Source organism: Copadichromis virginalis, linkage group LG16, assembly GCF_057382275.1.
Source record: "Copadichromis virginalis isolate Kocher_CV1m ecotype Utaka linkage group LG16, C_Virginalis_male_GT1.1, whole genome shotgun sequence".
NCBI lineage: Eukaryota > Metazoa > Chordata > Actinopteri > Cichliformes > Cichlidae > Copadichromis > Copadichromis virginalis.
The window spans coordinates 41,124,171-41,243,428 of record NC_140633.1 but is presented as its reverse complement, the minus strand read 5'-3'; the positions used below and the strand labels follow the sequence as shown (position 1 = coordinate 41,243,428).

At 46.2% G+C, this 119,258-nt stretch overlaps 5 protein-coding genes and 4 long non-coding RNA genes across 30 annotated transcripts in view; 6 read left to right on the top strand and 3 right to left on the bottom strand.

Moving 5' to 3' along the window:
• Positions 1–1,970: 1,970 nt before the first annotated feature.
• On the top strand, positions 1,971–23,518 carry qtman (queuosine-tRNA mannosyltransferase). 4 transcript variants are annotated; one of them, XM_085434867.1, is made up of 11 exons: positions 1,971–2,122; positions 8,053–8,285; positions 10,046–10,213; positions 11,287–11,460; positions 17,090–17,200; positions 17,272–17,343; positions 20,224–20,333; positions 20,782–20,926; positions 21,292–21,352; positions 22,768–22,838; positions 22,923–23,008. In XM_085434867.1, the coding sequence occupies exons 1-11, from the start codon at positions 2,072–2,074 to the stop codon at positions 22,945–22,947; spliced, it is 1,221 nt and encodes a 406-aa protein (XP_085290993.1). In that variant the 5' UTR covers positions 1,971–2,071; the 3' UTR covers positions 22,948–23,008. The 4 variants fall into 4 exon arrangements, with proteins under 4 accessions (XP_085290993.1, XP_085290992.1, XP_085290991.1 ...); XM_085434866.1 differs by lacking the exon at positions 21,292–21,352 and adding an exon at positions 23,090–23,518 and having other exon boundaries at positions 1,977–2,122; positions 8,074–8,285; positions 22,923–23,014; XM_085434865.1 differs by lacking the exon at positions 21,292–21,352 and adding an exon at positions 23,090–23,518 and having other exon boundaries at positions 1,978–2,122; positions 22,923–23,014.
• On the bottom strand, positions 17,391–36,634 carry LOC146691431 (uncharacterized). Its single transcript, XR_014915595.1, has 2 exons — positions 36,371–36,634; positions 17,391–21,012 (listed from the first exon to the last, which is right to left on the bottom strand). It is a non-coding gene; the product is annotated as an uncharacterized LOC146691431 (long non-coding RNA).
• Positions 36,635–61,323: 24,689 nt separating this feature from the next.
• Positions 61,324–63,130, top strand: LOC146691430 (uncharacterized). Its single transcript, XM_085434864.1, has 2 exons — positions 61,324–61,677; positions 62,566–63,130. Exons 1-2 carry the CDS (start codon positions 61,418–61,420, stop codon positions 62,816–62,818), a joined length of 513 nt encoding a protein of 170 aa, XP_085290990.1. The 5' UTR covers positions 61,324–61,417; the 3' UTR covers positions 62,819–63,130.
• A 43-nt stretch (positions 63,131–63,173) lies between these two features.
• LOC146691429 (uncharacterized) lies at positions 63,174–64,446 on the bottom strand. The gene is made up of 2 exons (XR_014915594.1): positions 64,274–64,446; positions 63,174–63,438 (listed from the first exon to the last, which is right to left on the bottom strand). It is a non-coding gene; the product is annotated as an uncharacterized LOC146691429 (long non-coding RNA).
• Positions 64,447–64,828: 382 nt separating this feature from the next.
• Positions 64,829–66,781, top strand: LOC146691428 (uncharacterized). Its single transcript, XR_014915592.1, has 2 exons — positions 64,829–65,327; positions 66,215–66,781. It is a non-coding gene; the product is annotated as an uncharacterized LOC146691428 (long non-coding RNA).
• LOC146691427 (uncharacterized) lies at positions 66,356–68,487 on the bottom strand. The gene is made up of 2 exons (XR_014915593.1): positions 67,987–68,487; positions 66,356–67,089 (listed from the first exon to the last, which is right to left on the bottom strand). It is a non-coding gene; the product is annotated as an uncharacterized LOC146691427 (long non-coding RNA).
• A 14,318-nt stretch (positions 68,488–82,805) lies between these two features.
• The window catches only part of LOC146691423 (titin-like), a 175,371-nt gene continuing 138,918 nt past the window's right edge, over positions 82,806–119,258 (top strand). For 16 of the 19 annotated variants that reach the window (XM_085434858.1, XM_085434857.1, XM_085434856.1 and 13 more), the window contains exons 1-39: positions 89,986–90,227; positions 90,392–90,530; positions 91,820–92,080; positions 92,542–92,655; positions 93,040–93,300; positions 93,910–93,972; positions 94,060–94,318; positions 94,599–94,662; positions 94,793–94,993; positions 95,538–95,680; positions 95,875–96,020; positions 96,642–96,869; positions 96,981–97,222; positions 97,297–97,529; positions 97,615–97,779; positions 97,876–98,044; positions 98,246–99,942; positions 100,027–100,308; positions 100,468–100,734; positions 101,426–101,698; positions 101,783–102,046; positions 102,723–102,983; positions 103,072–103,332; positions 103,809–104,072; positions 104,213–104,473; positions 104,571–104,831; positions 105,240–105,500; positions 106,132–106,273; positions 106,371–106,539; positions 106,803–107,034; positions 107,239–107,523; positions 107,609–107,728; positions 107,867–108,055; positions 110,922–110,966; positions 117,247–117,525; positions 117,733–118,299; positions 118,512–118,793; positions 118,870–119,148; positions 119,234–119,258. The exon at positions 119,234–119,258 is cut by the window's right edge and continues 257 nt beyond it. In XM_085434858.1, coding sequence (XP_085290984.1) covers positions 89,995–90,227; positions 90,392–90,530; positions 91,820–92,080; positions 92,542–92,655; positions 93,040–93,300; positions 93,910–93,972; positions 94,060–94,318; positions 94,599–94,662; positions 94,793–94,993; positions 95,538–95,680; positions 95,875–96,020; positions 96,642–96,869; positions 96,981–97,222; positions 97,297–97,529; positions 97,615–97,779; positions 97,876–98,044; positions 98,246–99,942; positions 100,027–100,308; positions 100,468–100,734; positions 101,426–101,698; positions 101,783–102,046; positions 102,723–102,983; positions 103,072–103,332; positions 103,809–104,072; positions 104,213–104,473; positions 104,571–104,831; positions 105,240–105,500; positions 106,132–106,273; positions 106,371–106,539; positions 106,803–107,034; positions 107,239–107,523; positions 107,609–107,728; positions 107,867–108,055; positions 110,922–110,966; positions 117,247–117,525; positions 117,733–118,299; positions 118,512–118,793; positions 118,870–119,148; positions 119,234–119,258 — 9,887 coding nt within the window. In that variant the 5' untranslated portion in view covers positions 89,986–89,994. Of the gene's footprint in view, positions 83,043–87,461; positions 87,566–88,878; positions 89,083–89,476; positions 89,765–89,847; positions 89,934–89,985; positions 90,228–90,391; positions 90,531–91,819; positions 92,081–92,541; positions 92,656–93,039; positions 93,301–93,909; positions 93,973–94,059; positions 94,319–94,598; positions 94,663–94,792; positions 94,994–95,537; positions 95,681–95,874; positions 96,021–96,641; positions 96,870–96,980; positions 97,223–97,296; positions 97,530–97,614; positions 97,780–97,875; positions 98,045–98,245; positions 99,943–100,026; positions 100,309–100,467; positions 100,735–101,425; positions 101,699–101,782; positions 102,047–102,722; positions 102,984–103,071; positions 103,333–103,808; positions 104,073–104,212; positions 104,474–104,570; positions 104,832–105,239; positions 105,501–106,131; positions 106,274–106,370; positions 106,540–106,802; positions 107,035–107,238; positions 107,524–107,608; positions 107,729–107,866; positions 108,056–110,921; positions 110,967–117,246; positions 117,526–117,732; positions 118,300–118,511; positions 118,794–118,869; positions 119,149–119,233 lie in introns of those variants that run through there. The other 3 variants (XM_085434860.1, XM_085434849.1, XM_085434859.1) reach the window with 3 other exon arrangements.
• Positions 109,257–110,915, top strand: LOC146691426 (neural cell adhesion molecule 2-like). Its single transcript, XM_085434862.1, has 2 exons — positions 109,257–109,791; positions 110,084–110,915. Exons 1-2 carry the CDS (start codon positions 109,470–109,472, stop codon positions 110,623–110,625), a joined length of 864 nt encoding a protein of 287 aa, XP_085290988.1. The 5' UTR covers positions 109,257–109,469; the 3' UTR covers positions 110,626–110,915.
• Positions 111,271–117,238, top strand: LOC146691425 (titin-like; the record flags this gene model as incomplete). Its single annotated transcript, XM_085434702.1, has 1 exon — positions 111,271–117,238. A coding segment is annotated over one exon (3,744 nt), but the record flags the coding sequence as incomplete, so codon positions are not given.

Here is a 119,258-nt window from a genome sequence, read left to right as displayed (position 1 = left end):
AAACTCGTGTTCCGGGAGCTTAGCCTGTGACAGCATGGCCCTGAAAGGAAAAGAAACACTCTGTAAATTTTACTTCCAGGTGATTCGTGTGGTGGAGGAAGACTGCGCAGCTCTCGTTTCTCTGTCTGGTTCAGGCTGAAATCATCGGTTTTCTCCACATTAGCAGGACGTGCGCTTACAGCCTCTGTGATTTATGGCTTTTATCTGCAGATGCAAGCAGGTGTGGTTCACACACAGTGCAGAGAGGAGCTGATCTGAGACCAGCGAGGACCCACACAGCCTGAGGAGAGCTGACACGGATTAAACTGCTCAGAATGAACTCGCGGCTTTTATTTTAGGCTCGTTTGTAATTAATGATTTCCTGAATAAACTATGACCCTTTTTGGAATAAAGGTTGTGGTGTGAGTGCTGTCTCTGCACACCTGACAAACAAACATGTCGTCAGTAACTGGAGATGTGATCGTTCACACTCTCCGCGCCGTGATTCACACCTTCATCCTCCACACCTGCCGAGCGGCTCACGTCCATCCCCGCCTCCACCCGGCGAGCTAACGGATGCTGTCATGAGTCCTCTTACCTGAATGATGCTGGACGTCCACACGGCGCTTCACAGCTTTCACTTTAGTCCTGCTTCAGGTGTGTGACGGGGTACGTCCATACTGGGTCCTGTAAGCGTGCCATACGGACGATAAAGTTTGACTTTGACGTGGTTTTAAATCAGTGTTGGTGCAGTGATCTCTGCTCTGAACCATTCGTCAGAGCGCAGCAAAGCCTTCAAACCACCTGAAACCAGCCCAACGTCACACCTGTCTCACAGGGTTTATTAATAAAGATTTATGCAATTTAACAAAACAGCCAGACAGCAGTCAGCTGACCCGTCATTGCCCTTTGATCACTGGTTCATGACTGTTAGTGAAGCAGAGTGACTCATGCAGGTGAGAACAGGTGTGTCTGGTGAGTGTGAGCTGCAGAGTTTTACCTGCGTAAACACAGTGCAAAGGTTTCCTTTACTGAAGCATGAAGTACATGTATTCATGAGACACGCAGATGTGTGATGAAGATGGTCAGAGAACATCAAGTGACCCACGGACATGCAGCATCATGTGACTGCAGTTTAACAGTTTTATAAAACAGAGAAACAGACTGTATGCAAACATGTAGGCGTGACACTCACAGAGGTCAAATGAGCCATCGTTCCATTTTTCAGCCACACCATCAGGGTCAAAGGTTAACCAGGTGACCTGCTGCCTGCTTCTTAAAGCTGCTGATTATCAAAAATGTAGCCACATCTGTCCCCAGGACAACAGGCGTGAGTGTCCTCTGTAACTTGTGTGAAAATTTGGGCGTGAACAGAAGCTGTTGTCCAGGTAAGATAGCACCTGGTCACACATGCTGGTGTGTTCAGGTGAGTCTCAGGCAGGGGCGTAGTTTCCAGGGAGGTTAGGGGGATTATGACCCCCCCAATAATCAGACCCAACCAATATAACCCCCCCCCCCCCAATAAAATTATGAATTATTTTGCATAAATAGGCTGTTGATTTTCTTTACTCATTTCAGGAATTCCCAGCAAAATAGTTGCATGTTTAATCATCTGGGAATTTACCCAGATTTATTTATTTATTTAGACAGAGATCTTGACCCCCCAAATGTTCAGCACAAAGTTACCCCGATGGCTCAAGTTTATTCACATAATAATTAAACTTGGATTAAATTACTGTAAATCCCCGCCTGCTGCTAACTATACTAATGCAGTATTACTGCGGTAGTAGCAGTACTGCTGATACTTTACTGCGTACTAAAACCACAGGCTGGTGTCTCTGAGTGTGTAATACTCTTTAAACTGCAGTTTTTAACCTCTGACTTTAAAATTTTAGCCCTGCGACAGACTAAAGACTGGCGACCTGTCCAGGGTGTACCCCGCCTCTCGCCCTTGACAGCTGGGATAGGCTCCAGCACCCCCGTGACCCTGAAAAGGATAAGCGGAAGTGAATGGATGGACTTTAATTTACATTTAACTATTTTTTCCGCTCAGAAGAAAAGGCGGGAAGAGCTGCTCGGCTAAACCGACGTGATGACGTCAGACCGTGCGTATTCTGCTATGATCCGGGAGATGCTGTCAGAGGTGAGTGTCCCGCTGTCGGTGAACTGGCCGTTCGTATGAGGGTCCTCGGTGGAAGCACACCGGCGGGTGCTCCGGTCCTCCTGCCGGCTGCCAGTGGCGGGGAGTGTGGGGGAGGAGCGGACTTTGCACCGGGGAAGGAGAGCTACCTGATTGCGGCTAGCTGTTAGCCGCTATCAGCTAACTGAGTCCTGGTGATACGCTTTTAGAGCTAACGATGCTAACGGTGCTAACGGAGCTGGACGGAGAAGCCTAGAAACAGTGCTACTCCAGGACGTAGACAGAGCCCTGACTCGGTGCGTGGGAGAGTGTTTGGGTCATTGCACTCACCACCAACAAACACCGTACCTGCGCTCAGACGCACACTGAGGTACAGGCGATGGATACCTGTGCAGGTGTTTGCTCTGAGAAACCAGTCTGTGGATGAATCAGCTGATGGGTGCACTAGTGACAGGTGACAGGTGAAGGCTCTGGGGTGTCTCAGGTGTGTTTTCATTTTCAGTAAGAAACATGTACCTGCTGGCGTTACTCAGGTACAACTCCTCCACCTGTGAGGTCCAGGTGTTCTTATTTCCACCCCATCAGTGTCCAGCATCATGTTCAGGTCATCCCATCTCAGATCACAGTGGGTTTTTACTTCCCAGCTCCACAGTAAACTTCCTATCAAAGCGAGTTTTTACTCCCCACTGTTGTCAAGTGCCTGCTCACAGGGGCCTGACAGCATTATTGTGGGGTCTGTACCTCACAGTAGAAAGCACTGTGAGGCAACTGATGTTGGGATTTAGTGCAACATAAATACATCAGAGTTGAATAAAAAACGTTGAACGGCAAAACAAGCAGTGACAGACTGGGAATGGTTTACGGATGAATTTCACAATACTGCAAAATAACCACATAGAATAATATTTGATTCTAAACATCCAAACATTAAACAGGAACACTGAGACAGATCAGAGAACTGGAGTGAGCCGTTACATTCATTCCACTCATTCATTAGTTTCGGTGAATTTCCACAGTGGGTTTGATGTTTCACTCTGGTTTTTATTGGTTTCACTGCTGGTTTTGGTGTTTTTAATGATTATTGTAAGGAGGGCATGTGTCAGAGGCAGATTTATGAAAAGACTTAAAGACGCCCACAGTGTCGCTAAACGCGACCATCACCTCTCTGTAGTTTTAGTTTAGTGTTGGTGAGAGTGAGGCAGGCTCCGTGGAGATCCTCTGTACATCAGTTAGTGCAGAGTCACTGTGGGCTGAGCAGGAAAACCCCACAGTGACATTTACAGTGCAGATGGGGGCGGGTGCAGTGCTACTGGGACTGTCATCACATTATTGTCCTCCAACAGGCCTCAGCATGGCACACGCAAAGTATAAAGACACGAGGGGTGGCTCAAGACTTTGGCACAGTACTGTCCATGCTGAGGGTTTAATAATGAGAGGAAAAAAACAAACGTGATTGGTTCATGTCTCAGTCCGATATGACCCCAGGGGTCGTGACCTTTGCTATCAGACGCGATCCGAGTTGCTCTGCAGGGCCGAGGAGGAGCACGCTCAGGCGTGCAGCAGGTGGTGAGGTCGGAGCTCAGCACAGGTCACCTCTGTGGGTTTGGACTGCTGGCTGAGGGTGGAGGCGGAGGGGCAGGTTTAGAGCAAAAGTGATGCTTCGCCTCTGTCTTCATGGTCGTGGAGATTATCGACTCATCAGGGAGCTGCTGGAGAAGAAGCTCCACAGATTAGCCAGTGAGTGTGCGGTTTCGCAGTCAGACACACCCCTCGCCGTGATGCCAGTGCTCGTCTTGAAACCTCGTAGCAGGGCTCCTGAAAGCTTTGGGCGATGGGCATCTGTGGTTGTAGATGGAGCTCTGTCCGTCATGGCAGGGTGGAGGCTGGCCTGCCTGATCCTGACCGGTCCAGCCGCTGCATGCTGAGGCTGTCGGGGCTCCGCCCACACCGTGGTTCTGCGGCATGCTGTTTCCATCAGGCTGCGGGGGGATTCCCTACGGGGAACGCCGCTCGCATTAACCCTTTGTTTCAAGTGAGTCGGCAGCTTCCAGGCGCAGTGGGAGGAAAGGTGTTTAGGTGAGATGAGTGTGAGCTGGAATCCCCCGCTGGCTCCACGGTGGAACCATCCAGCTCACGTCTACTGACACGCTTCCTGCCTCGCCGTCCGGCGCTCTGGCCTCATCTACGTGCCCCTCAAACCCGGCTTCATCGAGCACTGATCGGTAATCAGTCTGATCGACCGGTCCCGGTGTGAGGATGTGAATTTCCTCTCTGATCTTTATTAAATCTCACCACTGCACCACAGACCTGATTCTACTTCCTGTTTTCATTAATAGCAGTCTGTGTGTGTGTGTGTCAGCCTTGGGGTTGAAATGTCTCTAAGAACATTCATTTATTTTCACATCACTGATGGAATCATTTATTTACTGATTGAAAATCAGGTAATGTGATCAGACACAAACATGAAAACAGTCCAATTTCTTTGAACCTGCTTTTACTGTGAAAGGTGACGAGAGGTCGAGTAAAGTAAACGAGGGTCCCTGACAGTTTCGAGGTTCGTGCACACATAACTGAAAAGTAGAAATAAACTTTATTTAAAACAATTGAAACAACACCATCGCTTCATTCATGATTCAGTCATTTTTTATTGTCTGTTTGTGCAGATTCATTTGATCAAAAACAAACTTAAATAATCTGGTGTAGGGCTGGGCCATATCATACCGTTCACGGTAATACCGGTGTAATTTTGGGCAACGATAGAAAAATGAAATATCGCGATAGAATATGGGTAAAACGCGCATGCGCAGTGCCTTTGTTTTCGTACGCACACGTCGGAAAAAGCATGGCGGTGAAAGCAAATCGTTGAATGAAATGGATGAAGCAGAACTGGTTTGTAAAAATGCTGCAGCTTCACTGGTGTGGAGCTGGTTTAGCTTTCGTCTGTCAGACACACAACAAAGCACTATTTTTGGTAGCGCATGCTAGCGGGCCGTCGTTATTATGGTGTTTTTTGGAAAGGATGGCACACTTAAAATCAATCCTTTGATTTTTCTGAAAGTCGACAGAGCCCCTTATAACCCCGTGTGCCTTATGTATGAACTCTGGTTGTGTTTACTGACCTCGAAACTATTTTATGTGCACGGTGCTCGGAAATCTGTCAAATGTTTCAGTACGACTTTGCTAAGCTACGAAGCCGCACCGCTTGATGGATTGTCGGAGCATTACGGCTATCGTAGGCGGAGCCTCGCGGAGTGATACGTACTGTGCTTCAACATAATATTACCGTATTGTGTGTGTATAACCCCTTTAAGTTCTGTGGATATTATACATGGTTATGCTGAGGATATGTCGGCCAGTTTCCACTGGAAATGCCTTTTGGTTAAACTGTCAGCGAGGAATTTGCACTGTTACATTTTTATATAACTTTAATTCACATAAAACAGCTGCTTGTTTAAGTGAAAATACATTGATGGGTTTTTTTTTTTTTTGCACTAATAAAGTTGTGGAGTTGTAAAGTATTTTGTCTCGTGTCAGTTATATCGTTATCGCAAATTTTCAAATGTATATCGTGATAAATATTTTTGGTCATATCGCCCTGCTCTAATCTGGTGTTTCCAACCTCTGGCTCAGGGCCTGGTGAGGGCCCAGAACTCAGTGTGAGAGGTCAGCACAGCAAGACAAAAGCAACATCTTTGTTTTTGTAAATAACATTGTTATTAATGATGATCAGGAATCTGAAGGTTTGTGGGGAGGGGGTGGTCAAACATGTGGTCCCAGGGCCTGAAGAGGTCGGTGCTCCTGATCAGCAGCTCGGAGACGATGACAGGAAGCTGTGGAAAGTTCAGAGAAGAGGTTTAAGCTCGTGTGACGTAAACATGGAAACACTGATGACATCAGGCTGATTGTTGTCTGATTTCTGAATGAACAGATGTTTGACAGGAAGCGGCGCTTCGGGTAGAGCGCTTTCGGTTTCTGGGTTCCTGCTGTGTGTGTGGGCCCGGCTGCTCTGAAGGTCGCGGGGTCCTCCGACTGTATTAGACAGGAAGTTGCTTTCAGAATAACGGCCGACATTATGCTCAGATTTGTCTGCATTAAATCGGCTCATTGGTGGCGCTGATTGCCGCGCCATGCCCGGTGATATGGACTGATTGAGCGTGTGCGGGCGCGCTGAGTGCTTTGTGGGCAGCTAAATGGAGGCGGACTGGAAATCATGGGCAGGGGATTCAGCGGAAGCCGCTGCTGCGTAAACTCCATAATGGATCCATCAGCACGCATTGTGCTGAGGGATGAGCTGCGAGCGCACACAACACAACGACAGCAACAACAATGCAGCGGCAGCTAATCGCCCCGCAGCGCCCCGCCATCTCCTCCATATCTGCTCCGGCGCAGCAGCCCGTGTGATCGGTTCAGCTCACGTGTCAGCAGATTGGTGCAAAACTTCTGCTCCGTCCAAGTGATGAGCAGGAAAACTCCATCAGCTCCACCAGCCTGCATGCACGCTCACAAAGCCATCGCACTCCTGTATCGCTGTGATCAATATGATCGATGGACCATCAATGGGCCTGACGCACCGACCTCACACTGCAGTGCTGCGTCACAACACGCATGGCAGTAATGATCACAGTGATAATAAACATCAGTGTTATTGATCATAATGATCATGTTGGTATGAGTCATTCATGGTTTGTAAACAGTGATACACACTGTGTGTGTGTGTGTGTGTGTGTGTGTGTGTGTGTGTGTGTGTGTGTGAGATTGGAGTCCCGGGTGACGTCACACACCTGAGCATCATCACATACAAACGCTGACAAGCAGCTTTCAGTCACAACAGAGATACACTCTAACAACTGTCCAGCTGCTTTAATACACCTGAGCAACAGGTAATCAGGGTCTTGGGGGCAGAGTAGGGCTGCACGGTTAATCGTTAGAAAATTGCGATCTCGATTCATACTTATGTGCGATCTCATTTCCAAATGACAACGATTTTAAAAAAAAAAAGAAAAGAAAAAAAAGACGACAATTGTACCGCATTTTGATCCGGGACGTAATCTGCATGAAAACAAGCGCTCACTCTTCCTGCTCAATAAATGACAAGGGCGGAGCCTTATACCACGTGATACAGAAGCTGTGCCGTGTGATGCTAAAATTAGCAGGAAAAAACAACGGAGAGCACGTCAGGGATGACGAGAAAGTGACAGGAGAAAATCCGTCCCGGTCAACCACCCAAACATCAATAACGGGAACCTTATACAGCGCTTCCCTATACCCGTCGACCTCCCGCAGGCACAAAGACATTACGGAGGCTATCACTTATCACCTGACCAAAGATATGGCTCCCATCAACACTGTGCAAAACGAGGGATTTAGGAAAATGATCAACACCCTAGACAAATGCTACACAGTGCCGTCCCGCAACTATTTTTCTATTGTTGCACTACCTGCTCTGTACACGCAGCGTCGAGCAACGGTGGAGACGGAATTTCAAGCAGTACAACATTTTGCAGCAACGACAAAACGTGTTCAGTTTCAACTGTTACGAAGTTGATGTGCAGTTAATAAGTGCAATAAATATTTATACTGGAAAAGAAAATCGTGAGAGAATCGTGATCTCAATTCTAAGCCAAAAAATCGTGATTCTCATTTTATGCAAAATCGTGCAGCCCTAGGGCAGAGCCTATTCCAGCTCCACTGTTTAAGCTTTTCCACTTTCCCCTCTGACAGTTCAAACCCTCCTGATTTCCTGCTGTGACAGCCCGGTGCACATGTGTCCTTATATGGAGCGTGTGGGGGTGGCTGCACACAGACGCTGAGCGTGCACCTGTCGCACCTGACCGAACCTGATTCACTGACGCTCAGGTGTTTCATGACTCTGAAGAGTGTATGAAGAGTATATGACTCCATCTGTGAGTAACAGCTCTCATCTGCCCTTACAGGAGACCCCGCCTCCCGCACAGGAGACCCCGCCTCCCGCACAGGAGACCCCGCCTCCCCGCATCCTGCTGGTGGAGGCATTTTATGGCGGCTCGCACAAACAGCTTATGGACCTGTTGAAGGAAAACATCGCGGGCTGCTCCGTCTTCACGCTACCTGCCAAAAAATGGCACTGGAGGGCAAGAACAGCGGCGCTCTACTTCAGCCAGACCATCCCCGCCTGCCCGTCATACAGGTGAGACCCAGACAGGTAACACAATCCACACTTTAACCCTCACTGTGGGGTGGCTGTGGTTTAAACCTGCATGTAACTAATAAACTGTCCCCACCTGAACTCCTCACCTCGTTAACTCTGAGCACAACTGTCCATTAACCACTGACATCACCAAACGAGAGTCAACACACAGACAACACAGACATTTAGAGGGAGGTCTCAGAGGCCTCGCTGCTGCATGAGCAAAGACTTACCTGGTGACGGCCATGAGGATGAGCCTGAGGATCAGAGAAGAAGCTGCACTGCATCAGCTGTGGATGCGGAGGAGGGAGGCTCGGGGAACTCCATCAGTACATGTAATGACTCAGATTAGGAATTAATCAGCGGCTGTGGTCCCTGCAGGGTAAAAACAGGTAAAACTAGAAAGTGCATTTTCTGAAGAAACTGCAGTGTGAATGCTGAAATCTCAATATATGCACTGAAATTAATTAATTGCTGAATTTCAAGTTAAAAATTTTGAATGAGTTAGTGTGAATGCTTTTCACACTAACTCATTCAAAACTTCACCGAGGCTGGAAATGTAAGCTGCGTCAGAAAGAGCAGAGGACCGCAGACAGAACCCTGAGGAACCCTGCCTCGTGGAACCTCTTTAATGAGCATGCTCAGATTAAGTGTCATGTGATTTGTTCTGATAAAGTCCATGTGACCAACATCAGCAACTTTGTCCTTGTGCTGGTAGCAGCGAGCTACACATCCGCTCAGCAGGCCGTTCCAACAAACCAACCAGTATGCTTTGCAGTCTCACAAGGGCTAGTTTGAGCGTTTGTTTCTAACACCTTTAGCATCCTGTGGAGCTCGGGCTGGTCGGGCGCTCAGCTCAACATTTAGGGGATGTCATCAGTGACTGCAGCAGCAAACAGAGCTTCGAGTTCCAATCCAACTTTATTTATAAAGCACTGTAAAACAGCCAGCACAGGACATAAGAACAGCAGATACAACGAAACAGCAAAAGAATAAGCTCTACATTAAAAAAAACAACATCCTGTCAACTGAAAGCCATCTTCTCTCAGGGTGAAGACATTTAAAAACAGAGGCCCGTCTAATCTGTGGAGGCAGATGGTTCCACAGCGTTTCATACAGACGTGTCTACAGATGTCATCACATCCCAAACTCTCTGTCTGACGTGTCCACAGCGATTCACCGTAAGCAGGCAGGGATCACAGCGACCTGAAACCGCCACTCTGACAAGCTGCTGATTCATATCTGATCACATCAGAGAGTGCAGATCAATACCACCGTTCTTACAGGGACAACGCTCTGACTCATCCTCGGAGCAAAGAGTCACCATCTCACCACGCTGACCTTTGACCTCCTACTCCTTCAAAACACTGAGGTGTGACGAGCCACCGGCCTCTGATCTCTCTGTGTGGGTTAGACGCTGTCACCAACTGTATGAGGACATGTCTGTGTGTGTGTGTCCCCCCCCTCCCAGAGCATGAAAGAAGCAGGGACTTTTATTTTGAAAACCCACTCTGACGTTACTCAGCAAAGCCACGAACCATCACTCAAGCATCCATGTGAGCCCTGAACGCTTACTGGCCCTCTCCATCAGTGCAGCCCAGGAGAAGGAGCTCCTCCTCCGGCCTTACACTATCACCTGCTCGAAGCAGGAAGCAGGCGTCGGCTCTGCAGTTCACTGAGGAATTCTCAGTGTTCTGAGATGATCAGCTGAGCTGCTGACACGCTGTCTGCACCTCCTTCATTGTCTCCTCTCTCTGCAGGCTCCTCTTCAGCAGCTCCGTCCTCAGCCTGTGTGAGCTGGCGGCTCTCAGACCGGATCTGGCCCGGCTCAAGAAGGTTCTGTACTTCCACGAGAACCAGCTACTTTATCCGGTCCGCCGACACCAGGACAGGGACTTCCAGTACGGCTACAACCAGGTGCTCTCATGGTGAGTGTGTTTGTACGGGTGGGGGAGTCCATGTCGTGCTGCGTTTGTAGAGCCTAACCAGAAGGTACTGCTGGGTCCAGGGTGTGGGCTATGACACCATTAGGCTGTGAGGGCGATGCACGCAGACAGCAGCAGAAACCATGTGCTCCGGTAACTACCGTCATTGGAGCGAGTCAGCTGGTCTGGAGCTGGCGGTGTGCCACAGAAAGCTGCCGATCAGCTTCCTGTCAGCTGTCTGAGTAATGGCTACTCTGATGTTCGTACTGCCAGCATCCAGCCCGTAAACTGATTATTGATTATTAGCTGATTGATGCGCTGTGCTCTAGTTTGCCTTGGTAAGGCAGTGTGTGATTGGTTAATGAGCTGCTGGGATGCGATTGGTTAATTGCGGGGGCTGTAGTGTTCATTAATCAGCGGCGGGACAGTAACGAGCGGCAGAAAACTGATTGTTGTTGATCTGCGGGCAGCTCGTCAATAAGCCGAGCCGCTCCGTCTCCTCTAACGTGGTTACAGTGCCATCAAATAACACAGCTGGGATCGTTAGCAGATGTCTGATTGGCCCGTGCCCAGCGGTGTCCGCACTCCTCCCCGCAAAGCCTCAGTCCAAACTAATGTATCTGATCTGGATCACTGCATGGAGGCGTGTCTTCATGTTCACCTGAAGCTTAAACGTGACCTATGTAAACCTGCAGACAGTGGGTCCTTACACTCCTGCCCAGGTTTTCCTCAGAGTTAGTCTGAACTTCAGGACGTAAACACAGGTGTACCTGTTCCAGGACGAAGCTCTGACCTCAGGTCAAAGTTCACGTTACACAGGTGTGTATAGGTCAAAAGCTCCAGGTGCAGACACGGCTACACACTATAAGTGAATAATTTATATGTGAGGGCAGCCAATCAGAGTTTAGTTGTCTTAAAGTGGGAGGAGCTACAGCAGCTTGTTTCAGACAGGTGACCTGAATCTCAGGTAAACTGCAGAGCGTGGCCTTCAGTGATGGAGCTTCATGTCCTCTGTCTCGTGTGTGTGTGTGTGTGTGTGTGTGTGTGTGTGTGTGCGCGTGTGCGCGCGACACCAGCCTGGTGGCAGATGTCGTGGTCTTCAACTCCCGCTTCAACATGGACTCCTTCCTGTCATCCATCCCCTCCTTCATGAACAAGATCCCAGACCATCGCCCCAAAGACTTGGACTGCCTCATCAGGCCCAAGTGTGTGGTCCTGAACTTCCCGCTCCAGTTTCCTGATGTCAGCAGGTCAGTACACGGCAAACCTGCAGTCCCCTAACTCCGGATTGTTCTGTAAATAGTTTGAATAACTTTGCTGTTTACAAATCGTGTGCATAGGTTACTAAAATGTATAATTTCTATTTACATTTCAAGTTATGCAAATGATTCGTTAAACATGTTTGTGTTTGTTACAGTATCCTTTTTCTACTCAGATTTGATGTTTTTGCCTGATTTGTAGATGAGCTGTGTTGATACAGTCAGTAAATTCAGACCTGAGCTTGTGCTGAAAAGACTGACAACAAACAAGGCGAGGAAACCGTTTTTAAAGGTGAAATTTAGAGGTCAGAAACAGCCAATTATACTCCAAAGAGTTAAAGTAATGCAGTACATTACTTAGTTACTCCAGGATACAGATGTTTGATATACTACTGGTTACTTTACTTCCATGATCTGAAACACTGTCACTAATCACCCTGTCGTGATGAGGACGTCTGCTCTGCAGTGTCTCATGTGTCTCATGCTCCGCCCTCACACTGTGAGGAAGTGATGACACGGCCGCCATCCTCCACGTCCTCCTCCGCCATGCTCAACACAGGAAACAGGAGTGTTAACGCTTAGACTGAGGAGGAAGCAGAGAGCTCCATGAAATCTTCATTTCACTGTAATGACCTATAACATTTAAACTCTGCTTACTCTGCTTTCATAAAATAAACAGATGACAATCATCATGTTCTCGGTCAACTCGCTCCGAGAATGTGTGAGAGCGAAGAAACAGTACAGCTGCCTCTGAGCACAACTGAGCACAGCTCCCCTCTGAGACCAATCACAGCGCTGCTTTAGCTCATTAGCTGGCAGGTGTTCCTCGTTCTTTCCTATGGCACAAGAAGGATGCCGCTGCTTGTTGGAGCGCGTGCAGTGTGGTGTTTGTGGTCTCCATCCATCAGGCGGCTCTGACAGGTGGACTCGTGTAATTGGATAGTGATTGACTTGCGGCGGTGCACAGACGGAGCATCCATCACGTCGAGGAGGATCAATGAGCGCATCACGTGAGCAGCAGGTGTCCTCCTGCCCGCAGTGTTTGGTCTTCTAAGCTTTGTCTGCTTTCATAGTGGCTGTCACCTCCTGCAGGTCAAACTCACTGAGTGGAGAACGACAACAGACCAACGAAGGTCTCTGACGCGTCCTCCTCTTCCTCCTGCAGCCTCGGCCTCTGCCTGCACCCACTGAAGCTGTCCAAAAAGTCGATACTCTGATATTAATCAATACTAAAGTCATATAGAATTAAGACATCACGATTAGGGCTGGGCCATATCATACCGTTCACGGTAATACCAGTGTAATTTTGGGCCACGATAGGAAAATGAAATATGGCGATAGAATATGGGTAAAATCCGCATGCGCTGTGCCTTTGTTTACATACGCACATGGCGGCAACGCAGAACGAGAAGAGCAAAAGCGGATCGTTGAATGAAACGGATGAAGCAGAACTGGTTTGTAAAAATGCTGCAGCTTCAGTGGTGTGGAACTGGTTTAGCTTTCGTCCGTCAGATACACAACAAAGCACTATTTTTGGTAGTGCACGCTAGCGGGCCGTCGTTATTACCGTGTTTGGAAAATACGGCGCACTTAAAATCATCCTTTGATTTTTCTGAAAGTCGACAGAGCCCCTTATAATCCCGTGTGCCTTATGTATGAACTCTGGTTGTGTTTACTGACCTGGAAACTATTTTATGTGCACGGCGCTTGAAAATCTGTCAAATGTTTCAGTACGACTTTGCTAAGCTACGAAGCCGCACCGCGTGATGGATTGTCGGAGCATTACGGCTATCGTAGGCGGAGCCTCGCGGAGTGATACGTACTGTGCTTCAACATAATGTTACCGTATTGTGTGTGTATGACCTCTTTTTAAGGTTTGTGGATATTATACATGGTTATGCTGAGGATATGTCGGCCAGTTTCCACTGGAAATGCCTTTTGGTTAAACTGTCAGCGAGGAATTTGCACTGTTACATTTTTATTAGAGATGGCACGATACCACTTTTTTATGTCCGATACCGATATCATAAATTTGGATATCTGCCGATACCGATATGAATCCGATATAGTGTTTTTTAATCAACAAAACTGTTTTTTAAAAATGTTGCTGCATTTTGTATAAGTTCATACTCAAGTTTAAAACAACAACTACACTAAAGCTATTCTGTTATACCTGTATGCAAAAAAAATATTTCATAGTTCAGCAATACTGATCAATCTAATAAACTTAAACCTACACCATCCTCCCTATTCTGGTATTTTAAAGAGTACTTAGCGTAAATATTAAGCAACCTAACTAATAGGGTTCCAACTCCCAGCAACAACAAAAATAAATAAATAAAAAATAGGGAACCACCCCTCACGCTCCACCTCATGATGCTTAATCGACGTAATCAACCTTAATTTGATGCAGTGTGAAAAAAAATGCACAGAAATCAATTATTTTTCAAGAAATATTAAATAGATTCAACATCTTTCTTCAACAAAATTGCAGACTGCACAGATGGTACCTTCCCAAAGTAAAAAGTACTATAGCTTACTAGGGTATATATATTAGACTTAATAGTCACTATATACAGTAATTGACTTCTATTCATTTTACATCAAATTAAAACTTTGGGTGTCAGATAATTATTTATTAAAAGCTCGACATTTTAAATGAGAATAAGAAAGAAAAGTATGTCTTTGTGCCCCTTTTCCCTGTTAATGCCCTATCGGCCCCCCCTGGCTAAACTTTGCTAGATCCGCCCCTGCACAGTTACCAGCGTCAGCTACGTAGAAAAAGATCCTCGAGTAGAAAGTAATATTAAATAAATTCTAACAACAGCTGATCAAGCTTAAACGTGCTGCTGTTGTTCAGCCGCTGGTTTCCTCTTTCTGGTGCAAAGTGGGCCAAAAACAAACTAGAGAAACGGACTCGCGACAGAAAAGCCGATCAGCTGATCGTTAAGCAGTTTCATGATTGAAGTAGCAGCAAGAAGAGGCAGTCGCTCCATATATCGTTTGTTAAGCTTAACGCAGGAATGCTTTACAAACATTCAGAGATGGACTTACACACTTGCTTTACTTCTCTCGGGGATAACTTTGTCGGAGATGAAATGCCGGGTTGCTAGCGAAGCTCCACATGCTATCCAGAGCACCGACAGGTCCCGCATGCCACAGCCGCTCTATCACGTGATGCATACTGCTCCGACGTGCTAACGTTCTGAGGTGAGTTACGGCGTGTTGCAAGTTTTGTGAGGTGCTTTCGTGATATTTAGTGGATCGATTACATTTTTTATTTTTCTCCGATATCCGATCCAGTAATTTAGGTCAGTATCGGACCGATACGTAATATTGGATCGGTCCATCTCTAATTTTTATATAACTTTAATGCACATAAGAAACAGCTGCTTGTTTAAGTGCAAATACATTGATGAGTTTTTTGCACTAATAAAGTTGTGGAGTTGTAAAGTATTTTGTCTCGTGTCAATTATATCGTCAGTTATGTCGTTATCGCAGATTTTCAAATGTATATCGTGATAAATATTTTTGGTCATATCGCCCTGCTCTAATCACAATATTGTCACTGATTTCAGTTTGGACGCAGTCAGAAATATTATAATTCTCATCATTTATCAGCACATATCCATATTTTATATCTATGTATAAATCAAAGCTGACACTGTGAGACTTCAGAGGTGTGAGCATCACAGCAGAGGCCTTTGTGTCAAAGTATTAGTCCTTTATTTATCCAGGTTAAAAATCTCATTTTCAAGAGAGACCTGGCATCATGGCAACAAAGTAACTGAGGATAAAACAGAAAAACATGAAGGACATGTTCCTGGTCTGACTTTTTTATAGCAGATAACCTTAAAATACAACCATGAATCGACATGTAAACATTACCTGATGCTGCTGAAGTGCAGCAGATATAAGTCACAGAGGTTTGATTAGACACAGCTGAGAGTTTGTAATCTGAGAAAAAGTTTCTTCAGTTTGAACAGCAGAAATGAGGCTTTATTGTTGGAGGCCGACAGCAGTGAACACAACAGCAGACTGGTGCGTAATGAGCAATGAAGAAAACAGAGATTTGTGATGGGAAATTGTTCTCTGAGTGCACTGAGAGAGAGAGCTGTGCAGGAAGTGTGATTTATCGTGGTGGAAGGAAAAACAGCAAAGTCAGGGAATTCATGACGATGTTTATCAAATGTGAAGCGTAGTGTGGATCTTCTTTTGCTGCTGGTTCAGTGGATTTTGTTTGGAGAGTCGCGACACCTGTTGCATCAGAATCTGTGAGCTGTCGGCTTTCAGCCCCGACGGCGTGTCTGTGCGAGAAAGCCGACAGCTCACAGATTCTGATGCGTCGGGTCCGCGCTTTGTGTTTACGTCTTTGTGCCGAATCCGTGTATCTGCTCTCATTTGCTGTTTTAGCTGTTTGGTTGTTGTTGAAATAGTTTTGTGAGCTTCAAACTGAGATTCTGGACTTGCTGATAAAATTCATTTATATTCAAAAATTGAGGATTTAATGAATCAATAATTTTTTTTTTTTTTTTTTCCAAGCTAAAATTGATTTTAATCGGAAAATCTATTTTTTTAAACCCACCCCTATTACAGAGATCCAAACACTGCGATACATCGGGGATCACTGACAGCAGCTGTTGTGTTCATGATGATCACGCAGTAAAAGGACCACAGTCTCTGAGTCTTTGAGCTCAGGTGTAGAAAACCTGCACGCAGCCATGCACTGTGACAGAGCAGAATCTGAGGATCAGCTGTCAGTGTGACTGCAGAGTCGGTGTGCGTTTGCCGCTCTGGGCTGGGATGAAGTCGGTGTGCGTTTGGTCCTCTGGGATGGGATGAAGTCGGTGTGCGTTTGGCGCTCTGGGCTGAGGTGAAGTCGGTGTGTGTTTGGCGCTCTGGGCTGAGGTGAAGTCGGTGTGTGTTTGGCGCTCTGGGCTGAGGTGAAGTCGGTGTGTGTTTGGCGCTGTGATTATTGGTAATAAAGTAAATGCGCCACAGTGATTTTTGACCTTCATTCCTTCGTGTTTAATCAGACTCAGAGGTGAGGTCATCGTCCTGATCACTGCACATTTATCAATAACATAATTACACCCCCCCCCCCCGCTCATGTTTTTATTGTCTCCAGTCAAACATCTAATTTATAAAATGGATTATTGAATCAAGTTTTCCCAGAAGCCTTAGAGGCAGAAACTCCACTGAGAGGCCGTCCAGCTCTGTGGGGAGGAGGAAACAACCTCCAGACACCCCCCTCCCCCTCTCCCTCCCGCCCCTCCCCCGTGTTCCCACGTAAGCTTTCCTGGAGCCTCTGCAGGATCTCAGAACAGTAACAGAGCAAGCAGCATGCTCAGAGGAAGTGATGTCACCTTTGACAGTCCCCACTATGGGTCACTGTTTTCTAAATCTTAGGGGAGGGGCTTCCAGCTCTAAATGTGTCTGATTGGTTGATGACTCACAGCGGCTGCGGCTCATCAGGGGAGAAGACCGTTGTTGATGTGACAGCAGGACCCGTTAGCTCCTGATGCTAACGGGTCTGAAGTTTCTATCTCTGTGGTGGACATGTACCTGCTCTGAGTGCGCTGCAGTCTCCACTCATTTCCTGTTTTTCTTTCTTTTTCAGGTTCTTGCCTAAACACAAACTCCTGCAGCGGCCTACTGAGCAGTCTCGTGTTGATGATATCATGTTGCAGGGCGAGCAGCAGAGCAGAGCTCACGATGAAGATACGCCACGGTACAAATCCATCCCTGGTAAAACTCAAAGACTCAAAGAGTTTTGTCTCACATCAGTTTGTGACCCGACAGGTGTGAGCAGCCTGCGGAGGGGGGCGTGGCCAGCCAGGTGAATCCTTTGCACATCGTGTGGCCTCACAGGTGGTGAGTTCAGTCTGAAGCCTTTACTTTGAAAACTCTTTTGAAAACTCTTTTAAACCAAGGCAGCAAAACAAAATAAAACACATTTCAGAATAAAAGATTTTACTATTTTTACTTTGAAAATGAAACCAGAATGAGACTTTTATATCAGCTGTAAAATAATCTCATGGAACATCAGACCTGAGCTAAACTGCCACAATAAACCTAAGAAAACAAACCTCGAATAAAGCTGTCATTTTAATTCAATGCACTTTTATTTCTACAGCGCCAAATGAAAACAACTGTCGCCTCAAGGTGCTTTATATTGTAAAGTCATTGTGATCATATGACCCCCTATGAGCAAGTACTTTGGAGACAGTGGAAAGGAAAAACTCCCTTTTAACAGGAAGAAACCTCTGGCAATGGCAGGGATAGCTCAGTAGGTAAAGTGGTTGCCCCATGATCGGAAGGTCGGGGGTTTCGACTCCACTGAACGGCTACCCTGAGGTACCCCTGAGCAAGGTACCGTCCCTACACACTGCTCCCCGGGCACGGCACTGGTGGCTGCCCACTGCTTCACTGGCTGAATGGGTTAAATGCAGAGGAGTAATTTCCCTATGGGGACTAACACATACACATTATTACATATTATTATTATTATTATTATTATCCAGCAGAACCAGGCTCAGGGATGGGCGGGGCCATCTGCTGTGATTGGTTGGGGTGAGAGAAGGAAGACAGGATAAAGACATGCTGTGGAAGAGAGACAGAGGTTAATAGCAGGTATGATTCAATGCAGAGAGGTCTGTTAACACATAGTGAGTGACGAAGAAACACCCAGTGCATCATGGGAATCCCCCGGCAGCCTACATCTATTGCAGCATAACTAAGGGAGGATTCAGGGTCACCTGGTCCAGCCCTAACTATATGCTTTAGCAAAAAGGAAAGTTTGAAGCCTAATCTTGAAAGTAGAGATAGTGTCTGTCTCCTGAATCCAAACTGGAAGCTGGTTCCACAGAAGAGGGGCCTGAAAACTGAAGGCTCTGCCTCCCATTCTACTTTTAAATACTCTAGGAACAACAAGTAGGCCTGCAGAGCGAGAGCCAAGTGCTCTAATAGGGTGATATGGTACTACAAGGTCATTAAGATAAGATGGGGCCTGATTATTTAAGACCTTGTATGTGAGGAGCAGGATTTTGAATTCTGGATTTAACAGGAAGTCAATGAAGGGAAGCCAAAACAGGAGAAATATGCTCTCTCTTTCTAGTCCCTGTCATTTATTTTATTTTATTATGAAAAGTTCTGTTATATTAAAAGGAAAGCTTTTATTTTGAAAGTAAAAAACAGGTAATTTCACAGAATCTTCAGCTTTTATTTTGAAGCTTTGAGACAGTTTCCTGCTGTTTGTCAGGTTGAGTGAGTGAAATGTTAATGAAGACGTATAAAAACTCAAAGTTTCACAGCGTGAGGCTGCAAGTTCACTTTCATTAAAACACAAATCCTCTATCATCATGAAGTAATCAGACTACAGTTACAGCAGGTGGAGGCTTGTAAACATGACGTGTTGCAGTGTGAGGCTGATGGTGAGCGTCGGCGTGTGCACCTCACCTTGCGTTGTATCGGTGACAAAGCGGCGTGCTGTAAGCTGCTGTGGTGGCACAAACACAGATGGATTACGGCTGCGGCAACAAGGATTTCCTGTTAATCTCTGATTGAAGCTGCAGCTCATCAGGCTTTAATCTGAGCCTGGCCCCGATCCTCAGATTACAGCCTCTTACTGCTGAGGGGGGGGGCTTCCAGGTGAACACGGTGCTGGAGCTCGATGAATATTAATGAGCTCTTGGCCCTTCACTGAGCATGCACACAAAAAACTGAAAACAGACTGTCAGCAAATGGGGCTTTTATTTTGAAATTATGCTTTAAATCAGCCTGCTAAATTCCTGTAACTAAATGGTAAATGGTGATTTTATTTATATTTTATTATCTGATAAAATAATTGACTTCACTATTGTAACGTTCTCTAACTAAGGCCTTTTATTTTGAAAAACAAATCACCCTGCTTTCTATAACTGACTCTTACTGTGAAAGTCTTGACAGTATGAACTATCTAACTGAGCTTTTACTTTGTAAATCTGTCAGCAGTATTGAGTCTGTATAGATTTTATTGTGAAATTTGAAGATTGCTGTGATTGATGGATCAGTTTCATGTGACAGGTGGCATGTTTCTGGTAGCTTATAGATGTATGACATCATCAGTGTGAGACCTGATTGGTGACTGGAGCATTATTGGTAGGTGATCAGGATGATTGCGATCAGTTTTCGGGCTGATGGCGGACGCTGCAGCTTCCTGTGTGGATGAATTTGAGGGTTCTGGTGGCTGTGAGGTTGATCCTGTTAATTACGCTCTCAGACCGAGAAGGCGGGGATGGTAACTCTCGGTCCTCCCCGTCACGGCGATGCTCGGGGAGGAGGATTGGAGGCTCGCTGAAGGAGTGAAAGGTTTGCGGGAAATGAGGGAATTATCTGCGGCCAGCCGGAACGAGCTGCGAATGGAAGGAATAATCTGCTTGCTTGTCATCTGAGGAGATCATTGTTGCCGCTGCGGCTGCTGTTTGACCTTCACTGTGTAAGCAGAGGATCAGGTGGAGACGACCACCAACACCTGACGCCACACAGAAAGTCACCTACATGCAGGAAACAGGAAGCAAACAGCAGCTGGGTGTGTTCTTCTGTTGGCTTGTCCCAAGCACTGCTGACCTCTGACATCACAGCCACCTGACCACCTTCAGACTTCACATACATGTATTAAAGTGTGTGTGTGTGTGTGTGTGTGTGTGTGTGTGTGTGTGTGTGTGTGTGTGTGTGTGTGTGTGTGTGTGTGTGCGCGTGCGTGCGTGCGTGCAGGGAGCATGATAAAAACCCTGAGCTGTTCTTCAGCACTCTGCTCAGACTGAAGGAGCGAGGACTCGACTTCCACCTGTCCGTGCTCGGAGAGACCTTCACCGACGTGCCCGGTACACACACAAATACACGCACACACACACGCGGGAAGGAAAAACTCCCTTTTAACCTCCAGCAGAACCAAGCTCGAGGAGTCCAGCAGCTCCTCCTCTCACTGGTTCTCAGGCGGCAGTTGAACCATCTTCTAAGGGTCAAAGGTCACTGCTGCCCCTGTGTTTCTAACGGATTGTATCATCAGCTGATGATGTGATTGTGTGTGTGTGTGATATTAAAGTTTTAGAGCAGCCTTTAAATCAGCTTCATGAGCACTGAATTTAATCCCATTAGGACGACTCTAATCGACTCTGATTGGCTAAGAGGGTCACAGTATTGATTGTGACGCGCGCACACACACACACACACACACACACACACACACACACACACACACACACACACAATATCTGCAAGTTATTTCATTCTGTTTATAACCTTCTCCTCCTTCCTCTCCTCCTACTGCAGAGATCTTCTCCTCCTCCAGACTCCTCCTGGACTCCCACATCTTGAACTGGGGTTTCCTCCCCTCTAAGGAGGACTACCTGAGGGTTCTGTGTGAGGCTGATGTTGTTGTCTCCACTGCCAATCACGAGTTCTTCGGCGTCGCCATGTGAGTCACCTGTTTTACCTGCGCCAGGGTTGATCTCATGCGCCTTTATACAGATTTACTCTCTGGTGTTCTGCAGCAGGAAGTTCCTATAGACAGAATAAAACCATAGTTTAATTATAATGTGAGTGTGACCAAACAGCGGGATTTTAAAGTAAAAGTCTTAGTTTTAAAATACAGAAATTAATTTCACGTGACACCCCCCCCCCCCCCCCCACAGATTTCTGTTCTTCCACACAGTGTAAAAGCTGAGGCTTTTACTTTGTTGACATTTGCAGACACTTTTATGATGAAGCTCTTATTTTGGTGAACTGTGTCCTAATACTGTTGTTTTGACCAGCTGTATGATGAAGCTTTTATTTTGGCAGGCCGTGTCCTGGTGCTGTTATTTTGATGGGCTGTAGGCTGTATGAAGAAACTTTTATTTTGGTGAGCTGCGTCCTGTTATTTTGGTGGGCTGTATGAAGAAGCTTATAGTTTGGCGGGCTGTGTCCTTCTGTCATTTTGATGGACTGCATGATCAAGCTTTTATTTTGGTGGGCCGCATCCTTCTGTTATTTTGACGGGCTGTACATCAGCGGTCTCCAACCTTTTTTGCGCCACGGACCGGTTTATGCCCGACAATATTTTCATGGATCGGCCTTTAAGGTGTTGCGGATAAATACATCAAAATAAAACTAGTACCGGTACCAAAAAAAAGAAAATTTATTCATAACACACGTGAAAAGACCCAGGAAATCGAGTTAACGATAAAAACGATAACAAAATAACGCTGAAAACCGATAAAAACCCTGAAAACTATACATTTCACACCTGAGCCTCAACTCTCACAGCCCGGTGTCAAACGACTCACGGACCGGTACCGGTCCGAGGCCCGGGGGTTGGGGACCGCTGCTGTACATTGTATGAAGGAAGCTTTTATTTTGGCGGACCATGTCCTGCTGCTGTTATTTAGTGGTCATGTCTGAGTTTGTGTCCTTTAATAATTCAGCGTGAGCTGCTGCTGTTCGGGGTGCGTTTGATTCCACTGCAGGCGTCGCAGCGGTCGGTGCAGTCCTGATCTGAGAGTCTCTGCATCCCTCCCAGGCCTCAGAGTCTTCACTCAGGTGTCACATCAAGGACTCTTTGAAAGCGTCCAGAGTCCAGCAGAGTCCTGCAGGTGTGACTTCAGTCAGCCCGAATCAGCCAATCAGACAGTTCGGAGCATCCGTGTGATGTTCACCTGATTCATGTCAGCTCTATTGATCCCAGATGAGAGAAACGAGCACACACGAGGACTCTGCAGCACCGAGGAATCCAGCTAATGTTCAGACTGTTCACAGCAGTAATGATCGGGTCATTAGCGATCACATTATTGATCAATCGCGTCAGAGCAGCTGAACTCTCAGGCAGCAGCTCGCCTCTGCACTGATTGTTAATGATCAGGTTATTGATCAGTGAGTCACATCAAGGCAGTCACATGACCACATGGTCAAAAGTTCCTCTGCTAAAGAATCCTGCACCAATTACAGCAGAGAAGAAGAAGAGCGCCGTCCGAGGGGGCGATAGTGCACGCTAGTGTTAGCATGCTAACAGGCAGAGTGCTACTTAATCACTCAGACCTGCTGACTGAACAGGAAACTCAACAAAATAAATGCCTGCATGTAGATAGAAGGGGGGAAAGTACAAGTTTATTTTAACAAAATAAAAGCCTCTGTAAGGTGATAACTGAGGGGAAGTCAGTTCTGTTTATTCCTGGTTTCTCATTGGTCAGGACTCTCAGGTAATGGTAGCTGGTACAGGTGTGCAGAATGCTCTGCTCTCTCATTGGCTCTCAGGTGAGTCACGTGTTGAATGTGTTGCAGGTTGGAGGCGGTGCATTGCGGCTGCTTCCCTCTGTGTCCGAAGGCGCTCGTTTACCCCGAGATATTTCCAGGTGAGCACACCTGTGTCTCTGCAGCTTCTTCTTCTGCTGTCCTTAAAGGAGCACACCTAAACTACTACTTGTTCTCTAATGCAGCACAGTACCTGTACTCCACACCTGAGCAGCTCTGTAAGCGGCTGCAGGGACTCTGCAGGAAGCCCGACGTTGTCCGTAGACATATCGTCAAGGTAACGGCATTTAACCGATTAACTGTGTCGTGCGGTGACGACCTCCTCCGTCAGCATGTGGTTCTGATTCTGCAGGTGGACACCTCGGCCTACTCCTGGGCCGCCCTGAAGCCGCGTTTCCAGGATTTGTTGTCAGCCCCGTGTCCCTGAACACACCGCTGCCGCCATCGCGTCTGACCTGCGGCGCCACTGAGCTCAGCATGAGAGCCAACTCTGAGCCCACGAGTCTGGACTCGTTCTGGTCTCCTCAGACTGGGTTCTTGGAGGAGTTCTGTGCTGGACCCACAAAGAGGCCAATTCTTCCTCCACAGGACTGATCAGACTGGACCAGGTCCTGGTCTTGATCCTGGTTTAACTCTGGGTCCTAGTCCTGATCCTGGACCTGGTCCAGGATTCTGAAGTTTGTTTGTGGTTCTGCTGAAGATGCTGTAAAACTTTTCTGATATGTTTGAAATGGACTCGTTTGTTATTGATAAACATGACATAAAATCAGAATTAACACGATCACACGTTGTGTTGTTATTCAGGTATGGAAGCCCATTTATGCCAAAACACTGAGACAAATAAGAAAAACAAACGTTTATTTATTTGAAGTCATTTCTGAACCGTCACGCAGCCTCTAGCAGAACCGCCGTTATTGATCCGATTGATCGGTGGCAGAGACGCTTCACTTTTAAATTCAGTAAAACCAAAAACCAGCCGCCGTACGTGAGTGAGGCGCTGTGCTCATGTGACACATGCTGTTTGAGAGCCGCGGAGGCCACTGCTTCCTGATTGGATGACACCATCATCACTGCCAAACATTGTCTTGTAAAAACTGTTCTGGTCATGTGATCAACACCCAAACCTGGCCCAGGTGTTGGTCCTGGAAATTCCTTGAGGGGCGGAGCGTCAAAGGTTTAAAGAAAATTTAAGTCGGGTTTATTCTGAACCGCAGAAACAACCTGAACAGACCCCAGACGAGGCTCCCGCCCTGGAACAGGATGAGAAACGGCGTGAAAACACATCTTTGCTTTTAAAGCCTGAAACATGGCCGTGACATCGATGGCGGTGGGCTGAGTTTTGACTCGTGAACCTTCACCTGAGACGATCTGGTGATCGCGAACTAATCACGCCGGAGGAAGTGTAAAAACCTGATGTGAAAGCAGACAGTGAACGCCTCAGGACTGACGCTCTTCTTCTGTGGTGTAAATGTACGTAGTGACTCTGTTCTGGCTGTCGTGTCTCTAACGAGGTCGGCATGGCGCCGTCACCTTCGAGGACTCGCCCACTAATGGTTGATGGTGGGCGATGTTCGGCATGTTGGCATGCCATATGTCATCAGTTCCGCGGGCAGAGCGAGCGTGTCATGAATATTCCCGCAGCTTATTACAGAGCCGCGTCCTGACGCTCATCTGCTCTGACACCATCAGCACCGATCACATCAGGACGCCATGCTGCTGTGTCTGACGACAAGGGCGGGGTTTGAACACGCAGGAGCCGACCTCTGAACGGTGTCCAGACCGGGGTCACAGACCCAGACTGAACACGAGAGGTCAGAGCGAGGCTCCTCAGATCGCTGAGCTTCGGCCCTCATCTGTGAGGTCAGAGGTCACAGGTTTGATTGCTGAGCTGTGGTAAACGCGGTGTCGCTGCCGGCCTGGTTCTGGTCAGCCGCTGAAAACCTCTGCTGTGAATCATGTGACTGGCGTTTTCCACTGTCAGTAGAAACAGACTCTAATGTGTCGACAGGTGAAGGAACAATCAGACGTTCACACAACAGCTGACGGCTCACCTCATCCATCTTTTATGTACAGTCTGTGGTTGTTATCAGGCTCATTAACAACCTGTCACCACTTCCTGCGTCAGCCTCGCACCTGAGACAGGAAGTAACCTCGATCAGCTGACGGACACAGGTAAACTCCAGCTCCTGACATGTTTAATGCAACAGTGATGATGAAGAGTCCCTGTGAGTGTGGGAGCTTTGGCGTGCACAGCTGAGCGGTCGATAAATGAGGCCTCGGGTGTGTGTGAGGAGGAGCGGGACTGAGCGCGCTCAGTGCCAGCCGCAGGGCTGATGTGATCTGGATCACTGTCGTCCCCGCACAGCCCGACAGCTGCGTGAAGATGCCAGCGTGCATTAATTAGCAGCTGATTTTACTGAGCGGGGGTGGGGGGCTGGACCGTGATGCCCCTCCTGGCTGCAGGGCTCCCACTAATTGGATCAGGATCACTGAGTCCTGAAGGATTCGGGGGGATGGCGGGGGAGGCGGGGTGCTATGTGAACGCTTCAGTTTCAGCTTCTGTCTGCTGTCACATGACCTCTTCGTCCCTTTGTCTGACCCCGAGGGTCTGCTGTATTCACCTTCATGCAGGTGTGCTCTCTCAGAGGGCCGCCCCTCCCTGAGCCTGGATTGGCTGTCGGTTTCTTCCTGTTCGAAGGGTGTCTTCCCTCCCACTGTCACTGTGACTCATCCACGGGAGGTCTGAGTGTCGAGTTTCTCTGAATTACCGGAGCTCTCTACAGTATGAAGCACCTTTAAGGAGCCTTGGCTCTAAGGTTCTTCTGTCCTCTGATTGGGCAGTTTTAAAACAGCCTGTTTGGAGTTCCCATGAGCAAACACCGCTTGAACCTCAGAGGAAGATGAGGCAGTGTGCTGGTTCATGTCCCATCATGCTGTGGAGGAAGTGAAGTCACGGGTGAAGCAGGTGACTCTTCTTACCGAACACAGACTGCGACACAGTGAGAGGTGTGTGTGTGTGTGTGTGTGTGTGTGTGTGTGTGTGTGTTTGTTTGTGTTTACAGGAGACTCCACAGCAGCGACGCGCGTGCGTAACCTTCATCTGTTCGCCCGTTAACGTCTGAACAGCTCGGTGGGGCTTTTACTCTGATTAGTTTGACTGTTTTTCAAAATAAATCTCACTTCCTGCTGCAGACACGAGAATTGTCTGTGAATAAAACCAGCAGAAATGATCGTTTCCATTGCGAGTGGCTTCTGCTAGAACCACTTACCGCTTCAGGAACATCGGCTTTCTTTGATCATTCCTGAAGCCCAGCGGGAGCTGGTCTGGAATCAGCTGACAGCGACTTCCTGAGGAACAATGAAACAGCGGTGCCGGCAGCAGAGGCTCATGGGTACTGTAGTGTTGTGATGCGGAGACTGGAAGCGTGAGGCCGGACGGTGGCGTGGAGGCAGCGGTCCGATAAGCTGCTGTTTGAAAGCGCCACATGTGGACGTGTTGATCGGAAAGTTTGTGGGGATTTCATCTCATCAGACGCTACTCGCTTTATCGCCGAGTGCGACTCTGCAATCTTCAAGCTGCAGATTAAAGAGGAATTACAAGATAATCTTGAATAATCCACGGAGCACGGACACTCGACAGCAGAGTCATTCTGAGCGCTGACAGCTCCGTCCATCAACACCCAGATTACCCATGAAATTAGCACGAGAGCTCGCTGCTAATTCGCTGTCCAGCTGATTAATCTGCCACGCAGCCCGGGCAGATTGCACTGTGATTAAACACACAAAGGTTTAATTTTCCCACGCTCAGCGGTGCTCTGAGCGCAGCGTCCTCTGTCAGGAGCTTCTTCGGTCGGACACAGATTTAAAAAACGAGTGTTTCATGCTGAATCTGCCACTCAGAGAGCTGACAGCTGCAGATGATGCTGTGTGACTGTAACAGGAACCTGAAGCTCCCTCAGCTCTGTGGAGCTTCGTGTCTCTCTGAGGATGTGACAGCTGGCTCTCACTGTCCTGCTGAAACCATCTGACTTCCTGTTGATCTGCTCCCTGTGCTCCAGTCTGACACAGACTGAGGCCACACGTCGAACATCCAGCTGAGGAGCTCGACCATCAACACACTGCTGATGGTTGACATTTCCTGATCGGTGTCTGTGTTCTTGGACTCATAGCGCTGCTCTCTGATTGGTGCAGCTGAAACCAGCTGATTGAGTCATTAGAAACTCTGAGACAACATGATGCAGGCACCATGATCAGTCCAGTCTGAGGAAGCAGAGGTTTTTAGCCTCTGAATCCACACTGGAAGCTGGTTCCACAGAAGAGGGGCCTGAAAACTGAAGGCTCTGCCTCCCATTCTACTTTTAAATACTCTAGGAACAACAAGTAGGCCTGCAGAGCGAGAGCGAAGCGCTCTAATAGGGTGATATGGTACTACAAGGTCATTAAGATCAGATGGGGCCTGATTATTTAAGACCTTGTATGTGAGGAGCAGGATTTTGAATTCTGGATTTAACAGGAAGCCAAAACAGGAGAAATCTGCTCTCTCTTTCTAGTCCCTGTCAGGACTCTTGCTGCAGCATTTTGGATCAGCTGAAGGCTTTTCAGGGAGTTTTTAGGACTTTCTGATAATAATGAATTACAGTCGTCCAGCCTGGAAGTAATAAATGCATGAACTAGTTTTTCAGCGTCACTCTGAGACAGGATATTTCTAACTTTAGAGATGTTGCACAAATGGAAGAAAGCAGTCTTACATATTTGTTTAATATGTGCGTCGAAGGACATGTCCTGGTCAAAAATGACTCCAAGGTTCCTCACAGTCTGTGTGTCTGATCATCGCTGACATCAGATCTAATGGTTGGTTATGGCAGTGAGAGGACGAACGTGTTTACTCAGCTGCCGTCCTTCCTCCCTGCTTCTCGCCACGCTCCACAAACAATGCTGACTTCCTGTGGTGCTCGGATATCACCGCTCTCGCTCGCTCTCGCCTTTCACTGTGATACCTGAGGGCCTCGGGGCTGTGGGCACCAAGAGAAACGGGACACTCAGCACCACTGCCTGACCTCACACTCTCAGGTTAGCGAGCAGAAAAATGTTCCAGCAGAGGCGACGAGTGCAAAGGTGACAGGAAGCCGCTCGATGCAGCTGATCTTCATGTCTGCAGTGCTGCTGCTATCAGCTCGCACTGACTCTGAGGTCTGCATCGTTAAAACGAGGCGACGCACAGATGGAGCCTGTGATGGAGTGCGCACAGACCCTCCGTCCAAGTCTTCCTGGAAGCTCGTAGAACTGAGGCTGAAATAATGAAGAGAGCTTTGAGTAAGAATGAATTTTTCATGCCGGTCTGAATCTGAGCGAGCATCTCAGTCAGATGAAAAGAGCAGAGCGACGTTTGGCCCTCAGCCTCAGCAGAGGAAACAAAGACGGGGTCTGGAACTAAGTGTTTCATGAGGCCTGGTTCTGAGGGTCCAGCTGAGGGTCCGGAGGTTGTGAGGGGGTCATGTGAGGGCTGGTATTCATGGTGATTATGGCGCGTACTTTGAGGTGTTGCTGGAGCTCACAGCTGACACATGGAAGCCTCTGTCATGGTGCTGCTGAGGTCTTCAGACAGGCCTGCAGATGTTCCAGCTGTGTTACTGAAGTGGGCTGCTGTGGACGTCGTTCTGGATCAGACCAGGTTCTGGTTTCCTGTGAGCTGATCTGCGATGAAGCTGTCCGTGCTGACCTCGGTGCCCGGCACTCGGCCGACCCGTCGTTACCTTTGTTCCATCCAGATGAGATGAAATCCGCCGAGGCTCCGGCAGGACGTTAATCTCCGGCTTTAGCAGCTGATCTTCGGTCCGCAGCACAGAAAAGGTATTTTGTGATTCACTCTTCAAAGCTGCTTACAGACTGAAGTGACTTTAATTTGGTTCTTGAGGGAAACAGTGAGAGCTCAACGTGGAGGATTTACACCCAGATTACACGCCTTTTATTCTGGAGGTCTCCCAAACATCTGTTTCACACTTATTTTGTCTCTTATTTTGTAAAAGAATGAAGTGTGTGTGCTGTGGACGTCCCTGAGACAGCGCTCCGGGGTTAAAGGTCAGAAATTGAGTCATGTCATTGGTCTGAACTACTCCATGATGAAGGTCATGTTTAATTAAGACTATGGACCAATCAGTGAAGCCACAGGAAGTTCATGTTTTTCCTGCTTCTGCATCGAAGCAGAAACTGACTGTCAGGTCCTTTCAGTGTCACTCGTCGTCGTTCTCTCGCCGCTCTCCCGGATTCCACTTCCTTTGCATCACTCACTCTGAGTGTGAACACTCTGTCTCTGAGGCTGATGTTTCATCACCCAGGGTCACGCCTACAACTTCATGTGACTTCAGAATCTCAAAGGTCACACAAATGAAGCAGCTGTTGGTTCTGCGATGTTTCCACAGACGAAGCCTTTCACTCCATCTCGGTGACTTCAGCACATCTGTTCTCAGCTGGACACAACGAGGCCTCGCATGATTGGCTCTGTGATGGCTGACCCTTCGCTGTGACACGTTTGTTATTCTGCTGATAATTGGAGATAAAGAACTCGTTAAAGGGCTGTGTTGTTCTTTTATGAGCAAACGTCATGAATGTTGCAGACGCAGAGACGGGTCTGTAGCTGCTCGCCGCGTTAAATATTCATCACTTTAAATAAGACTCCTCGAAGGAACCTCGTTTCTTTCTTATCCTTTTTCATTCTCTGAAGCAGAGGCTCCGATTCGGAGCAGGGACCATCGCTCTGCACTGCCTCTCGCTGCCTTCGTGCTGGTTTACGGACATTTCTGTCTCTCTTTCTTCCCTTTGAATGTATTTTTTCACAGTTCGGAGAATCAGCTACAGAACGTTTGTCTCTACTCTCAGAACAGCTCCATCGTTCCCTGCAGTCCTCCATGTTTGATCTGCCAGAGCTCGAGGAGCTTGTTCTAACTGTGACGCCTGCAAGCGTTCAGCTGTGATTGGTTCTGTGTCAGAGTGCACTGGTGGGCGTTGGTGACCCCGCTGCACACTTCGACCTTCAGCGTCGATTCATTCAGAGGTCGCCATGAGAAGCCTGAGCTCATGTTGCACTGACAGTCTGTGGCGTGTTGTTAGCGTGTTGTTGGTGTGTTGTTGGCGTGTTGAGCAGCACCTTTGTCCCTGACGAGATGAGGTCATGTGACCTGTGGCCTCGATGCGATGCAGGAGCTCATCTCCGGTTTGATTAGGAGCTGAATAAAGGAGCAGAGTCTCCTAATCTTTAATACATCTTGGAGTGCAGGAAGTGCGATCTGTTGTTGGAGCGATTAGGGCGGAGGCTCGCCGCCATGTGTGTGGTGGCGGCAGGAAAGAAGCAGCGCTGCAGTTTAATCATCCTGCAGCATGAATCTGCAGCTGCTGCTTCCTTTAAGATTTAAGAGGATTTAAAGATGAATCCAAAGTGAACAGCGCTGACGTTACACTCACAGCTGTGCTGCTCTCCTGCTGCTCCAGGGTCACATGGTCACATCAGATGGCCACAAGGTGATATCACATGATCCAGCTCAGAGCGACCTGCAGACATGTCATGGCTCAGCTCCACAGAGGCTCACCTTCTGCCACCTCATCAATGATGGTTTGCTGTGATCAGTGATGGTCTCCTTCATTTACAAGCAGCAGCAGAAACTGTGAGCTCAGTCTCCAACAGCTTCAACACAAACCGAACTTCAGCACTTTCATTGTCCTGAGTGAACACGTGGAACCATAGAAGTCGTGCCTTTGCTGTGTAAGAGAGCGCTGCCGATGGTTTCATCTTTGTTCTGTTCATACGTGACTCACAGATCATACGTGTGTCCTTGTTAGGACAGGGATGTGTTGGTGTGTGACCACAGCCTCAGGTTTACACTGTAATTATGAGACGGCCTCTGTCACTCCAACCTTCTGCATGGACCTGCTCTGAAGTCTTCCACTGGTCCTCCTGCTCCGCCTCCTCCTTTCTCTGCACATGTGAACAGAAACTGACAGCTTTAGATTTTGAATTTATTTAAAGGGACGATGCACATTAATGAACACATACCAGTGTAAATATGCCAAAAGGCTACTTTTCCTCTGTAGTCCCAACACTAAATGTTATAATACAATAAAATGCAAAACAGAACCATAAAGATAACACATCATATGAAACTGGTGATGTCAGCCATCATTTGAGATGAGTTTTAGTTGTGTTGAAGGTCGTGTATTCTCTTATTATCACTACATTTGACTGCAAACACCTGTTTACTGAATGTTGTACGTCTACACAATCCCTCAGCTGCCTATCAAAGCTCTGCTGTCAGTGTCACACAAACTAATGATGGAGCATCATTGACGTATAAACACAGGAAGAAGAAAACCACCAGCAGCTGACGTGACCCTGAACACCAGGCAACGCAGCGCACACGCTCCAGTGATGCGCTGTGAGGTTTTTGGGCCCTTCACGTGTTTCTGCGATAAAGGCCAAAAACGGTTCGTTTCAATTATTTATCGGCGCGACACGAGATCATGCTAATTAGCATCGTGTCAGCGTAAATCAGACTCCAATTATGCTAATCCCTGTGAGCGTCCCGCCACCTTCAGCTCAGAGACACCACGCTCACATCAACATCATCAGAGACCAGAGGGACGGACACGAGTGGCTGTGCACACACACACACTGAACATGGTTTTATCATCAGGCAGTTAGCACAAGAGCAACAGCCTGACACACAGCGACAAACTGAAGAACAGGAAACAGTCCTCATTAACCCTCCGTGCCCCAGCGCAGCTCCGTCAGACTGTTCCAGATCCCCGACAAAATCGGATGAACATCGAAACACAAGCACAAAGTGCTGAAACGTGTCAGTTAAAGGTGAGCTTGAGCTATATGACCAGCTGGTAATCTCCACCTCTTCCTCATCAGCACATGAAAACGTGCATAAACACACATCTATTCCTGATATTGTCACATTGTTTCTGACCAACGATGTGGTTAAGACAAAGAGGGATTATTTTGAACTGTGACTCATGCAGAGTCCAGTCTGGAGCTGGACAAGAGCAGAGTGGTCAGCATGAATATTAACCGCCTCCTTATCGTCACAGGGCTGGCAGAGTGATGTCACTTCCACACCGTCAGTGTCATGGCTCCGCTAACAGCTGGTGTGAAGACGCCGCCTCAGTGAGAATCGGTGAACGCTGAGCAAACAGTCAGCAAATCAAAGACTCAATTAAGCGGCCGTGGCGTGGCTGGAGGTCACGTGACCCTGATTGTTTACTGATGCTGGACTCTGAGCGCGGCGCCTCTCCCTTCTCCGTCACTTTAACCTTAGAGAACAACAGAGGAATGAAGCCGCGCTCCTCAGTGGCCAATCGCAGCCGCCGAGCGCCGAGGCCTCTCCTCACACGGGGAACTAATTTATTGAGCTCACGGTTGGAGCGAAATACACCATTAAAGGGCATATTTAAGCACATTTGCAATCCTTAGAAGAAGGTAACGGTATTTGAATTTGCCCCAGCTTGAAGGAGAGTCTTTAATGTTGTGTCCACGGGACAAATGCACATCAAAGGCGGCGCGCTCCTGACGCTCCAAATCAAATACTTGTGGATTAAAGCGAGGGGCAGGTGGCCCCCAGACTGTCCTCTCTGGCAGAGCTGCCGGGCACGCTGACTCACTGAGTGCGTTCCAACCACCGCCTTGCGCCGCGCTATCGTTCCCCCGAATGCAAATTAAATCCGGGCGCCGGAGCTGCTTTGAATTCCTGCAGGAGGGGGATTCTCCTCCCTCTGCTCCCCACGCTTATCAGCCCCACGCTCGGGAGGCAAATGGGGGTATTTATATGAAGAGGTGCCATGCTCCCAGTCATTTATGCTTCTGGTGTAACCCCCCCTTACTCCTCCTCCTGCTATTCTTCCCTGTATAAACAAGAAGAGGCCATCTTTGATCTCCTCTGGCTGCAGGAGGAGATCAGCGAGCCTGCTGACCTCAGATCTGTTCAGGTTGCTTGACAGACGCAGCGCTGGGTTCAATACCACGTCAGTCTGTGCCTGTGGTCCACCCTCAGTGAGGTCATTTCCTCCTCCTGCTGGTTACCACTCACTAACACGTCTGCTTCAGTGAAACAGCTTCACGTGGAAGAAAACCTAAACTCAGATTATCACACGCTGCACAGCTGATCTCAGGACAGCACCACCTTTAACCTCCACTCAGGAGTCTGCAGCAGGTGAGGATGAAGGTGGGGATGATGATGGTGGTGGTTATAGTGATGTTAGAAAATAAAAAATCTAAGCCAGAAGGGGAAGAAAAGCAACACACGTGTGTAAAGAAAATGTGGTTACCATCAAATCAGCAAAGATGCGCAGAAAAGAAGGTCAGACAGCAACGAGGGAGATTCAGAAGGACAAAAGGAACAACAACACCATCCCTGACGTAGCAGGTTTATCAGAGGAGCTCAGGAGAGTCTTCTCCAAGCACCAGTGTACTTCAGACCCAGCCACACACTCAGAAACAAACCGGTTCATCGCAAACACAAACCTAAGAAGGTCATCCCAGGTTGATTCTGTTCATCTGGACGTTTCAGTGGGAGGAACGTTTCATCATTATCAGGTGACTCCTTCAGTCTCAGCTGACTGCAGGTAGCTCAGTGGGCTCGTTTTAGTTTTAAAGTGCAACCATCAGTCTTGTGGTCCAGACTTCCACGTTACAGATGGATGGTGGATCTAAAAACAGCAGCATCAGCTCGCCTTGTCTGCACATCTGCCACCGTAAACGTGACGTCAGCCGCGTGTTTGAGATCGTTTCACAGTGGTGACCTCCTCCTCCTCCTCGCCCTGCTCCTCACACAGGAAGCTTATTGTCCTCCTCGCAGTGGCGCCTCATTAACATGCCAGAGGCCTCCACAGGCAGCAGCTACACACATATGATCAGAGCAACACTCACACCTGAGTGCCCTGCACAGTAGGTCATGTGACTTAAATCATGGTGATGTCCAACCCTCACAGAGTGTTTCGTCGCTGACGTGAAGAAACAGCGTCATGTATACACACAGTCTCAGAGCCAGGCCCTCCACCTTCAGTCTGCTAACAGGGTTTTATCAGAAACAGACCTGAGAGTTTAGATGGAGGAGGGATGAACCCGCACCCCCCCCCCCCTCCCCGCCTCCATATCATCATCATCATTATCATGTTCATCTTCACCTGCTGAGCTGCAGCTGCATCACCTTCCTGTCTTTACCAGCACTGCCTCCATCAGGGGAGACAGGTAACTGCACCTGTGTGTTTCTGTCTCTGTGACATGTTTGAAGAGCTTCTGTGACTCAGGTGCATGCAGCCTACCATCGGGCTCCTCTGTGTGCCAGAGCATGTATTTCCCATGATGCCGTGCGCTTTGTCTCAGCAGGTGGAGGTGGCACATTTCCAGCTCAGTGTTGTGTGGTGTTGGTCGGGGGTTTCTCTGGTCTCAGATCTATTAATTCAGATTGATCTGAGCCGCTTTGTCACAAACACCCGGCGCTCAGTGCGGCCCCGGGCTCCGCGCCGCCGCTGCCAGGTAAACATTAGCATAGTAATTAGCCTCCGTTAATTCAGCCAGACTCAGTTCTACTGTCCTCTATTGTTCCTGACAGAGCATCCAGCCCTCAACCATCACAGGAGGAGCTGGTCTCCTCCACTCTCAGTCCTGCTGCTTCTCTTCAGCAGCTCGTCTGAAGGATCAGCAGTCGCAAACAACTACTGAGCAAGAGTTTCAGTCTCAGCTCCCACACTACTCATGAGAGGGACCAGCGTGACTGCAGGCAGCCAGTATAAACCAGTATATAAACCAGCAATAAAACCAGTATCAGTATAAATCGTAATAATAAAAGGTAAGACGGTGCCTGCGACATCAACCCCAATATTTAATAAATGTGTCTGTGCTGCTGTGATTTATGACCACTCTTCCCTAAACCAGTATGTGATGCAGCATCATGGAGCACCTCCATGATGACTGGGCTATAAGAACATGTGTGCTCCTCTTCCTCACCTGAATTCTTCATATCACTCATGAAACGTCCTTCGGGACATGTGAAGAAGAAATTGAGAGAACGAGGCCGTAGGGCCGGCATCCAGGTGCAGATTAGACGAGCCTCCAGGTCGGAGATTCCCCGACTGGACTGGAGGCGTCCCCAGTTTTTACTGTCAGGTTGTGGTTGGAAACCCGTACTCACGGCCGCTGCAGCCTGGGTTTTTCTTGCCGGATGCTCTGGACTATGTCGATTGCGGCCTTACCGCTGTGTCCTTGCAGCTTGCATCACCGTGGCGCAGCTGGAGACCGGACAAGGTGTTTGCTGTCAGTCTCACTGCCACCAGCTGATGTGAAGCCTGTGCTGCCAGCATTTAGCCCATCTCCAACAAATCCTTGGATTTTCTGTTTGGCGAGGTTATCCACCTAAACGAGCCGTGCCCTGTTGGCTGCTCCCGTGTGGGCGCCCCCGTTTAGGTGCCCGTGGACTGCCTGCTGTGTTTAAGGACAGTTACACGTGCAGAGGTATGCAAACTGAAAACTGCTCTTCTTTGAAGTTATTGCCCTCCTGGCCCTGCTGCTGTCTTCTTAGTTCTGATTCTGATTTTATACTGATCTTATATTTTATATATATTTTATATTGATATATTGATGATGAAATCAAACCCGGCAGCTGAACTCTTACCTGTATCTGATTCAGTTTCTGGACCGACCCATCTATAAGGCCACACCTTGAACCTCGTCTTTTCTTTGGGCCTCAGCATTAGCAACGCGTTTGATGAGGACGTACGGTTAAGTGACCATAATTCTGACTTTAGCTCTAAACAAACACTCATAATGACTGAGAGCGCCGCTGCTCTGTCATGCTGACAGTTCTCTGATGTAAACACTCTTATCCACGGCTCATCCATTATGGATCACGTGGCACCGATTAAAACAGGAAAACACGTGAGTGTATGTTAAACTTCTATGGAAGAAAACTATGGCATGGTGAAAAATGTCAGATGACAATATTTTTCTAGAATGGTTGAACAACAGCTACTTAAACCCAGACAGCACTGAACAGGACAATTAAGATAAGATAACCTTTTTTTTCTTTTTTACATAGCTGGTCGAGGTGTCTCATAGAAACATAGGTGTTATTTTTGATAAAGCTCTTTCCCTGGAGCGAAACTTAAAACAGACATTAGGAACCTGCTTTTCAGAACTTAGATCAGAAGATCAGAGGTGTCAGCGAGTGAACTGAGATGATAGTCTCAGGACCTGTCCAAACTATAAAGGCTTGACAGGTTGTCACAGCGACACTGCTGACTCGCTCAAACAGAGGAGCTCATTTAACTCGTTTTAAAGTCATTGATCTAAGTCCCATTTTAACATTAACCTTCAGAAAGCAGCTACAAAAAGCTTTTAAGTAGAGCAGACCTGATGCATTTATGATAGTGTCATGATGACCTCTGTCTGTGAAAGGTGCTGTCTAAACTACCATATTTGTCTAATTACAAGGAGCATTAAGCGAAACAAAACAGTCAGATAAATCAAACTTTACTCAGCTCATTCTTCTTGCTTCCTCCACTTCTGTACCATTGATTGATTAATGTTGAATTCTCTGCAGCTGTTCTATTCCCATGTTGTTGCAGTATATTAATGACTAACCTCGTATTGTGGATGGATTATCTCAGTTGTTCTCCTGACTGAAGTTTGGTCCGTTTACAGCATCCTGCCATGCGATTGCATTTGTCTCTAACCATCAGGAACCCTCACGTTAACTTTTATCGAGTGGAAAGAAGTTAGCTTCATCCTCCAGCTTCACTGTTTATGTTATGCTAACATAGCTGTGTAGCTAGCGGTCACGTAGCACATCATTATATAGCAGCTAGCCCAACTTCAGTAACCCTACAAACGTCACTGCTGTTTAGTTTTCTGTCTTCATTTATGTTGGAAGTGATAGCAGAGCTGTACGTTTGAATTTTTCATAAATCTCTCAGTCAGAACATGCTATATCATGCTTAGCTAACTAGCGAGTTAACTTCCTGCTAGCTTCCTGCTAACTTCTAACTCCGGTAAATGTGATAAATCCTGTTTTCATGGATGCCTGGATGTTAAACTTCATAGTTACACCTGGTAAAGCAGCAACACTGATCATTTTATTAAAGACGAAAGAATTTAGACAGTTTGTAACTCTCAGTGATGCTGCAGTGTTCGTTTGACTTTGAGACCTGAACTTTAGGACCCAGATTACTCCGTGAGGCTCCTGACTACGGTAGCTGTAATGCTCCAACAATCCATCAAGAGGTGCGGCTTCGTAGCTTACCAAAGTCGCACTAAAACATTTTTGAGCGCCGTGCTTGTGCTTACGGATCGAGGTCAGTAAGCACAAGCAGAATTCATACATAAGGAGCACTGATGATTTTTGAGAAATGGATTTTAAGTGCACCTTATAGCGAGGAAAATACAGTATGCTTTTACTTTACAAACGTGACACACAGAGACACACAATGTTGATATTCGTGTCATCAGTGTCACACCTGCATCTGTTTTTTATTTACACTCTGTGTGTGAGAGAGAGTTTCAGAAACGTGCGCTCCATCACAGACTGGCCTCAGGGTGGAGTCCCTCAGGTGTCGGTGCTGGGTCCTCTGTGTCAGACACAGGTGTGGGCTGTAAGCACAGAGTGGTCACTGAAGAGTCGTGTTTGTCACACAGAGGTTTGGACTCTTACACCAGCTTCAGGAAAAGACTGTAGGGCCTTTTGTAACATGAGGCTGAGGCTGTGAGCTGTGTGGTAGAGCAGCATTCAGGGCTGGTTCTGGTTCTGGTGCAGATGTGTGTTGGCTGCACTCGAGCCGCTCGGCCGTAAACGTCTGTGAGGGCGGAGTTTACGGCCGAGCGTTGGCAGAAGATTAACGGTCCCGAGGTGCCGCCTGTAATTCGATAATGAATATTTAGAGGCGGGGATGTGGGTCAGAGAGCCGGCAGCTCTGCAGGTGATTACATCCACTTCATCACATCACTTTAGATAATTAGCAGAGGAGCGCGGCGCTGCAGGGGGATAATTAGAGCGACCTGCCTGCCGCCCCAACATCAGAGGAGGATGAGAGCGTTTACTAACAGAGTGGGAGGTTAATGAACATAATACAGCTTCCTGGCAGAGGAGCGTTTGTTTGAAGCTGCTCGCCCTCGCCACAGCCTTCTGATGGTGCACATTTACTGTGGTTATAGCTGCAGCTAGATGGAGATGATGATGATGACAACTATGATTCGTGTGTGGTGGGTATCACAGGGACGTGGACACACCTGTCTGCCTCACAGATCGCACACACCTGTGACTTCAGCGTCGCTCCACCCTCACCGTGTCAGCTGTTTCCTCTCAGTGAAAATCATCAGCACGGGTTCCTGTGATCTGTGTGTGGTGTTTACAGGTGTGGTGTGCAGGCCAATCACAGAGCAGCAGGTAGATGGATCTGTGACAGACATCAGTTCAGCTTGTGTGTAAAACAGGTGAAACGTGTTGCACAGGTGTGTTCAGGAGCCAGCAGGAAGTGACCTGTCAGCTGATTAGCAGCTGGAGAAAGCTGCTGCCCACCTGTCAGGTTAAACTGATCTGTGATCAGCTCCAGTCTGAGCTGGAGAGCCAGATGTTTGGTGTCAGAGTAATCAAGTAATCTGATTTCTTTCCTCGTTACTCTGTGAGCTGCTGATGATAGTTCAGCTCAGTAGTTGCAGGTATACCTGTAGCTGAGATGTCTCCACCTGCTCCTCTCCTGCTGTGTGTGAGTTGGAGGTCTGCGCGCGCTTGTTTCCTTTCAGTCTTTAAAACGGCGTCCTCGTTAGCGAGCCGTGTTTTGATGTTTGATGATGTTTAATGAAGGCCGGACTCCCCAGCCAGGATCCGTCTAACGTCTGAATCTCCACTGGCAGTTTGTTTACCTCATGATAATGCTTGACTGGTGGGGGTGGGGGTTGTAATAGGATCCATTACCACGGAAACAAACAGGAAGACCGTGCAGCTCAGGTCACCTGACCACAAGTATGTGGACGCCTGGCTGTGATGTTACTGTGCAGCGCCGGGCGTGTTCTCCATCAGCAGCGGCGGCGTGTTTGTGTTTCTGTGTTTGGGGAGCGCTAATAGCCCGCTGTCATCACAGAGCATAAATCACTGCTGTCAGTGGCGACATGACTAATGCTCCCCCGTCCTCCCAGGACACGCACTTCCTGCCCTGCTCTGATTGGCCGGTAATGATGATGGTTTTACTTAGTGAAGCTCAGGATTGAAGTGTGAGGTCACTGCTCTGGATTCACTGCCTCTGCAAACATCATCAGACCCCGATCTCTGACTTCCTGTCAGGGAGGAGGGGTCTGCGCTTCCTGCTCTCACAGGAAGTGCACCTGTGATGAGTTCACCTTCACTCCTGACCTGCTAACGTCACAGTTTCACGAAACATAGGAGGACTGTGGGAGGGAACAGTTTCCACTCTCTGAGGCGAGTGTGTCTGCATCCACACCCTGGAGTGCTACACACCGAGCACAGAGGCAAGCTGAAGACCGAGCTCCACGTGCCACCGTGTCCTCAGACTCAGTCTGAGGCGACGCTCTCCGAGCTGGGACACCGCTGATGGAGCGCGATGCTACATGATGGAGCCGCACACGTCCTGCTTCAAACAGGTGAGTTCAGGTAAGACTCAGAGCTGTTACTGAGGTCAGTGTTAGAGCAGAGAGGACATCGTTTCCTCTGCCTGACTCGGGGTGACGGAGGATGAATAAGTTGTTAACAGACCTGTGAGCACTTATTAAAAACAGCAGAGAAGCAAACAAAGCAACTGGTATACATGTCAAACAACTCACAATCTAGTGAGTCCAATCCACAAGATCAAATCCAAAGATCGCTAGGAGGAGCTGATAACAATCATGCAAAAACAGTTATGGGCAACAGCTCAGAATGAAAGCAGTTAGAAAAACTCCCTTTTAACAGGAAGAAACCTCCAGCAGAACCAGGCTCAGGGAGGGGCGGGGCCATCTGCTGTGATTGGTTGGGGTGAGAGAAGGAAGACAGGATAAAGACATGCTGTGGAAGAGAGACAGAGGTTAATAACAGATATGATTCAATGCAGAGAGGTCTGTTAACACATAGTGAGTGAGAAAGGTGACTGGAAAGGAAACACTCAATGCATCATGGGAATCCCCTGGCAGCCTCTGATAAACCTCAGGTAAACCTCTGCCTGCATTTGTGAGTAGGGTCTCTACTGTTGTTTACTGGGTGCAGCTGGATTGGGAGAGGGTCACCATGGCCATGAGCCAGGGCCGCTTCTGGGACCATTGTTCTGGCCCCTATTTGTTATTTTACAGGACACCGACGCAAGGGGAGCTGTGGCGGTGGTCGCATCATGGATTCGGGTGCAGAACGCAAGCCGGGCTGGGAAGTGATGGGCCAGCGGAAGGACAAGAAGATGGGTGGCTCTTTCTTGTCTGCTGAAGACGGGGCTGGCGTGGACTCTGCTCTAAAGGAGGAATTCCTGGCCTGCTGATGGACCCATAATGAACATGTGGCCTAATTATAGCAGGGGGGGTTTTAGTGAATGTAGAAAATGGTAGTTTTACGGGTTTTAGAATTGTTTTTAGTAGAGAGCAAACATTTTATTATGTACATTTTAAGGGTGTTTTATTTGTGCTCCCTGGCCTAGTAATAAACTGTTTCTGATCAGACCTGCTCCCTCTCTGTGCCCGTGGTATCTGACTCGCTTGCTCCCCCTTGTATTTTAAAGAATCTTTCTTTTTAGCGTGACATTCTGGCGCGACCGCTTTAGTGTCCACCGCGCGTTACATTTGGCGTTGTCGACAGGATACAAGTTTGGGAGCAATGTTCAGTACCTGGGCTACAGATATAGATGATAGAATGCAAAGCCAAGTATTTAAATCAGCTACCCTCGCTGAGGGTTGTGAGCAAAGGGTGCACAGGAAAGACTTTGTTGCCACGTGAGGAGTCATGAGTAGTGTTCAACCACAGGGATATCAGAGGAGTTGAGCTTCAAGAGTTGCTGGCTGTGGGATCGTGGGTTGCTGCTATGCAGTAGTGCTTAGGAGAAGCACGAAGACCAGGTTATGCCTGGAAGGATCCCAGCAATGCCCAGCTGAGAGGAGCCAATAGTCTGATAATCCCATACGTTAGCTATGCTATGTGGTCACGAAATTGAAGAAATGCAGATTACCTGGAGGTGGTAACTGGACTGCATCTCACACCTATGCTGTAACGTTTCTAGGATGCATTCGAAAGAACTGATTGATTGGTAGCAGATTATTGCTGATGTTTTATGTGTTATGGGTACAGAATGTAATAGCAAAGCCACAGTATCCAGCAGGTTCAAATGTTGGCCAGCCACCCTCCTGGACAGAACACCTGAATGTTGTGACAGGGACTGTCACAGTTAAAATATGGGGGGATGTCACACAGTGGAAATTTGTATTTATCTTGTATATTGTTTTTATTCTGATTTTTAGTGTTTATTTATGAGTGTTTTATTTGCATGGTTTTATTCTGTTTCTATTGCATGGTTTTTAGTGTTTTATGTAACATGGTTTTTATCCACTGTGGACTGGCTGCACATGGGACAAATTAGCTGATAGGGACCACCTGCTGAGGCAGGGGTGTGTCCAGAGGTGGCCTATCAGCTGTGTAAAGACCTTTTAAAAACAGGCTAGCTGAGCACTGAAGGAGGGAGGCCCCAGACTGGAAGGTTAATGCGAGATGGCCAGTGTGATGCGGCGACCAAGTCCTGACCTCATGGAACGGCAACAGTAAGAGACGACGCTGTGATTGGCAGCAGGGCAGAGGTTTACCTCTGCCTGCATTTGTGAGTAGGGTCTCTACTGTTGTTTACTGGGTGCAGCTGGATTGGGAGAGGGTCGCCATGAGCCAGGGCCGCTTCTGGGACCATTGTTCTGGCCCCTACTTGTTATTTTACAGGACACCGACGCAAGGGGAGCTGTGGCGGTGGTCGCATCATGGATTCAGGTGCAGAACACAAGCCGGGCTGGGAAGTGATGGGCCAGCGGAAGGACAAGAAGATGGGTGGCTCTTTCTTGTCTGCTGAAGACGAGGCTGGCATGGACTATGCTCTAAAGGAGGAATTCCTGGCCTGCTGATGGACCCATAATGAACATGTGGCCTAATTATAGCAGGGGGGGTTTTAGTGAATGTAGAAAATGGTAGTTTTACGGGTTTTAGAATTGTTTTTAGTAGAGAGCAAACATTTTATTATGTACATTTTAAGGGTGTTTTATTTGTGCTCCCTGGCCCAGTAATAAACTGTTTCTGATCAGACCTGCTCCCTCTCTGTGCCCGTGGTATCTGACTCGCTTGCTCCCCCTTGTATTTTAAAGAATCTTTCTTTTTAGCGTGACATTCTGGTGCGACCGCTTTAGTGTCCGCCGCGCGTTACAGTTAAACTAAAATACTCTTTGAGAGTTAATATATAAACTCTTAACACCAAGTGTTAAATTATCAACTCCAGACAGATTTGGTGTTTAACACTAAATCAGAGTTAACGTACCAACTCTCCAAAAAGAGTTAAATTAACACTCTCTGGTGTGGACCCATATAGACACTTTAATAGTGTTGAAATCAAATCCGACAGTGTTAATTTGGACATGCTGGATTTGCTGTGTATAAGGTCATTAAGATAAGATGGGGCCTGATTATTTAAGACCTTGTATGTGAGGAGCAGGATTTTGAATTCTGGATTTAACAGGAAGCCAAAACAGGAGAAACCTGCTCTCTCTTTCTAGTCCCTGTCAGGACTCTTGCTGCAGCATTTTGGATTAGCTGAAGGCTTTTCAGGGAGTTTTTAGGACTTCCTGATAATAATGAATTACAGTCGTCCAGCCTGGAAGTAATAAATGCATGAACTAGTTTTTCAGCGTCACTCTGAGACAGGATATTTCTCATTTTAGAGATGTTGCACAAATGGAAGAAAGCAGTCTGACATAGTTGTTTAATATGTGCATTGAAGGACATGTCCTGGTAGAACGTCACTGGATGGACTCTCCATTTACATGTACAAACTGGAGTCTATTAGATAGATATGATACAAACCACTGCAGCACAGTACCTGTAATACCTACAGCATGTTCTAATCGCTCTAATAGGATATTATAGTCGACAGTATCGAACGCTGCACTGAGGTCTAGCAGGACAAGCACAGAGATGAGTCCACTGTCAGAGGCCATAAGAAGATCATTTGTAACCTTCACTAAAGCTTCACTATAGCCGATCATTAGAGATAGGTTGATCATATTTAAGATCGAAGCATTAATTAATGGCAGGACTTCTTTGAGCAGTTTTGTAGGAATGGGGTCTAAAAGACACGTTGATGGTTTGGAGGAAGTAATTATTGAAGTTATCTCAGAAAGATCAATTGGAGAAAAAGAGTCTAACTTAACATCAATGGTACTAAGAGTAGCTGTAGATAATATTACATCTGTGGGATGATTATTGGTCATTTTTTCTCTAATGATAAAAATTTTATGAATGAAGAAGTTCATGAAGTCATTACTAGTTAACATTAAAGGGATGGTTGGCTCAACAGAGCTTTTTGTCAGCCTGGCTACAGAGCTGAAGAGAAATCTAAAGAGAAACACAGTGAAGCAGTCACCTTCATCACGCTGTCTCACCCCAGCGGGTCACATGATCTCATCACAGGTAAACTGGGTTTTCTTCAGAGAACTGTGACGTTCTCCAGAGTCAGAGGGAGAACCCAGGAGAGGTTCTCCTCTCACGGAGGAGGAGTTTCTGACAGGTCCGCACGCCAGCTCGTTCCTCCGTTTCACTTCAGACTTCCTGTCGGGTTAGTGAGCGGGCGCCAGCGGGCCCGTGTGTCACATCTTTGATCCTGGGCAGCGCTGATCCGAACATCTGTTCTCGGTCTGGATTAAAGACACTCGCGAAAATTTGGGCGCCTGCGAGGACGAATGAAAGAGTTTCTGCAGTGGGATTAATAGCTGATCTGATCTGCCGGGTCATTATCCCACCTTCAAGGAAAGGAAAGGAGAAGAAGGCCCTCTGTGTACAGGGTGGAGAATGATCACGCTGCAGTGGCGGGCAGGGATGATAATGAGGTGGCGGAGAGAGCGCGAGCAGCAGGCAGATCCTCCCTGCAGCCTTCCTCCGAGGCACCATTGAGGATCTTTGGACTGATTGAGAAACCTGGCACGATGAAGCAAACAGACAAACACGCCGGCCGTGTCACAGCCGGGGGGATGTTCCAATTCAGGGGAGGGGAGGGCGGGAGAGGAGGGGCTCATAAATCTGAGATGAGTTGGCCTCCTGTGCAGGCTGGTGAGTATGGAGCAGAGCTGATGGAGGGATGGAGGACCAGGACTCCAGGGACGGAGGTTTAGCCAGATGGCCCTGTAGCTCGTCCCGGACAGCAGAGCGGACGGGACCTCTCGCTGAGGTCTCTTCCTGTGGCTTCGTGCGGGACCCGCTGACTGCTGACCTCGGTGCAGCAGAGAGCTCGACCTGTCCGTCCCAGAGAGCAGCGAGCGTGACCCCCGTCAATCTGCCGGACAGCTGACAGCAGCCCTGACTCAGGGATTAGATGGATCCCAGGGCTCGCATGTTTGTGTCGTTGTCCTCCAACAGGAAGCTGCGGTTTGGCACAACGAGGAGAGCGGGCATAAAAGCTCGGAGCGAGTGGCGCATTTTACCCTTAAATCAGGACCGCCCCTCGGAAACACGCTTTGATTCTTCACAGATTAACCGACAGGTTTGTTTGGGATCAGGTCCGATACCTTTGACCTCTGCTGCTCGGCTGAGGCTTCATTTACTCCCCAAAACATCAAGCACCTTTCATAGGCGGAAGCTCAGTAACATCCAATCAGAAAGCTAGAGTTTCTCTTGGTCATGACCTCACAGCCATATTATTGGTCACATGACACCATTAAAATGCTACAAACATGGTGCAGCGGTCCAGCCCCCAGCGTACAGATGCTGCTGTGACTGTGAGCGTAAATCTGACCAAAGCCTTACTGCAGGTTAAACAGGTGAGTTATAGCGACAACCCCCCTCCCCTCCTTCGATCAGGTGTTATGAAGCAGGAAATGAGACCCTGTAAAGAGACCAAACAGTTTGTGTGTCAGGCTGTAAACATGTTTGTGTCAACATGGGAGTCTGTGGGGACTGACTCCCCGCTGCCTCTGCTGGATGTTAGAGGAACTGCAGGTTTGTTCTCAGCCTCGTGGATGTAACACGGCTGAGAAACTGATTCAGGTTACACACACAGAATTGACAGAAACTGGCCCCGCCCATTTCCCCACCAGCTTCGTGCTTCTGCTCTGACTCACAGGAAACGGTTTTCATGCCGCTGCTCTCTGCGCTCGGTCAGATTCTCGGACTGATCTCTGGTTTTTGTTCGCCTGTAACGTCTCTGCTGTCGTTGAGTCATCCTGAAAATGACCCCCGAAGTCACTCTGTTCGCTCTGGCCTCTCAGCAGGTTGCATTCTGGGATTGTTTGTAACTGCAGCTGTTTCCCAGCATCAGCAGATGTTCACCTCCTCACATTTACACTCATCCAGGTGAAGGTGAGAGTGCTCAGGACAGGAGTCAGCACAGGTGTGTCTGTGCACCTGTGCTGACTCCTGTCCTGAGCCCGAGCGTGGAAACGTGAAGCAGCGCGTCTCCTCCCCCAGAGCACACCCGAGCGAGCGAGCGAGCGGAGGATGAGAGAGAGCGAGGACGTGACCCAGCCTCAAACTGTCGCTCTGCAGTAATGAAGTGTTGGACACTCCAGGGGCTCAGAGAGAGCTTTGATTAAGTCCTCCGAGCTTCATTAAAAACCATGAAAGCTCATTTTAGAGACAGACCTCCCCTCCCTCCCCCACCCTCCCCCTCATCACTCTCTGTTTGCGCCTGCATCAGCACGCCAGGCAGCACCGCTTTAAGGACACGCGTCAGCACTTTCACCACAAACAGCACAGACCCAGGCCCGGCAGCTCAGACAGGTCCGGCGTGTGGTTTCACCCTTTCACACTGACGTGAATCACAGCCGGCGCCGATGACCCGGACTTCTGAAGGAGAGCGACCACAGTGACGCCTTCCTCACACGCTGACCTGTCCTTCCTCAGGTGGAAATGAGGCCACCAGACGTTTGTTCAAACACTGTCTGTGTGCCGGCAAAAAACAGCTTCCCCTCATGTCTCTGACTCTGGGGGTGTGGAGGAGGGTGGAGGAGGGGGCTGATCTGCAGTCGTGGTCGGGATCAAAGTCGGAGTTAATTTTCCCGTTTGGGAAATGCGAAAAAGAGAAATCGTTTCATTTCAAATGGAAGCGTCAGAGCGTTAATGCTGACGGACAGCAGCAGTCTGTGACACGTCTGTGAGGTCATCGATGACATCACCGACAGTCACTGGCCTCCATTTTGTGAGCACGAACACTCGGTGACGTCCTGTCGAAACCTTTTGAACCTCCAGCAGGTCACAGGTGACGCACCAGGTGATGCATTAACGTGCTTCACCTGGTAGAAGCAGACAGAAAGACTTCACCTGAACCTGAACTGAATATTTTTATGGTGTGGATCAAAAGCACGCGACACCAGCCCGTGTCGAGTCTCCTGCTGGACGCTGAGCTTCCTGAGGGTCACCTGAGCAGCTTCTCACTGCTCGCCACGTATTTGTCGTGAACTCGACACTTGAACCTGAACCTCTGGCCCAGCAGGCGTGTGACAGGAGAAGAGCGGCAGTGTCCCGGCGCTCGCTGCCACACTGCTCTGTGAGGACCAGCCTGCTCCCTCACTGTCCATCAGTCCGAGGACAGCTCCGCAGCGCCCCCTGCTGCGCAGCACCTTTTAAAGCTTCATTAAGTGAATCCGATGCTTCCAGTTACAGCTCGATGTAAATTGAATCATCCAGCATCATCAAACCCACAGAACGCTGTTGTTGCTCTAGTCTGATGATGGCGAACATGACAAATGGAGGAGACGTTTCAGGGCCTGATGATAATCCAGCTGTAATCCAGATTACTGTGCAGGTTCATTCTTCGTGCCATGTTTGTGTTTGGAACGTCACAATTTCTTGAATATTTAAAAAACATTTGATTAAATGTAATGAAAAACAAAATAAAATCTTCAAATGTCACTGCGAGAATTCACTAATGAACAGTGTTGGGGAGTAACGGAGTACACGTGCCGCCGTTACGTATATACAATACAATACAAAATATGAGAAACCGTATACCGTTACAGTTACCGTTTAAAAAGGAGATATTCAGAATACAGTTACTTTGCTGAAATAAATGGATTACACGGCGGTATTTTCCGGTTTCATATGTCCGCTATGCTCTCTCTATTTTTGGTTTCCACGCGGATGGAAACCCAAACAAAACCCGCATTAAGAGGCTCTAATGTCTGTGTCTCAATCTCGCGGCCCGTGTCACCTCTACTTGCGGCCCACATGATGATTCAAAGAAATATTTAAAAAAAAATATCATTCCAAAATCATTTAATATGAAGGCAACAGGCAGCGTGTTACAGGCATCGCCCTAAAGCATGGGTCGGCAACCTTATGGTCCTTATGGTGCGGCTCCGCGGTTCAGAAAATAAATTAGTAATAAACAAGTATTTAGCTGAAGTGTATTTTATTTATGTTAGTTCTTTTTTTAACTTGTAGTTCTACATTGGAGGACTATTGTGATATTGAAATATAAAAAGAAAATATTTTATTATTTTTTCATTGCTCAAAATAAGCGTCACATTCACGGTGTACCCGCCGACACGCCGTGCATTTATCGAGACTTTCAACCCCGGGTAGGCCAGTTATAGATCTTCGGATCCACATTATGTCAGCAGCTGTTCTCCACCGTGAACTGTGTTAAAAACAAACACCGCTCACGCCTCACAGACGACAGCTTACAGTCCTGCTGTTCAGAGGTTCAGGAGCAGAAGTCCCATTGTAAACATATCACGGCAGACCCGAGGATGTTTGCATGAACACGCTTTTCAGCATCTCAGATCAACAGTGGATCATATATGGAGTGCAGAGAGAGTATGAGCGTGCAGTGTTTAAAGCGTGGAAGTACTGACCTTACTTTGAGTTTGATTCCATAAAAAGTGACAAAAACATTAGTGTCCGCTGTGCGTGGGAAGAAAACTTCTTTTTACAGCGAAAAAACCCCTAAACTTCCAAACAAGCACCGAGTAGCTACGACGTAATGGGAAACTCACAGAGAAACTCACGGATTCTTCCACTGACCGCTGCACACCTGCACCAGGGTAAACCTCCGCCTACTCCACTCCTGCTTTACAGGTGAAAATAGAGCAACAGGACCGCTGAGTCTTTGACTTTATTTATTTTCTGCTGTGTTTTACTTGCATCTATTTCAAAGAGTGAGTGTAAACACAAAAAATATTTTATTTTATGTGCTGGAATGTGCAGAAAATAGGTTTAAATGTTAAACTAATTTCTTCCAGTCAGAGAATGTTGCAGATAATTAAATTTTTACATTTTAAAGATTAAAACTGATAAAACAAGTTTTAAAAAGGGACTTTTCCATTTGATTACATTTTGTATGATGGATTATGCAGAAAAAGTAGAACATGTACTGTACCAGTGTACCTGCACGTGTGATGTGACAATAAAAGTGATTTGATTTGCTGCTCTTTGCTTCAGCTGTTTCATCAGCCCTGCTCTGCCCTCTGCTGGACGCTCAGCAACAGTGCAGCTCAGCTGATAAACACGTCTCTATGAATTATGTTCAGTTAATATATCTGAAGGTTATATGTCATTTTAAATAAAAACAACAAAATGTGGATCCACACTGACAGTCCGGATTTTTATATAATCCCTCATATACAATAAATCAGTTAATAATTAAAGTATTTATAATTTAATTTTTGTTTTTGTTTTTTTTCCTTTTCTGAAAGTAAAATAATTTTTAATTCATTTGGACCTTTTGTTTCCTGTCAGCGTGTTATTTTCAAACTAATCATCTGGATCAGGGTAATAATAATAACACATTTAGATTATGAATAACCTGCAGATGGATCAGTGATGACATTAAACTGTGTGACTTCTTGGTTTGTCCATGAAGTTAATCAGATATTTCTCTCATATATCAATGATGGAAACAATCATTAGTTACATCAGGAGGAAAAGCTGTGACTGATGCATCGCTAACGAGAGGAACTTTTTAAATGGATCATGATGTGGGATCATCCATTTCATAATTTTCCACACAGAGATCACAGAGATCTGTGTCTTTGAGCTCTTATTAGATGTTTGTACAGTGTGTGACCTCTGAACTTTATGTTGAATGCTGTGAAATGTTCAGCCACAGAGTTCATGTGAAACGTGGACAGCTTCAGGCTGGAGGACGTCATGTTTCCTGCTGGACAAACGTTTGTTCAACTGTATAGAAACTGCGTCATGCTAGCTAGCACGCAGTACGAAAAAGTCAGCATAACGAAAATAAACTCCACCTAAGCTTGGTTTATATCTGACCCAGATGGACTGCAGGTCATAACTTCTTACCTGAAGTTCAGTTCACCCTCGGACGTTTCTTCGTGTCTCTCCTCCTCCTGCGTCCCCTTTCCTTCATCCACCTGCTGGCCTCCACCACTTGCTAATGTTACTGAATCTGTGGAAGCTCCGCGATGCCACCACACGAAGTAACAAATAACGAGCCTATCTAAATCCCAGTAACGAGTAACGCATTCCTGGTTTTGGCATAATAACTAGTTACCGTGCTCGTTACCACAATAATAACGTAGTTACTGTAACGCGTTAGTCCCAACACTGGCTTCAGCTCTCAGCGAAGGCGGTCGCACTTTTCTCCTCTCCTCCTCACCCTTATCTTCCCTGCTTAGCCTCTATGTCCTTGTCTTGTCTTGTCTTGTGTGCATTACTTTCCCTGGAATAGCCTCCCACTGTCGTTCTCTAAAACCTAAAAGAGAATTATGGATTTGATCAACTGGTCTCTGAATGCTCTGGGCTGCTCGCATGGAAATTAACAAAATCAACATGAACATTGTGGATCCCCATCACGGCGCCAGCTGCAGGCCCAAGGCTGGAGCCGAACAATCACTCCCTGATAACGACTGTGTTACGGCTATTCTTCCCATCCCATGCCCTTTCCAACGCCTTCGATGCTTGTTTCCTGCGAGGGAACACGGCGGGTCTATGTGCCGCGCTGGAATGGTAGCGCTGTGCAGGGCGGCTGCTGTGTTCGCTTCGGATTACTCCTCACCCCCCACCCACCCCTGTGGCTTGTCATGTCTTCACAATGTTGTGCTGTGGACATTTATCTGCTTTTTTGTGCAGAGGAGTTTTTTTTGTTTCCTGTTCTCATGCTGTCCTACCATGGAAGCATAGCATAGCATAGCATGAGTAGGGGTCTCTTTTTTTCCTCTTGTACTTTCCCCATTGTAGTTGTACTTTCCCCATTGTAGCCTGGGGCTCGCTCGGGCCACTTCGGAGGTGGGGTGCCCCCGGCCTCTCGGCCTGGGGCTCGGTCACTCAGGCGCAGCTGGCTGCCGGCGGAGCTCACGGGCGCGTCACTGCAACTCCCCCTGGCTTCTGCTCCGCGGCTGCTGAGTGAGCCCTCATCTGGGACTCTCCTCAGCTCTTTCTGGGACAGTGGCGCAGCTGCCCCTCTGGTGGTCTTCCTTGGTCTCTTGTGTTCTGGGGGCCTCTGGATGTCTGGAGTTTTGATCTCCTCCATACCTGCTTCATGCCCTGGAGGACCCACACCCTCTAGCAGATCATTACATGAAGGAACCTTTTAAAAACAAGCGCGTCCATGCTCACAGGTGTACACACGGGTGATCACACCCACAAACTACACCCTTTTTGGCTCCTACCTCAAAGCACACTGTGTTCTGTTGATCTTATGTGCTGCACAATAATGTTTAACATTTAGTATTTACTGTCATATTCCCATAGATCATTGTGACGTTGTTTATATTACTCTTGTTCTCTTCTGCTTGTTTTCTTTTTTCTTTCTCAGCAGGTGATCCAGGTGATTGATATATGCATTTTTTTTCTCTGCCCGTTCTGTTGGTTTTTGTCTTTTGCCCTTCTCCCCCGTCCCTCTTCTCAGCTGTTTCTCTTTCCCTCTTTCTTTCTCCCCTTCTTTCCCCCAGTCAAGTCTGTCCCGTATTCAGTAAGTGAAAATAAAATAAACAATAAAAGGTGAATCAAATGGACCATTACGGCAAGGCTGGGATGGTCAGTTTGGTAAAGTAAATCCGTTGGGCATCTTTCTTTGCCTTTAGACAACAATTCTGATGCAAAAGAGCCAAACGGGACAGGCCAAAAAAAAAAAAAAAAAAAAAAAAAAAAAAAAAAGAAATCCAACATGAAGGAACATCAACACCTTACTGACATTATTGTGATGTTTGAACAGAATCACAGAGATGGGAGTGAAACATGACCAGACAAGGTACCTTTAAAAATGATTTTACTGAAGACACCGTGCTTTGAATCTGCTGTAGGATGATACAGCTGTCTGCAGTAAACCCAGCATGAGCCTCACGTTTGAGCCACTGACAAATTCAGATCAGTCTGCAGTTTCTGAAATCATATTTTCCTCTGTTTTATTCCACAGATCTGCTGTGGAAGAAAATAACAAAGATCTGAAATCTCTCAAAGAAAGGTACAGTACATGTCGTGATGCATCTCAATCATCCAGGAAAGCAAATCTCCAAAAGTTGATTCTGTTCATCTGGACGCAGCGTTTTGTGGGAGAAACGTTTCGTCATCATCAGGTGACGTCTTCAGTCTCAGCTGACTGCAGCTTTCAATCTTATAAACAGGACATTTGCATAATGACTGAAACCAGCCCACTGAAGGAACAATGGGCTGGGAGGTCAGTTCCTTAATCTTAATTATGCAAATTCTCAAGATTATTGATCAAAGACCACTGATCAATGGCCATGAGTCCCATTCACAGAGAGTTGGGGAATGGCTGCAATCACAGCATTGTACGATGGTGACAGATGTACCCTTAGGCCCCTCCTCCATTCAGAGATGGTCTTTCCCTTTTCACGTAAATGGCCTCCTTGACTCCGCCCTCAAACCAGCGATGTGAATGTCCTCATCATTGAAACAGTGTCCACTGGCCTGTAGGTGTGAATAGACTGCAGAGTCCTGGCCTGACGAGGTGGCTCTTCTGTGTTGTGCCATCCTCCTAGCCAGAGGTTGTTTGGTTTCCCCGATGTATAAATCCTGGCACTTAACAGCGTACACTATGCTACTCTGTTTGTGTCGGGGTGTCACGGCCCAGCGGCACGAGGGAACAGGGATGGACACAGGTGCAGAAACCAACCCGGAAGCGAGGTGACAGAGAACAAATGATTTATTTCCGCCCACAGGTAAACAAAGGTAAAAAACAAAGCGACGCCACCACACTAGTGGCACGTAGGATTCGTCGGTGAATAATGAGGGCGACCTAGACACCTCTAGGAGACGGCTGAACAGCGGGGGCAGCGGGGAGGTAGAAACAGGACTAGGTAGGGACCGGGGGCACTGGAATAAGAGGAGATCACGATCAGAGGGATCCAGCAGACAACCAACAATCCTCCACAGTTGAATTGAATTGCCTTACTTGGTTTCAGATGGAGGGGACAGGTGGAGCGGAAAGCCCGGAAGCGGTCGAGGCGTGGGGAGGCAGGCAGGTGAGCGGTGGGCCGGCAGGCCACGTTGTGTAAGCAGCAGGCGGCCCAGGTCCAGGAGGACGGGAGCGAGGGGAACGAGATCTCCACTCCGGGTGCTATCTCTGAGGACAAGAAAAAACAGGTGAGTCATCACACGGCATCAGGACAAGGTTTATGATGCTCCACTGAACTAACATGGGGATAGCAGATACTCAGGCGATGAATGGTTGAGAGCGCAGGTCTGATATACCGCTGGCACGATTGCTCACAGGTGGTCAGCCAGGGAGGGGCAACCGGACTCCGCCTAAAGGAGGAGGAGCCGCTGTCTGAGACCTGCAGGTGCCCAACCAGACCATGACACGGGGACCCGATCCTGTTTATAAGATTCCGGAAACCTGCAGTCAGCTGAGACTGAAGAAGTCACCTGGATGTGTGACGAAACATTTCTCCAACAAAACTTACGTCCTGATGAACAGAACAGTACGTGATTAATGAACAACGTCACATTTCTTCAACCAGGAGGCAGGAAAACCAAAGAGTTTTAAAAAGACAACAGTGGATGTATGAGTAGAGCAGAATAGAACAAGCCTGACTGAAGCATATCACTGGTTCTGGTTTAGTGAAACCTTTTCTGTGACGTCTGGTTTTGATTGATGTGTATCTCCTCTGAGACGGTGGGGGCAAACAGGCGGCGCCCAGGATGGGGGGGGAGCCAGTGTAAATATCACTGAGGGTATCCGATGACATGCTGTCCTGTCCTCGCCCCCCGATAAAGTTTTGTCAGCAGGTGATCAGGGATTTGAGTGTGCGTTAACATCCTCAGGAGGAGGAGCCTTTGCCGGTCTCACCTGATGGGAGATGTGTGCAGTCCAGGTGAGACCAGCCACCCTCTCTACTTCCTTCCTGTTTATGTAAGACTGTCTTTGGGTTTTGTAGTGTTTAAGGACTCCTGTGCTCACACTATTATGTCATCATTGTTGATAGCGGTCCTGTGACACCTGACAATCATCAGCTGATGGTGCTGTGGGTTGTGTGAGAGGGTCTGGAGAGACCCCCTGTGGGGGCCAAGGGGTCAGGATGAGTGGGTATTCTGGGGTCTTTTACTGAGCATCTAAGCTCAGCTTTGGGACCAGTTTGTGGGTGATGACAGTGTTAAAAGCTGAAACCCTGTGGAGAGCTGTGCGGGCTGCAGCTGGTGTCTGCCAAGTTAGCAGGATTTCAGACTGGAGAGGGACGATGGGGTAACTGCATGAAGGCAGGTGCCTGTACGCTGGTACTGCAATGACTGTGGCAGATTCATGAGACTGTAGTTAAAGATGGTGGTAACCTCTGCGTTCTGGTCTGTGCAGGATGACTTTATCTATCCAGCTGCTTTCTGTGTGTCGTCTCTGTGCTGATGCTGGAGCAGCTGTGTGGGGTGACCCTTCCCTGGCTGGCCTCTGTGTTGTGGTAGTTCACTTCATTCCTGATAACCTGTTCCTCTGTGTGCTGCCTGTGTGTGATCTCTGTGATAAGAAAGATCAGTAAATACATGCATTGATTTTAAAAGTCCACATTGGTGACACTGCTGTGGTGCTTTTAAACAGAATGGCAACGATGGGAGTGAAACATGACCACACAAGGTACAGACACATGATTGGTGTTTCAGTGAATAATGTCAGCTCGTGCTCTTGACTTGGTTTGATAACCATTTTCACACTGGATATCTCACCCCACAGATCTGCTGTGGTAGAAGAAGAAGAGCTGAAATCAGTCAAGGAAAGGTGACGTGTATGTGATTCATTGAGAGAACAAATGAACTAAAACATGTTTTACCAACACATTTCCTTCTCTACAGACACAGGAAGTTTACTCAAAAACGGTTTTATTTTGAAAGTAAAATTCTGTGATTTAACCAGAGAGACATTACTGTGGTGTTTTTAAACAGGCTCAGAGAGATGGAAGAGAAATATGACCAGACAAGGTAAGAAGCAGCCAGTTATATAAATCTGTTTAATTCTACACAAACTCTTATCAGCACACAGTAAGAAAGAATAAACGGATGTGCTAAATGCTAACAAGTGTGGGACCAAGCAAAGGGAAACATATATCAGTTATATGAACAAAGACACTGAACCACCTTTCAGTTCTAGTACATGACATGTTACACTGAGTGTTTCTAACACAAACCAAAATCCAGAAGCAGTGTGTGGACTGCATCCACAGAGATAATCAATACACGTGATTAGTCAGCCAGTGAGAGCACCTTCATGAAGTTTGCATTCAGGTGTTACCACAGCGTCAGGGAGGAAAGACATCAAATGATCTTAGAGACGCGTCTGATGTCCCATCAGTCTGGGAAACCACCGTCCCACAGAGAGTGAAACTTCACCATGAAAAACATGAAGGACAGCTGCCACACGTCTCAGGAGGGACATGCCGGCTCGTTCATGCAGTGTTCACACAAGCTGCAACATTTCCTTCAGACTTCACAGATGTGATGTCTACACTGCAGCCACGTGGGTGATGCTGTTATATGTTCTGATTGGCACATCCAGTCAAAGCCTTTGCACGCTGGATGGGCCTGGGCCCCCTTTCCCTGGCGGGTCGCGGAGTGTGGGGGTGCCTACTGGGGTCAGCGGGGGAGCTGGCCCCAGGGAGGGGTCACTTGCCCCTCCCTTCCTTCCCTCCCCATCTCCAGCTGCCTCCCTCTCCCCGCTCCACCACAACCACCCACACATGCAGGGCCTTGGAGTAGGGGTATGTCACCAGGGTGCAGAGGAGGCTACCCCCCCCCCCCCCCCCCCGTCCCCTTCTGGCTGCCTCTGCCTCAATTTTATCCCACAACTTAGACATTCACATTACTCACACTCTCATTACACATACATATAGGATCTTGGGGGTGGGCACGATACACGGAGTCCAAAGTACCATCAGGGTGTACACCTCACCCCTGGCGTCGTTGCCCACCTCTCAATTTTAAATACACGTAGACATTGAGGGCTAGCAGGAGGGACCATGCGCTTACCTGCTGCTCTCTGGCAGGTAGCTCCATGCCCTCCTGGGTTTTAATTGCACCTTAGAACACACATGCATCAACACTACAATGAGCGGGTGGAGGGAGGTTTGGAGTCTTCTCTCACCCCCGTTCTCTGCGGCCTGCTCCAGCGGGGGGGCTAGGAGGAGGAGTTGGCCGTCCGACTGTGGTCTGGAGTGTGGGGCCTCCCTGCTGCTGCGGAGTCGGGGCGGTCTGCCTCTCCCCACCGCAGGGAAAAGGGTAACACCACCTGGGTCTGGGTGCAGTTCCCCCCTCCAGGGGCAAGGGCACCTAGACCCGGTTTGTAGAGTACGCTTGGGGAGTGTGATCGTGTGTACAGCATCTCTTTATGTCTGTCTCCACGTTGGTTGAGTGTGGAGTAAGTGCATATGAAAGCATGAGGGTGGGAATGGATGTTTGTATCTGTGTGTGCCTGTATGTCTGTGTCTATATGTCAGGTTGGGTGTCAGGCGCCACCTCTCTGGGGACATCTCAGGCCCTCCAAGGTTTGGAGGCCTATCTCCACCCACCATCACTTCCCCTGCCAGTGGCGGACTCCCTCAGACATCAGTGCGTTGGTGGTTTTTTGTGTCCGGGGGTGGGCGTCCAGGTACACACCGGCTCACTCCTTGGCGGCCGCTTATCGGGGCCTGGAGCCTGGGGCTCGCTCGGGCCACTTCGGAGGTGGGGTGCCCCCGGCCTCTCGGCCTGGGGCTCGGTCACTCAGGCACGGCTGGCTGCCGGCGGAGCTCACGGGCGCGTCACTGCAACTCCCCCTGGCTTCTGCTCCGCGGCTGCTGAGTGAGCCCTCATCTGGGACTCTCCTCAGCTCTTTCTGGGACAGTGGCGCGGCTGCCCCTCTGTTGGTCTTCCTTGGTCTCTTGTGTTCTGGGGGCCTCTGGATGTCTGAAGTTTTGATCTCCTCCATACCTGCTTCATACCCTGGAGGACGGGGCTGTGGCCCCCCCACACTCCCTATCAGATTGTTAAATGGAGAAACCTTTGGAATGCAAGCATGCTGATCCACACAGGTATGCACACAGGTGTACACACGGGTATTCACAGACGTGGACTACACCTTTCTTGGTTGCTGCCTCAAAGCACATTCTGCGCTGTCTATCTTGCGTGCTGCACAATATCGTTTATTATTTAGTATCTACTGATATCTACTGCTAGCTAGTTTATTGTGATGGTGCCGTTTTTTTTATTATGTTGCTCTTTGTTGTTTGCTTTCTCTTCTGTTTTTTTCTCCATACAGGTGACCCAGGTGTTTTTTTTCTTTTTTTTTTTTTCTTTCTTCCCCCCTTCTCACCGTCTCTTCTCCCCTTTGGTTTTCTTTCTCTCCCTCTCTTTCTTTCATTCTTTCTCCCTGTCCTATCCCCCAGTCATGTCTGTCCCGTTTGTAGCAACTGAAAATAAAATAAATTCATAATTATAATAAAGGTCAATCAAATGGACCAATATGGCAAGGCCATGATGATCCACTTGTAAAATAAATCCGCTTGGCATCTTTCTTGGCCTTAAGACAACAATTCTGATGCTAAAGATCCAAACAGGACACAAAAAAAAAAAAAAAAAAAAAAGCCTTTGCACGCATGCTTTCTGAAGCTGTGCCCACCCACGGGGAGTTACACAGCTGTGACCAAAGGGACAGTGATCAGCCGTGTGGGGGGGGACGAGCGCTGCCTTTGTCACAGTCGTTTATGCATGTTCAGATCATACTGACTGCAGCGACTAAAAGAGTGTTTCATTATTTACTCTATATGAGCAGAGATGGGCAGTAACGCGTTACTTGTAAACGCGTTACTAGTAATCTGATTACTTTTTTCAAGTAACAAGTAAAGTAAAGGATTACTATTGCAAAAACGGTAATTAGATTATCGTTACTTTCCCGTAGGAACGCTGTGTTACTGCGTTACTAAACCCTGGCTCACCTGCACCAGGGTAAACCTCCGCCTACCCCACTCCTGCTTTACAGGTGAAAATAGAGCAACAGGACCGCTGAGACTTTGACTTTATTTATTTTCTGCTGTGTTTTACTTGCATCTATTTGAAAGACTGAGTGTAAACACAAAAAATGTTTTATTTTATGTGCTGGAATGTGCAGAAAATAGGTTTACATGTTAAACTAATTTCTTCCAGTCAGAGAATGTTGCAGATAATTAAATTTTTGCTTGATGCTTAAAGTTAAAAGATTAAAACTGATAAAACAAGTTTTAAAAAGAGACTTTTCCATTTGATTACATTTTGTATGATGGATTATGCAGAAAAAGTAGAATTGGGCTGAAAGATCTATCACTTTATCACCTACTCAGGTTGTAAATCGTGTTTTTAAAAAGTAACTAAGTAACTAAGTAATTAATTACTTTTGAAAATAAGTAATCAGTAAAGTAACTGGATTACTTTTTTGGGAAGTATCAGTAATTAGTTACTGATTACTTTTTTCAAGTAACTTGACCATCACTGTATATGAGTACTACTGTAGTGATTCATCCAGCACCAGCACAGCATTAAAGTCACTTCTCATCATTCGTTCTGGCGTCTGCTTTAAAATGTCATTATGAGCAGAATGTGTTCAATGCAGGTATTCATGAGCATTAATGATCCTTCTGGGTGTGTGAGTGACCTGAGACGACTCACCGGAGACCATGTGAGAGGTGGGTGGCTTAACGTGATGCCGCATGGTCACACAATGTTGTTTCTACTCCACAGAGCAGCTCTAAATGACAAAGACGAAGAACTAAAATCATTCAAAGACAGGTACATGCAGCTCCACCAAACATCAGTACGGCAAATCCGCTTCAGATAATCAGTCGTGTTTTTTCACAGAGTCACGAGAGAGGTCGCCCTTTCACTGAAGATGGGGAAAAACACAGAGAGCATGAACAACCCTGTCAGTAACACCAGGCTCATACAGATGTATGAAGAGCTGAGGCTGGAGTGGCCAAAGGTCAAAGAACACCTGAAATCCAATAATGGAAACTCGGAATCAGTAAGAGCCCGCATTCAGGTACGGGAATGTCTGATTACTGTCACATACGTCCATTATTCTTTTTTTTTTTTTTTTATTTTATTTTCACTTACTGAATACGGGACAGACTTGACTGGGGGAAAGAAGGGGAGAAAGAAAGAGGGAAAGAGAAACAGCTGAGAAGAGGGACGGGGGAGAAGGGCAAAAAACAAAAACCAACAGAACGGGCAGAGAAAAAAAATGCATATATCAATCACCTGGGTCACCTGCTGAGAAAGAAAAAAGAAAACAAGCAGAAGAGAACAAGAGTAATAGAATAAACAACATCACAATGATACATGGGAATATGACAGTAAATACTAAATATTACCAACAGAACACAGTGTGCCCTGAGGTAGGAGCCAAAAAGGGTGTAGTTTGTGGGTGTGATCACCCGTGTGTACACCTGTGAGCATGGACGCGCTTGTTTTTTGTTTTTTAAAAGGTTCCTTCTTGTAATAATCTGCTAGAGGGTGTGGGGGGGCCACAGCCCCGTCCTCCAGGGCATGAAGCAGGTATGGAGGAGATCAAAACTCCAGACATCCAGAGGCCCCCAGAACACAAGAGACCAAGGAAGACCAACAGAGGGGCAGCCGCGCCACTGTCCCAGTAAGAGCTGAGGAGAGTCCCAGATGAGGGCTCACTCAGCAGCCGCGGAGCAGAAGCCAGGGGGGGTTGCAGTGACGCGCCCGTGAGCTCCGCCGGCAGCCAGCCGCGCCTGAGTGACCGAGCCCCAGGCCGAGAGGCCGGGGGCACCCCACCTCCGAAGTGGCCCGAGCGAGCCCCAGGCTCCAGGCCCCGATAAGCGGCCGCCAAGGAGTGAGCCGGTGTGTACCTGGACGCCCATCCCCGGACACAGAGAACCACCAACGCACCGATGTCTGAGGGGGTCCGCCACTGGCAGGGGAAGTGGTGGTAGGGGGAGATAGGCCTCCAAACCTTGGAGGGCCTGAGATGTCCCCAGAGAGGTGGCGCCTGACACCCGACCTGACATATAGACACAGACATACAGGCACACACAGACACAAACATCCATTCCCACCCTCATGCTCTCATATGCACTTACTCCACACTCAACCAACGTGGAGACAGACATAAAGAGACGCTGTACACACGATCACACTCCCCAAGCGTACTCTACGAACCGGGTCTAGGTACCCTTGCCCCTGGAGGGGGGAACTGCACCCAGACCCAGGTGGTGTTACCCTTTTCCCTGCGGTGGGGGGAGGCAGACCGCCCCGACTCCGCAGCAGCAGGAAGGCCCCACACTCCAGACCACAGTCGGACGGCCAACTCCTCCTCCTAGCCCCCCCGCTCCAGCAGGTCGCAGAGAACGGGGGTGAGAGAAGACTCCAAACCTCCCTCCACCCGCTCATTGTAGTGTTGATGCATGTGTGTTCTAAGGTGCATTTAAAACCCAGGAGGGCTTGGAGCTACCTGCCAGAGAGCAGCAGGTAAGCGCATGGTCCCTCCTGCTAGCCCTCAATGTCTACGTGTATTTAAAATTGAGAGGTGGGCAACGACGCCAGGGGTGAGGTGTACACCCTGATGGCACTTTGGATTCCGTGTATCGTGCCCACCCCCAAGATCCTATATGTATGTGTAATGAGAGTGTGAGTAATGTGAATGTCTAAGTTGTGGGATAAAATTGGGGCAGAGGCAGCCAGAAGGGGACAGAGGGGGGGGGGGGGGGTAGCCTCCTCTGCACCCTGGTGACATACCCCTACTCCAAGGCCCTGCATGTGTGGGTGGTTGTGGTGGAGCGGGAAGAGGGAGGCAGCTGGAGATGGGGAGGGAAGGAAGGGAGGGGTAAGTGACCCCTCCCTGGGGCCAGCTCCCCCGCTGACCCCAGTAGGCACCCCCATACTCCGCGACCCGCCAGGGAAAGGGGGCCCAGGCCCATCCAGACCGGGCCCAGTGCAGCAGCGCCGCCCGGCCCCACAGAGCCCGGGACAGTCCACCCAACCCCACCACAGAGAAAACTGCACCCACCCCACCATCCACTCATCTTCCAGACTACATAAGACAATAAACACCCAGGCTGAGATCTTCCTCCACCTCTCCTGTATCTCCCCCTCCTGCAGAGGGAGCTCCTGAGGAGAGGAAAGCTCCTGCAAGATGTGACAATCTCCCCCACCAGTTGAAGAGCCCCCCAGGTGGCTCGATGCACCGGCGGCACCCTGCTCCAGGGCTGGGCCCCCATGCACCCACCCGCCCACAACCCCGGCAACACACCAACCAGGACCCAAGCCCCCGAGGCCCGGTCCGGGTCCCAGCCCAGAGACGGAGCGCCCCCAGAACCTCACGCCCATCCCGGACCCACCCAGGGGCAGCCAGGCTACCAGGTCAGTAACCCACGTCCGTCAGCACAGACCCTCCCCTAGCCCCGCTGCACGCAGCCGCGAGGAAACAGTCACCTGAGAGCCAACAGAGCCCCTAACCGGACATGACCGCTACCCCGGGTTGAGCCCCCCAAGGAAGATGCCTCCGGGGAACCCCCCGACGCCCTAAGCCTGTCCCTACCCCCACACCAATCACAACAGTGAAGGCGGGACCAAACTATGACCCCCCACCCCCACTAGGTGATGGAGCTGATCAAAGGAGCCCAGAGCAATTGATCTGATGTGGTGGCAGAGGCTGTATCAAGACTAATGTAATCTAATAGATAATTTCTATATTGGTTAGAATTAAGATTATTTTTATTTTTCCAGTTCATGAGGACTATTTTCTTGGCTATGCATAGGGCAGTGAAAACCATATGGGCTATATTCTTTTCTGAAGTGACATTATCTAAGCTGCCCAACAAACACACTAACGGTGTGTTCACACCGAACGCGATGGACGCGAATAAAACGCCCCAAACGCCCCTAATTTGACGCGTGTACATTCGCGTCTCAACGCGTGTCCAAGAAAAATCCATCGCGACGCGCGTGAACCGGAAATGTGGGAGGAATGTGGGAGGGAGTTGTGCCAGACCGGTATCTTTGCAAGATGGCAGCTATCGAGCTAGCGCTTGAAGAGAGAGTCTCCCTTCTCTATGTACTGTGGAGAGCAGAGCAGCAGCGTAAAAGACGTCCTCGCCGTACCTGGGTCCATCAGGTCCTCCAGAGGCATGAGCAGTTTGGTGAGTTTCACCACTTGCTCCAGGAGCTGCGCCTGGATGACGGCCGATTCCAGCGCTATCACCGTCGGCCAGTTTGAGGACCTGCTTTCCCTCGTCGGTCCCAGCATCGCCCGCCTAGACACCAACTACAGGCGCTCAATCCCACCTGCAGAGCGCCTGTCCGTCTGCCTGAGGTTAGTAAAACTATTTAATACGGTAGTCCTTTATTGATATCTGTGCTAATATGCTAATCCATCCAGTTATACACTGCTAACATGGATGTGCTATGCTAACAGTGAATGCTGTCGGTGTTTACTGAAAGCAAACTGTGGTACAGAGACGACTCTTTATAATATTTCTAGTGATACTCAGAAGCTCTCATCAAGTCCCGATTTAATTCGATTTATGCTGTTATCAGTGTTTGCATGATAGCATGGCTGTGGTGTCACATCAATGTATGCGCTCGGTGTTTGCTGATATCAAACTGTAGCATTAGGACCACTGAGTTAACCTTGTAGTGATACTCACTCCTTTTTATTTAGACCTGGTTTAATTCTGGGATAGTTGAATATTTGTATATAATCCCTGCAGCTGTCAGACTCTATAGCAGGGGTCACCAGCCTTTATTAAAACAGAGTTAGATAAAACTGTGAACAGTTTGGTTCATCTCTAGTTACATGGTTCTATCTTGATAAGCTGTCTTATCACAGATTAATTTTTCAAAAATATTAATGATTTAAGCAAGGAAAGGGCTACATGTCAACACACAACTCTTTATTTCTATTAATGTTTTACTTCATTCCTACCTGATTGACATGTTTAGGAATTATGAGTGATTGGCTCACTGTAGTTGTGAAAGTTGCTACCAATCAAATTATGATATGTTAAAGTTAAAACAAAACACAACTGTTTTAGATATTATCTAATATACATTTTGTAATTATCCTTATAATTACAAAAGGTTTTATGTAAGATTCATGTTTTGTGATTTAAATCTGACATCACAAAAGTATTTTGGAATTTGAATAATGTATTTTGTAACTGCAGTACACATAATACTGATTTTGAACAATTTTGTCCAGGTTCCTTGTCACCGGGACTCCTTCAGCACCAAGCGTTCAGTTTCAGAGTCGGTGTGTCCACGGTGAGCCAGATCACCCCCCAGGCAGCGACGTCCATCTGGGACTGTCTAGTGGACGACTTCATGGCTGTGCCTTCACCTGGAGACTGGCGCTCCATCACAGAGGGATTCCAGGAGCGCTGGAACTTTCCTCTGTGCTGTGCAGCTCTGGATGGGAAGCACATCCAGACAAAGGCACCCCATATATCATATAGGAGACACACACATTGATATTCACTAAATATTCATTTCATTTCTTTTTTGTGGTGCCCAAATTGATGCACCTGCTTGATTTTGTTTAAACAATTATTGCACACTTTCTGTAAATCCAGTAAACTTCTTTTCACTTCTCAAGTATCACTGTGTGTGTCTCCTGTATGATATTTAACTGACATTTTTTATTGTAACAACCAACGATTTATACAGGAAAATAATGTCTATTAACAAGGTTGCCCAAACTTCTGCATCCCACTGTATCAGTATATTTTGTCATTAGTATAATATGAAATAAATTCTACATGTGTCAAGTCGTGTGCCAACATTTGCTGTGTAGTAGAACTGAGACATTAGTCATTATAAACATTTATTTGAAATAATATTAAAATTCTCAAACAGAAAAACATTAAACATAAATATATAAAATATAAGAATTTACAGAGAGACAGGAATAAAAAGGACCAGCTGCTCTCCAGAGCAGGAACAAGGCTGAGGAGGAAATGCTCCATTGGAGACTGGTGTGGCCTCTTCAGGGACTCCAGGGTGGCCAGCTCCACCGCCGATGGACCGTCCTGGGACCCGTCCCTCATCTGCCTCGGAGCCGTCCTCCTCTGTGGGCCTGTAAAACAGCACAAAACACAAAGAAATGAGAAGGCTGCTACTAGATTTTAATTTCAACATTGGAAAAAAAAAAAAAACAATAACAGGATATAATCAGATTGGTTGTAGATATTTAGTAAAGGTGATCACAAGGGAATCCCACCGACTAAAAAGGTATCAGTGCTTGCTGTACATATCTGTGGGTGCAGCAGCAGGAGCTCAGGGACTGGGGATGCTCTGCTGCAGAATCAGTTGGTTCTATCAATACAGTATTAAATGTTAACAGGTTGGATATAATAATCGTAGAGTAGACAGTGGTCCCTCATTTATTGCAGGGGTTCTCAGAATAACTAGCCCCTGGTCACAGTTCTCACAATTGATTCTCAAAGTGCAAACCTTTGTAGATTGCAAAACGTAAAAGTATTATTATGCCGCGGTTTGTCTTCATCTGCCCGCCACTTTCGTGCGCCTTTTTCCCTCACGGTGCAGGTGTCTATTTCCGAATGAGGCTCATAGTTATGGGTGTTTTTGTGCTGTTTTTTCTATTCTATTCTATGGTTATCAAAACCAAACGTGATAAATTTGGCAAGCGCAGGAGATTTGTCAATCAGGCTGCAGAATGCAATGCTGTACTGTGCAATAAAAAATCAGCGAAAAAGCAAAGCAGTGACGGATGAACAGCGGGACCACTGTGTGCTGTTTATTAATAAACAATAAAATATATTCCTAAATGACAACATGCATAAAAGCAGAACGGTATTTGTACGTCAGTGGGAAAATAGCGGTGGCTTGCTAGCTTTTGTGCGGCTTCCCGGGTCAGTGAAAACTTTCAAAAGAGAAATGAATGAACTTACCAGGTTGCCCGATCTCTTCACATATCTTCCTCCAAGCTCGGTCCTTTTTATTCCTGTCTCGGTACTGAAAGCAGCTGGTGTCGTACAGCTCCGGGTTGTTTGCTACCGCATTGATTAGCCTTCCCCTCCATTGAAGTATGAAAGGCTTTGGCTGGATCTGCCCCTTTGACCTAGGTAACAGCACGTCACCAGGCTCCTGATTGGTTGTCGCGGCGCGATTTGACGCTGGAGTTCAGATTTTTCCAACTCGAGCGGTAGACGCGAAACGCGCGTATGCACAAAATGCAACACAAAAACTCACGCGCGTGGTTTTATTCGCGAGTCAAACGCGCCAGACGCGCTGCACTGACGCGCGTTTCACGCGTTTTGGCGTTTTCGCGACGCAAATCTGCTTCCGAATTTTCGCGGGACCCGCAATCGCGCGTCATCGCGCCTTTCCATTGACTTTACATGTAAACCTGACGCTCTATTCGCGTCCATCGCGTTCGGTGTGAACACACCGTAAGGGGGAAGTTGGAATGTTACATTTCAGACACTTCGATAACGGTGTGTTCACACCGAACGCGATGGACGCGAATAAAACGCCCCAAACGCCCCTAATTTGACGCGTGTACATTCGCGTCTCAACGCGTGTCCAAGAAAAATCCATCGCGCGTCAAAATATGATATTTTGACGCGCGTGAACCGGAAATGTGGGAGGAATGTGGGAGGGAGTTGTGCCAGACCGGTATTTTTGCAAGATGGCAGCTATCGAGCTAGCGCTTGAAGAGAGAGTCTCCCTTCTCTATGTACTGTGGAGAGCAGAGTAGCGGCGTAAAGGACATCCTCGCCGTACCTGGGTCCATCAGGTCCTCCAGAGGCATGAGCAGTTTGGTGAGTTTCACCACTTGCTCCAGGAGCTGCGCCTGGATGACGGCCGATTCCAGCGCTATCACCGTCATTCACTCGGCCAGTTTGAGGACCTGCTTTCCCTCGTCGGTCCCAGCATCGCCCGCCTAGACACCAACTACAGGCGCTCAATCCCACCTGCAGAGCGCCTGTCCGTCTGCCTGAGGTTAGTAAAACTATTTAATACGGTAGTCCTTTATTGATATCTGTGCTAATATGCTAATCCATCCAGTTATACACTGCTAACATGGATGTGCTATGCTAACAGTGAATGCTGTCGGTGTTTACTGAAAGCAAACTGTGGTACAGAGACGACTCTTTATAATATTTCTAGTGATACTCAGAAGCTCTCATCAAGCCCCGATTTAATTCGATTTATGCTGTTATCAGTGTTTGAATGATAGCATGGCTGTGGTGTCACATCAATGTATGCGCTCGGTGTTTGCTGATATCAAACTGTAGCATTAGCACCACTGAGTTAACCTTGTAGTGATACTCACTCCTTTTTATTTAGACCTGGTTTAATTCTGGGATAGTTGAATGTTTGTATATAATCCCTGCAGCTGTCAGACTCTATAGCAGGGGTCACAGCCTTTATTAAAACAGAGTTAGATAAAACTGAACAGTTTGGTTCATCTCTAGTTACATGGTTCTATCTTGATAAGCTATGTCTTATCACAGATTAATTTTTCAAAAATATTAATGATTTAAGCAAGGAAAGGGCTACATGTCAACACACAACTCTTTATTTCTATTAATGTCTCACTTCATTCCTACCTGATTGACATGTTTAGGAATTATGAGTGATTGGCTCACTGTAGGGGTAAAAGTTGCTACCAATCAAATTATGATATATTAAAGTTAAAACAAAACACAACTGTTTTAGATATTATCTAATATACATTTTGTAATTATCCTTATAATTACAAAATGTTTTATGTAAGATTCATGTTTTGTGATTTATATCTGACATCACAAAAGTATTTTGGAATTTGAATAATGTATTTTGTAACTGCAGTACACATAATACTGATTTTGAACAATTTTGTCCAGGTTCCTTGTCACCGGGGACTCCTTCAGGACCATCGCGTTCAGTTTCAGAGTCGGTGTGTCCACGGTGAGCCAGATCACCCCCCAGGCAGCGACGTCCATCTGGGACTGTCTAGTGGACGACTTCATGGCTGTGCCTTCACCTGGAGACTGGCGGTCCATCACAGAGGGATTCCAGGAGCGCTGGAACTTTCCTCTGTGCTGTGCAGCTCTGGATGGGAAGCACGTCCAGACAAAGGCACCCCATATATCATATAGGAGACACACACATTGATATACACTAAATATTCATTTCATTTCTTTTTTGTGGTGCCCAAATTGATGCACCTGCTTGATTTTGTTTAAACAATTATTGCACACTTTCTGTAAATCCAGTAAACTTCTTTTCACTTCTCAAATATCACTGTGTGTGTCTCCTGTATGATATTTAACTGACATTTTTTATTGTAACAACCAACGATTTATACAGGAAAATAATGTCTATTAACAAGGTTGCCCAAACTTCTGCATCCCACTGTATCAGTATATTTTGTCATTAGTATAATATGAAATAAATTCTACATGTGTCAAGTTGTGTGCCAACATTTGCTGTGTAGTAGAACTGAGACATTAGTCATTATAAACATTTATTTGAAATAATATTAAAAGTCTCAAACAGAAAAACATTAAACATAAATATATAAAATATAAGAATTTACAGAGAGACAGGAATAAAAAGGACCAGCTGCTCTCCAGACCAGGAACAAGGCTGAGGAGGAAATGCTCCATTGGAGACTGGTGTGGCCTCTTCAGGGACTCCAGGATGGCCAGCTCCACCGCCGATGGACCGTCCTGGGACCCGTCCCTCATCTGCCTCGGAGCCGTCCTCCTCTGTGGGCCTGTAAAACAGCACAAAACACAAAGAAATGAGAAGGCTGCTACTAGATTTTAATTTCAACATTGAAAAAAAAAAAAAAAACAATAACAGGATATAATCAGATTGGTTGTAGATATTTAGTAAAGGTGATCACAAGGGAATCCCACCGACTAAAAAGGTATCAGTGCTTGCTGTACATATCTGTGGGTGCAGCAGCAGGAGCTCAGGGACTGGGTATGCTCTGCTGCAGAATCAGTTCGTTCTATCAATACAGTATTAAATGTTAACAGGTTGGATATAATAATCGTAGAGTAGACAGTGGTCCCTCATTTATTGCAGGGGTTCTCAGAATAACTAGCCCCTGGCCACGCACTTTATACACTGTTTTCCCCACACTCATGAACATTGGTCACAGTTCTCACAATTGATTCTCAAAGTGCAAACCTTTGTAGATTGCAAAACATAAAAGTATTATTATGCCGCGGTTTGTCTTCATCTGCCCGCCACTTTCGTGCGCCTTTTTCCCTCACGGTGCAGGTGTCTATTTCCGAATGAGGCTCATAGTTATGGGTGTTTTTGTGCTGTTTTTTCTATTGGACGCGATGGTTATCAAAACCAAACGTGATAAATTTGGCAAGCGCAGGAGACACGACACGGAGGAGATTTGTCAATCAGGCTGCAGAATGCAATGCTGTACTGTGCAATAAAAAAATCAGCGAAAAAGCAAAGCAGTGAGGATGAACAGCGGGACCACTGTGTGCTGTTTATTAATAAACAATAAAATATATTCCTAAATGACAACATGCATAAAAGCAGAACGGTATTTGTACGTCAGTGGGAAAATAGCGGTGGCTTGCTAGCTTTTGTGCGGCTTCCCCGGGTCAGTGAAAACTTTCAAAAGAGAAATGAATGAACTTACCAGGTTGCCCGATCTCTTCACATATCTTCCTCCAAGCTCGGTCCTTTTTATTCCTGTCTCGGTACTGAAAGCAGCTGGTGTTGTACAGCTCCGAGTTGTTTGCTACTGCATTGATTAGCCTTCCCCTCCATTGAAGTATGAAAGGCTTTGGCTGGATCTGCCCCTTTGACCTAGGTAACAGCCACGTCACCAGGCTCCTGATTGGTTGTCGCGGCGCGATTTGACGCTGGAGTTCAGATTTTTCCAACTCGAGCGGTAGACGCGAAACGCGCGTATGCACAAAATGCAACACAAAAACTCACGCGCGTGGTTTTATTCGCGAGTCAAACGCGCCAGACGCGCTGCACTGACGCGCGTTTCACGCGTTTTGGCGTTTTCGCGACGCAAATCTGCTTCCGAATTTTCGCGGGACCCGCAATCGCGCGTCATCGCGCCTTTCCATTGACTTTACATGTAAACCTGACGCTCTATTCGCGTCCATCGCGTTCGGTGTGAACACACCGTAAGTCTTCACATATCTCGCGCCAGAACTTCTGAACTGGTGGACAGAACCAAAGAGCGTGGATATAATTGTCCGGTGAATTGGTTTGGCAGTGTGAGCAGTTGTTGGTAGACGTAAAGCCCATCTTGAACATCCGATGACCTGTATAGTGCACTCTATGTAATATTTTGTATTGAATTAATTGAAGACTGGGATTTCTAATTAGATGAAAGGTTTTTAAGCAAATCTGAGACCAGAAGTTTTGGTCTAAGTTAACTGATAAATCCGCTTCCCATTTTGCAATAGGAAGTGATATTGATTCATCTGTTTTAGAAAGCATTCTGTATATTTTGGATAGTAATTTGGGGGGTTTAAGAGTAAGAAATTGAACCACACTTGGTGGTGTTTGTAGTTCAACTTGACCCGGTTTAAATTTCTTTTTTACTATGGATTTAATTTGTTGATATTCTAAAAATCTTTTCTTGAAATAAATTCTGTTCCTTCTAGTATATGTTCTAAATATTTGATTCCTTTATCACTCCAATCTGAAAAGTTTATCATATTATTGTTTTGTAATATGTCAGGGTTGTTCCAGATAGGTGTACGTTTGCATGGGATTAATGAAGACGCCGTCAATTTTAGAAACTCCCACCATGCTGTCAGAGAAGCACTGATGTTGATGCTTTTAAAGCATTCATGTCGTTGGATGTTTGAGCTGATAAATGGTAGGTCTGAGATCTCTAGATTATTGCAGAGTGCTTGTTCTACATCTAGCCAAGGTTCATCTAAGAGGGTATGTTTTAGCCATCCTGAGATAAACTGAAGCCTGTTGGCTAAGAAGTAGTGCTGAAAGTTAGGCAGTTCTAGTCCTCCTTTATCCTTGGTCTTTTGTAGTGTTTTTAAGCTTATACGTGGGGGTTTATTTTTCCAAAGGAATTTGGACATACATGAATCTAGAGATCTGAACCAATCTTGTGGCGGTTTAGTTGGGATCATTGAGAATAAATAATTAATTTTTGGTAAGACCATCATTTTTATAGCGGCAACCCTTCCCATGAGTGATATGGGTAGACATTTCCATCTAGCCAGATCATCTTCTACCTTCTTTAAAAGTGGGATATGGTTTAATTTAGTTAGATCTGCAAGCTTGGGAGAAACATTAATACCTAAATATTTTATATTTCCCGATTGCAGTGGTGTAGAAGAGGAATTATGGAAGGAGCAATTAATCGGTAGGACTGTAGATTTTGACCAGTTAATTGAGTAATCTGATATTCTTGCAAAAGAGTTTATCAATTCAATCACCCCAGAGATATTGGTTTGTGAATTTTGGAGAAAGAGTAACACATCATCCGCATAAAGGCTGATTTTATGTTCCACGTTCTTGCATTTTATGCCCTTAATTACTGAATTCTGTCTAATTGCTGCTGCTAGTGGTTCAATAAAAATTGCAAACAGTGAAGGGGAGAGTGGGCATCCCTGCCTGGTGCCCCTCAAGAGACAGAAGCTGGAGGATGTCTGGTCATTTGTTCTAACACAAGCTGTTGGGGAATTATATAATATTTTTAACCAGTTTATGAAAGAGGATCCAAAACCAAATTTGTGTAAAGTTGCAAATAGAAATTTCCAGTTAACTCTGTCGAATGCTTTTTCTGCGTCTAAGGAGAATATTGTAGTTTCTAGGTTTTTACTGTATGAGTAGTCTATCAAATTAAGTAATCTACGTGTATTTGTTGATGAGTGCCTACCTTTTATGAAACCAGTTTGGTCAGGATGAATTAAGAGGGGGGTTATTTTCTCTAGTCTCTTTGAGAGAGCTTTGCAGATTATTTTAAGGTCTACATGTATAAGGGATATTGGACGATAGCTTGAGGGATATACAGGGTCTTTGCCTGGTTTTAGCAGGAGATTAATGTTTGCAGAATTCATATTTGATGGAAGTCTGCCCTTTTCTTTAATTTCCAACAACGTTCTGTAGAAAACTGGTGCTAGAATCGACCAGAATTCTTTGTAGAATTCTGCAGGAAAGCCGTCTGGACCTGGAGCCTTATTATTGGGCATACTTATCAGGGCTTCCTGGAGTTCGCCTGGTGTCAGTGGTGAATCCAGTGCCATTGCTTGAGTGTCCAATAATTTTGGAAGAGTTATGTTGTCCAAAAACTGATCAATTTCTTTTTTAGATGGGTTTATTTGTGGTGAATACAACGTTTTATAGAAATCCCTGAAAATGTTGTTTATTTGTATCGGTTCATATATTGTGTTCCCAGATGAATCTTGAACAGCACATATAGTTGTTTTTTCTTTATTTATTTTTAGCTGGTTTGCTAGAAATTGACCGGATTTATTACCATGTTCATAATTTTGTAGGCGTAGTCTTTGTACTAAGAATTTTCTTTTTTTTATCAATTATCTCATTTAATTCTAGTTTTGTTTTGCGTATTTTGTTCAATGTTTCCTGATCTTGGTGGGACGCGTAGGCTTCTTCTAGTGATTTGATGTTTTTTTCTAATTCCTGAATATTTTTGTTTTCTTTTTTCTTTTTATGTGATGAGAAAGAAATTATTTTACCTCTCATCACAGCTTTCCCTGCTTCCCATAGAACAGAAGCAGATATTCCGGGAGTGTCATTATAGTCTAAATATGAAGTCCACTCTTTTAATAAAGTCTTCATCTTTAAGTAGCGATATATTAAATCTCCAGTTTTTACTTGGCGTAGTATTATTCTTGTGCATTAGTGTTAAAGATACAGGAGCATGATCGCTGACAGCTATAGGATGAATCTCAGTGTCTGAAATGTCGTTCAGCAGTGAGCTGCTGACCAAAAAATAATCCAGACGAGAGTAGGAGTGATGGACATGTGAGAAAAAAGTATATTCCTTACTGGTGGGGTGAAGGGAGCGCCATGCATCGCAAAGACCAAAGTCGCTCATATACTGTTTGATTATATTTGTGGACTGCCAATTACGCTGAGTTCCCGCTGTATTGAGCCTATCCATGTCTTCATTTAGTCCAAGGTTGAGGTCGCCTCCAAGAACAAGTGTGCCATCTAAGTGTTCAGAGAGTGCACTGAAAAAACCGTGAAAGAATGAGGGATCATCAACATTTGGACCATATACACTTGCAATACATAGCTTTTTATCAAGTATAGATAGTTTAATGATTAAGAATCTGCCCTCTGGATCTATAACTGTATCGAGTACTGTGAAATTAATATTTTTATGTATTAAAATTGCTACTCCCCTTTGTCTAGAATTATAACAAGCTGAGAACACATTGGGAAACTCAGGTGTTTTAAGTTCATTCAAACCTCTAAGAGGTCTGTGGGTCTCTTGTAAAAGGACAACATCTGCCTGTAGTTTTTTGAGTTGGTTAAATATTTTTAACCTCTTTACTCTGGAGCCAGCTCCATTTATATTCCATGTAATGAACCTCAGTGTACCCATAGATGTTTGTGTATAACATACGTCCATTATTCAACACTTACAACCTGATTATGGTTTGTTTATCTGGGAAATGTAAACTGATGAATTTAGGAAGCTTTTAAAGCTGGATTAACTGAGATGGAGAAGAAGAAGAGGCAGATAGATGAAGTGCTTGGATTGAGTGAGCTCAGCTTTGGGACGTCTCACAAGGTACTGGAGCTAAAACTCAAACTACACCTAAAAACTTCGGCTGCTCTCTTTAAAGCAACGTTGTGGTTTCAGGTTGAAGACTTCAGGCTGCTAGCGGCACAGAACCTGCAGCTGGCCATCTACCACAGCAGGACACAGCCTGACCCAAAGGTACGACATGTTTTAGACAAAGCTGTCAGTTGTACAGGAGTTCAGTGCAGCTGACGTTGGCATTAATAACTTACAGAATCTTTGCTGAAGCTGAGTTTTGCAGCACAATATTTTCTTCCTAACAGGCGAAAGATGAAAATCCTCAGAACATGGTGGAGCAGTTTAACTCTGAATGTTACTGACTCGGCTGTTTGATGGCTTTAAACAGTCCTCCTCTTCACCCTGACTGGGACAATCACGTTCTGGGGATGGACGCTTGGGACGTTTTCCCACGAAAACTGCAGCTGTTTCTGATAGGTTTGTAGCTTGAACCTATTCGCTGGAACGTTGAGGACAATATAACTACACAGCGAGCAAGACACGAAGTAGGCAACGTTCTCTGGTTTACTCATGCATGAGGGAGACCTGCCTGGAGCCAAGTGTCGTTCCACCACTTGACCTCCGTCAGACTCTCAGCCACGTTCCCCATAGCACTCCTTTTATTGTGGTTACATGAATATGCATAGGGTCATTAACATATAAGATAAGATAAGATAACCTTTATTAGTCCCACACGTGGGAAATTTGTTTTGTCACAGCAGGAAGTGGACAGTGCAAAAGTTATGAGGCAAAAATTAGAATACAATAAGAATAAATACAGTACACAACTGTACAGAATAGAATAAAATAAAATACTATATACAGTAGAATAAAATAAAATAAATATACAATAAGATAAAAATAGAATACAAATACAAATACTATATACAACTGAGTAAAAATACAACGATGACAGAAAGGATTATTGCACTTAGTATTATTGCATATGTATGGATGTGTGTGCTTGATCAGTTAAAGTCTTTATTGTGGAGTCTGACAGCAGTGGGGAGGAAAGACCTGCGAAATCTCTCCGTCCCACACCGTGGGTGCCGCAGTCTCCCACTGAAGGAGCTGCTCAGTGCTGTCACAGTCTGCTGCATGGGGTGGGAGATGTTGTCCATCAGGGATGACAGCTTAGCCGCCGTTCTCCTGTCACTCACCACCTCCACTGGGTCCAGAGGGCATCCTAGAACAGAGCTGGCCCTTCGGATCACCCTGTTCAGTCTCTTCCTGTCCCCAGCAGAGATGCTGCCGCCCCAGCAGACCACACCATAAAAGATAGCAGAAGCCACAACAGAGTCATAGAATTTCTTCAGGAGTGGGCCCTCCACCCCAAACGACCTGAGTCTCCGCAGCAGGTACAGCCTGCTCTGCCCTTTCCTGTAGAGGGCGTCTGAGTTATGAGTCCAGTCCAGTCTGTTGTTCAGATGAACACCAAGGTACCTGTAGCTGTCCACAGCCTCAATGTCCATACCTTGGATGTTCAGTGGTTGCAGTGGAGAATGCTTGTGCCTGCGGAAGTCTACCACCAGTTCCTTGGTTTTACTGGCGTTGATCTGGAGGTAGTTCAGCTGGCACCAGTCCACAAAGTCTTGGGTCAGTCCTCTGTACTCCTTGTCGTCCCCATCAGTGATGAGGCCGACTATTGCAGAGTCATCAGAGAACTTCTGCAGGAAGCACTGGGTGGAATTGTGGGAGAAGTCTGCAGTGTAGATGGTGAAGAGGAACGGAGCCAGAACCGTTCCCTGTGGGGCCCCCGTACTGCAGACGACCCTGTCCGACACACAGCCCTGAGTCCTCACATACTGTGGTCGGTCGGTGAGGTAGTCCAGGATCCAGGTAGTGAGGTGATGGTCCACTCCAGAGTTCACCAGCTTGTCCTTTAGAACCGAGGGAAGAATGGTGTTGAAGGCACTGGAGAAATCAAAGAACATGATTCTCACAGTGCTTCCAGCGGTCTCCAGGTGAGCGAGGGAACGATGTAGGAGGTGAATGACGGCATCATCCGCTCCAATGCCAGGCTGGTAGGCAAACTGAAGTGGGTCCAGTGATGAGCTTATTAGGCGCCGAAGCTGAGCCAGGACCAACCGCTCCAGGGTCTTCATCAGGTGGGATGTCAGAGCCACCGGCCTGTAGCTGTTGAGGTCCTTGGGGCGTGAAGTCTTTGGCACTGGTACAACACAGGAGGTTTTCCAGAGCTGTGGGACTCTTCCCAACCTCAGGCTCAGGTTGAAGAGGTGCTCCATCACCCCACACAGTTGGTCCGCGCAGGACCTGACGACCCTCGAGCTGATGCCATCTGGACCCGCTGCCTTCTTGCCATAGCATCTTACATAGGTATACATGTGAACAAAGAATACTGTGTGTGTGTGTGTGTGGGGGGGGGGGGGGGGGGGGTCAGAGTGTGACCCCATAAATGACTTCCCTAAACCTGCTGGTCTGGAAGTCCAACAGTTCATCTAAACAAAAGGCACTTAGCCCAAAACAGACATAGCCACGTTTATCCTACCATAAATCCTACCATCCTACCACTACACAATTGATTATACACCTCTAAGCATATATGGTTAAATATTTCTAAGCATAAATGACAATCAACAATACAAAACCTAACAGTTTCCAACAGCGAATCTTTCTGTTAGAGGCTGTCCAGGATCACATATACTGTCTAACACTAACCCTCAGTCATGTATTATGCCTTATCCTTTAAAACCTGAACCATGAAATAACTGCCAGAAACATTAAATTTTTTTCAAAATAGTGTGTTTGTTGAGCCTTTAGGCAAAATATATAACAATACATCAAATTTTAATCTGCATATATATGATTTTTCATTTGTATCACATTTGCTACATTAGCCATATTTTTGCAATTTAGTCATTAAAATGTGTCATGTAATTTATATCATTTTTTGAGGGTAAAAAAAAGTCACACTGATGATGTAGAAATCACACGTGTCAAATACGATACGCGGGGCTTTAAAGGGCTAATTAAAGCGATTGGTTCGTTTTGAGTTTGACACTGATTTCTATCTGGAGTTGTGCATCTTTGTTTTTTGTTAATTATAAAGATGATGCAACACTAGGGATGGGTATCTCCTGCTGCTGCAATTTTGACATAGTAGCTAGTGCAGTTATTCGTAAGTTGCAGTTATTTGTTTGTGCAATCTGTGCGTTTGTTTAGTAGTTAATCCTATGTGCCGATGTATATATTGGATGGTTGCATGTGGAAATAAAGAAGCAAATGATACAGAAGTGTATGGTATGCGTTTATTGTTGCGCGTCATCAGGGTCCTCATGTTTAGCCTGCCGCGGCCATTGGTTGGAGTAGCCGCAACATCATCCTCATCATTTCTGCTACACTGGCAGGGCTAGGGGCCAGGACTCTCCTCTTCGGGTTTTTGGGGGATGTTGCTAAATCCGGGTCCGATAACAGGCAACCCACCCGCAGTAGATGCGCTCGGTGTGAGGTCTCGCAGCAAGCTATCAAATACGGCGCATTTCTCGGCTTTAAAAAAAAAACGCTATGCGTCGCCAGGTGTTTCATCGGATTCTTGGTGTTACCTCCTTTGACAGTATCACAGTATCAGCTTAAAGCACTTGTTGCTGCTGAGTTTGCATCTTTTGCTGTGAAGTACAGCCAGACTTTGACCGCTTCGCCTTGGGCATTTTTAATCTGTAGCTCTGCTCTAAAAGAACGTACGTACCTGGCCCCGCCTACTATCCTCGGAAACGTAAAATGATTGGCTAGAAGTGTATCACAGCTCAGGAAAAAAAAGCACCGAAATAAAGCACCGAAATGTGCGCTGCTTTTCAGTCTGGTTACTACCGTTTATGTCAGAACCGGTGCCATCATGGCACCGGACACCGGTACCCATCCCTATGCAACACTCACCAAAAATTTTATTAGTCCTTTATTTATCCAGGTAAAAAATCTCATTGAGATTAAAAATCTCATTTCCAAGAGAGACCTGGCATCATGGCAACAAAAGTCACATACCACATAGGTATATAACATTTAAAACAAATACAATATCCTATACCAACATGTGTAAAATATACAATAACAGATCAAATTAAGATTACATTAAAAACAATCACACTGAGTAAAAGAGCTGTTCTCTCGTTCCTTTAAGACAGACTTAAACTCTCCCAAGGTAACCAAGTCTGATAATTTCAGTTCCTTCTGCAGATTATTCCAGGAAGCAGGGGCAGCGTATTTAAAAGCCTCTTTCCCCCAATTCTGTTCTGATTTTTGGGACAATCAATTGTATGATATTGTGCGAATATCATACAATTGATTGTCCTTTCCAGGATATCCCAGCGACTCTCAGTCTGGTACAGATCTCGACTGCACGGCGTCCGTGTGGGAAAGTGCTGCCCTGTGTTCGCTCTTTCACAGTTTGAGCCTCAGCGTCGTCTTGGAATCGATCCAAAAATCCCAGAAAGCAAAACAACAAAAGCAGTCAGCTGACTTTTTCTTTTGGCACAAAGCGTTGTTGCTTATCCTAGAGCTCCGACCCAAGAGAAAGCTCGATCCACACTGCAGAGTGATGGTGTCGATGGTCCATTTTAAACACAAGAAAAGATGCAGAATTGTGATTTCTGAGATCATGAGCTTTAAAATGCATAGAAACGCGGGAGAGTGAAATGTTTGCATAGCAGAGATCATATCTGGCGTGAACAGTTTTCTTCCGGTGCGTCCAGCTGTTCATCCAGGTGAGCTGCAGGAAACTTCAGCCTGCAAATCATCAACAACTGATCCATCCTGAGATGATCTCAAACCACTGACAGCGAGCAGTTTCAGGGCCACTAAATCAAACTGAAATCTTGTCACTTTAACCAAAGCTTCATGGTATCCATCCATCTTTTGTGAACAATAAATGTATTTGGAGCTTTCTGATGTTTGTGTGTTTAAGTCGTGTAGCTGAATATATGGTTATTTTTCTCTTTAAGCCATTGATCAGCTGTGGAAGCGCTCATTCTTATTTCAGTGATTCATCTATTCTATGCTGCGTATCCTTGTCGGGGTCGTGGGGTTAGGGTTCGCCTATCCTAGCTGCCATAGGGCGAGAGGCAGGTCACGGGGCTAACACATAGAGACAGACAACCATTCACACCTGTGGGCCATTTAGATTCACCCGCTAACCCAGGGGTGGGAAATTCCAGGCCCCGAGGGCCGGTGTCCTGCAGGTTTTAGATCTCACCTTGGGTCAACACACCTGAATCACATGATTAGTTCGTTACAGGCCTCTGGAGAACTGCAGGAGCTAATTTATCCATTTAAATCAGCTGTGTTGGTTCAAGGACACATCTAAAACCTGCAGGGACACCGGCCCTCGAGGCCCGGAGTTGCCCACCCCTGCACTAACCCTAACCCCACTAACTGCATGCCTGTGGACTGTGGGAGGAAGTACGCGGAGAGAACATGAAAACCCGGCCAGGTGGTGGAATCAAACTCACGACCTTCTTGCTAATCACCGTGCACTATGCTGCCATGAATCATTAAATTATTAATGCTCTTTGTTCAGGTTGGAGCGATGAAATAATACTAAAAAACAAAGAAAAGTAAAGTAATATGACAGTAACTCGATTGGATCGTACATTGATGTCACATAAAGAAAAGTAAAAATCAGACTGTGTATACGTTTGCTTTACATCAGTGAATGCAGATAGTGTGGGTTTGTTGCAGTACTCCTGAGCGCCTTTAGAAGGCGCTGTTGCTCTGAGCAGTTCTAATGGCTCCAGGGTCTAAACACATTTAGTTTTGATGATATCTGAGCCGCAGAGACAGAAATGGATCAGCAGCAGCAGCACAGCCTCAGACTTTCACTTTACCCATTCAATCATGTATTTTTAAACGCTAAGGTTAGGTTAGGTTAGGCGGTCAGTACTCGTTAATTTAGCTGAATCTAATTCAGTGTAGCTGGGTTTATTCAACTGGTAGTTTTACTCACTTACTGGTACATGACAATAGATATTTCAGACACAGAAATCAGCATTACATGCTCGGCGTCAGTCAGGATTACATTAACTGCCAAGTTTAACTACTTATAGCAAGGTAGTTGCAAAAACAGCAACTGCCTAATTACAAATGTTAGTAGGTTAGTATTAGCTGCTTCTGACATTCACAAATGATAATGTTACAGTGAGATTAACATTCAGACATTAAGTGTCTCAGCACAGCATTTGCAGGTCATTTCACACATTAGGAATCGAGCATTAGCAAGCTGATAACCTTCAGCTCCACACTTCTCTCATCAGAAAATAAGAGGTGCATATATTTCAAGTTAACATCAGAAGTGAGGATGCTGACATTAAAACATTGACGTTGCCCAGGTACAACTAATCTGAAGCAGCTACTAGCTGAAAATATCCTCCTCCATGAAAATAACTTGTAATATCCAGCATAGTCAGTCACCTTCTCACATAATGTTTTTTCTTTATTTCCATCACCATCAACAATATCAATGAACACATTATGTAGGAATCATGTAGTAAACACAAAAGTGTAAAATAAAATAACTCAAATCATGATTTATATTTTAGCTTCTTTGTAACAGCCCCCTTTACTTTGATCCCTGCTTTGCTCGCTCTTCTTCTCCATCAGCTCCGTGAGGTCGTCTCCTGAAATGGTTTCCAACAGCCTGGACGGAGTTCCCAGAGATGCTGAGCACTTGTTGGTCCATTAACTTCACTCTGCGCTCCATCTCATCCCAAACCATCTCCACTGGGATCAGGTCAGGTGACTGTGGAGGCCATAGCTAACATAGATAATATTTGAACAAAGAAGCTAATGTTAGCAGCCAGTCATCAGACACAGAGGCTAGAATTCATTTCAAAGCTTTCGATGTACGGTCAACAGTAGCAACCGGTTTCAGATATTTAAAAAGTTTCAGATATTAAAAAGTAGCTCACTTCAGGAGGGAGTCCGCGCCTTGACCACCCGATCACCATCAGCTGATCATTGATCATGATTGAAGTAGCAACAGGAGAGGGAGGGGGGAGAATGAGAGGAGAAGAGGCAGCTGGGCAGCAAAGACACAGAATAACTGCAGCTTTGTGTCTTTGTTTCATTCCAGCTGAAGTCCGGCACGAATCGCTTCCCTTTCACCTACATACGGATGTGTTGTGATTGGTCCAGCCCAGAGTTGATCATGACCAGTTGGCTAATCCACCACCTTTCATTGTTTATACAAAAACAAACAAAGATAAAAATGAAAAATCACCATCGTTGATGATGAACCTCTTAACCTGAACACCTCGTTACCCCGAGGAGCTGCTCAGTGTTCGCTGAAGGAGAAGGTGACCTGTGTGACGCTGGAACAACCTGACTGGATCCTGGTTCGTCCGATTAAAGCTAACAGAGTCCAAACCAGAGGAAAACGTCTCTTTGTTTGTGGTGCTTACACTTGTTGGTGGAATATTCACTGCTGTCCTGTGAGAACCTTTTTCATACTTGAATAAGCAGCCCGTGTGTCTTATCCCTCTAACGAGCTCACACTCTGGTCCTTCCTACGTTTCAGTGCTCTGCAAACCTCACATGGGCTACGTTTGCACCTGGCAGTGAATGTTTGTGTGTTCTTTGTCTCTTTGCGTTTTGTCTCTGTCGTTTTTCTGTTGCAGTCTTCGGGTCATGGTCCGGGTCTGTGGCTGGAACTTTCCATCAGGCTCCCGAGCCTACCTGGTATCCGTCCCTGGGCGGGGCCACGTCCTCCTCCACTTCCTCACAGCTGGAGCTGATGGCAGGCCATCAAGAGAGTGATTTAAGCCTCACGCTGACATTTGTCTCTCCATTTGGGAAATCACTCTGTGTCTCACCTGCCTGCCGTCCTGCAGGAACGTCCGGATCGCAGGAACGTCCGGATCGCAGGAACGTCCGGATCGCAGGTCACACCGCCTTTCCACACCGCTCAGCTCACTCCGGATCACGTCACCCCTCTCCCATCATTTCCTCCTCCTACAATGTGACTCCTTAACTGTCCCGTTCCAGTCTGCATCTCTGCGCCCGTTCCCTGTTTTTAGATCCACGTCCACCGAGCCACGTTACCCAGGCCACAGCAAGCTCTATGTTTTGTTGCCTTGTCACGATTTCCAGTTTAACTAATAAATATATTGTAAACCTACCTGCTGAGTCCAGTTTTGTACTGACCTGTCAGTCCTGTGACAAAGTATCTTTATTTTCATTTAAAAGGCTTCATATGGCAAAATTAGTCCTCAGTTTAGATCACAAAATCCTTAACTGGTAACTGCCTGAATTACAACATGAAATAAGTATTTCTTAAACCACTGGAAGCTCCTCCTGTGCCGTCACTAACCACGTCTCCTCTAACAGTAGATCTGTGAGCAGCCGTGATGAACTGCCTATATGTAAGGACGTGTTTCATGAGGCCTGGAGCCTCCTGCAGTCAGTCTCAGCTTTCCTCATTTATGTGTTTAATTTAGTACATTTTACTAAACCAATAAATCTTCCCAGTCTTCCGTTGTTGTTGTGATTTATAGTTTCCTCAGTCCCGGCTAACTTCCTGTGAAGAAGCTTGTTTTTAGCCGACAGACGGCCCAGCCAGGCAGACACGGGAACTCTCACTACGCTCGCTCACATCTGTGACTAAAAATAGAATTACAATAGAAACACATTCAAGATCACAGCTGTGAATAAAGTACCGCAGTGTGAGTCTGTTTCAGCCACAGACGATGAGTCCTGCACACCATCGACCTGCTGAGGCTTTCACACCACTGACAACAGCTGCGTCACTTCAGGCACCTTTAATGTGAAGACGAGTGAGGGCTGCTTCACATCTGAGCTTAACTGTGATTGGTGGAAACACAAACATGTAATCCTCCACAGGAAGATGTTTAACAAGAAACAAGCACGTGTGAAACAGCAGCAACTAAACCAGTTTGTCCTTACAGGGAGGGGCCGCGACTGGTTGGGGTGAGGGGGAGGAAGACGGGAAAAAGACACGCTGTGGAAGAGAGCCGGAGCTTAACAACTAATGATTAAGTACAGAAAGGTGAGTGAAGCAGAAACACCCAGTGCATCATGGGAATCAGCAGCCTACGTCTATTGCAGCATAACTAAGGGAGGATTCAGGGTCACCTGGTCCAGCCCTAACTATATGCTTTAGCAAAAAGGAAAGTTTGAAGCCTAATCTTGAAAGTAGAGATAGTGTCTGTCTCCTGAATCCAAACTGGAAGCTGGTTCCACAGAAGAGGGGCCTGAAAACTGAAGGCTCTGCCTCCCATTCTACTTTTAAATACTCTAGGAACAACAAGTAGGCCTGCAGAGCGAGAGCCAAGTGCTCTAATAGGGTGATATGGTACTACAAGGTCATTAAGATAAGATGGGGCCTGATTATTTAAGACCTTGTATGTGAGGAGCAGGATTTTGAATTCTGGATTTAACAGGAAGCCAAACAGGAGAAATCTGCTCTCTCTTTCTAGTCCCTGTCAGGACTCTTGCTGCAGCATTTTGGATCAGCTGAAGGCTTTCAGGGAGTTTTTAGGACTTTCTGATAATAATGAATTACAGTCGTCCAGCCTGGAAGTAATAAATGCATGAACTAGTTTTTCAGCGTCACTCTGAGACAGGATGTTTCTAACTTTAGAGATGTTGCACAAATGGAAGAAAGCAGTCTTACATATTTGTTTAATATGTGCGTTGAAGGACATGTCCTGGTCAAACATGACTCCAAGGTTCCTCACAGTGTTACTGGAGGCCAAGGTAATGCCATCCAGAGTAAGAATCTGCTTAGATACCATATTTCTAGGCTTTTCAGGGCCGAGTACAATAACCTCAGTTTTATCTGAATTAAGAAGCAGAAAGTTAGCGGCCATCCAGGTCTTTATGTCTTTAAGACATTCCTGCAGTAGATTCCAGCACTGCTTCCATCTGTCACTGGATGACCTGATTGATAAAAGCAGGAAAAACTCACCAAGATTGAGACTCATGACACTCTTCAGGTGTACAGTTCAGTAAGGCAGATTTTACCTTCAGGAATCAACAAGTCAAAAAGCAAAATGTTGAAAAAAAATGTAAATAATATTTAGGTGCAACCAAATTTTCATGAAAACTGATCCAGACAAACAGAAAGTGTCTATAAAGAGCAACAATACACAACTTACACAATGTGCTGTCACCGAAATCACTTCTTACATTAGTGGACTTAACTGACCTCCAGGTCAAGCTAGGACAATGATGGACGACTGACAGCTGCATTACTAAACTCTGCTACCAAACCATGAAGCAGCAGAAAGGTTCTGATCCACAGGACTCATCCTGTGGATCAGAACCCCAGGAGCTCACCCCAGGAGCTCCGCTGACTCCTGAGATATGAAGCGTGGGTTTGTTGGGGTGTTGTAACAGCCGGCCGGTGGGAGGGGGGCTTTGACTGACAGGAACAGCCTCTGCCTCCTTTTGCTCAGCAGTTCTCAGTGACTCTGGGTCTGCAGATGAACTTGTTCTCTGCGATTCCTTTAAAACACAGAGGTTCAGGTGTGTGTGAACGAGCTGCCGTCACACACTCTTAGCCTGATCCGAATCAGAGGATCGGGGTGGGCAGCCTCACAGGCTGCAGGGTGCATAAATGGCTGCTATGTCCCATCATGCCCCCTGAGTGTTTCAGCAGCCAATGGGGAGCGTCGGTGCTCTGATGATGCAGGTTGTCCCCCTGGTATAAAACCCTAAAGCACCATCTGGGCCCTCCTGAGCAGTTTGAGCATTCCCAACCTCGCCTCGGGTGGAGGGATTGCGAGGAGGGAAAGCAAAACTACACGGCCTCTATTCTGTGTAGTTTTGTTTTTTTTCGGGGGATATTTCGAGGCTCGACCGTTCTCATCTTGGATTTTTCTGGAAAAACCTTCCTGGATAAGGAGACCATTGCTCGTTGCTCTGACGGGCTCCGTCCCATCATTTCAGGCACTCTTGTGATACAAGTGAGTACTCGCCGGTCCCCTAATGATGCTGACTCGTGGGGTTTACGGCGATTGGGGGGTCAGGGCTCGGGGTTTGGGTGAACTGTGTTTGGGTTTTGTGTTGGTTTGATGTTTTTCGGGTGCAGATTGCAGGTTGGCCGTATTCAGCGGGCTGTGCACTGACCCCAGGAAGGCCAAGAATAGCTGCTGATAGCATGAGAGTGGACTGTCAGCTGGGCGGCTGATGGCTTTTTAAGGGAATCAGCAGCAGGGCTATCACTTCACCCCCAGCTATGCGCCACATGCTGTCTGTCAATCAAGCTGCTCGAGGTTGGGGAGGGGGTGGTGGATATTTTTGGCCACTGCCTTATCTGTCGCTCAGCTCGATCTGTAAATATGGGCTGAGTTTATCAGGTCTGATCCTGTTTGGCTTATGATGAAGCGAAGTGTTCGTATTGATTGTTGATAAGGCTGCGATCAGCTGATCAGGTGCTGAAAGTTCACAGAGAAGGTGAGAGACTCACAACTCTGCCTGAAATCAGCTGACAGCGCTGAAAAAGAGCAGCAGCTGTCCCAGCGAGGCGTTCAGTGTCACAGTCAGAGAGCAGGAACAAATCAATCACCAGTAACTGATTATTGATCACCAGCTCCTTAAAGAAGTGTGAGAGTGGTTCAGCCTGTTTCCACAGACTTCAGATTCACAGCACTGGAGGATTTTTAGTCTTACTTTAAGGAGCTTCACACTCGTCCTCAGACTCCAGCTGTACGTTTTTACAGGGTTTCTGTGATTGAGCGTCCAAAGTCAATAAATGCGACGTCACACTCGAGATGTTAACCATGTGACAGTAAAGGTTTTTAAATAACTGTCTGACAGCAGAAACAGCTGCACGCTAGACTGCAGCCAGCGTTAAACCAGGATTACTGCAGCTGCATCGTGGACACAAAAGGAATGACGTTTAAACGGCTTCATGTTTGTTCGTGTCTTTGATCTGATCGTCACATTTACATGAAGTGTCATTAAGCTGCTTTTACAGGTGAAAGATTTCATTTATTCCTGTCATTATAAGGTTTCAATGGGAGTTGTCTTTGAATCAAAGCTTTATTGACTGTTTGATTCTCAGATAAGTATGGAAGCCTGTTTGTGCCAAAAAAGTATAAAAATGACTTTATGTTACCCGAGCTTTAGTCTAATAATATCAATAAACTGACTAATTTCATCACACTTATAATTATAACCAACACGTTATGTGGTTCCATTTTATGATGAGAAAATTGAGGTTTTAAATTTTAAATTCATAAAATTGTAACAAAATAAAAAAACAAAACAAAAGATGTTTTTAATTAATTACGGCAGAAAAAGCTTTTGAAAGCACAACATCTTTGTTTCTGTTTTTTACAAAAACCACAGCGAATAATCAACAATCAGAACCATTTAATTTAACGCTTCAATAATATGTAACGTGGTTATTTGTCAGCAACATGAAACCAGAGTGCAGAGAGAAAGAAACTTGAAATAAGAACATGAGTGGAGACAAACGTGGAAAACCCACAGTGACTCGTCTGAAAAGATTTCACAGCAAAATCAAAGATTTGTGTTAATCAACATTTCAGTCCAAATTCTGCCACGAAGAGATTTTAGAACAAAATCAACATAAACACAGAATCATGTCTAAATAACAATGTGGTGGATAAAAACACTCCACAGCACATTTCACCTGTAAGAGTTTGTGTCACATGAAGTGGAAACAACAACGAGCTCCATTTATTTAAAGATCACGAACCTGTGAGAAGATCCACTGCATCACTGCACTGACTAATAACATGCGTCGTTGTTATTATTATTATTATTATTATGGTTTTTAGTCTGCAGTAAAATCAGGAACCAAAGAGTTAAAACAGCAGACTCAGCTTTAGATCTGATCTGATGATTGATGGTTATAATTACTTGGAAACAGCTAATTAAATGTTGAAGATGATGGATGAGTTTACAGTATGAAGCACCTTCAGCTGAATGCTGTTGTGATTGGTGCTGTATAAATAAAGTTGAATTGAATTTGTTTATATCAATGAAGACAAACTGGTCCACGTCCACACTGAGGTCACAGCAGAGTGGACATGATCAGTGTTTGGTCAGTGGACCTTTAACAGTTCACACCAGAACACATTTGAGTTTTTCATCAGACTTTGTATTTTCAGGGAAACTTTTATTTCTATTTAAAATCAGTTTGTTTTTTTCCAGCATGCTAATCAGAGTCATGTTGTTCATCTCTGTGTCAGCGGCAGCATAAATGTTCTTTGTAAAAGTGCAAACCTGCAGCTGCTGCCGCCCGTCAGACATTTATAGCCGCCGTCCGTCTCACCTGTCTCACAGCTCTGAAACTCAAACCTCTGAGTGAAGCTGCAGAGACACTCAGCACATTTCCATCCAGCTGCTTTTAACTACATGTAAATGTGTCCCTCAACACAAACCCGAGTAGAGTTAATCACTTCATCAATTAGTCAAATGCATCCTGTGTTCCTACCAACCCAGGCAAGCACGACATGCAGGTGCAACTCTGAATGCAGAGCTCAGAGTTTGGGTCACCTCAGTGTAAAAACTGGATTTCTTCTTCTGCTCTGTTATTTACAGCAGCTTAGGATAAACTATACTATAGTTTATCCTAAGCTGTTTATCAGCACGGGGACTCCCAGTCTGTGCAGTGTTTAGATCATAATAGTCAGTTAATGCTGCCGATGATGAGCCTTTGAAACCCTTTGTCAGCGTCTCTGATCGTTTGAACACTGCTGTGAGCGCGCAGCTTGTTCATCGGCGTGCTCACGCAGACGGTACTTAGTTATCATTAAACCAGTTTCACTGTTAAGAGGAAGCAGCTCTGCCTGACTGTTACATCATCCTGCTGAAGGACTGATGAGGCGTCCTCACAGGAGTCACTTCAGCCACATGATTGGTCAGTGACTCTTTCACACAGTGGTTATCTAACACGTCTCCACCCAGAGCGTGCTGCATGAGTCGCAGTAGCTGCTGCGTCGGTGACCGTCTCGATGGGCTTTCACAGGTTCTCATTTCCTTTGTGGTTCTAACGCGACAGAGCTTTCTCGCCCTGTGACACAGACGGGCTCTGTGGACCGATGGACGGAGCTGAAAGTGTACGAATGTTCTTCAACCTTTGCAAACAACGACTAACATCAGAAAAGTGTTTCTGTTATATGTTGGTTACATCTATAAACACAGGATCTACAGCACCATCCCAGCGGGGGATCAGCTACACCTTAGCATCGTCACAAAGCTATGACATCACAACAACACGGCCAATCAAAGGACTGAGAGAACAGAGAATATAACAGCCAACATACCCAAGTGCACGTCACAACCATTTACTCACCTGTGGACTGTCCAGTGTGAAGACTAAAGAAATCTAAAGGTTCAAACGAACAATCTGGATATGCACATGTAGGATATCAGAGACATTTGTACATTATCAGGAAAGAAATGTATCACACAGCAAGAAAAGCAGCAGAAAAACACGTGTTTGTGATTTAAAGCAGAGAATGGAAGCTGATTGGTTCACAGAAGGCAGGCAGCGTGATGATGTCAGCATCAGCGTGGGAAACAGGAAGTGATATAAAGAATAGGATGAGCGATCAGCACTAGAAGAAAGAAATGACTGAATGAATCATTTATTTTATCTCAATGAAAGTAAAATTTGACAAAACGAGTATTTAACATAAAACTTGTTTTATTAGTTTTAAATTTGATCACAGAAGATAAAGTTAAAATACGGATTCGAATAAACTAGTAAACACAGGTTGCAACAAATAACACAGCAGCTAAACTGAAACTGAATCATTGAAGTTTTCTGGAGAAACAACATTATGAGAAGAAGCATCCACAATGCTCCACCTCCGTCTGCAGCTTCGCCTCCATCTGCTGCTCCACCACCTCGGCCTCCAGCCTGAGGCCGTCCGATTGGCTGTTCTGCTCTCACGTCTCTCTGTATTTGCTCAGATTAGGTTCCACTCTGGTTCCTCCGCTGCTCTGCACGCCCAGCTACACCCAGCTACACCCACAGTTCTCCACACCTTTTGACCCAGTCTGCATCCTCAGCCTGGCAGCACTTATTCATCTTTCATCTCACTGCATTGATCTCATGCAGCCATAAAATCTACATATTTGTAAAAACATGTTGTAATCTCGTTTTTGTCCTGCAATGACTGAAACAATAAAGTGAAAATCTGATGATTTTTTCATTCGTATTAAAAAGGCTGCAGGTTTGTTTGTATCTGCAGCTGTTAGTGGCTGCTCTACTCCTGCACTGGTTTAGTGGCAGCAGGTGGAGCTAATTCTCCACCTGCTGCTGATCTGTCAGTTTCTCTGCCAATGAAACCAAAGCCTGCTGCTGTTTTCTTTATTCTGGGCTGATCACCTCGTTTGTGTTCCAGGGTGCCGATCATCATGTCAACTCAAGCGCCGACGTTCACGCAGCCGCTACAGAGCGTCGTGGCACTGGAGGGTAGTGCCGCCACGTTCGAGGCTCAAGTTAGTGGTAAGAGAAACGTGTGATGGTGACGTTCTGCAGAGGACGATGTTTGACACTGTTGTATTTACACTGGAGATACAAAGAATGAGCAGATGTTTGACTTCATTAGTTAGAAAGGAGAGAAATAATGTTAAAGTTCATATAAAAACTATTAGACATTGAAGCCATGCAGCTGGTACAGAGGTTCACTGCAGACTGTGCAACATTCATATCTGGACTCTTTGTATTTATAGAGAGAAATGATGGACTTTTGAGGGGTAAATGTTCTCGTCACCTTTCTTTCTTTTCTCGTGGCGAGCGAGGCTTTTACAGGCTGCTGCTGCTTACAGGGACATTCTGACATTTGGAAGGTTGGAGTCAATGCCTGTGATAAAAATAAAGCTGACAGAATTTCAGCAGATGCCTTTCCCTTTCAGGAACTCAGGGGAAGCATGTGCCAACATTTACACAGACAGCTCCTGATTGGCTCGTCAGCCTTTCTCCCTCAGTTTTCTGTTTTAAGTCCAAACAGCCCAAACCACAGGGAGCTGAGATGGTTGCTGCATTGCTGCTTGCTATTGGTGGCAGTGTTTGAGGGGAGAACAGTCTGCTTCTTGTTGCTTTGACCCAATGATTGCTTGACTTAAAAGGAGAAATGTCATTTGTTCTAAGTTTAACCAGTGAGTATAAGAGCAGCCGTCCTTTATTCTCCTGACAGACTGGTGCAATCAGTCACACAGGGACGGCTCTGCAGGTCGAGCTAGGTAACGATGAAGCCACATGAAGGAAACATATGAAGCTTCTGAAGTTTAGTCTTGATTCTTTCATGATTAACCAGGTAAAACAAACCTGATAGTGACGTTTTTCTGCTCTGACTTCATCTCACTGACGGTCTCATGATTCAAAAGAATTACTCTTTGTTGTATTGATCTTAGTTCTTATTTCCTTTAAAGCTCTCGTATATTTTAAACAGTAATTGTATTTTTGAATCCATCCACCCAGTTTTAAAATGTTTAATTTCTACTTTAGCTAAATAAATGTCACATTTTCAGTTTCTATATTTTTAAACAATTTGAAAACCTCATGTGAACAACGTTAATCTTAAAGATGATTTTTTTAAATTTCAAATAAAAAGTTGAACATGAAAATTTGCTAAACTCTTAATAAAGTTTCTCCCACTCGTTCGTCGTTTGCTTTTCCTTTCACATTTTTGTTTCATGCATTAAAATCTCACTGTTTTACTGAAAGCACTGACTTTGTGGCTCAGGTCTTAGTCCCGGATCCTTTGGTGCATGTTGGTTTGTGGGTTCTCCGACAGAGTCTCATGCATCTCTTTGCAGGTTCTCCAGTTCCTGAGGTGAGCTGGTTCCGTGATGGCCAGGTACTTTCTGCTGCCGCTCTGCCCGGCGTTCAGATCTCGTTCAGCGATGGCCGCGCTGTTCTGAGGATTCCTGCTGTGACCGCCGCGCACAGCGGACGATTTTCTGTCAGAGCCACCAACGGTGCTGGACAAGCCACAAGCACAGCCGAACTCTTAGTTACAGGTGAGCTCACAGGAGGACTTCAAGTGGTAAACTAAAGCACTTCTGCTCCATGAACATTTCCCATACATTTCTTTTCAAAAAAGCTGCTACGAACAGCAAATTTTAATGTTAAAATTTTGATATTTATAGATTGTAAAGAAGGTTTGTTTGTGTATATGTTATCATTTAGCTGCCATCCAGAGTTCTCAAAGGATAAACAGCAGTGGATAACGGTCGGCAGACGTTGCAACATCATGAGCTGATTTTTAACACCCGTCTGAATCAAACTGAAAACAAACTGTTATTAAAAATTCAGTTTTCTAAAAAGTCATAAACTGGCTTTATTTTATTGTGTACTTGCACAACGAAATGCTGAGATCAGCTGATATAAAGCAACCTGTACCTCCTTCTCCAGCGGAGACGGTGCCTCCGAGCTTCATTCAGAGACTACAGAGCTCCACGGTGAGACAGGGCAGCCAGGTGAGGCTGGATGTTCGAGTCACCGGGATCCCCGCACCTGGGGTAAAATTCTACAGAGAAGGGGCCGAGATCCAGAGCTCCACCGACTTCAGAATCATCCAGGACGGAGACCTGCACAGCTTGCTGATTGCTGAAGCCTTCCCAGAGGATTCTGGGACGTATTCGGTGACAGCCACCAACAGCAGCGGACGGGCCACCTCCACAGCCGAACTGCTGGTTCAGGGTAAGAACCGTTCGTCTCTGCTTCTTCTTCCTTTTGGAAATTGCTTTGATGAAAAACACAGACTAAAGAAGAGACATTTTCAGGCGAAGAAGCCGTTCCAGCAAAGAAAACAAAGACCTTGATTTCAACCGCCCAGATTTCAGAGACCCGACACACCAGAGTAGAAAAGGTAAAAAAAATCCTCAAAGAAATGTGTGATTGTCTAATTTACTCATACTTAATCTAACTTCATGAACTCTGCTGTCCGTCCCCAGAAGATGGAGTCCAGTTTCCAGGCCTCCGCCATGATGGAAATGCAGATAGAGGGCGCAGAGCTGGCTCACAAGACTCCACCCAGAGTTCCTCCGAAACCCACATCCAAGTCACCAACTCAGCCATCACTGGTGGCCAAGGTGACCGGGGGACGGCAACAGTCACCGTCACCTGTCAGACATGTGAAGGCACCCACACCCACGCCTGTCAGGTGGGTAGAGTCTGGGAGGGGTTAACGCTGGCTGTTATTTGCCTGTTCGTAACTTTTACATGGAAAGAAGTCAGCGAATGATTACTGACAGAGATCTGCTGATCGGTGTGCTCGATGAATAAACCAATCAGGGCAGCTGTGTAACTCTCAGTCTCACCTTTCAGGGCAGTCCCGTCCCCTATCGCCGCACACAAGCAGGCCGCCGGTGACGTCCTCCCGCCCTGGAAGCAGGAAGACTACGTGGCTGAGGGCAGGACTGTCACTCAGTTGGTCCGGGAGCAGCAGGTCACCATGGTCAAACAGGTGAGCATCCCTGGGGTAGCACGACATATTCCCATCCACAGATAAACCATTCCAGGAGACACTTCACAAAAAATGGGCATTTTCAATGAAACGTGAGGTTCCCAGATTCCTGAGTCTCTCTTCTTCGGGTTCAGCTGCGTTACCATCAGCTCCCTGACTGTGTTTGGTCATGAAATATTACTTCCACTTCTCTATTTGTGACGTTCATGTCTCACAGCCTCTGCGGTGGATTTCAGGTCCTTGTTTAAAGGTATTATGGGTTTACTCTGAAAAACAGAACCTGCCATCCACCTTCCTCCACCTTACAGCCAATTCTTTTCCATGTGTTCCTTGTTCTAATGTGCCTGATTGTTTGCCCTGCTCATATTCACATCATTGGCACAGCATCACACAGCAGTCTGAACATTTGGTCTTTGAAATGAAAAGAGAATCATCTGAAGCTGATGATGTGCGTTTTACCCTGGATGATGAGGGATGGGACATCTCTGCAGGCTGGGCGGGACTGTAACTTCTTTCAGCCCCACACAGATTCATACGGTGAGGGGGGGAAACATGTGAAAACTTTAAAAACCAAGAAGCAACATCTTTACTCACAGAAGAGGAGGAAAATACACCCTCAAAGAGCTGTGTCCTCTGTGTTTAACCACAAGACTTTAGCACCTGTTTCCAGTAGAGAGCAAGCCTGGCTCGGTTCAGCTGACGATGCTGTCAGAATACCTGATGTCCTCCTGATACCACATCCTCCTGATGTGTCTGAGATCGCTTCAGCTTAACTCAGAAGACTGGTCTTATTGTTTTATTGTGTCGCCACAAGATTGTGGCTGTCACTTTTCTTTGCAGCTAATGTTACTGCTGACAAACAGATGAACCAATGTGCTGTCTTCAAATGACTTTAAACCTTTAAGCTTGCATGGGTCAGGCTTTAAAAACCGTAGTACCTCATTATCTCATTTGGATAACTGGAGTCAGGCTAAGCTTTGCAAAAAACTGGAAGCTGGGGAGACAGCTAATCTGGCTCTGCCCGTAATCCAAGATCTACCTCTGAAGCTCATTCAATAGCCTCTTGTTTATTGGACAACCATCCAGCCCAGAGTTTTAGACCTGCGTTAACAGAGTCGAGCTAACTAAACCCAGTCTATATGCAAATTTGGGCAAATCAGGTCTTTCTCCCAGCTCTGTATTTTTCTTTGAACGAGGGGATGGAGATACTTACCAAAGTGATTTCCCCCATGAACCTGTCTGTTTCTGTACCGCTGTGCTGGATGTCCTGAGATCTGTTGTGTCTCCAGGCTGAGGGAGGGAAAAGAGCGGGGGCAGTGGCCACCGTGGTGGCTGCCGTCGACCTTGCTCGTGTCCGTCAGCCCGCGCTTGTCGAGGGGGGTCGAGCTGAAGAGGACGAGGCTGTAGAGGTGGACTTAAGGCAGCAGGCCGCCGCCGTGGCTGCTGATCAAAGCTATCAAGCTGCTTTGACATCAACAAGAGTGCAAAGTGGGCACATGCTTTCTACTGCTCAGGAGTTTACACGTGAAGCAGCCGTGCTGCAGCCTCAGGTTAGCTAGGCCTCCAGTGAACAACGATTACCAAGAGATTTGACCAAACTATCAGCAGATTTGAATTCTTTCATTTATTTTTTATTTTGGTATTTTACTCAGCCCCCCCCCCTCCCCCCCTTTTTGCTGAAGAGAACAGATGGATGTTTTATTTTCCATCAAAATGAAAAAGTTACAAAAAATGATTTTGCACAATTACAAAAAGAGTATCTCAGAAAAAACAGTCCATATGTCCGATCAATTATTTAATTATGTATGAAATGTGTCTTTGGGCAAAGTCTTGTTTGAATTATTTGGTGAATAATGACCGATTCATCTCTGTGAAGTCACCTCATAGTCAACCATAAAAAAGACATTTGAAGCACAAATCTCTTGATAATCACATAGTCATCTTCTAAATATACTGTGCAGATTTTAAAATCCTCCTGAGGTTCTGACTCTTGTTGTGTTGGTTGCTCCAGATTCAGGGAGTGACAGAAATCTCCTCCCGTGTGGACACTGGTCTCACCCCGTCTCCAGTTCCACAATTCACAGTTTCTAAAGTGTCTGTCCCAAAACTCGAGTCTAGCAGTGAGGTAAGACAGGAAGCATCAGGCGAGCTGTGGACAATAATAATGTGATAGGACCGTTGCTGTGGCAAGCTTATTGAACTGCTGATTGGCTGAAATGCAAACTTGTGTTTTAATGCAGTGTCAACGTGATCAAATATTATCCATAAAATAACTAAATCAATCCTCCCTTAACCTTCTTTTGCTTCATCCCCTTATTTAATAAACTTGATTGATCCGGTACCTCCTATTAATCCATCTTAATTAAAGTCCCTCTATCTGACCCTGTTGTAGCATTAATCAGACTAACGTGCCATAGCTCCTCTGTGCTGTGGTTTAACACACATTTCAGAAAAGACTCAACAGTATTTTCTTGATGACGGTGTGGCTCTTCCTCTTTGGGTCGGTCAGGTTTCCATCGCCGGCTCGGCCATGGCCACTCTGCACAAAGAGTTATCCTCGTCTTCTGCCACTATTCGAAAGATCATCAAGCCTGTCAAGTCTCCCAGTCCATCTCGCAGAGTAGCAGAGACCAGAGAGATGCTGGAGACCATCCCACCACCGTTCAAACACTTCACTGACAAACATCAGAGTCGTTCTGGCTCTGAGTTACAGACCGGGGTGGTGTACTCAGGCAGAATGGAGAGAATGTATGAGGACTGGGGAGCCCAGGTTTGTAATGTAGCTCAGAGAGCTGGGTCTAAACAGGACAAGAAAACCTGATGTGGATGTAAGATCCATACGATCCGTTAGCTGCCAACAGCTGGCCAAAGTATCGTGAATTTTATCAGATATTTTCAAGATGATAAATCCTAATATGAGCTGCCTGATTCGATCCTCGTTCACAGGCTGAAAAACCTCTATTTGAACCCTGGAAAAATCTGATTGAAAGGGCAGAAGTTACCCCGGGTTTGAATGCTCCTGATTTCATTGACATTTTCACCATTTATTAGACTAAAGAACAGCTGAAGAAAAATGTTGTGGGACACAGGTCATACTTCTGGTTTTTACAACTTCTCTTGATGGTTTTCTTGATTTCTGTGAAAATCCATAATTAAATATCCCTGTAATAAACTTTAACTGGCTTCTCCATGCTATTGACAACCTCATTCTCACCTCTGCAGCCCATCCAGCCTTCCCTCCATCATATGTGCTGTGTTATCTCTTCTTCATCGTGTGTGTGTGTGTTGGTTGTTTCTGTCACTGTGTCCATGTGTGGGATCTATAGCTGCTGTAGTTTTTCAGCCTAATGTTCCCAACATACCTGTGAATATCTTACAGGTGGTGGAGGCAGCTGCGGTGCCTTCTGCCGGTGGTGCCGTGGTCCCTCCCACGCTGATTTCTGTGAGTGGACTGCCCTCAGATCACATGTCCACACTGTTTAGGGAAAGAGACCTTTTTGTAAAGATGTTGTGATATTTTTTTGTGCAGGGATTGAAGAACACAAATGTGATCGAGGGCGAGTCTGTGACCCTGGAGTGCCAGATCAGCGGTCATCCCACCCCCATCATTATGTGGTTCAGAGAGGACTACAAGATTGAGAGCTCCATTGATTTCCAGATCACCTACGAGAACGGATTTGCCAGACTGGTGATCCGTGAAGCATTCGCTGAAGACAGCGGCCGCTTCACCTGCACAGCTACCAATGAGGCGGGAACTGTCAGCACGTCCTGTTACCTGCTTGTCCAGGGTCAGTGCAAGCAGAATGCAGTGTCACTCACACAGGAAGTAATCTTCTTTCGTAGTATGCTGTAACATACTGAGGAACGATGCCCAGCCTGTCCAGCAGATATCAGGATAACTTTAATTTGAGCCCTTTTTTCCTCAGAGACTGTTCACATGCATGCACCGAGCCCTGTTCTTGATACACACAGGACCTGAAATCTTCCCGTAACATAATCTCATCCCTTCCCGTCTATACGTTCTGCATATTCATGCGTTTACAGTGATGAACTGTCTTTCCCCACCAGTGTCTGAAGACATCGAGAGCAGAGAGGAGATTGCTGTTGTTACAGAACATGTTGAAACTGCTCAGTGAGTCACTTAAAGTTTGAGTTACATTCATCAAATCGTCAAACATATTGGTTTCTTATTTTACATCACTGAAACGGATGACAAGCGGTACAGGTTGGGCCTGAAAATAAGGAAACATTTTTATTTCCAGATTAAGAGAAACCAGAGAGGAGACCCAGGTGAGCATGGTGGAGTCAGAGTCTGCTGCTGCTGCTCCCTTCTTTATCAAGAAACCCACCATCCAGAAGCTAGTGGAGGGTGGAAGTGTTGTGTTTGAATGTCAGATTGGGGGAAGCCCCAAACCACACATCATCTGGAAGAAGAGTGGTGTCCCACTCACTACCGGATACAGGTGAGTAATACCTGTGCTCAGGTTTTCACTGTCCTTACATGGAGACCTTTGTGGTTTACGTGATCTATATTTTATCTGACGTGTGAATGCAGCTGCAAAACAAATCCCCTAACTCAAGGACTAAAGTGCTAAAGTCATCACTGTAAAACTGTAAGAAATGAACACGTCATTAGAGCTCAGCTTTCTACCAGAATACACAACTCGGACCCCCCCTCTCAAACCCAACTGACACCAATCCTAAAGTCCCTGTCAGATATAACACAGGATTAGCAAAACCAAACATCTGGCTCATGGTTCAGCTAAGATCAACTGTCTCACCCAGTAATGAGCCGCCAGCACATTAAGCTCCAGCTCTCATTCCTGCTTCTGCATTGAGATCAATCCCTTTAGACCTGAATCCATGATTTTATCTTCAGTGGGCTCTTAGGACAAACGGTGCTGGTAAGACGAAGTATGGGTAAAATATTAGGACACTGTTTGCTCCTATTGTGATGGATCACGCTGCAGCCTTCAGGGGCCTGTAATGCTCATTCCCCTCCATCAGATACAAAGTTGCCTACAAGAAGGAGACTGGAGAGTGCCGTTTAGAGATCTCCATGACCTTCGCCGATGACGCTGGAGAATATGCCGTGTTTGCCAAGAATAAGCTTGGAGAAGTCTCTGCCTCCGCCAGTCTGCTGGAGGAAGGTCAGTAAATACTGCAGTGATGGCAAACTGCTGTCCTAAAGATATAACACAAGGAGCAGAGATAAAGGGACTGTCAGTGGATATTATGCCATACAGCTCATGCAGAAACAGTTAGCTTGCACAGTCCTTAAAGAGATGATGGAAACTACTTGAACTCATAGGATTGTTTTTTTATTTTGTTTTTTTGCCAACAGAGGAATATGAAGCCTACATGAAGAAACAGGAAGCAATGTTTAAGACTGAAGTGACATCCATTGTGCAAGAGCCCAAGGTGGGAGATATTCCCCCTGTCACTGTCACAACAATGGAGAAGATAACCACCACCATTATCTCTGGACAGGTAGAGAATCCTTAGCCATAGCTGTGATCATAATACAAAACCAAACCATGTCAAAGCCATCATAAGGAACTAGATGGTTATGTGGAGTGTTTGTCACTATCCTGTGTAATAGTTTATATGAGCTCCAGTGAGCTGTTTACAAAAAAAAGTCTGGAGATGCCACAAAGTCTCAAATCCTGATAGAACAGTTAGTATGTGGACACCTCTATCATTTTGTGTGCTGTATATCACATCATGACGATGAGTACAGCACAAACTTAAGTAAGCACTTTACCTTGAGATTAAGTAAAAACCTGGGGTCCCTGTAGCTGCAGATACTGCTGTTGTCAGTAGTAACTGCAGTTGATATTGTAATTCAGAGCGCACTGTCAGACTAAGCTCTCATTAGAATTGGTGTCGTTGAATTTCCCACACTACCTGGTTGACTATCCAGCTTTAGTAAAACCTTTATGTGCCTTTAAATATGCGTTAAATATGCACGTTATTGGGAAGAAAATATAATAACCGATGCATAAAAATTAAAGCAAGCATAAAAATCATCATTTTCGTAATCTACAAAGACCTTTCCTTGGGCTTGACTATGATCAGGACCCACTGACTGACATCATATCATATCTGCAGGAATTCCATCTGTCTGTCATTGAGCAGAGGATCATCCAGGAGATTGAGTTTACCATTATGAAAATCAGCTACAGAGAGATTGTGACAGAGGACGGAGAGTTGATGGTGACTGCCACTGAGACTGAGGCGGTACAGCCAGCCTTTGACACGCCAGTGAAAAGTTACAGGATCATGGAGGGGATGAGCGCTACTTTCCACTGCAAGATGTCTGGAATGCCGCTCCCCAAGGTGCTGAATCTTTAAGAAATATGTTACAATTAGAGAAATGGTCTTGAAATACATAAAAAGCTCTAAAGTAGAGTTCACATGATTTTACGATCACGTCGTATCTCTTGGCAGATTGCTTGGTTCAAAGATGGCCAGCGTATTAGGGCTGGAGACCATTACCAAATAGAGGTTCTTCAGGATGGACGGGCCAGCCTTCGCCTGCCTGTAGTGATACCCGAAGATGAAGGCGTGTACACCGCGTTTGCCACCAACATGAAGGGTAATGCTGTCAGTTCTGGGAAGCTCTATGTGGAGCCATGTGAAACAGTAACACCTCAGCAATTCACACCACAGCCAGCAGTGCAGAGGATCAGGTAAAGAAATTCACAAAGCTTGAAACAGGGAACACTGACGATAAGGGAAATGACAAGGATTAATACTTTCTCAGGTCCACATCTCCTCGCTCTCTGAGCCGCTCACCTGGCCGTTCTCCCAGTCGTTCACCTGGACGTTCTCCTGCTCGTCGGCTAGATGAGACTGATGAGGCTCAGCTAGAAAGACTCTACAAGCCTGTTTTTGTCATGAAGCCTTCATCATATAAATGTTCTGAGGGACAAACTGCCAGATTTGACCTGAAGGTTGTGGGCAGACCAATGCCTGAGACGTACTGGTTCCACAATGGTGAGTACAACAAAGAGGAAATCTTCAAAAAGAGTTTGAACAAAATTTGTTGATCTCACAAGCCATTCAACTATCTTCCTCTCAGGGCAACAAATAGTTAGTGACCACACCCACAAGATCGTGGTTAAAGAGGATGGCACTCAGTCCCTGATCATCGTCCCAGCTTTGCCACAAGACTCCGGGGAATGGACTGTGGTGGCTCAGAACAGAGCTGGACGCACATCCATCTCCGTCACTCTCGCTGTTGATGGTAAGAATGCAACTTCATATTCTCTCAACTTGAAGTTTCTTCCAGAAGGCAAAATGTTGGGGGATTGGCTTACTTTCATTTAACTTTCTTTTTCAGCCAAGGAAACCCTGGTGCGTCCACAGTTCACTGAGAAACTGAGGAACATCAGTGTGAAGCAGGGCACTCTGGTTGAACTGGCTGTCAAAGCCATTGGAAACCCACTGCCTGATATCGTCTGGCTGAAGAACAGCGACATCATCACCCCACACAAGCACCCAAGCATCAAGTATGTTCTGTGACTTTAGCATTAAATGTAGATCACATCTGTTTGCTTCAATGACCTTGATGCAGCAACACACTTTTTTTAATGAAACGCTGCGTTTGTGGAGAGTAAAATTATTCCTCAAAGCAACCTGAGATTTTCATTTCAATTAAAAACACGTGTCAAATGTCAATTCTTCTCTAAAATGAGAATTTGATTTTCCAGGATTGAAGGAACCAGAGGAGAGGCTAAATTCCAGATCCCATCAGCAGCTGGCTCAGACAGCGCCTGGTACACCGCTACAGCCATCAATAAGGCTGGCAGAGATACCACTCGCTGCAGAGTCAATGTTGAGGTGGAATATGCTGAGCCTGAACCAGAGAGGAAACTCATCATTCCCAAAGGAACATACAAAGCCAAAGAGATCGCTCCTCCAGAGGTGGAGCCGCTTCATCTGCGATATGGTCAAGAGCAGTGGGAGGAAGGCGACCTTTATGACAAAGAGAAGCAGCAAAAACCACAGTTCAAGAAGAAGCTGACATCTGTCCGCATGAAGCGCTTCGGTCCAGCTCATTTTGAGTGCAGACTGACTCCTATTGGTGACCCCACAATGGTGGTGGAGTGGCTGCACGACGGCAAACCTCTGGCTGCTGCTAACAGATTGCGCATGGTGAATGAATTTGGTTACTGCAGCCTGGACTATGAAGCCGCTTATGCTAGAGACAGCGGCGTCATTACCTGCAGAGCGACCAACAAGTACGGAGTTGACCAAACCTCAGCCACCCTGATTGTCAAGGATGAGAAGGGCCTTGTTGAGGAAACACAACTTCCTGAAGGAAGGAAAGGTGCCCACCGGATCGATGAGATAGAGCGTTTGGCTCATGAAGGTGGACCTTATGGAGTCACTGCTGAAGAAGAAACAGAGAAGATGAAGCCTGAGATCGTCCTTGTTCCAGAACCAATCAGAGTTTTAGAGGGTGAAACGGCTCGATTCCGCTGCAGAGTGACCGGATATCCAGCACCAAAAGTTAACTGGTACCTCAATGGACAACTTATCCGCAAAAGCAAGAGATACAGACTTCGCTATGATGGCATTTACTACTTGGAGATAACTGACATCAAATCATATGATTCAGGGGAGGTCAGAGTCGTAGCAGATAACAATCTGGGCTCCGTTGAGCACGTCGTAAAACTGGAGATTCAGCAGAAGGAGGACTTCAGAACTCATCTGCGCCGCGCCCCTGAGGCTAAGCCAGCCGAGGCTGCACCTGAACCTGGAAAAGTACCATTTGAGGTAGTTAAAGCTGAAAAGCCTACAGAGGACACTCAGCTGAAAGAGGTCGTCAAACTCAAGAAGGCCCAGAGAATTGTCCATGAGAAAGCCAGTGAGGAGTCAGAGGAGCTGAGGAGTAAGTTCAAGCGCAGGACAGAGGAAGGCTATTACGAGTCTATTACCGCAGTGGATCTCAAGTCTCGCAAGAGAGATGACTCCTATGAGGACCTGCTGAGGAAGACAAAGGAGGAACTGCTTCATCGTGCCAAGGAGAAGGAGGAGGCTGAGAAGAAGAAGGAGGAAGAGCATCGCCAAGTTACTGCCAAGCCTCTAAAACCAGAGAGGGTCAAGCTCTCACCCAGCATGGAAGCGCCAAAGATCCTTGAGCGTATCACCAGCCAGACAGTCGCACAGGGTGACGAAGTCAAGTTTAGAGTCAGAGTTGTCGGCAGACCAGAACCTGAGTGTCAGTGGTTCAAGAATGGAGTTCAGCTGGAGAAGTCTGACCGTGTCTACTGGTACTGGCCTGAGGACCATGTTTGTGAACTGGTGATCAGGGATGTCACAGCAGAGGATTCTGCCAGTGTCATGGTTAAAGCTTCCAGTACTGCTGGAGAGACTTCAAGCCACGCTTTCCTGTTGGTGCAAGGTAACACAGACCTTGATCATGTACATATAATTCTGATTTTAAATCCTGCATTCTCTAAATAATGCTCTGGTGTCATTTCTGCAGCAAAACAAGTCATTAACTTCACTCAGAAGTTGGAGGACGTCAGTGCCAAGGAGAAGGATACCGTGGCTACCTTTGAGTGTGAAACCAACGAGCCTTTTGTGAAGGTCAAATGGCTGAAGAATAATGTGGAGATCTTCTCTGGAGACAAATACAGAATGCACTCTGACAGAAAGGTTCACTTCCTGTCTGTGCTGATGATCGGAATGAGGGATGATACTGAATATACATGCGTGGCTGTAGAAGATGATACTGTCAGGACAACCGCCAAGCTTAATGTTGAAGGTGGGTTAGGTTCTTCATATTCTGTTCATTAGGTAATGAAATCAACACAGTTCATTATTAATTATTCCAAATACATAAACGGTTACCTCAAGGTACTTTATATGGTATATGTATACTTTGTGACTGACTTGAACTCTTGTTGTATTATGTGACCAACAGGAGCTCCTCTGGAGCTGTTAAAGCAGCTGGAGAGCACCGAGGTGCCCGAGACTTACTCCGGAGAGTTTGAATGTATTGTCTCTCGTGAAGATGCCGAAGGCAGCTGGTACTTTGGAGATAATCTGCTGACTCCTGGCAGTAAATACGTCATCTCCTCCCGCCGTGGAAGACACACTCTCTCTGTGAAAGACGTCAAGAAGGAAGACCAGGGAGAATATACCTTCAAAGTGGGCGAGTTTAAGACAAGTGCCTCTCTGAAGATGAAATGTGAGTTGCTGTTCCCATGGCACTGAATTGGATATGGATGATGAAACTCTATGGACGGAAGTTATTGTATTTAAGAAGTAAAGTTAAGTCTACTGTTCAGACTACAACAAAATGTGTTACTGGAATTCGGGCTAACCATCTTCTCCTGTTTGTGGACAAACCATTTCTACTTTCCCTCAAAATACATTTAAATCTAAATGATAGGTTTTTATAAAAGTGCCACAAACCCAATTCCAAAAACGATGCGGTGCTGTGTAAAATAAAGATTAAAAACAGAATACTTTGATTTGCAAATCTTATAAAGCCATATTTTATTCATAATCAAACATAGAAAACATATCAAGGGGTGAGAAAGGTGAGAAAATTAACCATTTTAATACAAGTTTATTTTGTATTTGAGGCAGCGACATGTCTCAAAAACAGGCCCACGTGTCCCATGGTGTAGCATCGCTGGGTGTTTGGTTGCAGTTTAGCAGCGTGCTGCTCAAACACGAAGGCCTTCCTGAAACACACGTCTGCATGGAGCAGATGTTTCTCTAAAGCCCGTTCATACCTTTCAGCCCCGATGGGGCCTTTCCAGACACACACACACACACACACACACACACACACACACACACACACACACACACACACACACACACACACACATCGCATGTAGAGTGCTAACAGTGACATTTTTATTTTTTAGTGCGTCCAGTGACCTTGATGCAGCCTTTGTCTGACATGACCGTCTGCGAGGGTGACATCGCTCAGCTTGAGGTCAAGTTCTCCCAGGAGAATGTTGAAGGAACCTGGATGAAGAAGGGGCAGCCCATCACAGCCTCCAGCCGTGTGCATATAGTTATTGACAAACAAATTCACAAACTCCTTATAGAAGATACAACCAAGGACGACTTTGGAATGTATTCCTTCGAGGTTCCTGATCATGAAATTTCAACCTCTGCAAAGCTGGTCATTCAGAGTGGGTCACCTCAGATGCACATGTTTTTCTTTAATGACTTTGTTTCAAAATAAAATCCTCTAATCAAAATATCTCATCTTGCAGCTATTGGCATCCTGATCCCACTGAAGGACAGTCATGCAATTGAGGGTACAAAGGTCGTCCTAGAGGCAAAGATCTCTGCTCAGGACATCAGCTCAGTCAAATGGTACCACAATGACAACCTGCTGACAGCCAGTGAGCGAATCCAGATGGTGGCAAAGGGAGCCAAGCAGCGCCTGGTTTTCACCAGAACATACGCTTCAGATGAAGGACACTACAAACTGGTGGTTGGCCGAGCTGACACCAGCTGCAGATTTACTGTTGAGTGTAAGTTACGCCATTATGAGGTCCAAGCATGTTTTGGAGTTTTACTACTGTAGTTGCATCATCTATATTCTGGAATGACCTGGAAGCTAAGTTTATGAATCTTTAGGTCTAATATGAAGCCTTGAGGCGACTTTTGTTGTGATTTGGCGCTATATAAATAAAATCGAATTGAATTGAATTAATAAACCATGACCACCACTAGTCACATGAAGTTTACCTGTAGAAAACTATTAAGAAACTACATGAGAGTCATGACATGAGAGTCTTTGCTTTCAGCTTCCAGAAATCTTATTCAAGCTGATTACCTGAAAAGGGTCATTAATATTTGCTTGGCAACATAAGAAATTATTTTTCTGCTGAACACAATAGTTTCAGATTCTGCTGAATGCAACTTTCTTTAAAATCATATGAAAACTTGCACCTGCTTCTTACATATATAGTCTGACATGAACATCATGACCTCGTGGCATTTACAAAACTAGAACCAAGCCCATGTGGTACATCTTTATTATTGAATGAGTCAGATGGATAATTGTGAAAAAGTGAAAGCAAGTCATCTACATTTCCTACAATTTTATTGTACATGTACAATAAAAATGGCTATTCTATTCTATTCTATTCTATTCTATTCTACTGTACATCAGTTCGAGGCTTAACTATCGTTCTGTCTCAACAGCTGTCCAGATTGTGACACCAATGAAAGACAAACAGTGCTCCGAGTCTGAAAATGTCACCTTCGAGGTTGAGGTCTCTCACCCAGGCATTGACGCTTTCTGGACCTTTAAGAGGCAGCCGATTAAAGCTGGTCCCCAGTACAAGATGGAGTCCAAGGACAAGAGGCATAGGCTCACGGTCATGAATGCAATGAAGGATGAAGAGGGCGAGTACATGTTTGCTGCTGGTGAGAAGATGTGCAGTGCTTCACTCACCGTAACAGGTACGCAAAACACACTTTTATTGCACACTTAAATAGTTCAGAGAAGATTTCTGTCACCAGGCAGTAACTGGCTATCTCCTGTCCCCAGGTGGTGCCATTAAGAAGCCCCTGCATGATTTGGTGGTAGCTGACTCCCAGACCGCTGTGCTGCAGTGTGAAGTTGCTAACCCATCCGCAGAGGGCAAGTGGCTAAAAGACGGTCAGCCTGTTGACTTCAACGAGAACGTGCTGAGCGAGGTGGACGGTGCTGTCAGACGCCTCGTTATCATCATCACTAAGGCCACTGACGTTGGAGAGTACTCTTACCAGGTCGCCACCTCCAAGACCTCAGCCAACCTGAAAGTCGAGGGTAGGTCCAGCTTTCCATGGAAACACACACGTAGATCATACAGCCAATGCGGATCAGGAGGTTAGGAAGCTGAATTTGTTTGTGAAGGTGCTTAAAGTGTTTCTTTGAACACGGGCTGCCTCTTTATTCATGTCCAGTCCAGTTTTCAGAGCAATTATATTTTTCTGTCTTATGTCTCTTCACTGATATGAAGAAATATTGTGTCAACACATAACAGACAACTGAGCAAAGAACCAGTTTGCAGTTGTTACCAGCAACCTGCCATAAAAACACACCATTTGTTGACTCTATGAGTGCAGACATTTCTTCCAAATGATCGAATGATACTTTAAATTTAAATCATTTAGATCTAGTCTGCTGACTCGTACCTGCCCACAGCAACAACCACAAAGACCCACCCTGTGAGAGTTTAATTCTGGACTCAGCCACTTCACTTGTTTAACTGTTACCTTGCCTCTTGGTGTTTTTCTCCACAGCTGTCAAAGTCAAGAAGACCCTGAAGAACCTGAATGTAGTCCAGACTCAAGAAGCCACGTTCAGCCTTGAACTGACCCATGAGGATGTAAGGGGAGCACAGTGGATCAAGAATGGCGTTGAGATCCAGCCCAGTGATAAATATGAAATCAGTATTGAAGGCACACTTCACACATTGAAGGTCAAGAACTGCAGCACACAGGATGAGTCTGTTTACTCCTTCAAACTGGGAAAACTGTCTGCAAGTGCCAGACTCAATGTGGAAAGTAAGTATTAACTATTGATTTTGGAATAAAACAAAAAGCTTTTTGGCTCTGTGCCTACAAGGTTGGGAAATTTACCTAAACCACATGGGACCTCTAGATTCCTAAAGCTTTTTACCAACAGAAGACCTCTTTTCCCACAGCCATTAAGATCCTGAAGAAGCCAAAGGATGTGACAGCACTGTCAGGAGCAACAATTGTATTTGAAGTTGGCATCTCAGAGGATGACATCCCAGTGAAATGGATGTTCGATGACAAAGACCTGGTGTCTGACGAGCGCTACAGCATCATCTCTGAGAAGAAGAACCACAAGCTGATTGTCCACGACGTGGACGACAGCGTGCAGGGCAACTACATTGCTGTCATAGGACACCTGCAGTGCAGCGCTCACCTCGTTGTTGAGTGTAAGCATTATCACATCAGTAGTTTTTGGACGTAAAAAATGCTAAAACACAGGCCAAGGTCACGTTAGGACTAAACATGTCTGTATTTTACTCTTAGCTCTACGTGTCACAAGGCCCATGAAAAACGTGGAGGTCACAGAGACTCAGGTGGCCACATTTGAATGTGAAGTTTCTCACTTCAATGTCCCGTCCACCTGGCTGAGGGATGGTGTGGAGATTGAGATGAGTGAGAAGTTCAGGATTGTGGTTCAAGGGAAACTCCATCAGCTGAAGATCATGAACACCAGCAATGAAGACTCTGCAGAGTACACTTTTGTCTGTGGGAACGACCGCATCTCTGCAACGCTAACTGTTAACCGTAAGTTACCATCAGTGAAACTTAAACCTTTAGATTTACAATGGATCAATTCATCAATTCGTTCTTCAGAGACGTTTCACATGTTGCCAAATCATTACAATGTATCAAACCATGAAATGTCTTTAAGTAACTTTAATTGGATTCTTTCATTTCTCCTCTGAGTTGGAAATCTAAACATTTTTGTTACTAAAAAAAAGAAATAATTAGCACATTCAGATTTTCTAATTGGATATTTATGACAAATTATAAGTATAAGCCACTTTCAATTACTTTGTAGTTTAAGGTGAAAACTCTAACCGATCAGATGTTTGCACTAAGGATGACGTTACAGATTAAAAAACACAATTTTGTATTCTTCACTGTACTTAAACATCTCTTCAAACTTATTATCACTTTGCTGTTTTCCAGCTATTCTGATCACAACGATGCTTGAAGACCTGAACGCTCAGGAGAAGGACACGGTCACATTTGAGGTGAATGTGAACTACGAGGGAATAACGTACAAGTGGCTGAAGAACGGCGTGGAGATCCGCTCTACGGACCGCTGCCAGGCTCGCTGCAAACAGCTCACTCACTCTCTGAGCATCAGGAATGTTCACTTTGGAGACAGTGCCGAGTACACCTTCATGGCTGGCTCTGCAGTCACTTCAGCTAAACTTCACGTTGAGGGTAAAATGCTTTGATTCTAATTTAACTTTTCAATTGACTTTTCACATTAGATGTTTTTGGACTCCATCAACTTCAAATAAAATTATTTCAACACCTCACCGTGTTTTAGCTGGTTTTTAAATGTGTGTGTCTGTCGTTTGCCTGTACAACCATCTCCGTTACCCCTGAAAGACATTTAGAACTTACTGAAAGACTCTTAAAGCTACTCTAATGGACTATCACGAGTAACTCTGAAATAACCAGCAGAATCTAACACATTTGACATGTAGCCTCACTCACAGGACACTTTGAACTTTTCAACGGACTTCTGGAAACTCCCCAAATAAGTTGATCCTCGTTAATGCCATAGGAACGCATACACGATTCTTTCTGTCACTACTAGAACCTCTAAAAGGTACCCTTCAGACCTTTTCTTACGGCCATTAATATTACTAATAGACATTTAAAACTGTGAACGTCCAAACTTCCCCAAGGACTCCTTGAATCTTGTTCTTAGTAGTACCTCCTCAATGAGGAAGAAAACCTTGCAGAGGACGACTAGAGCCTCTGGGCTCATGAGTGATTTGTTTCCATAAGGTCAGACACACTGATAGATGTAGGTAAAGTAACTGTATCTATGTCCCTGTTTTAGCCCGTGTGGTTGAATTCACCAAACACCTGCGGGACCTGAAGATCACAGAGAAGAAGAGGGCAACATTTGAATGTGAAGTTTCTGAACCAAACATCCAGGTGATGTGGATGAAAGATGGTCAGGAGCTGGAGCTGTCCGACAGGTAGAGTCCTTGATAGTCAGTTGTGGGAACAATTATTGAGTTTTACCAACATAGGGATCAACTCTTAAACCTTCTACACCTTCTTTGTTTGCTACAGGTACAAAATGACATCGGACCAGTTTGTGCACCGTCTGGTTCTGCCCTCTGTGCGTCTGTCGGACGCCGGTGAATACACCGCTGTGGCCGGTTCAAGCATGTCCAAGGGTCACCTGGCAGTCGAGGGAAGAGATGTCAGAATCTCAGAGCCAGCCACCAGGGACATCACGGTAAGATTAGGTGGTAGACTCCATAAAAATGCACCAAATCCTGGGATTTTCATACTGTCTGTCAGTTTATGTGTGACGATGACAGAAATATTTTTCAGACTTTATGATCTTTGAGAGCACACACTGCCGATCATTTAATATATTCTTTTTCAGATATTTTGTCCTACAGGAAGAGATTTCTTAATAATTGTGACAATGATTATTTTTTTAGAAATACTAGAAGGACGTTTCTGGTGTTGAGCTAATCATGTGGTGTTTTTCAGGTTGTTGAGAAGCAGAGAGCCACTTTTGAGTTTGAGGTGAATGAGGATGATGTAGAAGGTCACTGGCTGAGAAATGGAGTGGAGCTCCAGTTCACTGTGGAGGAGAGGTTCAATTATGCCACCATCAGGAAGCTCCACCGTCTCACCATCTCTGAGACCTTCAGGAGCGATGCTGGAGAGTACACCTTTTTAGCCGGCAAAAACAGGAGCTCTGTGAACCTCCACGTCAGATGTAAGAGCTCCAGTCCTGCATCAGTCCAGCACTGCTTTCCTTCTTTGCGTGAAAAACCACTGGACAGTTTCTGAAAATAAAAGTGAAAAGCTTAAAAATGATACTTGTACTGTTTAAACGTATCTGTTTCTATTATCATCAAAGTATTCTTTGACCAGAGGACCAAGCAGAGTATTAACCTTTCTTTCTTCTACTTTCCTTCAGTGCCAGAGCCACCTCAGATCATCCGGGAGATGCAGCCCCAAACCGCGATCTCGGGCAGGTCAGTTCGCTTCTCGACACAGGTGAGCGGCCTTCCTCAGCCTCAGGTGTTCTGGTACAAAGATTCTGAGGTTCTGTCCACGAGCTACAAGTGCAAGTTCCTCCATGATGGAGATGAGCATACGCTGCTGCTGCTTGAAGTCTTCCCTGAAGATGCAGGCATCTATAGCTGTGAGGCCAAAAACAACTACGGAGAGGTGACGAGCTCTGCATCTCTCACTGTGGAAGGTACATATGGAGTGTTTGATTGGAATTATGAATTATTAGCCACCAAATCGAGCGATGACTTACGGTGTCTTTGTCTTTTCTGCAGTTCCGGAGGTGGTTGAAGCCGTGGCTCAGGTTTCCCCTCCAGTCCTCATCGCTCCCATGAGGGACCTGCTGATCTCAGAAGGACATCCTGCCCAGTTCCAGTGCAGCGTCTCTGGGGAAGGTATTGACCGTTACTCGTCCCCTTTACTGTCATACGGCATTTTAAATACTCATTGACCATAAATCCTGTCGCAGCTGTCATCAGTGTGGTGTGCCGTAAACGGTTTTTCCTGACTATGAGAAAACACTTTCTCTCCAGATCTGCAGATTTCTTGGTTCTGCAATGACAGAGAGATCAAACAGTCGGACATCTTCAGGATGTCTCATTATGATGACACCTGCCTGCTGGAGATTTCCCGAGTTCTCCCCAGCCTTGAAGGAGAGTACTCGTGTGTTGCTACAAATTTGGCAGGAATGGTCACATGTGCTGCCACTCTGAATATTGATGGTGAGTTCAGCAGACGTTCGCATACTAATTGGATAAAACTGACAGGCTCTTACTGCACGTTCATCAGCTGCCAAGAAGGCCCTAAGTCGGTGCATGTTCCTCACAGGATTGATTTTAATTTTAGAATATCATGTGGATTTCCTGTAAGACAAGGTCTGATATGTATAACGTCCAACGTATCGAGAACCGATAGTCAAAGTTTAACAGCACTCGCTGACTACGGTGATATAATGATGGCAGCATGTAAGCACGTTCTGATTGGCCAGGTGTGTTTTAAGTCTCCCTCCATCCGTCCGGAGCCATGAGAGCGTGTTACACAAGAAGTTTACTTACTGGCAAAACATAAAAGGAAGCATCTATTGGCAAGCAAAGCAACCTTAACTGAGCCAATAGAAAGATGCATGGTTCAGCCGGGGGAAGTGGCAAGCATGTCAGCTGTACTGGAGATCAACGCTGCTGGCTGCACAAAGATTTTCCTTTTCTTTTAATATCCTCGTGGAGGACAGAGCCTAGCTTAGCACTCACAAATAAAACTGTTCAATATGTAAAAACATTTAAAATGTCAATTCAGGACAGATCAAATCTCCTGCAGCTGTCAGCGGCTAGCACTGACGCCACGTCAGCTCTTATACCGTCGTGGGGAAAACCATGAGCCCTGCTCATGTTACAGTCACTGTGTGCATGACGTCTCCTGGATCTTTGTGCAACCAGCCCTTGGACTGGAACGATTTTCCAGCCACTCCATCAAACTCAGATTTCATACTTTCAGTGCGATGATGTGAGAAACTGACTCGTTTCTGTGAGCATGCAGCTGCTCCACACTGAATCTGCTCTTATCCTCACTGGAAGCATCATCTTAAAGGTCTCTTTGCAATGCATGACTTCTTCTCTCCAACACAAACAGTATTAATGGTCTTTATTGCGAAACTGGAGTTTTCATGTCAGAGGAATGCCGCATGGTTCAGCCACTGCTGGACTTTGGAAATGTTCCTCACACTCAAGCACGGATGTGATCGCTGGCTGTGTTTTTCTGTTTGTTGTTGTTCTGTTCCAGTCGAGCTTGCATGATTGACAGCGGACACCCACCACTGTCCACTCCCTCACTCATCATTATTGATCCTCAACGCGCCACTCCCACTGCACTGTTGGCAACAGGCTGTGACAGTAACCTGGAGAAATCCGTAGCGTGATGATGTGTTGACCTAATTCTTCTACTCTTTCTTATTGCCCAGATAAAAAAGCCTTAGCTAGCGTGTCAAGCACTGGGGCTGAGGCTAAGCTATTTCAGAGACTGGAGGCTCAGAGTGAGAGTTTCAGCTCTCTGTCAGTGGGACAAACAGCCCACAGTGTTGAGTTTACTGAGACGATCACCGAGAGCTCCTCTGTGTCTTGGAGCACGATTGAGATAAGCTCGATGGAGAGGAGCTCTGAGAGCAGCTTTGACTTCAAACTCTCAGCCAGCCCGAAGCTGCTGATGGAAATGAGCGATGTCCGAGTGAAAAGTGGTGAAATGGCAGAGTTCAGCTGCTCATTCGACGGCCAGCCCTTCTCCGGGGTGATATGGGAACATAACGGCGAGAGCCTGGTGGACACCGAGCGGGTGAGAAGCTCTCAGAGCGGTGGCTTTTTGTCCCTGGTCATCCAGGGCGTCGGTGTGGTGGACCAAGGCACGTACCGCTGCACCGCTACCAACGAACATGGCCACAACAGCTCCTCTGCTCAGCTCACTGTTGAAGGTGGTTAATCTTTCTTTTTTTATCAGCCTGTCTCTCCATCTGGTCCATCCCACCTTTCCAGCTGCTCCTCCTGCTTAGTGCTCCCCCACCCCCATGACTTAATATTTAATATGTTATCCTGTAACCTCTTGTAGTGTAATAAAATAACAAACCCTAGTCCAGTTTATCCTCCCCTCCTGTCAGCTTCGCTACGCTAACCTCATCATTCATCCTATTAACCCTTTAGCATTTAGAGTCATGGCCATGTACTCTGTGACCCCTAATTACTTTTCCTAACTCTATTCTTACCCAGCTAAAGAAGCAAATCTCAAAGCAGAAACCCCCATCCCTACCGATTCAGTGCACAAAGTGTTACAGGCACACAGGGAGAGCCCTAGAGATCCCTCTGACCAAGACAAGCAGGAGGTGGTGGAGAAGCCGGGACCATCACCTCCATCTTCCCAGAGACCTCACAGCCTCATCAGCCTGTTGTATTTCCCTGACGTCGTGCCTAATGAATACCAAGGTCATCGCCCTTCCAGCTGCCCCGACTTCCTGATCAAACTCCCCCCTGAGCTGCTGATCAGAAACAAAGGCAGTGGCTCCCTGAATTGCGTCGTGAAGGGGCTTCCCACTGCGTTTGTCATTTGGCTTTACAACCAGTTGAATGCTGAGGAAACTGTGTGTTACTCTGTGAAAAATCAAGACCCCTCAAGCTGTATAAAAGTTAACAATGTGGGACCTGGAAAAGGGGGCTCTTACGTTTGCAAAAATATCAGCTCAGCCGGAGATGCTGAGCGCAGCACAGTGACGAAAGGTTGGCATCTGCATGCTTTTGGTCCTTCTGCTCGCTAAGGCTTCTTTACACCACTCATTCACACTGCTCTTCACCCACACAGCCAGCAGAGGCACACTTCTTCACAGGGTGACAACACTTCTTCAACGAGGTCATAACCACTTTGTGCTCACACCACTTAGTGTTTGAAAAAAAGCCCAGCGGTGCTGCACACTAAGAGACCAAACAGGAGCATGCACAAACGTCAGTTAAACGAAACAAAAAAGGGATGGATGCACGAGCCACCACTGGTTCTAACAGTCTCCCGGGAATCTTTAGGAATGTTTTTAATTTGTGAACATCTGTGTCTTTACAGTAACTACAGAGGAGAAGGTGACTCAGGTCCAGGAGGAGATAAAAGGTAAATATGGCTTTTATCGTGATGTCTCCATCCTTGGTCTTAGTTGTTTATGTTCTTTGTCTACAGGTTGTGTTGGTAAGAAGTTCAAGGGCACTTTTACGAGTTTACTTTGATAACTGAACCAAGTTCAGAGTGGACTCGGGACTTTTATTATCTGACTCTGATGATGTAGAATTTGTTTTGATTGAGGAAAAAGTTTTTAGTCAAACATGTAAAACACTGCTCCTGTACTGAAGCTGCAGTTTTCCTGTTTTCAGCAGACTGTACTGTGGTTGGAGTGTGAGGCTGATTTAACCTGTGATTATTCCACTCAGTCTTCTCTAGCTCAGCCGTCACAGTGGAAGAGGAAACCCAGGAGTCATACTTCACTGGCATAAAGTTAGCAGACAAAACCAAAACACTTGAACTTGAACCAGAGTCTAAACGCTTCTCCAGCACTTTGGAAAAGAAAAAGGAAAAACCAGTTTTCCTCAGTGAACTTTCTCCGGCAGCTGTGACTGTCGGAGAAACGGCTACGTTTACCGTCAGAGTGTCCGGCTTCCCTAAGCCCACCGTCCAGTGGTTTCACAACGGGCACACTATAACCAGTTCATCCGTGTATACATTTATTCACGAACACGATGAGTACAGCTTGGTGATTAACACAGTTCACAGGGAATGTGAAGGAGAGTACTCCTGCACGGTCAGCAACAGATTTGGCCAGTCAACCTGCACTTCCTACCTGCACGTTCAGGTGAAGGAGCCAGAAAAGCAGGAAAGAGCCGAGGAGAGAACATTTGCAGTGACTGGTAAGCGCCCAGAATTCACTAAAACTATAGAATCTCTTCAGCGGCAGGAGGGGGCTCAGGGTGTCTTCAGTTACACTGTGACTGGAGATCCTCTCCCTGAGGTCCAGTGGCTTAAAGGCACTTCCCACATCCAGCCTAGTGGGTTCTGTATCATTGTGAACAACCCGGATGGATCCGGGTTTATTAACATTAAGAGTGTAAAACAGGAGCACAGCGGCATTTACACCTGTAAGGCCTCAAACCAGTACGGGGAAGCCTCCTGTACTGCAGAGCTGCTGGTGTTCAGGGAGAAAGCTCAGGAAGAGGACACGTTAGTACAGAAAACACAAGGTTTGACGATATCGATGGCAGAACAAACCGCAGAACTCCGATTTCACCAGGAAAGATCCCAGTCTGAACACATGATCTATACCATTAGTACTGGAGACCGACAGATTATTCCCAGTGAAGAGGTGGAAACGCTCAGAGAGCTCAGCATCTCTTCTGCCACCCTTCATCGTGAGCAACTTACCCACCAGGCAGCGGTGCTGCAGTCCCATGAAATAGAGGAGAGGGTTTCATTAGCCCCCAGCCATCCACCTCAGGTCTCAGCTGTCCCTGTTAAACAGCATCACGTGGCTGCTTTCTTATCCTCAGTCCAGGAGAGACAAAAGATCACAGCGCAGCACTCTGAACGGATTCTCAGCCCCGAGGTGGTTGAGCTGGAGTCAGCCAAAGAGCAACCGCCCAAGCTCGTGTCAGCTACGTCTGAGGAGGTCCTTCCCCTCAGCACGGTGAGAGCTGAGGCACTGATAGGTCAGAGTCCAGAACACGTAAAGACCTCCAGCGAGCCGAGGCAACTTGTTACTAGTCACCAGGTCGAGCTCGCTGTACCTATCGCTGATGAAATCTCAGAAGACATGCACAGACAAGAGGAGGAGAGGAGCTTCAGAGTCACAGAGGGGGTAAAGATTTTATACTCGGCTCAGTATGCAGGACAGCTTCAACTTACAGAAGGACACACTGAGCATCTTCCAGCTTTAGATGCAGACATTAAAGGTTCAGCTGGCAAAGAGCAGCCGAAACCAGTGGTAGCACCAGTGAGTGAAGCCAGAGTGGCTTTATCCAAAGAGCAAAAGCTTGAAACACAAAGACCAGAGCAGGAGAGCATTACCCCGTGCAAAGACATGGTTTATAATTCAGCCGTACAGACCGAAGAGAAATATGAGCTCTGTGCTGATCAAACAGGACAAGTGCCACATGGGGCATTTTCTGTAAGTGTGCAGCCACAGCAGGAGGGAGAACAGCTTCTGAATCTGCAGGTTATCAGTGATCAGGAGGTTTTACTGTGTGAGGGAAGGTTGAGCAGTGAAAAACCTCCAACAGAACAAGCAGAAGCGAGCAAAAGTCCGACTTTGCTGCATTCAGTGACTCAAGAAGAACAGAGGACTGTAGTTTGTGAGGCAGCTTCAGAATTCGAAACAAAGATGAACGCCACCTCCGTCCAGCCAAAGCAAGAGTTGGTGCAACCAAAACGCCTTCAGTCGGTCCATTCTCTAACAGTTTTACCAAAAGAAGGCATACTCGCTGTCACCAAACCTGACCAGCAGGTGGCAGCACAGAAGCTGGAAAAGGCTAGATGGCATGCAGCTACCTCAGAAGAGAGAATGGAGGTCACTGCGGATTACCACAAAGATCTTGACATGTCTGTGATCAGCGCTCAACCACAGCCGCGTACTGAGTCCAGGCCTCTACGCAGCCTTGCTGTGTCCTCCCAGCCCATGCAGCTCCCAAAAGAGACTCCTTTTGTTACGAGCGTCACGCAACAGCGAGCATTAGTCCAGGAAGAGGATTACTGGAATATCATGCAGTCTTTGATCATCACAAACAATCAAAGTCTGGAAGAGGGTCACACTACTAGCTTCGAAACTGATGAAAAATTTAAGCCTGAGATTAAAATTGAGGCCAAGATACCAAAAAAACCAGTTTTCATAGAGGAAAAAGCAATGGCCACCGAAAGCTGCACTATCTTAGAGGCGGCTGAGGGGGACTTTGCAGTCCAGATCCAGGAAGGTCAGTCGGTCCGACAGTCAGTGTTTCTAGAAGAAAAACAAGTCATCGTAGGAGAGCGGTCGAGTGAGATTGGTAAATTCGAGGGCTCCGCGGTCAGTGTTAAGACACAGCCTAAAGGGTTTCTTTTTGTCCCAGAGGCTCAGGATGCTCTGACTTTACCTAAGGAACTGAATTTCATCATTTATGCCCCCAAACCATCTAGTTTGAATGTACGACATCAGCTCAGAGATGCTCTTCACTCAGCTGTGGCCAGTAATCCACCAGTTTTACTGGCTGATGTTGTTGGAAGACTAGAGGCAGCGGAGGTCCATGAGGTCAAGGTTCAGAGAGAGCCCAGGCAGGCTGCATGTTCCTATCTTATCACATCTCCAGGTTCCCCCCTGGAGATCACGCTGACTTTTAAAGGTGATTACCCTCAGACAGCTGACCTTAGGCATGAACTCCAGGTAGCTTTGCATGCTATGGTTTCCCAAGAACAGCCGAGTCTTACATCAGAGCAGCCGGGCACCATGCACACTGATAAGCCTCAAAAAGTGCAGGTCAGCTCAGTGTCCTCCAAGGAGGTGTTGTCTTCTGTGGTGGACTCTGTGGTGGTGGCAGAGAGCGCAGGCAGTTTACTTCCTGCTGTATCTCAGTCTGCAGCTCTGACGACAGAAGCCAGGGCTTCCTTTCAAAGTGCGACACTTCAGAGCCAAACCGAGGTCCACGAGTCCAAGAGCAGCAGGACGGTTAGATCAGAGAAGGACGGCACAGGATGCCAGGCTGAACAGCATGTGGACATTTTTGTCCACAGAGAAACCAGAGAGGAATATCTTTCAGAGGCAATCATGATCAGTGAGTCCTCGGACAGTATCACTGATTATCCCATCATCGTAGATGTTCTGGAGGATGTCTGTGCTGAGGAAAATGGCAAGGCTGTGCTTACTGCCAGTGTTAAATACGTCACCAAAGTTAGCTGGTTTTTCAATGGGAAGCTGGTGAAATCTGGCAAAGAGTTCAAGTGTTTTAAAGACCGTGACACATACACACTAGTTATTGACAACGTTGTCAAAGACCACCATCAAGGAGAGTATGTCTGTGAGGCTGAGAATGAAGTCGGCAAGACGACGACATCTTCGAGGCTGACTGTGGTGCCACGAGGTTTGATGATGGGAAATTCTTTGATATCATCATCATCCACTAACTTCACGCTAGGGCTGCTCAATTAATCAAATTTTAATCTCGATTACGATCTGGGCTTTCAGCGATCATTAAAAATGACTGAGCCGATTATTAGCCCCTCCCTCGTGCTTTACTCTCGCGCTGCTCCGTGTGGCAAATTGAGCGCACCTCTCTGCATTTCGAACACTCGTCACAACAATAAGAGGACCCGAGGGAAGCTCGGAAAGCTAAGCAGAAGTTATATGGAGAGGAGAGTGACTGCCGTTGGTTGAAAAGAGGTAAAAAAAACTTCAGTGGTGTGGAAACATTATGGGTTCAGTCAGACGTGGATCAAGTAGACACAGTGTGTAAACTTTGCTACGGTGTCGTAGCTGCACCAGAGCAACACTGCAAAGTTCACTAAACATAGATGTTTACATTTTTCATTTGTTTCTTATATTGCAAACATTTGCACTGTTATCAGTATTTGCACACTATTTTATATTATTTTTTAAAGTCATTATTCAACACATTGTAATTGTTAACCCTTTAAAGCCGGGCAGAGGCACGCTCTGTTTTGTGTAACTATTTTTAAATCCCTGTAGAACCGGAACCGTGTAAGCTAGCACAATAATTTTTTTTGCATATGAAACCGGAGGAGTTGTACTTACATCTGATGCCATCAGCTTGTCCTCGGTCATGGTTTCCTTCCACATAAAGTTTTGCAAAAATTGCATAAAAAGCGCTTGCAGGAACAAAAACATAATATTCCAGAAACACACTTTGCAGATCCGATCAGCTGTTCGTAATACTTCCCACATTGAACAAGACGTCAACGCGAACCATCGCATGTACGTCATTTCCTGCCCGAAACAGGAAGTGACGTCATTTTCACGGAAAATGTATTTTTTTTACTTGTAGGCCTTAAAAGCCTATACTGGTGTTTTTATAGGTCATGTTTGACTTTTCTGAATAGTTGCTGGGATGCTTAGAACTCGAATTGCACTGCTGGAAATAGTTTATTTTGATGCACCTGCTGTTTTCTTTGCAAATTTGCATCATAGGATTGTTTTTTTTGCTTTTCCTGCAGTGTATATAAAAACTGCTGTATCTCCAAAATAAAACTATGAAGACACTCAAGATAAATTTCCTGTGGTGGGAAACTATTTTTTGCAACTTTTTTGTATTTAAAGTTTTGAGGGATAAACCTCTTAAATTGTCAATTTTTTTGGAGTTTATTGCACTTTTTTGCAATTTATGTCGTTACTATGGACTTAATGCATACATATTATTAAAATATGGGCTATAACAGTTGTATAGCAACTTGAAATGCTCCCAATGGCACTACAGCATGTAAAAAAAAAATATAATATAAGCTCTGGCGGACTTGGTTCTATGGTAGGTCTTAAAGGGTTAAATAAATATCGTCAAATAATCGAGATCTCAGTTTCAGTGAAAATAATCGTGATTATCATTTTTGCCATAATCGAGCAGCCCTACTTCACGCTGTGGTGAACGTCTGCTGTCTGCAAACCTCAACCAAAACTCAAAGCTTAGGAAATGAGCACAAAGGCAGAACTGAAAATGGCTTACAGCAGGGGTCCCAAAGTCACGGCCTGTAAAACTGACGAACGTGTGCACTTATGTCTGCATTTTTACTTTGTTAAATACGAACACAATGATAGCAGAAGTGCTGCCACGTGTGTGGGCAGACAGACCAGTGACGCCTCATTGAACTACGAAATAAACACAATTAGTGAGGAAAAAACGTCTCGTTATAAAATATTTGAAATTTGAAAAACAAACATTTTCAGAAGTATTTGTGGGAGTTTGCTTGTTTGCTTTTCTTGTTCCACTTCAACACTAAGGTGGCCGTCCAATGAGAGGACGCTGCCAGCCCACAGCTCATTTACCTTCGAGACACCTGGCGTGCAGTTTTTTTTCAAAAGAAAAGCATTTGGACTTTGAGGCTTTCAGCAGACAGCAGTGACATGATCACATCCCACTCCATCTACTCCTCTACAACCTTCACAGCCAAGCAGTCTCCTTTGACCACATGCCTTTAATCATTCATGTTTGCATGCCTTCTCTCCTTTTGTCGTCACAGACTTCCTGTTCATCACTTCAGCCTGTTCATTTTTTCTCCTCCACTTTCATCCCACCATAACTTTGTGTGTCGCTTTCCGTCCCAGGTTCACTTCATCACCGTCTCCAGTACAAACACTAATTTTTGTGTCATTTCAGCACCTGCTGTATATTCACATGTTCTTGTTGCCTTTTTCTCTCTTTTGCAAACACAGTGAAGCCTGTGTTCAGGAACAGAATCGTCCCAGTGGAGATAAACATCGGCAGCTCTGCCAAGTTTGAATGTGAAACTGAGGACGCTCCAAACGTGAGCTTCAAGTGGTTCAAAGATGGACACCCCATCAAAGAGGGTGAAAAGTGCAGGATTATCAGTCGCTTCAGCGCTTCCTCCCTGGAGCTTCTGAGGACAACCAAGGATGACAGTGGCGAATACACCTGCAAGGCGTCCAATCAGCACGGCAGTGATGAATGCTCCGCCTCCCTCGGTGTCACAGGTAAGAGCAGTGCATTTTTCCTTCTTCTTGGCTGGTTGAGTTTGGAACTCATGTTGTTTTCATTCCCCTCCGAGGGGATGAATGGCGCGTTTTCGTCTTTGTGCTGGCGTTTTGTTTGTGCAATTGTTTCTTGCCCTGTTGGTTTGATTTCGGTTAAGGTAAAACTTATTAACACTGATTTGTTTCTCTTCTTCTTAATCCCTGTAGAACAATTTCCTCCTGTCTTTATAAGTAAGCCTGACCCTCAGACTGTGTATGTTGGAAAGAGGGCTGTAATGCAGTGTGTAATAGCAGGAACTGCTCCTCTGAATGTTGTCTGGCTTAAAGACAACCAGGCCTTACCCAAAGTGCCCGCACACTACCAGAGCTCTTGTGAAAAGAATAAGCACACTCTTGAGATACCCAGTGTTGAGGCAGCTGACAGCGGGCTTTATGTGTGCAAGGTATCTAACAAAGCTGGGACAGCTGAGTGCCACACGGAGCTGTGTGTTATCGATAAACCCAACTTTGTAAGGCCCCTGGCTTCAGTCGCCGCTGTGGTCGGAGCTGCTCTGCACCTTGAGTGTCAGGTGGATGAGGACACTGGAGTAACTGTCAGCTGGACCAGAGATGGCAGAAAAGTCCACCAGTCTCCCGACTATAAACTGTTGTTTGAGGATAAGACAGTTACTCTTGATATCCTAAAGACCACACTGAAAGATTGTGGAAATTATGTGTGTACAGTGGCAAACGAAGCCGGCAGTGCGTCTTGCTCCACCACGGTGAAGGTACAAGGTAAGAGCTATCTAGTTAAGTTTCAGGGAAACTGCAGCATTTGTAACTTTTGCAAATCTGCAGTCCTGGAAGTTAACACAGTTCAATTCTCTGGTGTCCATTTTAGATGATAGACAGCGACTTAAATCTCTCCTCTTTCATTGCGTGGTTGCTGTTTTTAAATGCAGTCTTTGACTTCACAATAGCTTTTTGTTAACCACACACCTCTGCAGAGCCACCCGTCTTTGTAAAGCGGCTGGAAGCCACAACAATTTGGAAGCAGGGCAGCACCGCTCGCCTGCAGTGCACCGTCAAAGGATCTCCCGAACTCCACAGCACCTGGTTCTTGAATAACAGTGAGCTGTCCACTGGTGGCAGACACGCTGTCAGTCTGAAGGACGGTGTCGCCACTCTCGAGATACACGATGTCCTGTTGACTGACAGTGGAAACTACACCTGTGAGGTTCTCAACGAGTGCGGGTGTGAAAGCTGCAGCATTAAAGTAACAGTGAAAGGTGTGTCGAGTTTTTGGCAACAAAAGGCCCAAGTCTGTGCAAAAACACATATAACCGAACTGTATGTTCCCTTTAGAACCTCCGTCATTCAGAAAGGAGTTACTGTCCACCGAGGCAGTCAGAGGGTCGGTAGCTGTGCTGGAGTGTGAGATTGCAGGCTCTGCACCGCTCGAAGTGTCTTGGAAAAAGAATAAGAAACGCCTGTCCTCAGATAAGAAGTACAGCATAGTGTCACAGGGATCGCTGGCCTCTCTGGAGATCCAGTCCTTTGAGAGCGCTGATACTGGTGAATACGAATGTGTCGTATCCAACGAGGTTGGGTCAGCAACCTCAAAGTCAGTACTTAAACAAAAAGGTTAGTGGTGTAAAAAAGGACTTTCATTACAGCGTCCCACAGTCTGGCAGGTGTTGACATTATGATACCAATCGTGTTGTTTCAGAGCCACCTGTGTTCTCAAAGAGGAT

Coding starts and splice junctions, on each gene's coding strand:
- LOC146691430 (XM_085434864.1), top strand. CDS start 61,418: ATGTACTGTGGAGAGCAGAGCAGCAGCGTAAAAGACGTCCTCGCCGTA. Junction 61,678..62,565: donor CGCCTGTCCGTCTGCCTGAG/GTTAGTAAAACT, acceptor AATTTTGTCCAG/GTTCCTTGTCACCGGGACTC.
- LOC146691426 (XM_085434862.1), top strand. CDS start 109,470: ATGGAGAGGAGCTCTGAGAGCAGCTTTGACTTCAAACTCTCAGCCAGC. Junction 109,792..110,083: donor TGCTCAGCTCACTGTTGAAG/GTGGTTAATCTT, acceptor ATTCTTACCCAG/CTAAAGAAGCAAATCTCAAA.
- qtman (XM_085434865.1), top strand. CDS start 2,072: ATGACGTCAGACCGTGCGTATTCTGCTATGATCCGGGAGATGCTGTCA. Junction 11,461..17,089: donor CAGTTTCCTGATGTCAGCAG/GTCAGTACACGG, acceptor TTTCTTTTTCAG/GTTCTTGCCTAAACACAAAC. Junction 22,839..22,922: donor TTACCCCGAGATATTTCCAG/GTGAGCACACCT, acceptor TCTCTAATGCAG/CACAGTACCTGTACTCCACA.